This window comes from Hemicordylus capensis, chromosome 4 (assembly GCF_027244095.1).
Source record: "Hemicordylus capensis ecotype Gifberg chromosome 4, rHemCap1.1.pri, whole genome shotgun sequence".
NCBI lineage: Eukaryota > Metazoa > Chordata > Lepidosauria > Squamata > Cordylidae > Hemicordylus > Hemicordylus capensis.
Window position 1 is genome coordinate 66,881,973 of NC_069660.1, and position 113,710 is coordinate 66,995,682.

Genomic DNA, 113,710 nt, shown 5'->3' on the forward strand with positions numbered 1-113,710 from the left:
GATCTGGAAAAAGTCCTAAGTGGTCAGGGGCAGTCTAAGATGTTCTGCTGCCGGAAGCAAAGGACAATATTATGCCTCCTCATATGTGAATGGGTGCTCAGCATTCTCAGGCCATGTTATGGAGGCAGCAGTGGCAACAAACAAGCACTGTTGGATAATGTCACCACAGGCCTGGCCATGGTGGTAGGGTATTCCTAGCTTGTGGAGGGAAGGTAGAGGATAAAAAAGGGATGTACCTCAGAGGGACAAGGAGCGCGGGGGGGGGGGGGGGATGAACAGCATGCCCCTGTGGGGTTAGGAAGGATGGTGGTGGCAGCGGGGAAGCCTATTGAGTAGTGCCTGTGGGCGGGGGGTGGTGGTGCTTGCCACCTCCCACAACCCTCCTCATACCTGCGCCTCAGGCAACTGCCCCACCTACTTCATGGAAGGGCCTCCCGATATGTGGTTAACTGCTTCACCTGAACATTTTATACAACATTGACCGCTGCCACATAATGCAATTTAATGTGGCCTCACTAGTTAGCTTCAACATGTAGGTTGGTTCTGTGGCATATCTGAGATCCAGTGGGTGTGAATGGAAGACTTTTGCTTAAATCAGACAATTACCTTTTTGGAACTCACTACTGTAAGAAATGAAAAATGTACAGAAATTCAGATAGGAATCTGACACCATAAAGGGGTCTAGAATTGATAACACTACATAAGAGCCCTGCTTGATCAGGTCTGGGCCTGTCTAGTCTGTATCATCCCCCAGTGGCCAACCAGATACTCTGAAAGCTCAGAAGCAATGGGTGTAGGCAACATTTCCCCCCCACACCATTCCCACTCTTGTGCCATTGTGCCCCTGCAGCTGGTATTCAGAGGCATACTGAATGCCTTTGTTAATAATATGAATGTTAATATTCATATTACTGTTCTGACCTCAGAACAGTAGTACATCTTCTGGTCAACTCCAGACTTGACTACTGCAATGCGCTCTATATGGGGCTGCCTTTATACATAGTCCGGAAACTGCAGTTGATCCAGAATGTGGCAGCCAGGTTGCCCTCTGGGTCATCTCGGAGAGACCATATCAGTCCTATCTTAAAAGATCTATACTGGCTGCCGATAAGTTTCTGGGCAAAATACAAGGTCTTGATCATAACCTATAAAGCCATAAACAACTTGGGTCCTGGGGTATTTAAGAGAACGTCTTTGCTATGAACCACACTGCCCATTGAGATCATCAGGAAAGGTTTTAATGCAGTTGCCATCGGCTCGTCTGGTGGCTACTTGGGGACGGGCCTTCTCCAATGCTGCCCTGAGGCTTTGGAACCTGCTCCCTGCTGAAATAAGAGCCTCTCCATCTCTTACAACTTTTAAAAAGGCAGTCAAGACACATTTGTTCACCCAAGCTTTTAATTAGATACTGTTTTAATAATTTGATGATTTTTAATAGTTTTAACTTTGTTTTAAGTTTTTAATAGTTATAATGTTTTAACCTCTTTACTTGTTGTTTTTATTGTTTTGTTGTAAACCGCCCAGAGACTTGCGTTTTAGGTGGTATACAAATATATTAAATAAATAAATAAATATTGCCAAATGTGAAAAGGGGAGGCTAAAAAGCTGTTACTGTGCTTTCTGACTATGAAGAGTAAGTATGAGGCCTATTGGGAGACTGAGCCTTCCACATTTCCTTGGTCCATAGTTATTGCGCCTTTCTTGAGACAGTGGGTCAGCAGATGTTTAAGAATGGACACAGACCTTAGCTAGACCAAGGAATGGCTTTCACACTCCATTTTGTACGTGGGTGCAGATACTCATGTAGAAAACATACAGATACTAGCCTGATTCAGACATAATGCTGAACAAGTATACAGATGTCTGTACACTCGTACATGTGTTTGTGTGAATGAATGCATTCATTTTAAAAGTGAACCTGGATACAGGCTCTCAAATGCATGGTACAGATAAGAAGTGTACTTCTGTACCTGCATTCAACATAACATGTGAATGACTGTACCTGGGTACAGTGTACACTCATCATACAAGTGTTGAAGATAACATGTGAATGGGCTGCTGGTTGGTTGTAAAGGGTGCATATTTGTATACATCAAAATCCTCCCTTTTAAAAATACATAGAAACAGACACCAAGAAGAGACAAGGCACCTTCTGCTTATTTCAAAGTGAAAAGTTGTGATTTATACATCCATGTGCCTTCTGCATCCGATGGGGTGTTTAATACTTGAGTATTGGTATGCAAGTAGAAAATATAGCACAAGTCTCCCAAAGCTAAAGGCCCAATTTGGCTGTGCCTATGGTCTATTGATTTTTATAATCAATTGGATGTTTTGTTGCTCTTCAGTCAAAATACACTTTTGTTGATACTGTGATGGATTCTAGCATGAAACTAGTATGTTCTTCAGCTGGATAACCTTGTACTGTTGAATCATCTTGACCTGCTGTTTGATCCCATGATTCCTCCTGCCTTTAAGTTAGTTTTGAGGAATACTCAGAAGTATTCCAGATGTAGAACCTTGCCTGCACAGCACACTCCCTCTTTTTACAGTCGTAATTTTTACTCTTTAATCTAGCTTCTGATCTCTGCGCTTTATTAACAATTCAAAGAGAATGTGGCATTTGTGCATTCCAGAAGACTGATGATGTTGTGGAAAAAGCCCTTCTCCCAGGCATTTAGGGTGCGGAGTTTGTGCACAAGGTTCAGCTTAAATAAAAGATTGGTTTCTGGAAGAAAATTGTTGTAATGTTTGGCCGGGCAGGTCCCTTGCAAAAGTCATGCTATAGAAGAGACTTTCATTTCTGTTTGGGTTAGGGTCCAGGCTTAAACTCAACTCTGGTGGTGATTTGTGCTGTGCTCAGTTATCTAGGTTGTAGGTGCATATTATGTGGATTACTGTGTTGCCATTTTCAAAGACGGTTATTAAACCTTGAGCACTTTGCCTATCCTGTGTGCACATACAGTATATAATTATTCAGATGATTATTTAATAACCAGAGTGAGTCTACAACCAGCATTGGAGGTTCATTAGTTGTGTGTCACCAATATCTAAATTCATCTGCTATGCTGGTGGCATGATTGCCACAGATGATGCAAACTGTGTGGGATTCTGGACACTAGTAAAACATGTGCATTGCTTCACACAAATGAATTACCATGCTGAATGGTGCTGAGATTTATATATTTGGCAGCAGCAGTATACACTTACTTCATATCCACATACAACATATAGAATTCCTTAATCTATTTCTCCAGAAAGCAAACTTGTTTGTAATACTATAACATGGAATTGATGGGTTTTTCAATGTGAATATTGTTGGTGTAAGGAAAAGCAACTACACTATTGTTTGAAGCTTACACACATGGTTTATGTAATGGCATGCAGTGAAATATTCATGCACATTCATCATCTGTGATCTGTACATATAGCATATGTGCTTCTTCCTATACTTAAGGGGTTTTATCATAGTTGCCAGTTTACCAATCAAGATTTAATCTTCAGTTATACTGTTGATTCTAGTGGCTTTTGTGGAACTGGCAAGTGAGATCAAATAATCATCAAAGCAGAGCTGACAAACAAATGCTCAGTTTCAGTGCTGAAAATGTCCTATCTATAAAGACAAAGAAAGAGACAAAATGTGCTAGTTCTGGTCAACTGAGAAATGTATAATTACAAGCCAATCTTATGCGTGGCAAGAGTGCTATTGTTTGTCCGCTGCTACCTTTTTATTGCTTCTGAATGTAGAAAAAGCATCAGGAATGGTATATGAATTCAAAGGAAAACTTTTGCAATACTCATAAAAGTTTTACATGGTAGCTTCTTTGCACAAGGTGCAAGAAAAACCACATTATTCCAGACTGACAGCTGGAAGAAGGCACAGCTAGGTCTTGGCAATGGTTTAGGCTTAGATGGAGGGGGGCGGGAAGGGTGAGGGTGGTCTATATTAGCAGTCAGCCCAGGCTTTGGAATCAGTGGATTGTACCCTTTCCTTTGTGAAGCACAGCTACATCTTCCGAAGCTCTTCTCGTTCACAGAAGAAAAGTTGCCCTTGCAGATGAGTCGACTCCCTGTAGGTCTCCTTCTGTGAGTAGAAGAAGCCTCCAAGAACGAAGCAGTGCTCTGCAACAGGTTAAGATACAACCTGCCAACCCTGAGATCCAGAAGTTGTAGACTTGTATGGGGAAAAGCACACGTTAGCTCCCTTGTGCTCTTACCACATTGTGAAAATGAAGCTCAGGGCTATGGCACCTGAACGGTGTTCAAAACAGGATCTTTCTGCTCTGGACTATCTGCCCCCCCCCCACCTGTAGACTGTGTCAACCCCTTTGTGGGGATAGTGGAGAAACAGTATGTTGCATTGTGATGCTGTATTGTTAAACCTGCTGTGATATGGTGCAGGGCTACATTTATGCCAATTGGCTTAGAAATCTTCGGAGCTGTCAGTCATAAGAAGCAGTTAGAATTTGGAAGTGAAGTTCAGTTAGAGTGAGGATTTGGGTCTGGGTAGGTATACAGTCACAAAGAGGAGTTGTTCTGGGACTCAAAGGATAAGAAAAACCTTCTAAAAAATAAAGGACTGGGTTATTAGGAAAATTTGTCATAAAGACCAGGTTGTGAAGAACAGTTCTGGGAAGGAACTAGGTTCAAAGGTGAAAAGCCTTATATATTGTGTGTAAAGTTACTTAAATGCTGTGAGAAGTTCAAATCATCAACTTGGTAACCAAGCAAGATTTCAGCCCTACAAATCAGCCCTATGGCAGTAGTGAAACAAACCTCAAATAATATCTTCATCTTATTTTGTGTTAAAGTGCATCTGAATGAGTGATTTCTGTAACAAACTAGTGATGTGCACAGAATTGGCGGGGGGTGGGGTCAAAGGCAGGGGATACCTTTTAAGGGCGGGGGAGGGTGCTCTTACCCCTCCTGTCATGTTTCCCCCACCGGTGCTACACTTCAAAGGGGTCTGGTGGGGTGGCATCATACCTCCCTGCCACCCCTTTGCCTTGTCGGACTGGAAGTTATAGGAAGTACCCGATGCACATGCACATGTCGCATTCGCTCGAGCATATGTCAAGGGCATGCGTGACGTGCGTGCACACACACTGATGTGCGCATGCGCATAGGGTACTTACTGTCACTTCCAGTTCGACGAAGCAATGGGGCAGCAGGGGTGTATGCTGCCGCCCTGCTGGACCCTCTTAAAGTGTAGCACCGGCAGGGAAAATGTGGTGGGAGGGGTAAGAGCACCCTCCCCCACCCTTAAAGATATCCCCCCCTGCCGTCGAACCGCCGCTTGTTCGAAACGGTTTGGAAGCCCATAAAAGAGCCTCTGAACAGGTTCATGCACATCCCTGTAACAAACCCTTCTCACATCTGCAAAGCCATGTTATCAGGGTAAAGAAACCAACAGAGTTATAGAGGCTTCATCATATAATTGGTGGCAGTGGAAATATAACTACACTTATACAAGCAAAGTAACATCTAAAATGAACTGAAAATAAACTTGACACACATCGCTGTCTCAGACCAAACGCCACACCTGTAATCACACTAGCATCAGAGAAGTGTGGAGGTTCTCATTGTACAGAAAATCTGGTTATTGGTAGCAGCTGGTTGGATAACTAGCTGTACCTTTCAGTAGCTAATTACTGCACATACCTGCCAACATGTTACTATATCCCCATCCAGATAAATGGGGAAATAGGGACATGTTGGCAAGTATGTTGGTATGCTCTTTGCCATGACAACAGAGGTGTAGCCACAAAGTGGGGGGCTGAGGGGCAGGGCCTATCTTCCTTTTGTGTCCCAGGGCCCACTCCAACCTTGCTACACCCCTTCTTGACATCTGTAGTCTCTCTTTATGGCAAATGCTGATGGGCTCAGACTAGGAGCTCTACTTGAGACAGGCTCTCTGGGTCACTGAGGCTACTAGTCAAAGGAGAGAACTACAAATGGTTCCATTTGGAGCATTCAAACTTCAGCCCATAATCCTCCTGCCCTGGAAGGTCTGAAGGAGGCCATGAGGTGTTCTTTCTGTGCCACCAGACTACTGGCTTTCAGCCTGCCTTCAACTTCATGCCTTCAGCCTGCTTTACTTCAGCTCAAGCCTTCTATCTTCAGCCTGCCTGCTTTTGTTTCTGCCCAATGAACTCCCTTACTCCCATCTGAGTGCCTTATACTTTTTTCTCTGCCTCCTCTCTCTAGTGTCTCAACTTTTTTGTTGTTGCTTTCTCCTACCTCCTTCTTAGAAGAAGAGGATAACAGAAGGCAACATGCTCAGAAAAGCTTCCATATCTAGCAAGCCAACACCCTCACCTCCTTTTTAAATTCCTCTGAAACCCTCAATTCATCCTTGGGCCACCCTAATCTCACCTGTTATTGTGCTATCTGCCACCCTTTACCTCTGCTTCATCCCCATCCCTGCTCCTGCTTCATCAAACCAAGTCCTCTCCTTTCACGTTTCACCTGCTGCTCATCTTATTTCTGTGAAAGTAACTTGGCTTACAAGTTAAACGTCTGTTTTCATTTCAGCATTCAGCATTTCACCAAGTACTCTGAACGCTGTGCATTTAGCTGGACTGGAAACAGCCTTGGAGATTGTGTAGGGCCGGCACCAAGGTTCAACATTGCTGGGCAGTGGCCCAGGGCCCTCAGAAGGGCTCACTGTTGTTCTGAGACCACCTCTGTCTGCCTGTAGCCTTCATATGGGCCCTTTCCAGACTAGCCGCTCAAAAACAGCAATGCTCCGTTCAGGCAAATCACTTTCAAAACGTAAAACGTGAAGGGGGAGCAGTCTCCCGAAAAATAACAACCCGGGGAAAAAGACATTTTTAATTGCTGATAAAGGATGTTGTAGCACTAAGTCGCAACAATTAAATGAGAAACAAGTCATCCGACATATGAACAGCACCCTGGTGCTTTCGTCAGGAGACTGCGGAGTCACGACACAGGGAAGCACACTTCAGAGATGGGTCATGACTCCATTGCAGGGCCTAGTCTGGAAAGCACCATGATGGTGACAGAGCAGCTCTCTAGGGAGCTGACCAGGTAGGAGCAAGAGGTAGTTCTCCAAGAACCCCCTAAAACCTGAAGGCAGTTCTGCAAGTGTCCAGCTGATTTCTCCCTTTGAAAATCTGATGCAGGATTAATGGTTTTGCTGCATACTGTGTCAATGGTTTTCAGTATGCTCGACTTAGCATCTGTAAATAAGTATTTACAAAATCTTATTTTGTAAATTTGTAAAAATTTACAAAATAAGTATTTACAAATTATTTACAAAGTAAGTATTACAAAATCTTTAGTTCTTATCCAAAAGATACTATACCCCTCAACCTTCACTGGTTGGGGAAGTGTGGTATTGTCATCTCCAATTGCCTGTTTAAAAAAAAAAAAAAAAAAAAATTCCAGGAGCTGCAAATTGCTTGGCAGATAAACCCAAAGAGGCCAAAAACCTAGTTAAGGATTTTTAAATGTAGTTTTTTTTTTTAATCACAAGAAAATCTAATAAGTTCTGATACAATGGTATTAATAATATTGTTAAGGAGGAGATGAACGTTGATATAGGGTTCATATAACAGAAAGAAAGAAAAATTCCTTGCCTGCCACTACTGAGCTGTTCACTTGCAAAGGAACATGCAGAACAGCAGCCTCTTTTTGACCATGCAGATCATTTTATCATTACTGGTTTGTCTGAGTTCAGCAAGTCAACAAGATTTTTAAGGACATCTCTGTGCATTTTCTTATCTAGAGGATTAGATTTACTCATACCGTGCCTCTAAAGCAGTAAATAATGCTGCTCGAATATAGCAGCTCAAGTTTTACAAAGTACATTAATGCCTAAGAGCTGAGTTCAAAAGACAGAATCATGGCACCATCATTTGCATGTTTAAAAAGGAGGTTGGATAAGCCTTTGCCAGGGGTGGTTGTTGGCCTAATAAATCCTATCTGAGTGCAGAGACAGGCTAGAAGACCTTTGAAGCTTAAAATAAATCCTGTATCAGCATCTCACCTGTCTGTTTATCTAGGAACAGAGCAAAGATAATCAGCTGGGTATGGCAGCCATGGCTCACACACTGCATCAGTGCTAGTGGTCAAGGAAGGTGACTGAACATGATCTTGGGCATGTGATGGCACTTATACAAAATTAAAAAGTTGCAGGAGGCAGGGGTTCAGAATGCACTTCAGGAGACCACACCGGACTGAAGGCTACAAGCTTGATCTCCCATGAGGCGAAGGTAAAGCCCATAAGCAGCTTTCCATTCTTCACAACTCTTTGCAGAGACACTGGGCATCTTTCCAGAATCAATAAAGTGCTAGCCAGGGGAGCAAGTTTATTGGGCTGGCTGAGAAAGGTCTGGTAATCCCATAAGGGTTGTGCAATAATCTCATCCCTGTTCAAAAGCAGTAATTAATTCACATCCGTGTTTGAGGTTTGAGTTGCAGGGTACATTGAGGAACAGAAATCACCTGTCCTGAGAATGCAGAGGCCTGCGGCTGACCTTTCAAAATCTCCTTCACTTTATTCAACAGGCCAAATGCTCTTTATCTATGAAATACAATACTCAAAGTGGGCCAGGATGAGATTGGATGCCACTCCACTTGCTTTCAGGTCCTCAAAGCATCCCATTTCCTCCCCCCTCCCTTCCCACTTTGAGCACTGTTCCATCTGTTTTGAGCACATGTCTCTGCTCAGAGAGCCTTGTACAGATGAGTTATCCTTGTATATCTGAGTATATTTCAGAGGCATTTAGGCAGGCAGCTCTGCTCTGGGAAAGCAATGTTATACAATGGAGCTGCTGTTCACTGTTCTCTGAGGGCTTGTAGTCAGACCATGGAAGTCTAGTACTGAACATTCTTGAACGTAATGTGTGGATAACTGTATGTATCCAGATAAGTATATACATACATCTATGTATTTTGACCATAGCATGAATAGGGCTGGTATATCTGTCTTATCTGGATTTAGCTTCCGTTTATTGGCCCTCATCCGTAAATTTACGCTTCTGTAAATGGAACCATTTACCAGTTCAAGATATTTGTTCAACCTCACCTTCTACAACCTCACCTGAAGTAGACAGAAAGGAGGGAGGGAGAGAGAGAGACAGAGTTGTGTGTCACTGGCCTACTGATAACATTTTCACCTTTAATCTCCACAGATCTTTGTTTTATTTGCAGTGGGATACTGGAATCTCTGGTCTTGCTAGAAGTTGTTGACTTTCTTGTCATTTCAACCTCTCTAGTTGAACCTGTGAATGTTTATTTGGATGTAAGCCACATGGTGTTCAGTTGGATTTACTTCCAAGTAAATGTGCATAGGATTACAGCCTAAGTCACTGAAGTGACTGTTACATATTTTGAAGAGTTTGTGGGTGCATTTGTGCAACAGAAAGTCACACTTCCTGATTACCTGCAGATACCACATTTTGCATACACAATCCTGCCACTGAAATTAGATGAATGAATGACTTCTTACATCCGAATACGCTCGGTGGGTGAAGGGGATGGGGGAGTTGAATTTTTTTTTAAATCTTTTAGAAGAAATTCTGAATATAATCAGATTTGAACTGTTATTGTTCTGAACAGATTTTTAACACTCAATAATCAGATCAATAATTCCAAAATGATTAGGAGAGCTGGTCTTGTGGCATGACTTGTCCCCATAGCTAAGCAGGGTCTGCCCTGGTTGCATATGAAAGGGAGACTTGATGTGTGAGCACTGTAAGATATTCTCCTGAAGGGATGGAGCTGTTCTGGGAAGAGCAGAAGGTTTCAAGTTCCCTCCCTGGCTTCTCCAAGATAGGGCTGAGAGAGATTCCTGCCTGCAACCTTGGAGAAGCCGCTGCCAGTCTGTGAAGACAATACTGAGCTAAATAGACCAATAGTATATGGCAGTTTCCTATGTTCCTGTATAATGCCCCAGAAAAGCAGAAGATCTTTCTCAGATTCAAATTTACTATAATTCAAATTTACCATATATGGTACTTGTTCCGTTAAATGATGTTAGAAGTTGACATCCTACAAAGAGTTTGGGTGTGGATTTGTTTGTACAGATGAAAGTAACACTTCCCAATTACCTAGAGACACCAAATTTAGCATAAACAATCCCGCCACTTAAATAAGCAGAATTTGCTACTTTTTAAACTGAAATATAAGAACATAAGAACAGCTGGATCAGGCCCAAGGCCCATCTAGTCCAGCATCCTGTTTCATACAGTGGCCCACCAGATGCCACTGGAGAGCCCACAGGCAGGAGTTGAGGGCATGCCTTCTGTCCTGCTGTTACTCCCCCACAACTGGTACTCAGAGGCATCCTGCCTCTGAGGCTGGATCAGGCCTATAGCCCTCTGACTAGTAGCCATTGATAGACCTCTCCTCTATGAAGTTGTCCAAACCCCTCTTAAAGCCATCCAGGTTGTTGGCTGTCACCACATCTTGTGGCAGAGAATTCCACAAGTTGATTATGCGTAGTGTGAAAAAGTACCTCATTTTGCTAGTCCTAAATTTCCTGGCAATCAATTTCATGAGATCACCCCTGGTTCTAGTGTTATGTGAGAGGGAGAAGAATTTCTATCTATCCACTTTCTCCACACCACACATTATTTTATAGACCTTTAACATGTCTCCCTGCAGTCGTCTTTTTTCTAAACTAAATAGCCCCCCATGTTGTAGCCTTGCCTCATAAGGAAGGTGCTCTAGGCCCCTGTTCATCTTGGTTGCCCTCTTCTGCACCTTTTCCAATTCTACAATGTCCTTTTTTAGATGTGGTGAACAGAAATGTATGCAGTACTCCAGGTGTGGCTGCACCATAGTTTTGTATAAGGGCATCATAATTTATTTAGTTAGATTTATATGCCACCCTGCTACATAATGTTAGCAGTTTTATTTTCAATCCCCTTCCTAATGATCCCTACCATGGAATTGGCCTTTTTCACAGCTGCTGCACATTGAGTCGACACTTTCAACAAGCTGTCCACCACGACCCCAAGATCCCTCTCCTGGTCAGTCACCGATAGCTCAGACCCCATCAGTATATACTTGAAGTTGGGGGTTTTCGTCCCAATGTGCATCACTTTACACTTGCTTACATTAAACATTTGCCATTTTGTCACCCACTTCCCCAGTTTGGAGAGATCCTTTTGGAGCTGCTCGCAATCCATTTTGGATTTCACTACCCGGAAGAGTTTGGTGTCGTCTGCAAATTTGGCCACCTCGCTACTTACCCCTACTTCTAGATCATTTATGAATAAATTAAAAAGCACCGGTCCCAGTACAGATCCCTGGGGGACTCCACTTCTTACTTCCCTCCATTGTGAAAACTCTCCATTTATCCCTACACTCTGTTTCCTGTCCTTCAACCAGTTATCAAACCACACATGTACGTGTCCCCTTATCCCATGACTGCTAAGTTTTCTCAGGAGTCTTTGATGAGGAACTTTGTTGAAAGTTTTTTGGAAGTTCGGATACACTGTGTCAACTGGATCACCTTTATCCACACACTTGCTGACACTCTCAAAGAACTCCAAAAGGTTGGTGAGGCAAGATTTCCCTTTGCAAAAGCCACACTGGTTCTCTCCCAGCAGGGCTTGTTGTTCTATGTGCTTTACAATTTTATCCTTGAGGATGCTTTCCATCAATTTGCCTGGAACAGACGTTAACTGGCCTGCAATTTCCTGGATCACCCCTGGATCCCTTTTTGAAAATCGGTGTTACATTTGCTACTTTCCAGTCCTCTGGTACAGACCCTGACTGCAGGGATAAGTTATATTTTAGCAAGGAGGTCGGCAATTTCACATGTGAGTTCTTTGAGGACTCTTGGATGGATGCCATCCAGCCCTGGCAGTTTGATGGTTGCAGCTTTTCCAGACAGTTTAGAACATCATCTCTTGCCACTTCTATCTGACTCCGTTCTTTAGCCTCCATCCCCGAAAAGCCTGGTTCAGGAACAGGCATATGCTCAGTGTCCTCTGCCGTGAAGACGGACACAAAAAACTCATTTAGCTTCTCTGCAACCTCCATATCCTCCTTAATAATCTCTTTCACTCCCTCATTGTCTAACAGTCCAACCGCCTCCCTGGCAGGTTTCCTGCATATGATGTATTTAAAGAAGTTTTTGTTATTCCCCTAAATGTTCCTCAAACTCTCTTTTTGCCTCCCTTATTGTCACCTTGCATTTCTTTTGCCAGGGTTTGTGTTCCTTTCTGTCTTCTTCATTTGGACAGGCTTTCCAATTTCGGAAGGAAGTCTTCTTCCCTTTTATGGCTTCCTTGACTTTACCTGTTAGCCATGCTGGCATCCTCCTGGACTTTTTATGCTTTTGGGTATACAATCTAACTGGGCTTCTAGTATTGTGGTTTTGAGTAAACTCTATGCACTCTGGAGACAAGTGACTCTCTGATGTTCCCTTTCAGCTTTCTTTTCACCATACTCCTCATTTTGAAGAAGCGTCCTCTTCTGAAATTCAAAGTATCTGTGTTAGACTTCCTTGGTGATTCTCTCCCTGCACGTATGCTGAATTTGATCTCACTATGGTCACTGTTCACTAAAGGGTTGACATTGACATCACGCACCAGGTTCTGGGTGCCACTCAGGATTAAGTCCAAGGTCTCCTTCTCTCTGGTTGGTTCCAAGACCAACTGTTCTAGGGCACAGTCATTTAACGTATCTAGAAATCTGACCTCTTTGTCATTACCTGACTGTGAATTTACCCAGCCTATGTGTGGGTAATTGAAGTCACCCATTATTACAGCCCTGCCTCTCCTTGACGCCTCCCTGATTTCCTGCTGCAACTCCCAGTCAAGGTCAGCGTTTTGATCTGGAGGGCGATAGCACATCCACAGTAGCACATTTCCTTTCAGGCCTTGTATTGTCACCCACAGGGTTTCTGTGGATGACTCCAATCCACCTAGGTTTTCTAGCTTGTTAGATTCTATCCTTTCTTTAACATACAGTGCTGCTACTCCTCCAAGGCACCCCTCCCTGCCCTTTCTTTAGAGTTTATATCCAGCGATAACAGTGTCCCACTGGTTCTCACTGTTCCTCCACGTTTCTGTTATGCCCACTATATCTATTTCTGTGTTAGCAAGCAAGCACTCCAGCTCACCCATCTGAATCCTTTGCACCCTCGCACTTTGCATCCTATGCCTGGGAAAGCTGTAAATATCTTATTTTTTTAAATAAAGCAAAATGATTTTTCCCAGTCAACACTGGACATTGCCTATTATTATTATTATTTCTTGTTTACACAGTCAGACAGGTGTTATTGACTGGTTTGTTTTATCCAGACATCGAGTCCTTCCCAAGGACCTGGGATGGCTGAATTTTATCATCGATATTGTTGGTTATAATAGATATCATCGCAAAATATAGGCTGTTCCCAGTAAAGTTGTTTTTTGTAATTGGCTGGTGGTGATTTCTGTGGCCCCTATGGTGTTGAGGTGCTCTTCAAGTTCTTTTGGAACTGCACCCAGGGCGCCAATTACCACTGGGATTATTTTGGTCTTTTTCTGGGATTATTTTTGGTCTATTATTATTATTATTTTATTTATTTATTTATTTTACATTTTATATCCTGCTCTTCCTCCAAGGAGCCCAGAGCGGTGTACTACATACTTAAGTTTCTCCTCATAACAATCCTGTGAAGTAGGTTAGGCTGAGAGAGAAGTGACTGGCCCAGAGTCACCCAGCTAGTTTCATGGCTGAATGGGGATTTGAACTCAGGTCTCCCCGGTCCTAGTTCAGCACTCTAACCACTACACCATGCCAGCTCTCATCAGTAGTAGTAGTGCATGTGTGTGTGTGTGTGTGTATCTCAGAGTCAACAGTCTGACCAGGTAATAAATTTCTTTTCAAGTTTGAATATGGCAGTCTATTAGATTTATCTGTTTGGGATGGTATCTGTGGCTGCCAGTTCTCCCAAATTGCAGGTGTTGTCCATGTGGTGTGTGTGGCTATGTTTTGAAATGAATGTGTTGGTAAGGGATTTCCATATTCAATTATATATTTAAACTTTCATAGATGGTACAGCTGCAGTTCATACTTCCTTATGCTGTGATACATAAAAATTCCACTATGTCAAAAGACTACAGGCTGGTTTTTAGGCTAGCCCCATCATCTATTGGGAGCTGGGAAATGAAGTTGCTTACCTCAAACTGAGATGCTTCCCCAAGCATCCAACTTTACTGAGATGCTTCCCCAAGAATCCAATTTTATTTTATTTATGTATCTTTCAAGGCTTATATTCCACATTTCTCTTCGTGATCCAAAGCAGTCTGGATGTCCTCCTTGTATATTAATAATAATAATAATAATAATAAAATAATAATAATAATAATAATAATTATTATTATTATTATTATTATTATTATTAAAACTAATTCAAGTGAGTTCAGGCTGTCACCCAGACTAATAGCAGCTGCCCATTGAAACTTACCCTTTTGTTCTAGGGCTGTCTGAGTAACTGGACTCAGAGTGATTCTGTGCCTTTAACACAGAACATCTTTTCCCATTACTGCTGCACAGAACTAGCAGAAGCTACACCTGCCTAATTAGCAGCTGTTTAATTTCCAAGCTTAAAAAAAAAAATCATTATTTGCAGCTGTACTCTATTCCTCTTGTTATACATATGATTCATGCGCTATTTACCAGAAACTACATTCGGAGACTGCCTTGGGCGCTATTTATTGAAAGTGTTTACATTTTGAAAACTATGAAATATGGTGGCTGACATCCTAATAAAGCGCATGTGTTAGGAGAGTCTGGGATGTGCAACTCCCCCAGTCCTCCTTCACTCGTGCTGTTGCCCAAGAGGGCTGATACTTCCAAGTGCTGCTGCTCAGTGATGTGTTTCTGCTCTTTCAGAGTGCAGACCAGTGTTCACTGTAACAGGGACTCCCCAGATGTTGTTGACTACAACTTCCAGCATAGCCAGCCAAAGGCCATTGCAACTGGCGATGATGGAAGTTGTAGTAAGAAAATCTGGAAATCTCTGTTTCAGGGAACACTGCAGACCCTCTGAATGCATATGTTTTGTTGGTCACATGTTAATGATGAATGCAGGTACAGCAGTACACTTCCTATCTGTACCATGGATTTGAGTACCTGTACCTAGGTACAGTCATTCACATACAAATATGTACAGGCATCTATACTACAACAAAATGTTGGAAGTGCATGTGACAAATTGAAGCAGCCCTGCTAGGATCCAAATATTCATAATGTATTGGAGCTGTGTTTTTACAGAGTGCATTGTATTGTATTATATTCTATCCAGTAGGGGTGTGCAAGCCATCTCAGTTCAAGCCGGGCTCGACATCGAAATGGCCTGGTTCCACAGTTTCAGAGTTGAACCGGACCGGTCTTGGCCGGTCCAAGTTCGAACCAGGCCAGCTTGGAGCTCTATTGGTAAAGGAGAATCCAGTGAGGATTCCCTTTTATCAGTAAAAGGGCAGGGGGGCTTCCCTAACCCTAGAGTGGGCGAGAGGTGAGTAATTTAGTACTTCCAAGTACAAGCCGTGGGTGCTGCAGCCTTGGTGGTCAAATCGGACCGGGTCTGGTTCAACCAGTGCCAAAACTGAGCCAGACTGGGTCACTTCAAATCCGGACCAGCTGGTTTTGATCACATCCCTGCTTTCCAGTAATCTTTGTATTTAGTTGTTTGGACATTGTTCCAGTGGGGATCCTGTAGAGAGTGCAGGGGAGGAGTCAAAAAGGAGGGAAAGGAGAAGGAGAAAATGGAGTTCTTGCTGGATAAACCTCTAGTTAAATCTACATAAGATTTTTGTGTGCATGAAGGAAGTAGCTATAAAACAGAATGGCACTGCAGTCCCTTGGAAGATGCAGATGTTTTGTTTCTGAATACATCTGCACTTCTGTTAGAGATAAATGAATCTAGTATCCTCATTGCCAGTTTGAATCCCCACTGGTATGCTTCCCAGACTATGGGGAAACACCTATATCGGGCAGTAGCAATATAGGAAGATGCTGAAAGGCATCATCTCATACTGTGCAGGAAGCAGCAATGGTAAACCCCTCCTCTATTCTACCAAAAGAAAACCACAGGGCTCTGTGAGCACCAGGAGTCAAAATTGACCTGATGGCACACTTTACCTTTTTTATTCTCAGTTTTGGAAATATCTATTCCCATCTGACCCAAGAAGGGAGAAGTTTCCCCTTCAAACAAATCAAGAGCTGGAGTGGCAACACTCATTACCAAAGGCTCTGTCATCTAAGAGCTATAAATAAAGGCACAGTGTAATTGAATACCATAATTTGCTGTAACACACATAAAAGACAGTCGTACCGGTTGTTGCTTTCTTAAGTCCTTCTTAAACATCCACGGCGAGGCATTTTCTAGTCTGGCAGGGATCCAGCGCAGCAGTTAATTTATCTCTTCGGGATAGCCCAGCTCAAGCCTTTTACTTAGAGTAAATAACAAAACTTGCACATCTGTGATTCCCCAGAAGTCTCCCCAGTTCTGCTGGCTCAATGATATTATGGAGGTTGAAGGGCAAGAGGCATATTGACTGGAATAAAACTTTTACCCTTCTGTATCAGAAACTTCACGTCGTAACTATGAAAATCCTCCATTATCCTGCTAGTCCTGCATCTCTCTCTGGATGTGGTATGGTCCCAGGGCATCTGAGAAACTGGAGACGGAGGTATTTGAATTTTTAGACATTTACCTTCTCACTATGTACAGTACTGCCAAATGGCTCTCAACACTTCCCCGGACCTCTGAGGATGTTATCACTCCCACCCACTGAAGCCCAGAAACACATGCACAGGGAAGGGACTGGCTCATCTTTGGCTGAAAATGAGGGACTCCCCAGATGATCTTCAGATGCTGTTTCAGATTGCAGGATAAAGCTAGGTCTGCTACTGTCACCAAATGCTAGTTCACTCACCAGGACACCTGTGTGCTAACCCATTTGCATGCATGTTTTTGGTGCATCCACGTTGTACCTTTCAGGTGTGTGGAGAAGCCCTTGATTCATACATTAAGGATAGGGCTGGACTGTCCACTAGGCAGACCTAGGCAGGCACCTAGAACACTAATTCTGGGGTGTGTGTGGGGGGGTTGCAGGCACCACCTCCCACCTCTCCTTTGATAATTCTGCATATATTCCATCTGACTGAGGCAGCAGTGGCTTCACAGGCAAGGGGTGCGCGCGCGCACACACACACACACACACACACACACACGACTAGCTGCGCCCCTTTCGTGTGCGCGCTCTGGGGATGCCCCCTGCCCCCCTCACACACGCCCCTCCGGTCACACCCGGAAGTGGCTCACACCACCTCAGCTAACTGCTAGCAGGAGAGGAGGTTCCCAAGGGGCAGCTGCAGGGAGCCACCTCCCCCCTCCCCCCCAAGGTAGGGCTTGTGAGTTGAGGGAAAGGATGGGGAGGGACCCCTTGGAATTGGGATGGGTTGGGAGGGTGGGTTGTCTTAGGGCTTGGGGTTCAGGAGAGGAAGGGAAGGACCCCAGGGAGGGTGCCCAAGGTTGGAGGGGGTTGTATGAGGATTGGGGGGTTGGAGTGCATAGGAGGGAAGGAGGACTGGGGGGGGACTCCGGGGGGGGGTCAAATAGGGAAGGGGTTGACCCTGGGAGGGCGGGAGGGAGGGATGGAGGGAGGCAGGAGCTTGTGTGAGGGTTGGGGGGAGTTATGTATATGGGGGGAGGACTGCTGGCTGGCTGGCTAAGTTTCTCCTACTACTCTTGCCCTTCCTCCTGAAGCTGCTACTGCTACATGCCTCTCATTAGTGAATGAGCAGCCTGCACATCTCAAGTTAAATCTGGAGCTCCACACTTTTCAGCTGGAGGTGGGGTGGTTGCCAAAGTCAAACTTCACCTAAGGTGCCAAAAACTCTGAAGCCCCTGGTTGAAGACTGAATGCAGAGAGAACACCTAACTCTTTCTAAACGCCACCATTTATGCACTCCAAATTACCCTTCAAAGTGGTTTGAAGTAAGTAAGTATGGTGGCATCACGGAGGTGTTCTGGGAGACATCAGGATTAGCAATGGGGCGGGGGTGGGGGAGACAGAATAGCTCAGGGGTGTATAACTCAAATGCCCCAGTGAGCTAGACCCAAGCATGTCTGAGTGTCGGGTGGTGGTGCAGCTTCAACACATTAATTATTAAGTGAGGGGGCAGATGGTTGGAGTCAAAGGAAAGGCATGGGAGAGAGAGATGCGTAGGTGGGCTCCAGCTCAGGGGTGGGAGACATCTGGTTTCAAGCAGCCAACTACACTGAGCCACTGATGTTCATCAGCAGGAGAGGCCAAGAGCTCTTTGTGGCCCCTGCTGTTGCTACACATCATTCCATCCTGAGGGCCAGGAAAACGTTCCCTGTGGGCCGGATCCGGCCCCCGGGCCTTATGTTGTGCAGGCCTGGAGTCGCTGGAGGTAGCAGAACACCTTCAGACAGAGGGTGAAGGAAATGGACAAGTAAAGGTCTTGGACAGGGATGTATCAGGATAAGAGTGAAGAGATGAGAGGGCGATGAGGGCTTTGGAGATCAAGACAAGAACTTTGTACAGGATGCGGGAGCTCAGCAGACAGAAAGCCAGTGTGCAGGTTTAGGAAGAGTGCCACATGGTTAGGGCAACAAGAGAGGTAAATCTCCTCCCCCTTGCCTTGTGTCTCAGGAAGAAGAAAGTAATATCAATGGACAAAGGGACTTATTTAAAAATGGGGGCTTTAAAACAAGGCATTACAAGAGACTTGTTCCAGTTGCATATTTGTCCTTCAGTTTCGTTCAGTGTTGTCCTTTTCAACTCTTTTGGAAAGCAAATACCTAGCTTATGTGGTGTATTCAGACACACAGTGCAGGAGGATGCAAGTATAGGTTTCTTCTTGCATGTTAGTATATTGTGATTAGAAATGTGAAAATACCAGCCAGGAAGCTATTTAAAGAAATGCTACATTTATACCATGTAAATCTATGTGATGAAAATGTGTACAAAATGCAAAATCAGTTCCCCATCTCTGGAGATTCTGGATTTGGCAGCCATTTTCCAGAGGGTGGAGTAACTTCCCTTCTTTTCCAAGGCCCTGGTGATTCACAGAGGTAATTCCTAAATGATAGGTTGGGCAATATGAATGCTTGCCATGGGGCTAGTTTAAAACAGGCCTGTATGTAAGTTGCTTCGTTTTGCCTCTTAGCCATTTTTCCTGCACTGCTCCAATAAATACTCTCAGCTGAATTATGTGCAAGTCAAAAGTGGCTTTGTTTATTTTTGTGCTTTCATGCATTTTTATTGTGGGCATATCTCTGATTCTTCTCATGTGGTGTTAGAGTCACCAGAGCACAGGAGTTTCAGTTCTAAGGCTTGCACTGACATGTGGGTCAAGGTAAAGTTGTGCCCTCGAGTCAGTGTCGACTCCTGGCAATCACGGAGCCATGTAGTTTTCTTTGGTAGAATACAGGAGGGGTTTACCATGGCCTTCTCCTGCACAGTATGAGATGATGCCTTTCAGCACCTTCCTATATTGCTGCTGCCCGATATAGGTGTTTCCCATATTCTGGGAAACATACCAGTGGGGATTCGAACCAGCAGCCTCTTGCTTGCTTGCTAGGCAAGTCATTTCCCCACTGTGCCATTAGGTGGCTCAGTATACAGTAGGAAATGAAAGGTTGTGCCGTCAAGTCAGTGTCAACTCCTGGCGACCACAGAGCCATGTGGTTTTCTTGGTGGAATACAGGAGTGGTTTACCATGGCCTTCTCCCACGCAGTATGAGATTATGCCTTTCAGCACCTTCCTATATTGCTGCTGCCCAATATAGGAGTTTCCCATATTCTGGGAAACACACTAGTGGGGATTCGAACCAACACCCTCCTGCTCTCTAGGCAGGTTGTTTCCCTGCTGCGCCATTAGGGGGCTATCAGTATACAGTAGTCATCCTTTAAACAGTGTTTATGTCCCCAGTGTTTCTCTTAATGTGTATTTTCAGCCTATGTGTAGGCTGACATGTCTGCAGTAAGAGGCCTTGTGCAACTCCAATAGTGCAATTTGCCTCTTAGGAGATGTCCGATCTAACGTTTTATTCCATATGGAGAATATCTAGTACCTCCTTCAAATGGGCTGTGGTGGTGTGGTGAAGATGCTTGCAGATCAAGATGTCAGCTGCTTTTAGCGACTAATGTTGAGTCAGGTGGTGGCCATTGATCCATCTAGTCCAGTATTGTCCACTCTGACTGCCACTGGCTCTCCGGGATCTCAAGCAGAGGTCTTTCTCATTACCTACCTGATCCTTTTAATGGGAGGTGCCAGGGATTGAACCTGGGAACGTCTGCATGCAAAGCATATGTTTCACCACTGAATGATGGGCTACGCATATCTTATCTGCCCTACTGCAGCATGCATACAGTGCTCAAACATGTATGCACAGATGAATCTTCTAATTTGTGTTCCATCTAAGCACACTGCAAGTGCCTGCATGGCTAAGATTACATAGGAACATAGGAAACTGCCATATACCGAGTCAGACCATTGGTCCATCTTAACTCAGTATTGTCTACACAGACTGGCAACAGCTTCTCCAAGGTTGTGAGCAGGAATCTTTCTCAGCCCTATCTTGGAGAAGCCAGGGAGGGAACTTGAAACCTTCTGCCCTTCCCAGAGTGGCTTCATCCCCTGAGGGGAATATCTTGCAGTGCTCACACATCAAGTCTCCCATTCATATGCAACCAGGGCAGACCCTGCTTAGCTATGGGGACAAGGCATGCTTGCTACCACAAGACCAGCTCTCCTCTCCTGATTATTTGTATGCAGTAACCATTGTCCAAAATCTTCTAGGATAGGTTGTTCCTATTGCTTCTTGGTTCTGCATATGATGTGCCTAGAACAACCGGGGTCGCAGCCCCCAAGCAAAGACTTTTTGGCACAGTTGATATAAACCTCAGATGCTGCTCTACTTTCTTTCAGCTGGGTTTGCTGCTGTCATCTTCTGCAGATGCATGGGCAAGGAGTGAACATACTAACTCCAAGTACCACCTGGCACCCATGACTCCCTATAAGTCATGGATAGGGGTTATTTCCAACACCAGCTTTCATTCTGACCTTCATGGTGAGGCTCGCTGGTCAGCTTCAATTTCTCCCCAACCCCCCAATTTGCCTTCTCATCATTAGCAGATCTGTTTGTACTTCTTGAAATGCAGCTCAGAACAAAATCCAGCTGCTTTATATGACTCTAGTCTAGTTCTAACTTCCCCACTGCTGCCATAGCATGTGCTTCTCCTAGTGTGATGTGGGGTATGATGACTATAATTATATTGGCATTGGCAAATAGATACCTACCCCAGCCATAACAAAATCAGAAGAGTCAGCTTTTACCCCAGTTGTACAGAACCACTTTTTCTAGAACACACCCTCAGTATGGCAGGGGGGCAGAAATGATACTATCAAACCACCTCAGCCAGCCTTAAAAGGTTACAACTGTCCTGCACCAAACCCCCTGGTGATCTCTCCCAGCAGTTTCATGTAAGCATTGGAGACAGTATGGAACCTTGTGGAACTCAATACAGTAGCTTTTGCTTTGAAGAGTAACAATCTCCAAGAGACACTATCTGGAATCTGCCTGAGAGGTAGGAGCAGAACCACTGTAAAACAGTGCCACCTAATCCTAACTCCCTGAGGCAACCCAGAAAGATACCATGGTCAATAGTATTGAAAGTCGTGGAGAGATTCAAAAGCACCAACAGAGTCACACTCCCTCTGTCAATACCTAACTGGAGATCCTCCATCAGGCGACCAAGGCACTCTCAACCACATAGCCCACCCAAAAGCCAGTTTGAATGGGTCTAGGTAATCAGTTTCCTCCAAGACTGTCTGGAATTGAGAGGCCACCACCCACTTAATCACCTTGCTGGTCTTGTGGTAGGAAGCATGACTTGTCCCAATAGCTAAGCAGGGTCTGCCCTGGTTGCATATGAATGGGAGACTTGATGTGTGAGCACTGCAAGATATTCCCCTCAGGGATGAAGCTGCTCTGGGAAGAGCAGAAGGTTTCAAGTTCCCTCCCTGGCTTCTCCAAGATAGGGCTGAGAAAGATTCCTGCTTGCAACCTTGAAGAAGCCGCTGCCAGTCTGTGAAGACAATACTGAGCTAGATAGACCAATGGTCTGACTCAGTATATGGCAGTTTCCTATGTTCCTTTCCTATGTTCCTATGGGAGATTAGAGACAGGTCTATAATTGCCTGAGTCTAAGGGATCCACTTCAGCTCTCTTCAAGTATGGTCTAATGATAGACCCCTTAAGGCAAGGAGCCATCCTGCTCTCCCTTAGAGGAGCATTTATGAAGTTTACCAGACCCTCTCCAATAATCAGATTACCAGATGAAATGAGCCAAGTTGGGCTAGGGTCAAGATAACATTCTGAAGCAGCTTGTCCACATCCTCAGGAATCACAAGCTGGAAGTGATCCAGTCTCATCCCATAAGCGGAGTTTCTGGACACCTCCATAATAGATTATTGATTACCTGCCATAATTGCAGAATCTAGTTTGGACTGAATATGAGAGATTGTATCCATGAAAAAGTCATTAAAAGCATTGCAGTGTTCACCGACGGTTCCAATATGTATTATCAAAATGTTTATATACTGCAAGTTAGAAAGAAAGAATAGCCTAGTGGGCAAAACTTCAGTATGTAGATTAGAAGACCTAGGCTTTAATACCATTCCTACAATAAGTTTGCTGTATAACCTTGATCAAGTGATTTCATTTCCTCTGTGGCTTTTTTCTGCCCTTTGGCCAGAATTTGTGTGGTAAATGTCTCTGCCACATTCCATCATCCATAGAAGTGGACAGATTTTCCCAAAATAATGTATTGCCCATACCGTGTACTATATAGTGGACTCTGCTGGAAGTTTAGGTGAAGCAGAGCTCCTGGGCTTAATAATAGAAAATAAGGACTGGGTTTTGTATGTTCAATACTTCTGAAAGTCATCTGTAAGTTCTCTAGTAAATCTGGTTTTCTTTCTATTTTTGGTCTAACTAGCGTAATAGTGCTGCCGTCTTGATTATAACCTTCACTACTGCAGCATGGAGGAGAGCTGGTCTTGTGGTAGCAAGTATGAATTGTCCTCTTTGCTAAGCAGAGTCCACCCTGGTTTGCACTTGAGTGGGAGACTACATATGAGCACTGTAAGATATTCCCCTAAGGGGATGGGGCCTCTCTGGGAAGATCCCCGATGTGATGACTTGCCCCAAAACATCATGTTTACCTTCTTCTAGGGGGAAACCTTTCGAGAAAGGAGACCAGCAGCAGCTCTATGGCATGCAGTGTGACAAGTTTCCCATCACGTTGGACAACATCCAGTACCTCCTGGAGTTGAGTCATCTGGGGAAAGCATCTGCATGCAAAGGGTTCCAAGTTGTCTCCCTGTCATCTCCAGAAAGGGCTGGGAGATACTCCTGCCTGTAACCTTGGAGAAGCTGCTGCCAGTCTGCGTAGACAATACTGAACTACATGGACCAATGGTCTGACTCGAGATATGGCAGCTTCCTATGTTCCTATGGTGGTTGTCTGATAGGTGCTTCCAAACCTATTCAGGGCCCCAATTTGTCATAGCTACAGAACAAACATCCAGTAATTTCTGCTGACTGTGTTTTGCTACTGACTGAGGAGATATAGGAGATCACTTTTAGGCACCCCCCCTTTTTTTTTAGAAAGTCTTGGCCTCCAATTTCTCCTTTCTAGAGAAAAATGCTCATGTTGTGAATACATTTCCTGTTTAGAGAAAAAGGGGAAGATAAGCCTGAGAGTGCAAATGCCTGCTTCCTTTGACTGTGTCAAATCTAAACAGTGTTGGGAGTGGGACAGCAATGGATTATTCCTAGCTAGAAAGGAAAGGGTTAATCCTACCTTAGATATGAAGAAGGTGGGGGGATTAATATATAAATGGATTCTCTGTAGACCTGCTTTGTGTCACCAAGACATACACTTCTCTCTCCATCCAAACAGACATGTCAACTAGCTAAAGCTATTTTTTTTTCCTTTTAAAGCTTCTTACAGTTATGAATTCTGGTTCTGAGAAGTTTCTGCAGAACACAGCTTTGCTGACTAATATTTGGGGGCTTTTTCTAATGGGTTATATATATCATCTGCTGGAACCTTAAAGAGCCATTTTGAGCAATTGCCACCATTATTATTGATATCTTGCTTTTCAACAAAAATGTCCTCAAAGCAGTTTACACAGCAAAAGGAATGAGGTGTTCCCTGTCCTAGAAGGGCTCCCAGTTGAAAAAGAAACATGAGAGATATCAGAAACAACCACGGAGGGATGCTGTGCTGGACTGAACATAGACAGTTGCTTTCCTGCTGCTAAGAGAAATGCCACTTTAAAAGCAGAGGGTTAACGTGTTCACATTAAAAACAACAATTTATTATTATTATTTATTTACACAGTCAGACAGGTGTTATTGACTGGTTTGTTTTATCCAGACATCGAGTCCTTCCCAAGGACCTGGGATGGCTGGATTTTATTGTCAATGTTGTTGCTGTTGTTATAGATATTGTCGCAGAATATAGGCTGTTCCCAGTAAAGCTGCTTTTTGTAATTGGCTGATGGTATTATTACTATTATTTATTAAATAAACAAACTTTGTTAGCCACCCTATAACAAATTGTTCTCTGGGCGGCCGCAGCTCACAACAGAGGACTAAAACATGCAATTAAAAAACACACGTTAAATCATAACAGACAAAAAAGAAGAAAATGCAGAATACAGTACATAACAGCTTAAAAACTCATCTTAAAATTAGTTAAAATCACTTTACCCTCAAAGTTCAAATGAGTCATGGTGTGCTACTGAGGGTACTAATGCAGATTTCAAAAGGCACCTCACCACCCAGAAGATCCCCACTGGACAACACTGAGAGGATGCAATGGTGGATGGCAACAAGTGTTTCTTCTATTCCGTCACTGCAACAGAGTGGCCTCCTTAATGAGCTCTAACCTTTGTTCTCTCAGACTCACACCGGGTTTTTTCTCTACTTATGTTCCAGCTGTCACTCTGCTTGCTTCATCACCCTCTGCTCAGGTATATACCAAGGTGCTGCTCGGGCTCTGCTTTGTGGGAGAGAGCATTTGGGAGCAATCTTGTCAACTGCCCGAGCTACCTCTCCATTCCAGAGAGCAACTAGAGCTTCGACAGGAGAGTCTGCCATACTAGCTGGAACATCCCCCAGAGCCTAATCTCTCCCCTTTCCCCCACCCAGCTCTCTGTAATACACACCAGGTCAGCCCCTTCCTCCACAATTAAATCATGGATAATAGAGATCTTATTCTGGACTAACCTGGCATTAAACAGCAGCACCAGTAGGCCAAAGGACAAGGTGGTAGAGCAGCCAGGAACCCTCCCATTATGGGAACAACCAGAAGAAGGGATAGGAATAAGCTGTTGAACCACTCTCTCTCTCCCTTCTGATGTGAGACCTCACGCCATAACTTTCTCTACTTGTAATCACTCTAACTGGAGCACCCCCAGCTCTCCCCTGGTTCACATCCTTACTCAGGCGCATAATTTAAACAGCTCAAAAATTACTCCCATTCAGCAGAGTGGAGCCCTTGCCCTTGTGGTTCCCAGGCGAGCTCACTGCCCAGGGCAGGCGTACCTCAGGAAAGCAAGGGGTCAGCTGCCGACAGTTACCACAAGCTATACTCACCACTCTACTTACCACAAATGATTACTGTGTATCACTTACTCAGAGCCAGCATGGTGTAGTGGTCAGAGTGCTGGACTAGGAACGGCGAGACCCGAGTTCAAATCCCCATTCAGCCATGATACTAGCTGGGTGACTCTGGGCCAGTCACTTCTCTCTCAGCCTAACCTACTTCACAGGGTTGTTGTGAGGAGAAACCTAAGTATGTAGTACATTGCTCTGGGCTCCTTGGAGGAAGAGCGGGGTATAAAATGTAAATAATAATAAATAACACAAGCTCTGCTCACATTAACATGTATCCCAATATTTGCCAGAAACTTATGGGAAAGTCCAGGGGGAAAACCATGATGTAAGTTTTGGGCGGTATAAAATATTGTGGTTTTTTTTAAAAAGAGCCATCCAGGGCAGCTCCACCACCTAGACCACATTGCCAGATGGAAGACAGCGCTGCTCCTCCAACTCCCCTCCCTGCTTTTTAAAAGGTATCTGCTGGCCTATGCCAGCTCCCTCCTTTCTGACTGTGTATAAAGGGCTGGCAAGGGTGACTGGAGCTGCATCCAGACATATGGTATAGCATCACTGTCTCACACAGAACAAGAGACGGATGCTTTCTAATTAAAACTGACCATTGCTGGGGTCTGAGGTTATAGGTGAATTCAGACCCAACCAGGCTTGTTTTCCCAGAACGTAATTATTTTGAAAAGCTCATCTTGGTTGCTATGAACTGTGACTCACGCTTCCTTTTCTCCCATCTCTTCTGTGACAAGGGAGGTGGATTGATTCCCTTTCCCTTGCTACAGTGGAAATAGTGAAAGATAAAGTGTCGCTTTGTGCCACTGCTTTTTAATGTCTGAAACTACGTTAGAAGATGGGACTCTAGTAGGTCGCCTAAGGAGGTTCAGTGGACTCCTCTTTGCTGGTAGCAGCTAAGTTTCCTGGCTGACATCCAGAGCAGAGTACTGCAGCGGCAGGCACTCCTACCATCCGGCAATATGCAGTGCTGGCCCCAGGCTGCTGTGTGTCTTTTCCCTGAGCGGAAATCCAGTGGTGCTAGAGGCATCACAGGCATTGGGGTTTTGAAAAGTTGCAAAAGAGTGGCTGACATCCAGAGGAAGGCACTCGGACACAATGCTAGCCCCCATGCTGATGCATGCTTTCCCCAAAGTGTGGGCACTTTTGCACAAAAGCAGAAATGCATTCTGGAGTGCGCCTGTGCTCCAGAAGTGCTCTGTACAGCATGTGTTTTCGCTCTAGCAGAGCACTCTGGAGCATGGGTGAGCTTCAGAAAGTATTCATCACTTCAGGAGGAGTGTGGAACAGCATGGGGGCTAGCATTGTGGACCATTCGATGTTAGAAGTACCAACAGTACGCTGTTCTGGATGTCAGCCACTGTTTTGCAGCTGATCAAAAACCTGGTGCTTGTGATGTCTCTATCACTATTGGATTTCCATTCAGAGAAAAGGTTGCATGTCCAAATCCACCAGTAACAAAAAGAATAATTGGGCTACTTGGCTGAAGAAGAAAAAGGATGGCAATACAACTTGGTATGTGTACACCCTCAGTGTATTGCACACAGCCTTTATTTGGGCATCCCTGATCTGGAGGTGAATTTCAGCTGTGCTGAGGGAGCCACTAATCTGTCCATTCTGGAAAACTTCCTTTGCTGGATCTCTGCCCCATGCATAGAAGCATCACTTTTGAGAACAACAACAACAACAAAAAAAAAAATGGGACAATGTACTTGAGCAAAAGCTGGTCACCCAACTTCAGGTTTGGATGGGAATAATAATCTGCACCTATTTCGGGTTGGTTTTCAGATGGGTTTTGCAAATGAAACTGCCTTGATCACGCTGGGGGATGAGTTATGCTGAGAGATGTGGAGGCAGAGTGCTATTCCTTGGGATACAGAATGTATTTCTATAATATGCTATAAGACGGGTTTTGCACTATGGGTTTAAACGTTTGTCTGGCAGGAACTGTCCAGCTTTACCCCAGCAACGGAATTGTCCAGGCACTGAGTAGGATCTGAGATCACTTTATCACAAAGGGAGTCGTTACACTCTGATGGGCTTAGCGAGAGCAGCTTTTCTAGGACATGCATGTTTTTAGATAACAGAGAACATCTGTGAAGGTATCTAATCAGGCGGGGGCAGCTGATGTGGCAGTTACCCACCCTCTTCCTTGATGGCAGGAGAAGATACAAATTACAATGGTATTGCTTCTAACCACCAAAACAGTATTTTCCACATACATGTGCAAAAACTGGAATAAATATGATGTTTTTGCTACATCTTATGCTTAGTATCTGAAAAGCAAGAAACAGGTGATTCCAGACGAACCAGGCCTCAAGTGTATCATTCTTAGACAAAGAGCACAATGTGCTGCTGACTGAGCTTGGAAGCCATTGGCCATGATCCAGTGTTACACATGTTTGCATAAATTTGATTTCAACAAGATTGGTGCATATGTACAGTAACTGTCCTTTGGGCTGCAGCCAATGAGTGAAATAATCGCCTGAAAATGTCTGCCAGACTACTGTATAGAAACAGAATGTCCAACTGCACTGTTGTTGTTGTTGTTGTTGTTGTTGTTTTTAGCATTATGGATATCTTTAGCAGAGTACAGCTGACCTGTACAAAGTTTAGAGTAACGCTAATGTATAGATTCTAAAAAGAATTCTTTTGATTGGCTTAGTAAGCAGTGAAAAACCAAGGCAAATAAGGACAACAGCAGCAGCCCTTTTAAGGAATAGATTCCATGCATCCCGACTTCCACTCTGTTGCTGACTCTTTCACTCATGTGAGGATGACCTCCTGTGAGCCTTTGTTGCAGGTGGGCACTGGGCACTTTTGGACTTGGCTGATTTTAAAATACAAGCTTCTTCTGGAACTTGGAACACAGTGAAAGCAACTAATATTAACATTTATCCAAGTACCTTCCTTGGACACTAAATAAATGACATTTCCTAGCTAGAAATCTCTCCACACAGGTTTTGAACTCTGTAACTTTAAAAAAAGAAAGAAAAAGTAAAGAAAATCCAGCTCTTTGCATTTGCAGAGTGTGCTGTAAAACATATGGCGCTTCTACAGGAAACAGCCTTGGCTTTTTGCACCCTTCAGTTGCCTCAGTAAGCTATGCCAATGAATTCATTCCCATTGGTTCAAGTGACACTGAGTGCAGGTGTTCCACATGCGTTTTCCCATGCAGAGTGGGTTCCAGTCTGCAAGCAATTTGGAAGGAACAGCTGCCCAGCATGGGAAACAAGGCAGCTCTTGTGAAATTGCTCCAAAATCAAATGAAGAGTGCACAAGAAGAGATGCTGGGAGGGAGCAATAATATTTGGCACTCAGCATTTTATTTGCACCTAACCAAGTGTGCATGTGTGCAAAGTACTAGCCCAGGCATGAGCTGAAATATACTGGCCTAGCTCCATTTAGCTGTATATCTGCAAATGCCTGTCCACTCATGGGTGTCCCTGGTGGGGGAGGGGGCAATTGTTCCCTCTCAGATTCATGGCTGGATTTATGTGGAGCAGCAAATGCTTGCATATATATATATATATATATATATATATATACATACACACACACACACACACACACACACCCCTGAAAAATTCCTGAGGACACCCATGTGTCCAATTGGAAAACAGATGTTTTTATCCCCCCACATTTGTGCATCTCTTTGTGAACATTTGTGTAAAAAACATCTGTTTGGTCACACAGATGTTCAGGGAATGTCCACATTCGCATATGGGTTGACACAAACTCATGCAGCATGAAGAGCAGACAAGTCTAAATGGTCTATGAAATTAATTTACAAGCAAAACAGATGCAGCTGGAGCAAACTGCCCATTTAACTCTCACAAACGGCACTGGGGTGGCAGAAGGCTCTGCAATGTTTGCCCAACTTCCTAGACTGAACAGACTTGGAGATAAAAAAAGGAGCCCTCCTCAAGCTATAAAGAACCATCAGGCAACCAACATCCAATCCGATTAGTCTACAACAGGGCTGTACAACTTTGGTCTTCCAGTTGTTGTTAGGATCATAAGAAGTTGCCATATACTGAGTCAGACCATTGGTCTATCTAGCTCAGTATTGTCTACACAGACTGGCAGCGGCTCCTTCAAGGGTGCAGGCAGGAGTCTCTCTCAGCCCTATCTTAGAGATGCCAGGGAGGGAAATTGGAACCTAGATGCTCTTCCCAGAGCGGCTCAATCCCCTGAGGGGAATATCTTACAGTGCTCACATGTGGTCTCCCATTCAAATGCAACCAGGGCAGACCCTGCTTAGCTAGGGAGACAAGTCATGCTTGCTACCACAAGACCAGCTCTCCTCTCCTTGTTGTACCACAGCAACAGTTGCAGTGGCCAACAGTCCAGGATAATGGGAGTTGGAGTCCAGCAACAGTTAGAGGGCCAAAGTTGTGCATACAATTATCCTAGCTAAGATTGGTTTTTCTAATATTTTCTAATATTTCTAAGATCATAGAAATATTGCTGGCTTAGTATATTCCCTGATCAGCCAGAAGATTCTTTTCTTTGTCATTATTCTCCTCTGTTCTTCCAGCTTAATTCTATGTTTATAGAATTATAACAATATTACAATATTGGACACTGTCACTGTCCAATATTGGAGGACGGAATGAATACTGGTTCAGTAAATGGCATGGCCCTTCATGGAATGTTAATTGAAGGTTAGTCCATATCACCTTTTTAATAGGGGCATTTATAGTTACTTGTCTTTTTTTTTTTTTTTTGCATTAAATTTTTATTGATTTTAACAATATCTTAAACATCTCATTACATTCAATTTAACAAAAATTGACTTCCAGCTCACCAATCCGCACGAATCACTAACTATATAATTAACCCTTGCTATAATAATTCAGAACATATAACCTATATCTTACCAAACTATAGTTACTTGTCTTAACTGGTAGAAGACACCCCTGTTCATAAGATGAGCTTGTGTTCACCACAGCCTGCTGGAAGTTGCTGAATAGTCTGAAAGATTTCTTAGCATAACCTATGTTAAGACCCTCTGAATGCAAGCCCAGTCTTGGCAGAACTTAATCAGTGCTAACCTGGTCATATCTATTATCTCCTGCCTTCCTGGTGGGAGTTAGGACTGCAATCCTATGCACATTTATTTGGGAGCCCCATTGAAACTAATTGACATTTCTGAATAAAAATGCATAGGATCATGCTGTGTATAACATCCATAACTCTTTCTGTTGGGAGGGCTTTTTTGCTTTCTTCTTTGCACCAATGTCACAAAATTTGTTTGGGCACTCAGATGACAATACTTAGGTAATCACAATTTCTTGGAGGCTTCCTGCCCATGCTCAGGATTCTTGATTGGGACTCATGCCCTGAAAAGGAGTGGTGACAATGACTGATTACTTAATCCAAAACTGAACAAACCATTAATGTTTGTGTTAAACTCTTTGAAAAAGATATGTTTTGCATAATTCAATATGAGCATTCCAATAAAGAGAATTTGACTAGGCAAAGTTTTGTTTAAAATCTAACACCATGAATGTCTTTTAATTAGTGAACAGATCAAGTTGCACTGTGCATCATTTTACAAATGGAAAGCAAGAGCTAGGTTTTAAGCTGCAGTTGCTAATTGTTAGCATACTATGATTACTAATGTCTAGCAAAAACATCCGTTGATAGTAATATCAGCAAATGCTTGGAAACCTTACAAACAGGTCAAGGCCAAGCTGGGGGAATGGGGGAAACTGCATATGATTAAGGAACAAGATATCCTTTCCGAGCATACATCTTCTTGTATGTATGTCTGTAGCCAGAATGTTTATGAGATGGAAGGTACTAGGGGTATACTGTATGTGCGTGTGTGTGTCCTGTTCTAGGCCAAGCAAGGATCTCTTTCAAGGCCAATGGTGTAGTCGCAAATTCAGAAGTGCAGCAGGAGCTCTCCATGACAGCTGATATAACCACACCCACCCACCAGCCACACCCCAATGGCCACACCCACGCCACTGAGATAAATGCAATAATTTTTGTGAGCTCTGTCACAAGATGACTGTGGATAAAATAAGTATATATCAATCAAACATTTGGGGTTAGGCAAAGGTTCTGCTCCACCCTCCCCAATGTCTGCCCCAGGGGTGCATATATGCCTTCTCTTTAAAGGCCCATTTAGCAGAAAAGGGATATTTTAGCTAACATGGACCATGCAGACAGGGGAAATTTTAACCTTAATTCCCAGAGTTTTTGATTTAGGAATGAAAATAAACATGTCAAAAAAAGTGAAGGGCAAGATTGGAAAAGTTCAATGTTAGAAAAAGGTACAAACCATACATTCTGTTAGTTCTGCTATTATTTAAAGCTACAAGCTAGCATTTAGAAATAATACTACTGAAACCTATGCACCTGAGCCCTTGAAGTGCCAAAAACAGTGGAAATACTGTGTTGGGACTAGGACCAGGCCAGACTAGGACCAGAGTTCAAATCCCGTAGCCCCGAGGCTACAGAGCAGCTTTCCCAGTTGCAGCGGCTTAATAAAACTACGAGGTGCTGCCTGAATTATGCTGGCTAGAACTATGGATGCTCTGCTTGGAGGGGAGGGGGAGCATGGGGGTGCTGGGAGAAGTGCTGGAGCTCGACTCCAGTGGCTGGAGAGGTGCCGGAGGAGCTCTGGTTCTGACTGCTCTTGCTCCACTACATCTCTGGACAAGGCAGGAACCTAGAAGGGGTCTCTGACCTCAGACAGCTCCAAGGAGAAGGGGGTCAGGACCTCACCTAACTTTGAGTAGGAATCTAGAAAAGCTGGACTGAGCAACATAGAAGGGATGGTGCTCTAGCAGGTTCTTGGAGCACACTGTTGGTTTTTATGGGTTGTGCCCAGGCAAAGTGGTCTGTAGGGAAGGGTCTGCTTCTTAAAAGGGTATTGTTAAAGCAGAGAGGGTAGGAACTTTACTTGGCAAACCTCCCTAGGGAGAAAGCCCCATGGTTGTAGTGCCACCATAGAAAAGGCCCTGTCCCTGTTTCCTGCCAGTCAAATCTATGTCAACAGCAGGCCAGAGAGCAGGGCTTGCAATGCTAGGTAGGCTAAATCTGGGTATATGGAATAATAATAATAATAATAATAATAATAATAATAATAATAATAATTAAATAAATTAATTGGATTTCTATACTGCCCTTCCAAAAATGGCTCAGGGCGGTTTACATAGAGAAATAATAAATAAATAAGATGGATCCCTGTCCCCAAAGGGCTCACATTCTAAAAACAAAAAACAAGATAGACACCAGCAACAGTCACTGGAAGCACTGTGCTGGGGGTGGATAGGGCCAGTTACTCTCCCCCTGCTAAATAAAGAGAATCACCACGGTAAAAGGTGCCTCTTTGCCAAATTAGCAGGGGGTTAAGCTGATCCTTAAAGTAAGGACATTTTTCTTTCAATTCCAGCACCTGAAATCCAACAGAGATGGATTGAGGGTCATGCAAGTAATATTTATTTATATTTATTTATTGTTAAATTTATATACTGCCTTTCATTAAAACAATCCCAAGGTGGTTTACAGCAAAATTTAAAAACAAGATTGTAAAAAAAGACACAATTAAAATATTAAGCTAAAAATATAAAACAAATCTGATTAAAAATTTAAAACACAAGCATAAAAACAGTACAAGATACAAAAAGCAGCAGTAGAGACAATCATATAAAAGCCTGAGTCAAAAGCCAGGATTTAACATGCTTTCTAAAAGCTGTGATGGAGACCGAGGAGCGAATAGCTACCGGGAGGGCATTCCAGAGTCTGGGGGCAGCAACAGAGAAGGCCCTGTCCCGCGTGCATGACAACCGAGCCTGCCTCATTGTCGGCACCTGGAGCAGAGCCCCCTCAGATGACCTCGTCAAGCGGGCAGCAACTCTTGGGAGGTATCCTGGGCCCAAACCGTTAAGGGCTTTAAAGGTCAAAACCAGCACCTTGAATTGGACCCAGAAACAAACTGGTAGCCAGTGCAGCTCTTTCAAAAATGGGTGTGATGTGCTCCCAACGGGCAGCTCCGGATAAAACCCTAGCTGCCACATTTTGCACTAGCTGCAGTTTCCGGATATTCTTCAAGGACAGCCCCACATAGAGTGTGTTACAGTAATCCAGCTGTGATGTGACTAAGGCGTGGGTAACCGTGGCCAGATCTGCCTTCCTGAGAAAGGGACGCAGCTGGTGCACTAGCCGAAGCTGTGCAAAGGCACCCCTGGCCACCGCCTCCACCTGAGCTTCCAAAGGCAGAGCCGGGTCCAGTAGTACCCCCAAGCTGCGTACTTGCTCCTTCAAGGGGAGTGCAACCCCATCCAGAACTGGTAAAATCTCCTCATCCTGACTGGCTCTCCTACTGACCAACAGTACCTCCGTCTTGTCTGGATTCAATTTCAGTTTATTAGCCCACATCCAACCCACCAAGGCCTCCAGCCTCCGATTCAGGACATCCACCGCCTCCCTAGGATCAGGTGACAAGGAGAGATAGAGCTAAGTGTCATCTGCATATTGCTGACAACTCAGTCCAAGCCCCCGGATGACCTCTCCCAGTAGTTTCATGTAGATGTTAAACAGCATATATATAACAGATAATTGTTCAATACCATCTACATGTGGCAACAAAGAATGAAATTAGACACCAGTTAACTCCAAGAAAGTTCTATGTTAAGTAATCTGGACAATTTTCATCTAAGGCAGCGAGGTGAGGAGAAAGTTAATTTGCCTGAACATTTCATTCTGCAGCAGGCATAGGTTCTACATTGGACAACTTCCCATAAACAGAATTTTGCTTATTTCTGTAGTGTGTGCTTGCTTTTTGTACAGTTTGTGTCTGCCCCAGGCTGCAAGCACACATGAAGCCTGACTCTGTGCATGTTTACCAGAATTAGACCTACTCCCTAGAACTAGACTGACTCCTAAGCAAATGAGCATAAATTGCAGGTTGGTATGGAAATAAGTACAGGTGCCAGACCCATTTCAGATCTTGGGTTATGTGTGTGTTAAAAAGTTACATTAATGCTGTTGTATAGCTTTATCTTCTCAGTTTGGCACACTGAATAATGTTTTAATCTGTATTTTTAATTGTGGTCTCCATTTGGCATTTGCTGCCGTGAGCCAGTCTTTGAGAAAGCTGGAAATTTTAAATTAATGGTCAAAGTTCTGATCCTGAATATATTCAAGATTAAAATGCAAAAATGTTTATGTGAATAACATTTGCTGAGATAACGTGTATGTGTATTATTTTGCAGTATAACAAAGTAATCGACTCAGGTCAATCATACCACTCTCTTTTAGACCCAAAAGGATTTGCCTTGGCATGCATACTTACTACACAGGCCCATAAAAAAAAATTTTTTTTTTAATCACAAAGACTCCTTTTACATGTTACATTTGTATAGGTATATATTTAAAAGGGCTCACAATTAACTTCAAATCTACAACCTGTGTATACATACAGACAGACTGATCGGGAAGTTGTCCCTTTTAAGTGTATATCCACACTAGTAAATTCGGATCTGCTGCTGCATCTTCGTAATGGCTGTAAAGATAGTTACTCAGTGAGTTGGCCAGAAATCCTGGTGGTGCTGCTGGGGAAAAATTACATATAATGGGGTGAGTGGGGGAGAGAACTTGCTTTCTGTTTCACGATGGATGGCATTTGTGCAAGAAACGTCCCTTTAAATCAATATGATTTTCTTCCAAGTAAGGCTGCACTCGCTTGCACTTCCTGGGAGTAAACCCTACTGAACATAAATCTCATAATTCCAAGTAAGCTTGAGCAAGAGCAAGACTGTGTATTTAGGACGGAATGGTTACGTGGAAATAACGAAGTTAAAACCGGTGACTGACGTCCTAATACTCAGTAGTATTACCTAGGAGTTGTTCTAAAGGACTACTAAATTTCATTAGGACTTGCTTGGTAAATTTAGTCAGGAGGATGCCAGAAGCTTGAACTCCCTACGTGGTATGTAATGTATATACTGAGGACGAAGGAAGGAGTACTACTTGTATCATCCTAAACGCTTTCCAAAGCAAATCCAGTCACTTCGATGAATTTTACTTTCAAGTGCGCGTACTTAGGGTCGCCGCCTTGAAGTGCAGCTCCTCGTGGGACTGCTAGAATTCGGCAACGTTTCCCGTCCAACCAACCTAGTTCATTTCGTAATTGTATTTATGTTAATGGTTTATATCCCGCCATTTCCTTTTTTTTTTTTAAGGCATAAGACGGCTCACAATAAAACCAATTATTACCTGCTCAGTGCTCGCTATCTTCGAGCGGAGAGAAACACTTTCCCAGATCAAATCCCCCTCACTCCGCCCAACACACCATCCACGCATGCGCGCTGGGACCCGGCGATTTAAAAGGCGGTACAGCGAGAGGCTGGTTAGTAAAATTGACTGTATACAAATCGTCTCGCCGCGGCTGAAGCAGAGCGGCAGCTTGGGAAGGAGTCGTGCTGCGAGCTGGTGCTGCTTTCCCAGGTATGACAGCACCACGTGTGCGCCAGCCTGCCTGCGTGCGCCCCTTCGCGGTTTCCTTTTTCAGCGTCTGGTCTGCCCCTTCTGTACAAGGGCAGTTGCCTTGGCTTGAGAAAGCGTCTCTCTACCTTGGCGGTGCGATCAGCTTTGCAAAGGGGGTGACGGCGGGGGGGGGGATTCTGAGTGACTCCAGAAACCAGCGTAACCCCAAACTTCCCAGCTTCGATGTACTTCTGAGATACCGGCTGGGCTGCATTTGTCCGGCCCTGTTCGGCGCTTCTGCGTGCCTGGGATCGGATGGAAGCAGACCTGCTGCGTGCCCCCTGGAGCTGACTGCTGTGCCGCTAGTGGGTGATCGGGATGGTTAGGGGCGGGCATGCATGCATGCGGACGGAGAGGAGGGTGGGCTCACTCAGCATTCTGAGTGAGCCAAGACGTTGCAGCGCTTGCTCTACAGACAGAGAGAGCCCCACACACATTATTTCGCTTGACCGTCACCCTCTCGGATCTCTCCGTCTCTCTCCCTTCTGGAAAATCTTATGTTTTTCCTCCCTAGGTTGTTGCCCTCGGAAAGGGGGAGGTATGATGAGTCACAGGTTTAATCGCTGGTGTGTTTGTGTTGCTGAACGGGCGGCGATCTTCACTGATGGCCAGCCTAGCGAAGATTCCCTATCCTATCCCTACTCTGCTGCAACTCCAGTTTCCTGGCTGCCTTAACCTGGGGCGCTGCTGGGGCAGGTTGTGCTCGCTTAAGGGCCTTTCGATGCAGCCGGCGGCGTGGAAAGGGGGTGGGGATGTCGCCGATGAATAACTGCCCTTGATCGCTGACTTCTTAATAAGCGCCAGTCTATTTAGCTGGCGAAGGAAATCGCGGCTCAGCCTGGCTAGCAAAGCATCAAATGAACGTAAACTTTCAACTCCTCTAAAGTTTTCTCTTCCTTGAGTAGCGCGCGGGGGGGGGGGGGGCGGGGGGGGCTGCCATTGGATCCGCTCATCTAAACAAGACGTCAGGCTTCTGAATGAGTTATGTAGAGCAGTGATACGGCCGCTGAAGCTAGTCAGTTTGTTGTAAATATGTGGGACATATATCGCATTTGACATAAGCCAGTTGCTAGCTGTCCTAAACACTGCAAACATGCTTTTCAGTAGTTTTTCTCTCTCATGGGCGAGACTACAGATCTTCCTCCTTCGCTTTCTCTGTTTTTCGTGCAGTGCCCCTGTCTCCCGATTGGACAATGGGGTGATGCAATTTAATATTTCTGAAAGCATCCCGGCCAGCCACGGTAGAGTAGAAAGGCTCTCACGGGTTGTGTGCTTCACTGAAATAACTTTGCATTGCTTCCAACTTCAGGGCTGTGTGTGGCATGAGGGACTTTCCCCACGGCAGTTTAAGAACTGCTTGATGACCAAATCTATATAGAACTTGATCGTACCTGCCATGTACAGTCTGTCTTAAGGGGAAAGTGGACTCTTGAGACTGGTTGAAGACTCCACCCCACCAACACATCTCCAAAGACAGAGTGGACAGAGAGGAATTGTTCCTCTCTCACAACTCTAGAACCAGTGGGTCATCCCATTAAACTGAAGTTTGGGAAATTTAGAGCTGATAAAAGGAAGCACTTTTTCACACAGTGAGGCAAGTCTCAGGACCAGTGAGACTCCCCGAGAGCGGGTTAGCGGGGAGAGTGGGCTTAGCACGCTCTCCCTGCAGATGATCTCAGCCCTGGGCGGCCAGATCGGCTGCCCACCCAACTGCTGGCTCCGTTACAGAGCCGGCGGGGGCTGTGGGGATCGGGGGCCGTGCAGCCCCCAGAAGTTCCAGCATGCCCTGCGCGAGACCCCTGGAGAGACCCCCAGGGCCGGGAGGCTTGTTTCAGCCTCCCGGTGGGGGTCTCCTCGTGTGTTGTCGAGGTGTGCCGCAGCAATACACAATCAAATAGATGGGGTTAGCGGAGCACACACTCCGCTAACCTCGTCTAAGTGGAGGGGAGATTAGGAGGGTTTGCTGCCAGGAGCTGCGTGGCTCCCGTGGCAGTACACGAGCCTCCAAAAGTGGGCTAGGCTCCCTTAGCCTGCTTTTGGTGGATTGTGAGAATCTCTTCAGTGCATAATTAACCTATGGAATTCTCTGCCACAGGATGTGGTGATGGCTACTAGCTTGGATGGCTTTAAAAGGGGCTTAGACAAAGCCATGGAGGACAGGTCTATCAAGAGCTACTAGTCTGGTGGCTATAGGCTATCTCCAGAGGCAAGATGCTGCTAAATACCAGTTGCAGTGGGAAAACATCAGGAGAGAGGGCAAGCTTTCACCCCCCCTGTCTGTGGGCTTCTCGAAGGCATCTGATGGGCCACCTTGTGAAACAGGATGCTGGACTAGATAGGTCTTGGGCCTGATCCAGCAGAGCTGTTCTTATGACCTGTTCCGTGTCCATCCTCGGCATGTGAGCTAGGCATGTGAATTGGCCCTTGGGTATCTATGATAGATGTTTACCAACGCTCCTAAAAGTAAAACTCCAGTAAATATTTCATCATGTCCATAGATAGCATGTAACACAAATTGCTCAACTCCTGCTGCTGCTAAGATTCTTAGTCAATCTAAATCTAGCTTTCAGAAGTTTGTGCTCCCATTGACAGTGAGGCAACATTTGTTATCTATGGGTTTTTTTTTTGGCAAAGACAGTTATTGATCACTGGAAACCAGAAGTAGCTCAATTTTGTGTTGCATCAACACTGAGTGTGCAAACGGTTGAGTTTTACCAAATTCTTTGTTGACTTTGTCTGCAGAATAGACCTGTGTAGATTAAAAGTGTTCTGACCCCTGTGTTAGAACATGTTAATCCAATAAAAGCTTTTGTTTCAGTTTTCTTACTTTTCTAGTCTAAACTTTGCAGAGTCTCAGTGATGGATTCTAAGTAGCACTAAACCCTTATGACGAGGATAGGATATACAGTGTGTAATAGGGATTATCTGAGACATATAGAGCACCTGCTAATTCAATTATATAGGAGTTGTTAGTGCAATGATAATGAATGGTGCAACTATTTGAGTAATGCATAGGCTTTATGCTCTTGAGTATGTTCAGTTCACAGCCAGTGTGCTGATGTTTTATCTAGGCTCCCTGCTAGCATTCCTCCTTGCTCTTCTGTGTGTGCGTGCATGCTTTGCCTTCTCTTATGTATGCTGCATAAACGTTCTTGGAGACCTCAGCAGTCTGAGTGACTATGGTTGTACTTGGGTTATTTACTTTCACACTGTGAGGAACAAATACTGGAGTTTCTAAGAGGAAACTCTGCAATGCCACATCAACACCCTTTTGTGGGACTTGGTGATCCACACAGTACTCTGTATATTTTTCTGCCATGTGGGATTCTCCTCCCCACACGCTTTTCTGTAAAAGACTCCTAAAGCAATCAACAATTTTGTTTAAACTATGTGATTATATGTGGATAAATTTTATCCAGTTTAGAGGGGTGTGTGTGTGTGTGTGTGTGTGAAAAGTATCGATTTTGAAGGATGGGTGCTTGCAAAATGAGACTCTCTTGTTATGGACAAGAGATAAGGAATGTCTGGGATGGGAGACAGCAGAATATGGGTGCCTGCTGGAGCATTTTTTGTTAGAAATAAAAAAGGAGCTTTTCCAAAGAAGCTGAACTAATAGCATGCTAGTTACGATACTCCAGTTATTGTTTGACTACAATTCCTTTCATTCCTAGTCACAACTAACTGTGGCTGGTGATGTTAGGAACTGTAGTCCATCAACAGCTGGAATGCCTCAGGTTGGTAACGCCTGTATTAACATTTCGCCTATCAATATGGCTATGCCTTGTGTTGAGTGGTGCACCAGATATTCGTCGTCCAGTGCTTAAGGGGGGCAAATGGAAGTGTCCTGGTTAGCCATGCTGCTCTTTTTCAGTCCCTGGTTTCAGAGGGCAGTTGGTGAATGCAGAGAGAGAGAGAGAGAGAGAGAGAGAGAGAGAGAGAGAGAGAGAGAGAGAGAGGAAGAACTCTTCCCATCTGCCCTCTACAGACAAGTGCTGAATGCAGAGATGTCTCAGGGCATGACTGGAGTGCTGTTGTTCTCTCCTGCTCCCTTGTGCTGGTCCTCCAGAGAGAATGAATCCCTGAAGAGCAGTGTTCCTGCTAACAGGAATTCCCAGATGTTGTTGACTACAACTCCCATAATCCCCAGCCAAAGGCCATTGCACCTGGGGATGCTGGGGGTTGTAGTGAACATCTAGGAATCCCAGTAAGAGGGAACACTGCTGAAGAAGGTTTATGAGATGCTGCACTGGGGTTACATTGAACTATTCTTGATGTTCATGCTCTTTGGCACTCTATTTCCACCCCAATAATTTAGCATCCAGAAAGGACGTTGGATAGTAGACATGGAAACAAGACAGAATATGGAGGCACTTGGAAAACTATATTACTATAGTGCAGGGCTATACGACTTCAACCCTCCTGCAACTGTTGGACTACAACTTCCATAACCTCTGATTATTGACCACTATGGCTAGGGATGATGGGATTTGTAGTAAAAAAACAGCCGGAGGGCTGAAGTTGTGCAGCCCAGCTTGGTTCTGATCGGATTCTAGTCCTTATGTACATTGATTGCATAGTGGTTAGTTCAGCCCAATCTGTTTCTTCTGGCTTTTGTGTTAAGAACATAAGGGTTCTGCTGGATCAGACAAGAGGTCCATATAACATAGCATCCTGGAGAGGCCGACTAGATGCCACTGGGAAGCTGATAAGGACATGAAAGCAATAAGCCTCCTGCACTGTTTCTCCCCATCAACTAGTACTTGAGGGCATCCTGTCTCTAAACACTGAGTTCATGCCTAATAGTTACTGATGGACCTATCCCCCATAAGTTTTTCTAACCCCGCCCCCTTTAAAGCTGTCTAAGCTCTTCTGATATGGGTCATCTTGCTCCTAATTAAAAGAAAAGGAAAATGACTTTAATAATGAGTGGCCTTATACTGTGCCCATGGAATTGTCTGTCTTTTTATCGCACAAACAGTCTGCAGTTGTGTAGAATTTTAATTCACAATGGTGTCAATACTTTGGACAGACATGGAGCAGGAGCAGGAGCGTAGCAAGGTTGGAGCGGGCCCAGAGACAAGATTTTAAAATGGGCCCCCCCTCACTGAAGCTCAGCTCATGAAGTAAAGAAATCTTAAATGAGGCTGAATAGTGGTAACAAAAAGCATACACACACACACACACACACACAATGTGCCATGATAGAACATAATCCTAAATTATTTTTTTAAAGGTTTTGTAAATTGTTGTCGGTGCAAGTCATTTAATGGTACTAGAGAAAGACATGCTTTTCTGGTAGCTGCACTCATTAATTTCGGAGGATGAATACAACTGAAGGAAGCCCAGGCGGGTGCATGGCTGGGGGAGTCAGTCATGTGACTTGCCTCTGGGGGGCCCCCAAGGCAGTGGGCCCCCAGACAACTGTCTCCCCTTGCCCTATGATAGTTACGCCCCTGAGCAGGAGCAGCTTGTCCTAATGATCTTGGGGGGCGTACGCCAAAGAGGGCACAAGTGTGTCTCATTTTTGGACCTTAATTTGCTCCTCTCTCACACATCCTGCCGTAAGCGTTAATGAGAGCTGTGTTGCCTGAAGACTTGCCATTCATCAGGTAGAGCTGCATGGGTGGGTTAATCATTGACCAGCCTTCACAGCTCTCTCTGATGAATTCTCACTAATGCTTAGGGTGGGATGGGAGAGAAAGGAGCCAATTGACCCCCTCCCCAGTCCCCCCACCCTCAATTGTTGGGTCAAGCAACTCCTGATATGAAGTGTAGTTCTGTGTAACTGCCCTGAGCCATTTTTGGAAGGGTGGTCTAGAAATCGAATTATTATTATTATTATTATGGCATATTCTAATCAAGTCAATTTCGACTCCTGGCGCCCACAGAGCCTTGTGGTTTTATTTGGTAGAATACAAGAGGGGTTTGCCATTGCCTCCTCCCACTCAGTATGAGATTATGCCTTTCAGCATCTTCCTATATTGATGCTGCCCAATAGAGTAGCAGCGGGGATTTGAACCGGCAACCTTCTGCTTGTTGGTCGAGCATTTCTCCGCTGCGCCGCTTAAGGTGACTATGGCATATTCTAGCACAGTGTCAAAAGAGATCTTTGTCTCTTAAGATGCAGAAGAGTAGCATTGGTTTTAACATCTGAAAAGCTTCTCCTTCTTGGCCCCAGTAGAAAGCCCAAGCTGCCTTGTCCCTTGGATATGTAAATACTTTTATTAAAGCAAACATGGATGAAGAAAATTAGTCTTGAAAGGCATTCTGTTGCATTAGCTACAAGCACTGGCAAGGGTTCAATGTAGCCATTTTTCTGCTGCAAAGAGGATAATGGTATAATCGAAAAGCAAGATCTTAATCAGAACCTTGGAGACCTTGGCTTTCCTTTCCTGCTGTCATACTGTGGAATTTTTTATGAAAAGTGACACAGAAAATGTCAAAATAAACAAATACTTGTGGGCAGTGTCTCCAGTGGCTGGTGGTCAAGATCTCCGCTCCACTCCATTTCTCCCTCTACCTCATAGGCTCAATTTTTCTGACTTGGGCAAACTTTCCTCTTTCTCTTCTCACTTACCTCACTGTTTGCTGTCAAACTTCTAAGATTTCAGCTCTTACACCCAGAAATAAATATGCAATTTCATGCAACTATTTCACTTGCGCAATCTGACTTCTGTTACAAAATGTGGCGTGTTCTGGTTGCTGCATTTGAGTTCTTCAGTTGGAATATTAATACCCTTGGTTGCTGGTGTTTACACAAGGCCTGCTTATCAATTGCATCTCTATGGATTTTTCATACGCGAAACTTAATGCTGCCTACAATGCATCTACAACTTAGGATAAAACAGTTCTGACATCAAGGGTTGGCTGGGGCCGTTGGAGGACCCCTGTCCAATCCCAGCAGTACTCAATTTTGTGTAGTGGCATAACTCTCAGCTGAGAGCTGCACTGCTGCTGCCTTCTCCCGTCACCCCGCTGTCTGCAAACAGAGTGTCCCCCAGAGGCCTCTGGGGGGACTTTGTTTACAAATAGGAGGTGCTGGAAAATGGCACCTCCTAGTAATCATCCAGAGGCTCCTATAATTATCTCATGCTCCACTGTCCCCATCTGCAAATTGGCCTTTGCCCAAAGGCTGCTGTGATGACATGGGAGCCTCTGGGTGGAAATTCATTTGCCACTGGAGAGGTGGGGGGATGAGGAGCTGCTGCCCTTGTTAGAGTGTTGGACCAGGACTGGGAAGACCCGAGTTCGAATCCCCATTCAACCATGAAACTCACTGGGTGACTCTGGGCCAGTCATGTATCTCTCAGCCTAACCTACCTCACAGGTTTGTTGTGAGGATAAACATAACCATGTACACCGCTCTTAGCTCCTCAGAGAAAAAGCAGGATATTAATGTCATACATACATACATACATCCTCCCCATAAGCCTATGGGGAGGATAGGAGTCGTTGCCACTGATGGGGAAGGAGCAGGGACAGAGCAATCGATGAGCAGTTGCCAAAGGCCCACTGTTGAGCCCTGGGACCGATCCCTGCCAATAGCGTTTATGTGGTGGTGGCGGCAGCTGCAAAGCAGCTCTCAGGGGCCCCCAGGTGGGAGGGGGCCCATGGAGGGCCATTTGCTGAAGGCTCCCTGGAACTGGTCCTAAGGAGGAACAGCCCTGTCAAGATAGAAATCGCCCTCCTTGGAGGAGGGGTCCACAGCGCTTCCACGCCAAGGGCCCTAGTCCTGCCTGGCTGGCCCTTGCCAGAAGGTCCGTTTGATTTCTGGCTGATATGAAAACATTCATGTGGCACAATTGGCAGATGAGAGGGAACTCCCTTTAGGGAGAGGCGGCAGTGGCTTCTGCTACTATGGCTTACTCATCACCCAAATTCCTTAGCAAGCAAACTGAAGCTTTTTTGTTTGATTATGGAGTTAATGCCTGGTTAATAACACAGCCCGATATGTTTTCTGGCCTTTGACAGTGTTTTAATTTTTTTAAAATTTATTTTATATATATATATATATATATATATATATATATATATATATATATCCCGCTCTTCCTCTAAGGAGCCCAGAGCGATATACTACGTACTTAGGTTTCTCCTCACAACAACCCTGTGAAGTAGGTTAGGCTGAGAGAGGAGTGACTGGCTCAGAGTAACCCAGCAAGTATCATGGCTGAATGGGGATTTGAACTCTGGTCTCCCCAGTCCTAGTCCAGCACTCTAACCACTACACCACACCGGCTTCCTTGTATTGGCTCAGTTGCTAGTATGCAAATACCTTCATGTTGCGATACCATAATTAACGCAAATATCTTAATGTTGTGAGCTAGCCCAAGAAGTAGTATACTGGAGGGGTGAGGTATAAATATTTTAAATAAATAAATACCTGCACATAGACTTCCTAGCACAACTTCTAATGCTTGGAAGGCTCAGTGACTGGAAAGATCAATTTCCTTCCTTGAGGATATTTTTCTTTAGTCATTGAGATGTACAGGGGCTGAGATGCACAAACAGTTTAGTATGTTTTGTGCTATTGCTATTAATAATGGTTGAATCTTGCTGTCTGCAGGCTCTAATCCATCATCCCCAGTCATGGGTGCTGGGGATGATGGGAGTTGTAGTTCAACAATAGCTAAGGGGACAAGTCTTCCCATGTCTGGCCTAGTGGCGTGTGCTTTCATTATACAAGGCCTCAGTTTGATTTTTCATATTTCCTGTTTGGGACTGGGGAATACTCCTAAGTGACAGCACTGTGTAGCCTTAAGCATCCTGATGGCTGCACTAAATTCCTGACCTTCTGGAACTGTGCAAGAAATCTTCCTCTCTCCTCCCTGCTAGTTCCTAGGAAGTCCCTTGAACTTGTGACACCTTTAGTCCCGTCCCCCACCCACCCCGTTTCCAAATACAAGTCGGTTCCTGCTTTAAGTTTGAAAATATTTATTTTAACATTTTGCCAAACTGAATATGAGACACAAGGCAGGCCCTGGGAAAATAAGAGACGGAGTAGAAGGAACACAGCTCAAATAGCGCTTCTTGTTTTGGTTGGGGCAGCAAAGTAGGGACTGGAAAATGTTGTGCAACATGCAGGTGCCAGGGCTGCAGGCACTGGATTCAAAAAACCTATCTTGATGTCTGTGTGTTGTTGGCTCCATTCTGGTCCTAAGAGACGAGACAAGACTGAGCATCGAGCAGAAGCTGTTTCTTCAATGAGATATGGCAGTGACCTTTCCCACTCTGGAAACTCTCTCAGTTCCAGATGTTTACATTCAAAATCACCTGCCTTGGGCCTGAACTGAGGTTAATCTTGCTGACTTCAATGAAAACCAAAGAGTATTTTGAATGAAGAGCTTTGATTAATTATGGTGTGATCTAGTGGCTTAGAAAGCTGCCAAGAAGTTCCTACTGGTCTCCAATAAAATTGAGAATTCTGGATGACTTCCAGACTAACAAAGCATGGGTGCAATGTGAGAGGCACTGCTACTGGTGGTCTCAACTAACACAGCACAGGCAATTGTGCACCACATAGGAACATCTGCTTTATACCAAGTCGGACCATTGGTCCATCTAGCTCATCTGTATTATCTACACAGACTGGCAGCAGCTTCTCCAAGGTTGCAGGCAGGAGTCTTTCTCAGCCCTATCTTGGAGATGCCAGGGAGGGAACTTGCAACCTTCTGCATGTAAGCATGCAGGTGCTCTTTCCAGAGCGGCCCCATCCCCTAAAGGAACCCCACCCTTCCCCCTGAATGTTTACAGCCACCTCATTCCCCAGAAATGTGTTGTGCCACCTGCAAATATGTCCCTGAGGGTTGCACAGCCCTTGGATATATTTGCAGATGACACCGAGTGCTCCTGGGGGAAGGGGAAGCTGTCAAAATCTGCCCTGTCTGATGTGAGAGCGGTTAGTTACATTAGGAACTCTGCAGCACCATCCATGCGTCTCCCATAGGACTCATGCTTTGTTTGTCTGGATGCTAGTCTGTATTGCTACTTCTGAAAACCAGCCGTTCATTTAGACTCCATCTGAGGTTTATCTAAATATGTGGGGTCCCTGAGAACCTGAATATAGCTCATCCCTTTTCCCCACCCTATGGCAAGATGTAGCATATTTTAATTTTGATTTTATTTATCATATGTATATTCCACCTGATATATGTCATTGAACTTGAATATCTTGGATTTTAACACTTCTTGAAAATCAAAACAAAGACGTTTGGAGTTAGATGTTGGACTTTTGGATGCTAAAGAGATATAAAGTGAATAGCAACTCTGACTGCTGTGAAATTTATGCTAAGGATTAGAGGCTTTTGAGCAATCGAACCCCATTTCTACTTATGCACCATCTTTGAGAATTGGCACAGACAAGTGCTTGGTCCAGGTGATGGTAAGGCTCCTATTCCCTCTATAAAGTTGGTATATTGCAGACTCCTGGGCAGCCATTTTCCTTGCCATTTCCCTCACAATAGCAGTTAGGTCTTGTGTAACCGGCATTTACTTCCAAAGGAAGGCAAAGTGCGCCGTCAAGTTGGTGTCGACTCCTGGCGACCACAGAGCCCTGTGGTTGTCCTTGGTAGAATACAGGAGGGGTTTACCATTGCCTCCTCCCACACAGTATGAGATGATGCCTTTCAGCATCTTCCTAGATTGCTGCTGCCCAATATAGTAGCAGCAGGTTTTTGAACGAGCAACCTTCTGCTTGTTAGTCAAGCATTTTCCCGCTGCACCACTTAAGGCAAAGTAGTGCTGCTATTTTCTACGGCAGCTTCCTTGTATTGGCTCTAGGAACAAAGGAAGCTGCTGTCTACTAAGTCAAACCATCTAGCTCAGTATTGTCTACTCTAGTAGTTGCTCTCCAGAGCTTTTCTTCCTCTTCTCAGCCCTACCTGGAGATGTTGGGGATTGAACCTGGGACCTTTTGCATACTAAGCAGATGCTCTACCACTGAGCGATGGCCCTATTACAGGCTCTCCTCCACTGCACTGCCAAGTCCTAATGCTACCTACCAACCAAACTCTTGGTCTTATTATTGCCTGGGGTTTTCAATGTTTAGAGAGACAATTTCAAAACTGATGGAAGGCCAAGGATTGCAATATGTGTGGAGCTGCTAGGTATGACTGCTGGCAGAGGAGAGCTAGTTTTCCTGCACTGTGTTATGAGCACTACTGTGTTATGAAGGATAGTATTCTATGGGACATGCGAACATTAGCTCTTCAAGTCGTGATGTGCCCAACAAGATCGGACAGAGCAGTGAAGACTGTGCCCCCTGAGGGGGATGATGCAACAGGGCCCTTTTCATTTTTCTTCATTTCTATGAACAATGTCTCTGTCCCTCCTCCTCCTCCTCCTCAAAAGCTATTCACCATTGTCCTCTACTCTGCTCACACGAAACTAGTCAAGAGGATGGGTTAGAGTTTCATTCCAAAGCCTTGCACCCCTCTGCTAATCTGGTAGCTGCTGTGTCTCACACACAAGCTGTGGTCATAAGCAGCCTTAGGGCTGCTCCACACATGCTTGAGTTCTCATTGCTCAGTTTTTGAGTACTTGATGACTTGCCTGCAGAATGTATATTCTGACCCTGCAGAAATGCAGTGTTCTGACGTTACGTTGGAATATGTCTGGCCTCCAGACATTTCTGAGGCTAGAACATACTTTGTATCATGTACCCCTTATATTATCTTGTTTGTTTTTAAACATAGCAATCTCCACCACCACCCCACCCCCAGTAGTATTCTGAGGATTTGGGGGGCTCTGCACACCTAATTCAGAATAACTATCATTGTCTGGTTCTGTTCTCACAATAGCCAATCAGTGAAAGTAGTGTCCATGAATTGTCCCCTTTGCTAAGCAGGGTTTGCATTTGGATGGGAGACTACATGTGTGCACTACAAGATATTCCCTTTTGGGGATGGGGCCGCTCTGGGAAGGGCACCTGCATGCTTGCATGCTGAAGGTTCCAAGTTTCCTCCCACTAGATAGGGTTGAGAGAAACTCCTGCCTGCAACCTTGGAAAAGCCATTACCAGTAGACAATACTGAGCTAGATGAACCAATGGTCTCACTCGGTATATGGCAGCTTCCTATGTTCCTAAAAAAGCTCCCTATTCTGCCTTTCAACATTGCACTGGAAAAAGTGTGTACTTTCACAATCCCGACTGAACATTTTATTAAAATTTTATTCTCCAGCCCCAGCCAAATCTGATTCTCAGACTAGCTTATATCTACTGCACTTTGCTCTTGAAAGTTTTCCATCTGGCATGGGAGCTGCTGTTGGAGAAATGCAAATCCCACAGTGGAGAGAACTAATTGCACAGTTCTTGTGATGCTGGCCCTGCTCTTCACTTTATGCATTTCCAGAACAAAGAGAGACAAACCTAAAATTCCAAGAAACCCAGAAAGGACTCGGGAGTATTGGTATGGACCTTTACTTTTCAATGGACACATTTCTCCTGCTGATGTCCCCTTGATTCATCACTCCCAGCAGACATAGGGATTTCTCTCCCTTCTTCCAAAACCTGCCTTTTCCAATGAAGCCTTTGGTTTAATTCCTTAGCCCTTACCCTAACTGAAACACAGCCTAAGGTTGTTATCCTGTGTGTGCTGATCTGGAAGTAAGTTCCATTGGGCACAGAGGGACTTAATTTCTGAGTAAGTATGCATAGGGTTGCACGGAATATAATATATTTGCATCTTGTGTTGCCCTTGCTTCACTCCTTTCTCCTTTCCTTCCCATGTTTTATTTTCCTATTGTCAAAATGTGGACAGTGTGTTCTTTGAAGCAGAGACTTATCTTTTTTGCACCACCTTTTGAAGTGGTTATTCTTATTCTCTTGTGTTTAGCAGGGGGCGAGCAACTGGCCGCAGCACAGCATCCCTCCAGCGGCTGTTGCTGGTATGTGCCTTGGGTTTCTTTTAGATTGTGAGCCCTTTGGGGACAGGGGACCATCTTATTTATGTATTTTTATTTGTAAACCACTTTATGAACTTTGGTTGAAGAGCGGTATATAAATATTAATCGTCGTATTTATTCCATGTATATACTGCCTTTTCAGGGCCAGCTGTGGATTTTAGGGGGCCCTCAGAAGGCTGGTCTCCTCAGACCTTTGCTGCCTGGGTGAGCCAACCCCCCCCTACCCCCGAGATTTGTGGTGGGTGTTACCTTGGGGGATGGGATGGTAGAGAGAAGGTAGTGATAGAGCAGCTCTCTTTTTCAAGAGTGTTGCTCTGCCCCAGACAAAGACTATGGATACCTTGGGGGGGGGGGAATCAGCTGCCCAATAATGTATAAACTCCCCCATCAGTCCCATGCCCTTCTGCCACAATACTCAAAAGCAGTTTAGAAGGATGGTTTGCAATCAACATGATTCAAAAGGAAGAGAGAGGGAAGTGGACAACTGTTCCATAATGGTCAGGTGGAAGAAGACTATTTGGAGAGGATCAGATGGCCAGGAGCTTTCCCAGATATCAGGCTTTACCATGGATTTCCTGCAAGGCTTTACAACGAGTTTGAAGTTGCCCCCCAAACAGATGCAAAAAGTGGATTATTATTTTTTACCCTGGATATAAATCAGGCTACACTCTAATGCTAATGCTTGTTTCGAGTGTAACCATGGTTTTCCATACGATCTCTGGTGCTTCCTTAGAGCCCACAGCAGTGTGGGCCAGTTGGAATGGTGGCAACAGGTGGGCCACTATTCCTTTTAAAGTTGCATTTTAAGTGTTAACAGCCTTTCCCCCCTCTTTTGTTAAAGAATATCTGATGTTTCACATTAAAACATGACTTTTTTTAAGGCATGGGTCCTCAAACTCGAGTCCCCAGTTCTGGCTGGACTGCAACTCCCATCATCCCCAGCTCCCTGTCTTAAGGCAAAACTTCTAAAATACTTCAGACTGAGGATTCATGTCACGTTTGCCCTGTATTATACTCAACATTTGCTTTCCCATTGACACATGCAAAATAAGATACCAGTGGAGGAGTCACACCTAATGTTTTCAAAAGGCCTGCCAATGTAGAAGCCACTAGAGCAGAGGTGTCAAACTAACCGAGTGGTGGCATAACTGGATTCCAGTGCACCCAAGGTGCATCCACAGACAGCCTCACACCAGCTTCTCACACTCGCCTCATGCCGCCTTCTGTCTCCCTCCTTCTCCACCCTCTTTCTCTCTCTCTCACCTGCTCACTCACTCCCTCTTCTTCCTTCTCCCTTCTTCCTCCTCCCCTTGCCCTGCCATTTAAAATCGGATGAATTTTTAACACCAGAATATGCTCAGGGAAATTTTTTAGAAGACATTCTAAACATAACCATCATAATTTTGTTAGTGTTCTCAACAGATTTTTAACACTCAATCAAATCAATAATTTCAAAGCAACATCGTGCCTCAAGAAAAGCAGAACCCCTCTTCCCCTGCCCCACCCTCCATTCACCCTTCTTTCTTCTTCCTCCTCCTCCTCTCTATCTGCCATCTGAGATGGCAGATAGAGATGGCATCTGAGATGGCAGATAAGAAGACTTGCAGAGCCTGGGATGGGGAGAGAGAAAGAGAAATACCCCCATCACCACCAGGGACAGGGAGAAGAAGGAAAACAGCCTGGGGTGGGGAGAGAGAGAAAGAGATGAGGTGGGAAAGACATACAATTAGGATCATCATGACCATGGCAAAGGTGAACAGAGAGGTCCGTCTGCAGCTGCCACCGGCTCGTCTGGTGGCCGCTCAGGGACGGGCCTTCTCCGCTGCTGCCCCGAGGCTTTGGAATGCGCTCCCTAGTGAAATAAGAGCCTCCCCATCTCTGACAGCTTTTTAAAAGTATTTTAAAACATATTTCTTCACCCAGGCTTTTAATTAATGTTGTTTTAATGGTTTTAATGCTGTTTTAAAATATTATTTTAAAATTTTTAAATTGTTGTAATGTGTGTGTTCCCCCCCCCCCCATTTTTGTCTTAACGAATGTTTTACTTTGTTTTTATTCTGTTGTAAACCGCCCAGAGATGTAAGTTTTGGGCGGTATAAAAATGTTTTAATAACATAAAATAATAATAATAAACATAGGATTTAATCCTTTCCTGCTGCCATTAATCAATATATCTTCCTTACCTCATGGCACAGCGGGGAAATGACTTGATTAGCAAGCCAGAGGTTGCCAGTTCGGCTATGGGAAATTCCTGTATCGGACAGCAGCGATATAGGGAGATGCTAAAAGGCATCATCTCATATGGCACGGGAGGAGGCAATGGTAAACCGCTCATGTATTCTACCAAAGACAACCACAGGGCTCTGTGGGTGCCGGAAGTTGACACTGGCTTGACAGCACACTTTACCTTTACCCCGTAGCTGCTATTAATCTAGGGAAGGAAAATTGCCCATTTAGAAGGGAGTGTATCCCCCTCAATATCAAATTTTATTTTTGGAGTGGGGGTTGTAACTGGAATTTATTCCCTCTCAGTAGAGAATGTTGTTAGTACTCCTGCAAATGGAGCAATGAGGCATCTTCTAATTGCTGCTTTTGTATTTAGCAGGGGCAGAGTCTGTCTGTTCTCAGCACAGTTATATTGCTCTGTTGCTGGTTTCTACCTTGTGTTTCTTTTTAGACTGTGAGCCCTTCTGGAACAGGGAACCAACTGCTGTGTGAACTTTTTGTTGAAAAGCAAAATATTTGTAATAATAAAATAAGAGTGACCGACTCAAGGAAGTCTCATTGAAATTAAAAGGACAAGCTAGGCATGCCTATCTTATCCTTTTAATTTCAATGGGATCACCTAAAATAAATTTAGTTAGGATGTCAACCACTAATAGTAACTACAATTACTTTTTACAAAGGTGATTGGACAAGTTTGGGAGTTTTAGAAATATTTTTATGATTTATGGCCAAAGATTCAGCTCTCCTAAAAGTCAGCCTTCAGATATGACTTCTGGCAAAATCCATTTTGCAAATGATGTGCCAGTTTAGCCTCATCGTGGAGCTAGGACGAGGAACTGATTTAATGGGAGCCATGTCATCTGATCATGTTACCATGCATGTCTGCAAAAATCTCAAAGGAAAGTTGTATTCAGCAGTGGCATATTAGTTCATGTCTCTGTATGGGTTGATCTTGTCTGTTCTCTAACACAGATAGTTCTGTGTTAATACATGGCGTGGCTGACAAGAACAACCAACAGGGTTATAAACACTAAAGCTGTTTGCAGTGGTGAATTCTTGCTTATTGCTGCACCACATGGATGGAGTGGGAATCAAGAGGAATCTTTCTCTGGAGATTGCAGGGTGCACACACTGCTTCCAATGGCCCTTTATGTTTAATTTCTTCAGATGTTTGCCCATCTCTGGCTGTGTTTACCAAATCAAAGTTCATGGAGAACACAAGTGAAGCGGAAGGGTAACCAGGTAACAGATTATCCCCAATTACAACAGCTTCCCACCACCCTTTTGGATAGGCCTGCCAGTACGTTCCTTTTAGAAAAAGCTGTGCTTTATTCTTCAAAATGCACCTGATGTTTTTCCACTGACAATCATGTGCACAAAAACACAGTTTGACTGTATTATGTATGCACTCCCAGTACCTAACCAGAGAGCACACAGAAGGACATAAGGAGATAATGTTTGTAGCCCTGTTCACATGCTATGTTCCACGCACATACAATCCATGTACAGATCTGTATGCAAGTACAGTTATCCATACATTATGATCAACGTATGCACAGCAATACACTTCCTATATCCACCCTTCATTTGAGGGGGTCTGTGCCCAGGTTCACACCAAAACATGTACAATATAATGCCTGAATAAGGTTCATGATTGCTACAGAACTCACTAGCCTCCTTCAGACATTATCCAAAAGCCCTGCTGTAGCTGTGCATAGCAAGGTGAAGGAGGAGGAAGTCCCGCCCTGCTGTGTGCCTGCCATCAAGGGTAGGGCTATTCCCTCTTCATACAAGCCCTGTCAAAACCGTGAGTGGTGGGGTGCACAGGTGAGTGTCGCGGTTGGGGCGGGACTTCCTCCCCCTTCACCCTGGTATTCATGACTACAGCAGGGCTTTTGGATAATGTTGGAATCAGGGTAATTTATTCTGGGGGCAGAAGTGGGGGGCAGTATTCCCTCTAACAGGGATTTCTAGATGTTGTGGACAACTCCCATAATCCCCAAGCAAAAGCCACTGTAGTCAACAACATCTGGGAATCCCTGTTAGAGGGAACACTGACGGGGGTAGGTGGGGATAGAGTGGCAGCAGCAGCAACAAAGAGGCAGCAGCGGCAGAGAGGCGAGGCAATACCCATCAAGAGGGTGGAGCCCTGCACTTACCATGCTGAGACACATTTGCCACCTGAGGCTATTGCCTCTGCCTCATTGGAGAGCCACCCCTGATTCCACCTGACCGCAGCAGCTGCAATGGTTACACTAGAAACAATGTAAGTTGAGCTTCTGAAGTGCTGATGCACAACTTTAACTATTTGTTTGTTTGCTTTCTTGCATAAGACCGCTGTCGCTTGCTTAGATGCCTGCAGAAGTGTGGGCTGATCAGAAATGCCAGCATAAGCCTGAACAACATGTGGTCCAGTTGGTTTATATGTTTTTTGTTGGAACTAACAAACAATTGTTTTACCCCAAATGGTTACATTTTACCAAAACTATAACATGCTTACGATTTAGATGATAAAGGCAAAGTGTACCATCAAGTCTATTCCGACTCCTGGCACCCACAGAACCCTGTGGTTTTCTTTTGGTAGAATACAGGAGGGGTTTACTATTGCCTCCTCCCGCATAGTATGAGATGATGCCTTTCAGTATCTTCCTATATTGCTGCTGCCTGATATAGTAGAAGCGGGGTTTTGAACCAGCAGCCTTCTGCTTGTTAGTCAAGCCTTTCCCTGCTGCGCTATTAGGTGGCTATAGGGCAAGGTAGGGCTTTCCAAATCAATATATTTTTGCCATTGCACTGTAGATAAAAGTCTGGTCTCTTTGCCTGGTTTACCTTCCTCTATTATACTCGCTCTTTTAGTACGATCTCTGATACAAGTTCAACTATCTGTCTTGGGCTATCCCTTATTTTGCAAAAGTCCTTGGCTTGCTAATTTTACTGGGTATATTTCTTCCTTTTATTAAAAAGAGAGAGAGAGAGTTCATGAAGAGGAAACCTGCTGGCAAAGGTCAAAGTGTGCATGAAGAGACATGTTGGCATTAAACTTCCCTGGCAGGGATATAAATAGCTGGAATTGCAGACCAGAAAATTGCCATGGGGAAAAATGCATTAGCTACCATGTGATTACAAAAGGGCCCATTAGTGTTGAGTGTGTCTGGGATTCAAACTCAATCCTCCAATGAAGAGCACAAGGTCATGCTCTTAACTTCAATCAGAGAAAAAGATCATAAAACTTGGGGCCTTCTGTCATAATCTCTTCAAAGCTTCTTGTGGCTGAGTCTTTAATAATGTCATTCTTTCCAGTATTTGCTCTTTGTTGTGGCAAGCAAGATAAGGCTTCTCTGTTGGTATCAAACTCTATTTGGAATCCCAGTCTTCTTACCCAAAGCTTTTTATTAAACTACTACTACAGATATTTATAAACTGCTTTTCAATCAAGTTCTCAGAGTAGTTTATATAAAAAAATAAATAATAAAGTAGATGGTTCCCTGTCCCAAAAGGGCTCACAATCTTATCTATAAAGTAGACACCAGCAACTGTCTTTGAAGCAATGAGTCTTGAAGAGGGGGATGCCAAAAATATGTTCCTGCCCTGCACCATGACTTGGCTGCAGAAGAACTGTAAGGACAGGGTGGGAAACAAAAAATTCTTGGCACACTCTTTCTCTCACTCCTGTGCAAATAATATCACATACTCTCCACACATGCATACTCCCTTTGTCTTGTATGCATGCACACATGCGCGCTCTCTCCCCCTGTCTCAGCAACTTAAAAAAACCTCATGTATCACAATTTGAAGCCAAGATGAATTCTCCGACCAAGAGCCAGTAGTGTGCCAGTGAATCAGGGGAGTGGGAAGGGGAAAGCAGAGTGAGTTGTAGCCCGGCCATGGGCTCCCACCTCCCTTAGGGGCAGGGTTGCCAAGTCCAGATGGTGAAAAAAGTCAATATCCATCATCAAAAAAGTGGAACTAGAGGACACTTTTCACCAAAAATGTCTTCACTTTGCATCACATTTGCATATGTTTATTGGTATTATATATGCATATTTTGATTTTTAAAAGGTATAATTTGCGAATAAAGACAACTCACCACTGTGATGCTGATGACCAGGTGAGTTGTATGTCTGCTCAATCTGCTGTCTAGGTTCAGAGTTCTCAAGGTCCCTCCTTTCTAACCGTAAATTCATCTCCTCGCTGGGTTTACCACACACACAGTCCTCCGTCACCCAGCCTGCTCTCCCCATCCAGGCCAGCAACTTCACCTCTTGGCTAGAGACCGTGCCAGCCAGCTAGCTACTGAGCCAGCCTCTTTGCATGGTGGCACAGCGGTGCATGCATGGTTTCCCACTCACTTGCTGTTTTCTATGGCTACGAACATTTATATACTGCTTTTCAACAGATTTCACAGTGGCTTTCAAAGAAAAATAAATAAGATGCTCCCCTGTCTCCAAAGGACACTCACAGCCTAAAAATAAATGCAAGGAACCACCAGCATCAGCCACTGAAGGAATGCTGTGGTGGGGTTGGATAGGGCCGGTTGCTCTCCTCATGATAAATAGAAGAGATTCACCACTTTAAAAGGTGCCTTTTTACTCAGTTCTAAAGATAGTTCACTAACTGCTAACTTCCCACTGCTGCCACCACATGAAGGAAGCAAGCTGCACCGGCCAGGCCCACTGACCCGTGCGCCTTCCGCACATGGCTCTGCAACCTGCCACTGAAGCAAAACCTTCTCTCAGGCTTCCCCATTGGATGGAGTGTCAGTAGGAAGAGGAAGAGAAGCTGCTCATGAGTTCTGAGAGAACAAAATGTTCCAGCTGCTCCCAGAACTTAGGACACTACAACAAATGCAAAAACAAACAAAAAACACCCCTGTTGTTTGGTCCCCCCAAAAGTCTCATGTCTTCTATAAGTGTCTCTAGTTGGCAACCCTCCTTGGGGCCCAGGGACATCTGATGCCCCTTGTTCAATTATTGCTATACCCTCAAAAGGATGCCGTGCTGGGGAGAGTTGCTCTCTCTTTGCTCAGTAAAAGAGAAGTGCTGCTTTAAAAGCTACCTCTTTGCAGGGGACTCCATTTTGTCCAATCAATGCTAGTATGATATTAACTGGGGGAGCAGCAGGGACTTGGACCCAGAGGTGTTCTTACCCCTGAAGTCCAGGGCCTCCACAGCCCCTGCCCCCCACCAATCCTCTTTAGTCTGTCCCAGGTGTTGTGGTTGCCCACCTGAGCATGGCGATGCTTAATTTGCAGGGTAGGGGGGACCTCCAAAGGCCTTTAGGTCCAGGCTTTAAAACTACCTAGGTGCACCTCTGCTCGGAGCTGCTTGCAGTTTGTCTTTCTCTTCAGCAGGGGCATAACTATAATAGGGCAAGTGGAGACAGTTGTCTGAGGGCCCACTGACGCCCCCCCCCCGGCAAGTCACATGACTGACTCCCCCAGCCACGCACCCGCCCGGGCTTCCTTCAGTTGTATTCATCCTCCGAAATTGATGTGAAGGCCTGGAGCTACCAGAATAGCATGTCTTTCTCTAGTACCATTAAATGACCTGCATCATCCACAATTTATGCTTTTTGTTACCACTATTCAGCCTCATTTAAGATTTCTTTACTTCATGAGCTGAGCTTCAGTGAGGGGGGTGGGATTTTAAAATCTTGTCTCTGGGCCCACTCCAACCTTGCTACGCCCCTGCTTTTCAGGTTCCGCTCTGAGAACCAAGCTGCCTTTCTGTTGTTTCAGATCTCATTTTCACACAGGTATAAGACACACTAAACCTCAGTCCTACAACCTGCAGGCATGGAAAGCAGTTGTAGATTGGCTGGCTCCCAAAGAGGTCTGCACCAGGGGCGTAATTACCATTAGGCAAGGGGAGGCGGCTGCCTGGGGGCCCCCATGCCTCGAGGGCCCCCAGAGGCAAGTCGCATGTGAAGTGAGTGTGTGTGTATCAGCGAGGGGCCCATCTTAAAATTTTGTCTCTGGGCCCACTCCAGCCTCGTTACGCCCCTGGTCTGCACAACCCAGCCTGCCTTTGTCATGCTAGTCGTGTGACAGTGTTTGATAGAGGAAGGTCATAATGTTCCTCCTAAGGAAGCTGTTACACATCACATGGGAGAGAGCATGTGCGCGTGTGTGTGTGTGTGTGTGTGTGTGTGTGTGTGTGTGTGTACACATGACGGCAACTCCACTGAATTGTTATTCCAGTGAGGAGAAGACTTAGATGATTTTAAGACAATGAAATTTCAATCCTTTGGTTTCTAGGTCTAGGTTCCACAAGCTGTAAAACCAAGGATGTGCATTCATCCTGGAATGAGTGGAACATTGAACCAAATCTGGCACATTCAGATCAGTGCTCATTTATCACGGAACTGATACCTCTGGGATCTGAATGAAGAGAGTGGTACATGAGCCAATCAGACTCAGTTTTCACAATGAAGGGACTGGGGAGGAATAGCTTTGTAGTGTGGCAGAGTTGCAAGCTTTTTTCTTACAAACAAAAAACCAAAACACCACACAATTGTTCAAGCATAAAAGGTGTATATGTGAGGTTCTCTTGGCAGATGCCATGTCTTTTCCTACAAGGACCCAGATGTTATCCAGGGCATTGTGGGGTGTGGGTGGGGACGTGGTGCCCATTGAGGAGGCATATACTGCAAAGATGCACCTTTTCATTTTAAAAAACTGTTTAATTGAAAAAGTCTGCCTCTCTTCTGTGCTACAAGGTAAACCCCCACTCTGTCTTGCAAACCAAGTGGGATAATGAAAACAAGGGAGTAGTCTGAAACTGATTTAAATGAATAAATGACAAAACAAATGGGGGATTAAGCAATGAAGCCGAATAAATGACAAAGCAAAAGAAGTTTATTGTACAAGTGTAATAAAACCTAGAATACTAGCAATTGCTTTATTCTCTTGTATGTGATGATGTGGATATATGCCTGGATGCTACATTAGCAGTCACATTGTTTCATGTGTGGCTTTTTAATTACCTTTTGATTACACCTTATTGGCAGCTACAAGGGAGCAGCACAGCCCTTGTCCTCTTTGAAGCACATGGTTTTAAGATGTATTTCACACATGGATAGTATCACTTCTATGCAGAAATTTTTGCACAGCGTTCTATGTGGCACTCAGTAGTGTCCATATTGGGTGTGTATATGCAATGGGATTCTGGGAAGCCCCAGCTCATTGTGAGTGCCTGTTGGGTCTGTTTTTATAGTGAGAAAAATTATGATCACAGAAGCACCCACCATCACAGACAGGGTGCTTCCCTATTCAGACAAACGGCACTCTAAGTGTGAGCGGTGAAGTTAGTGGGATGACCGATGGGTTGGGGTGGGACTTCCAACCCATTTACGCCTTTGTACATGGTCACCGTGGTGCTTTTGAATGGGGCTTCTGTTGCTGTGCTGCAGCACAGGGGCCTGTAAATGTGGGGCCCTGTGTGACCACCCCTCTGCCCTCCCTTCAGACAGCCCTGTTGCTAGGTTCTTTCCGAGGACCATTTTCCTGGGAGCTACTTACATGATTACATGATCAGTCCTGCTGTTAGTGGTGATTCTTGTTGCTGCAACTGCAGGGAGAAACGAAACTTCTTGTTTTTTAATTATACACAAGCCACTTTGAGAGGAGAGAGAGAAAGAGAGAATGCACACACACACACTTCCCTGCATGGCAGTAGTATTAATGCAGGAAACTAGTCTTGTGTGAAGCAAACTGAACTTGATGGGAACTTTCTGAATGAGTGATTCGAACATTCAAATGTTGGATTAATACCTTGAAATCCAAAGGATCCATTTTGCCATTGAAGGCCGAGTATTTATGGCATGTTGATGGCTCGTGATAATATTAACTTCCTGGCTGGGTGGTATAAGATCTCAGTCTTAAATAAATTCACATTTCAGTTACTTTCCTAACGATTAACGGTTGCCTTAGAAACATGTTTATCATCTCTGAGTATCCTCCCCTTTCCTCTGCTTTCTTGCATAAAATACTAGGTCCCTTATGACACAAACTGCTGACAAGGTAACTTAAATTTTATCGTGACCATTAAAAAAGATGTACTGCTTGTAATCTTTCTGTATAATAGCAGCTATTTTTCTCTTGAAAAATACAGATGTTTCCTCTTTGACAAGGCAGGATCATTTGGTCAGTAAGGGGCTGCATTCCCTGTCCCCAGATCCCACAAGGTGTCATACAAAATGAGCCCTCCTCCTCCAAGTCTGTCAATAGGTCTGACTTTTCATTTTCCTGTTACACACACCTGTATATGGTCCTCAGTCAGGAAAAATCTCACCTCTCAATTCATAACCTGAATTTTCAACTGAAAGCAGGGACAAGTCTAGAACTAGTTTGAGGAAGCAAGGGGGTGGCAAGGAAATTTTTTGGGGTGGGGGAAAGAGGATTCACATTAAATACTTAGAGGTAAGGTAAATTTTTAAAGTTTATGTACCTTATTAATGCTTGCTTGACACTTTCAATCTTAATTCATAAAATGGGCCACATTCCTCTTAGAAAATACTGTCTTTGCGGATTAGGCCGAACCTTCCAGTTTGCTTTCTAGGCTCGTTTTCTCTTCCTGTCCAAGACCTGGGGTGGAGAGGGAGATCTGTACCAGACCAGCTGAAATCTGCAGGGGAGATGATCCTGCACACCTGGTCTCGCCCAGTTCCTGGCCAAGAAGTCAGTCGGAATTTATGATGGTATATTGACCAACAGAGTAAATACAAAAAGGCAAAACAGAAAAAGCAGAAGTCATAGTTCAGGATCAGAAAGAAGCGGAGGGGTTGGCCTGGCTCCTGGGAGGTTGGAGGAGTCTTCTACCTACCTGGCTTCACTGGCTTCTGCTGCTGTGCTTCAGGGTTCGAGGAGTGAGTGCATGAGGCTTATTTAAACAATGAAGGCCTTTAAGCATATTTCAAGCGGTAGGATCATAATAAACTCTGACTGTATTGTCTGACACTTTGTGGTAAAGTTCCAGTCTAGTGGATGGGTGTGTGTGTGTGTGAAGGGGGAGTGGGGGACATTTTGGAGGGAGCGCCTACTTGCTATCCCTTGGAGTAACCCCGACCAGAAGCCTCTGGGTTCAAACTGGAGTGTAGTAATTGCCATTTCTCACTGTACTTCTGACCCAAAGGCTTATGTTACTGGTTGGTGGAAGGCAAAATGGAAATAATTGCCTTTGACAGCGTGACCAAGCACGGTCATTAGTGGGGGAAAGACTTTGTGATGCTGCTGTCTTCAGCCTGACCTTCCTAAAGCTGGTTGCATTTTTCAGATTCTTGATAGCATGGAGTGATGCTAAGCTGACAAAGTATCCTTCTCTGTCTGGAGATGAGGGGCAGGAGGTAGAGCCGGAAATTATTTTGATCATGTGACCTTCCATTTCCAGTTAGTTCAAATGCTTCTACTGGTGAAATCTGGCAGTGAAGCGCACCTCTTTATCTATGACCTTGCTGATCTTGAATTGTACCCTCTAACTTTGTAGCAAGTGTGAGACTGGGGGCCAGGGACAAAGAGTGGGTCAGGAATCTGGAAAGCTTTTTATTCAGAATTCTGGATCAGAGGGACCAGAATGCTCCTGGGGCAGAAGTCATGAGTGATAATAGCTTAATTCTGAGGTGTGCTGCTTTCTAGACTCCGAGAGGTTCCCCTCAATATCAAGATAATGTTACTCTTTAAATCCTATATTGCTGGAACTTTGTGCTGCAAGGAGGTGGCTGAAGAGGGCCGTGTGGCTCTAGGGGCCTTCCTTTCAGATCTGGATTGTAACAGGCAGGGTGAGACCAAATAAACATTGTTTGGGCTTCCTTAGCAATGGACTTGGGCTAACATGTGGCATAAAATTTATATTTCTCCTCCTTGTCCTTGCCAACCTCTAATACAGGGATGTCAAACTGCTGGCCTGTGGACTGGATCAGGCCTGCTGAGCTCAGCTGACCAGCATGTGAGAAGCAACCCTGGGACAACAACACCACCATTTTCTCACTCTGCTGTGTGAAGAGGCATCAATGTCCACCAGCCACTTTCCTTCTTCTCCCTGCAGTATTTCTCTCTCTCTCTCTCTCTCTCCTTACCCCAGGCTGTTTCCCTTCTTCTCCCTGTCCCTGGTGGTGATGGGGGTATTTTTCTTTCTCGCTGCCCACCCCAGGCTCTGCATGTCTTCCTATCTGCCATCTCAGATGGCAGATAGGGAGGAGGAGGAAGAAAGAAGGGTGAGTGGAGGGTCAGGTAGGGGAAGAGGGGTTCTGCTTTTCTTGAGGCACGATGTTGCTTTGAAATTATTGATTTGATTGAGTGTTAAAAATCTGTTGAGAACACTAACAAAATATGATGGTTATGTTCAGAATGTCTTCTTAAAAATATCCCTTGAATATTCTATTCAAGTAGTGCATTCAGCTGATTTTAAATGGCAGTGCAAGGGGAGGAGGAAGAAGGGAGAAGAAGAGGGAAGAAGAGAGAGAGAGATAGTGAGCAGGTGAGAGAAAGAGAGAGAGTGAGAGGGTGGAGGAGGAGGGAGACAGAAGGCGGCATGAGGCAGGTGTGAGAAGCTGGTGTGAGGCTGTCTGTGTGCGGCCCTTGGGTGCACTGGAATCCAGTTATGCCACCACTTGGTTAGTTTGACACCTCTGCTCTAGTGGCTTCTACATTGGCAGGCCTTTTGAGAACATTAGGTGTGACTCCGCCACTGGTGTCTAAAGAACATGTCATCTTATTTTGCATGTGTCAATGGGAAAGCAAATGTTGGGTATAATGCAGGACAAATGTGACATGAATCCTCAATCTGAAGTATTTTAGAAGTTTTGCCTTAAGACAGAGAGCTGGGGATGATGGGAGTTGCAGTCCAGCCAGAATTGGGGACTCGAGTTTGAGGACCCATGCCTTAAGTAAAGTCATGTTTTAATGTGAAACATCAGATATTCTTTAACAACAGAGGGGGGAAAGGCTGTTAACACTTAAAATGCAACTTTTGTGTGTGTGTAATACCCTTATAAGGAATAGTGGCCCACCTGTTGCACAGGCTGATGCCACCATTTCCAATTGGCCCACACTGCTGTGGGCTCTAACCAGAGATCGTATGGAAAACCATGGTTACACTCGAAACAATGTAAGTTGAGCTTCTGAAGTTCTGATGCACAACTTTAACTATTTGTTTGTTTGCTTTCTTGCACAAGACCATTGTTGCTTCCTTAGATGCCTGCAGAAGTGTGGGCTGATCAGAAATGCCACCGTAAGCCTGAACAACATGTGGTCCAGTTGGTTTATATGTTTTTTGTTGGAACTAACAAACAATTGTTTTACCCCAAATGGTTACATTTTACCAAAACTATAACATCCTTACTATTTAGATGATAAAGGCAAAGTGTTCCATCAAGTCAATTTTGACTCCTGGCGCCCACAGAACCCTGTGGTTTTCTTTTGGTAGAATACAGGAGGAGTTTACTATTGCCTCCTCCCTCCCAGTATGAGATGATGCCTTTCAGCATCTTCCTATATCGCTGCTGTCCGATATAGTAGCAGCAGAGATTTGAACTGGCAACCCTCTGCTTGTTAGTCAAGCATTTCCCTGCAGCGCCACTTAAGGTGACAATATTTAGATGATGATACTGTATATTTACAGGTCTCCCTTCCCTTCCCTGTTTATACAGGGAAATATTGAATTTGAAATATTGAGGGAGAAAGTAATCCAGTGATAAGTGATTATAAACATTAGGAAGAGATAGAAATTGCCATATCCAGGGTGAGTTCCTTGGAGAACGGCTGTAACAACATTTAATATCCTTCCTTCTGTGGTAAACAGACTAGTACCAGTGTTGTTACTGAATATGTTTTGAGGAATTGGGACAGATGGAAATTTATTCAGAGAGACTTATCAGTTTCTAGTATGATGTTTGTGTTCTGCAGAGATGATTCTTCAAAAAGGGCTGAATAGGAGAAAGTTAAACCTCTTTCACGCTTTAGACAAACTGATGATGTGATCTAGGAACACTTTTAGCCTCTGGACTCTTCCACTATCCTGCTTTTCACATCTCAACTTTCTTCTTCTCTTTCCAACTGGCCTTTCCCAGCTGGCTTCATCAGCATTCTGTTCTCTCCATTGCTCTCCTTGGGTAGAATTCAGCAAACTGATTTCCATGCCACTTTAGAAATAAACGAGGAAGATTGTTGTAATAAAGCAGTGATATGAGGGGAGAGAGACTCGTGTGTCAATTGTTGGGCTTTTCTGTTACAGTATTGTGTGGAACAGAGGCCACATTGGGCCAGAAGCACCTGTAGCCACATGTTGGCATAGTTGCAGGGTGAATAATTTGTGTCTGATTACATGGGTTCAAAGAGGGCCAATGTGGTATGTGAAAACCCAGGTGGACTGCTCAATTAGTGTTGATGTAAATAAGGAAAACATTTATGAAAGAATTGCACATATCTGCACTGCAGATTACAACTGATGACCAGACTAAGTTATTCATAAGTAGTCCCATTGAAATTAATGGGGCAAGTTAGTCATTACTAACTTGTCCAATCAACTTCAGTGGACTGCTCACAAGCAATATAGTCTGGCAGTCTGCTTATGTGTGTTGGTTGTACACTGCTGTGTGTCTGACCTATGCATATGTAAGGAAGGTGGATTAAAGGAGACCTACCCCACCCTTCCTCAAGTAACCTCTCAGCACAAAAACAAAAAGACAGTATTGTTTGAAGTGCTTTAATCTTGCAATTTGGTGCAGAATTGTAAAGCAAGTTAGATCAACCTTGACATGAAAGTTAACATTTTGACATAAAGACAGAGTGCCTCTCTTGCATAAATCCCTGTTGAAATTAATTGGGCTTGTGAGCAAGCAGTGCTTGACAGAAAGATGGTACATAAATTCTACATCTTCAAATAATGAGAACAGCTTCAGTATGTTTTCATTCGGATCAACCAAAATGATATAAGATTGTCTTGCAACTTCTGGTTGATTCTTATAAAACTGTTACCCAACTGTGAACTTTGAGTTCTTTCTAACGTATGCCTTGCTACCTACTGGACTGGTTCATACAGTCATTCAAATCTATATTTAATGTGGGTCATCAACATTAGTCAAATTGTGTGAACCCGCACCAAGGTGGTTTATGGCCGAAGATGATTCTGAGATTCCTGCTTTTGTGTGGATTAACGCAATGAGGCTCTTCTCACGATCCGTGAGAAGAGCCTGGGGAGAGTTTGCGTGGAGAGCGGGTTTAGCACTCTCCCTGCAGGCGAGCAGGGCGGAGCCCCGGGCTGCCGCAGCGGCCCCACACACGACTGCCGGCTCCATTACAGAGCTGGCAGGGGCTGGGAGGATCAGGGGCCGCATGGACCCCGGAAGCTCCAGCATGCCCTGCGTGAGTGTGCAGGGCATGCTGGAGAGACCCCTGAGCCGGGAGGCTGCTTTTCAGCCTCCTGGTCGGGGGTCTATTCATGAGTTGCTGCGGTGCAGAGCTGCACCGTGGCAACTCACAATCAGAAAGCCTGGGTTAGCAGAGTGCTTGCTCCGCTCACCTGGGCTGGGGGGGGGGCTACTTAAGTGGGTGACCCGATTAAGAACCACTGGGCTCGCAGTTGAGCCCGGTGGTTCCAACAATGGTAGCAAATAGGCTAGCAGAGGCTAGCCCGATTTGCTATCATCGTGTGAATAGCCTCAGTCTTGCTAATGTTTGTAACCCACATTAAACCTAGACTTGAATGATTGTGTGACCCAGGCCACTTTCTTTATGTGCATATTCAGTGGTTTTGATCTTTATCTTGGAATCTAGAAGTGTGGGTAGAAGCCTCAACTTCACCTATTATTATTATTATTATTATTATTATTATTATTATTAATTTTACACAGTCAGACAGGTGTTATTGACTGGTTTGTTTTATCCAGACATCGAGTCCTTCCCAAGGACCTGGGATGCCAGAATTTTATTGTCAATGTTGTTGCTGTTGTTATAGATATCGTCGTAGAATATAGGCTGTTCCCAGTAAAGCTGCTTTTTGTAATTGGCTGATGGTGATTTCTGTGGCCCCTATGGTGTTGAGGTACTCTTCAAGGTCTTTTGGAACTGCACCCAGGGCGCCAATGACCACTGGGATTATTTTGGTCTTTTTCTGCCACAGCCTTTCAATTTCAATTTGTAGATCTTTGTATTTGGTGATTTTTTCTATTTCTTTTTCTTCTATTCTGCTATCCCCTGGTATTGCTATGTCGATTATTTTAACTTGTTTTTCTTTCTTCTCAACTAGAGTTATGTCTGGTGTATTGTGTGGCAGATGTTTGTTTGTAGTCGGAAGTCCCATAATATTTTTACATCTTCATTTTCTTCAACTTTTTCAATTTTATGGTCCCACCAATTTTTGGCTACAGGTAGCTTGTATTTTTTGCAGATGTTCCAGTGTATCATCCCTGCTACTTTGTCATGCCTTTGTTTGTAGTCAGTCTGTGCAATCTTCTTACAACAGCTGATCAGGTGGTCCACTGTTTCATCTGCTTCTTTACAAAGGCGGCACTTGCTGTTTGTGGTAGATTTTTCGACTTTTGCTCTTATTGCATTTGTTCTTAGTGCCTGTTCTTGTGCAGCCAGTATTAAACCCTCTGTTTCTTTCTTCAAGTTGCCATTCTTAAGCCATTGCCAGGTCTTGGTGATGTCTGATTTTCCACTTATATTGTGCAAATATTGACCATGCAGTGGCTTATTTTTCCATTTTTCTGCTCGGTTCTTGACTTGTTCTTTCTTGTAGGCCTGCTTTCTTTCATTGGTGTTGAATAGTTTCTTGTTATTGACCATTTGAAGTGCATCTTCTTCACTGTCCTTGATATATTCTTCAAGGCCTCTTTTCTCCTCCTCGACTGTTTGATGGACTTGCAGCATTACTCTTCCACCTGAGCTGCGAGGGAGGTAGAGCCTATCTACATCACTGCGGGGGTGCAGAGCATGATTGATGGTCATGATTTTCCTGGTCTTACGATCTAGCGTCTCTAGCTCTGCCTGGGTCCAGTCTATTATTCCTGCAGTGTATCTGATAACAGGTATAGCCCAGGTGTTTATGGCTTGTATGGTGTTCCCGCCATTGAGTTTGGACTTGAGGATTTTTCTAACTCTCCTGATATATTCACTTCCAATTTTTCTTTTAACTTCAGTGTGTGCAATGTTATCAGTCTGGAGAATGCCCAAGTATTTGTAACGTTCTTTCTCTTCCAGGTTCTTGATCTTGCTTCCATTGGGCAGTTCTATTCCTTCTGTTTTTGTTATTTTTCCTCTGTTCATTATTAATGCAGCACACTTGTCTAGTCCAAACTCCATTGCTATATCGCTACTGAATATACGGACAGTGTTTAGCAGTGATTTGATTTCTGACTGGGACTTTCCATACAACTTCAGATCGTCCATGTACAGCAGATGGTTGATTTTACTTGATGTTTTAGATGTTTGGTATCCGAGACCTGTTTTGTTGAGTATTTGTGAAAGTGGGGTCATGGCGTTTACAAACAACAGAGGGGATAGTGAGTCCCCTTGGAAAATGCCTCTTCTAATGCTAACCTGTCCAAGTTTCTCGCCATTGATTGTTAACTGTGTACTCCACATTATTATTATTATTATTATTATTATTATTATTATTATTATTTTACATTTATATCCTGCTCTTCCTCCAAGGAGCCCAGAGCGGTGCACTACATACTTGAGTTTCTCTTTCACAACATCCCTGTGAAGTAGGTTAGGCTGAGAGAGAAGTGACTGGCCCACAGTCACCCAGCTAATTTCATGGCTGAATGGGGATTTAAACTCGGGTCTCCCCAGTCCTAGTCCAGCACTCTAACCACTATACCACGCTGGCTCTAAAAACTGGCACTTTAAAAAAGCTGGCACTTTAAAACACAGATTCTATTTCTTTCCCTAATTCCAAAATAAATCTTTCAGATCTTGTGGGGATTTTATGAATGAAACTTTGCCAAACTCCATCTTCAAAATGGCAGTCCTGGGCAGGCTGGCTTGTGACTCTTAAAACCTTGCTGTTTGGGGAAATGCATCCTGTTGGTCCAATGCAGCCAAGCAAGGAATAGCCCAGGATACCTGGGAAACAACTGGTCAGGACTGGTACTTGAACCCCTTCCTTGAGAGATGCAAAGGCCCTGAACTTGACATAGCTAGAAGGAAGGAAAATGCCTGGGGCACTGCCTGCAACATAATACAAAACCCAGCTTCTCAAAATGTAGACCCCTTTCCCTAAATGGGGAAGGCGTGGGGAGGGTCAGTATTTATTGTTGGTTTCTTTTCAATGATTCTGTTTCTGTTACTGGATACAGAAAGGAGCTGAGGGAGGGGAGTTGGGCCACCTGTTGGATTTTGACACATGGGGAAGGCCATTGCCCTCTTTAACAGTGTTTGTCTGTCCTCTTTCTCCCTGCATCTCACCCTCTCCTTTTCCTCCAATCTCTCCGTATTCAGTTTACAACTGTCCTATTGTGGGTTTTGGGCTGGAAGCAGCTGGGTGGACTGTTTCAGGCTCAAATGTAATTTCAGCTTCTTCAAAAGCCTTTAGAAGGGTTTTTGCTCCCTCTCTCCCTCTGAAGAGGACAGCAACGCCAACAAGGGGATAATTTGATGGATTACTCTGCAGGGCTGAGAGGCTCTTGGCTAATCCCCTTTGTGTGTCTGTTGGACGAGACGCTCAGCAGAAGCCCCCAGCCTCAGGCGGAGAAAAGGCTGCTCAGCAGGGTGGGTTTTACACACTGACATATAAATACAAGGGCTCTGGTCATGTGGTGCCGGATTTAATCCCTGCCCACTACCATGGCCTGGAGGTTAAAGGGGGGGGGCACCTGTTTGGGGCTGCTTTATGTGTTTCCCACTTGGTTTGATTTACATTTTTATTCTTCTGCTAATAATAACAGTGAAGAAGTGTGGGGGTGGCAAATGGGCTGGTAGAATGCTAAAGCAGACCAGATGCTGGAAACTACGGGCATAGGCCGAGGGTGGAGCCTCACCCTGTTTTAACTTGAGTAGAATTCTGCCTGCTCATCTGAGCAAATGTGTTCGACACAGCTGGAACTGCTAATGTTGGTGTCTTAGCTGCAGAGCATGGATAGCGGCATACAGACACAAGCTCCTGTGGTTTGCAACTCTTCCACTGGCGCTTGGTTTGGAAGCTGCCCAAAGAGCTGCCATTCAGCAACAGTGTCGTCTTGTACTTGGAAGGAAGCCCTACTTTGTTCAATGAGATTTATTCTCCCTAGAAAGGGTGTTTGAGGATTGCAGCCTAAATGTACTTGCCATACAGGATATACATCGGAGGCTGAGACGTATTACCTCCTCCATCAAGGGAAATGATCTGCCCAAAGGCTGGGGTGTGGTGGGCCCAGCTGTGACTGTAGTTCAATTCATATTTGCAGATCATACATCACACAGTGTGGGTGGGCTTTCCACAGACAAGATAAACTTTTCACACGTATAACATTTCTCCATAGAATTCAGGGTGGTATGCACGGAGTTATTTTATTTTATCCCAACAGGTTAGGCTGAAAGTTGGAGACTCGAGAAAGTCTGTTGGGTTAAAATAAAGATAATCCAGTAAGTTTAGTGGCTGAGACAGAATTTGAACCCATGATTCTGTGTGTGTGTGTGTGTGTGTGTGTGTATGTGTGTGTGTGTATTTATTACACAACACAGCTCTCCAGCTTCTATGGTTGCTCTTGCTAACCTAACCCTGCCCCATGTCTGGCTACTAGTACCTTCTATGACAGTTGTCAACATGAGTTTCAGACAAGGTGGCCTGCCAAATAATTTCTGCCTTACCTCTAATATAACCAGAAACTTAATTTTGCTTCTGCTTTTTTGGAGGGCTGATTCACCATCACTTGATCAGGCACCCTGACCAGAGGAGTTTTGTCTTTGGAAATTCTTGCGCCATCTTTGATGTATCATGAGGGAAGGTGTTTAAAAAAAAAAGAAAGATTTTTTTAAAAAAAGACCAGACCTTTTTAATTGGTGTCCCAACCCATAAAGCCACACTCACTCATATTCAGACTGCTTCAAAGATTCCACCAAATAGTTTTTAGTCTTAATTTTATTTATAACTTTTGTTTTGAGACAGAAACAGTTTTCTATTTCCAGTGACTGGTACTGGCATGCCTCACCTCCTTTCTGGTTAACGTAGGCTGTTGGAAAACAAAACTGAAGCCCATGACTATAATCATCGGCAACTTTTTATTTTGGAAGGTGAAAACCATTGACAGACTTTATTGTTATGGACAGGGAAAGCCACTGGCCTGCAATCCAAGGCATGCTTTACTGAGAATTAGCTCCATTGAACTCTCTTGATCTTTCTTGGTAGTAAACATGCATATGATTGTTCTGTTGGTTAAATGGTTCATTCATGAGCCTCTTGGGCAGCTCCACTCAGCAAATGTGTGTCAGCTTTCATTTTAGAGATAAGAGAATGTACAACTCCAGACTTGGGTTTCTTTGACACTTCTTGTCTTTGCACCTAGCAGCTCCCCTATGCTTCTGCCTTCCACTTTGGATGATAATGGATTTCCAGCAGCATGTTCTTAGTCTCGCTTCCTAGTGAAAGGCCAGTAATATGATAGAGGCCTTGTCTCACCGGAAACCTGGAGCTAATTCAGGAAGATGAAATGAAATGAAGCAAATTGCAACTCTGCTTCCGCCCCCTCCCTGCTCTGGACACATCCTTTAGGAAGGGCAGTTGGGGTTAGAGGAGGTCAGGTGAGCTTTCCATCCCACGCAAGACTGTCAGAGTTATTCTCTGCTGTGCATTATGCATTCAGCTAGGGTTAACACCATTTGGTTTCAGATTTTCCTGGAATCAGCAGGAAATGACATGAAAATATATGGCTGGAGATGGAGGGAAAATGCTGGAAAGCAAAGGGATTGGCCAACACAGGGAATTCTCACATCAGGCATGTGGATCATAGGATTGTCACCCACTTTAAAGACACTGCAGGGTAATCATGTGTTGCATCTACATAAATTTGCATCTGAATAAAACAATATTTTTGAAGGAACAGGTGCACTTTTCTTGATACACTGTAGTGGATTAAAGCTGTTGTCTGAGAGCAAGCTCACATGAGGGAAAGAAATGCTGAATCATCCCTTCTGAGCTGCCTGGCCAGGCTTCTCCTAAAACTATTCTGTATTATCGGTAGTTTCAAAATGCTGCAACCACCACCACTTTTGTCTACAGAAACTCTCTGGGCTTGGGGTGGGATAACTCAGAAAAAAACCTCTCTTAATTTGGCTCTTGGCAAGTACAAAAATCTTCCACGTGCAAGCCTACACGTGGTGAGAAAACTGATAGCTGCTGAATGTTTGAGGATGTGTTCACTCCAGATAAATTCCCCTTCAGCCCCCTCCCTTTTCCTGAGATAAAAACCAACTCGGAGAGCCTTGTAAAAAGATTTTTTTTAAAAAAACAACAACCCCAGTTTTATTCAGTTACTACAAACTGCTTCCATCTGAGGCTTTCTCAGCTTTTAGGTACAGTTAAGAATACTTACTTAGTAGGGTTACAAAAATAGGTTGCCTTAATGCACGCTTAAATGTTTATAGAGTCTTTTGCAACGCCCTAAATAGGATGGGCACAGGCTAGTGTTTCTTATTTCAATTATATTGCAGGTAAATGACAATAGAACAGTATCCAAAATATGCAGAGCACACACACCAAAGAAATATAACATCCCTAATGCAAAGTCTGACTAAACATACTTTCCCCTAGACTAAATTTCCCAAAGCCATAAGCCCTGGCTCCTTGCCTTGAACTCACCAAACTCCTGATGAGAATTCTAGCTTCCTGCCCTCCTGTCTTTCAAAGATCTGCAGAGTTATTCTCCTGCAGCCAACCTCCATGGTCACATGTCCTCTTGTGCACCTCCAGCCTAGCTTTTCCCTCACAAAGAACTCCCTTCATCCTGGCAACAGATCTCTAGGTCTCATCCACCTGGTGTGCTGATTGGCTGGGCCCTGGAGTTCACCAGCCTGTCTGTCTAGACAAGGTTTCACTTCCAGTTAATTCTTTAGAGGAAAGGGAGGCCTTCCCTTCCCTTGTTTGAATAGGCCTTCCCTTCCCTTGTTTGAGGAGGCCCTTCCCTTGTTTGAATACACACACACACACACACACACACACACACACACACACACATCCATCTTTGTTAATTTTGCCAACACTGCATATTCTTTAGTTTTGTTGCCCATTTTTCGAATGATAGCACAGTATTTGATCTCCAATATTTAGCAAGAATATTTACCAAACAAGTAAGAAATATTTATTATGTGAGACAAGTTTCCATGTTTTATCTGTTGTTTGTGTAACTTGATTAGGAAAAACACACACATCTGGATCCATTTCTATACTTATTGCATTGTAATCATTACATTTTTATTTCTGTCCAAAAGGCTGATTATGTACTAAAATTTAGTATAGACTCAGCTGCACATTTCCCCACAAATAGTAGCTTCCTATATCTATCTGGATATGAATTTTCAGTAGTGACTAGCACGCACAGTGGTAGAATGTTGAACTTGGGCCAGGGGGACCAGAGTTCATATTTCTACTCTGCCATGAAAGTCACTGAGTGACTCTAGGCCAGTCACTTATCTCTCAGCCTAACCTACCTCACAGGGTTGTTATGAGGAGAGACATAATTGGAGCCAGCATGGTGTAGTGGCTAGAGTGCTGGACTAGGACTGGTGAGACCCGAGTTCAAATCCCTATTCAGCCATGAAACTAGCTGGGTGACTCTGGGCCAGTCACTTCTCTCTCAGCCTAACCTACTTCACAGGGTTGTTGTGAGGAGAAACCTAAGTATGTAGTACACCACTCTGGGCTCCTTGGAGGAAGAATGGGATATAAAATGTAACAAATAAATAATAAAAATAAAAATAACCATTTCCACTGCTCAGGGCTCCTTGGAGGAAGAGCGGGATATGTAATTAATAAATACTTTTTAAATAGAAGCAGCTTTCAGGACATCTCCTGCAAGACATTCATTTATTTGTTTACTTCACTATGAAGAGATGTCTGATCTTGTGAGATCAAGGCTTCAGAGTCAAATTCTGAAATAGAGTAGGCATTCTTGCATGCAGACTAGCAGTGGAGAGGAAGGGATATTGTGTTCATTCTTTAAGACAAAGATAGGGTTGGTTGGAGGGAGTCAATAGTGGTCTCTTGCCCAAGGGCCCATAAGCAACCCAGCTTAGATGACTTTAAAAAGGATTAGACAAGTACAGTAGTCTATTAATTGGCAGGAATTAGCTATGATAATGGAATGGAACCTCTAAATCCAGAAGCAGAATATAGTTGCTGGATATTTCAGTGGCAATATGACTTCAAATGACCATGGTGAATTGCAATGAAGACCCAGTGTTAGCAAGGAACAGTAAGGTTGCTATTTCAAATGGAAGTGGACTACCCTTCCTTCATAGTTTTAGGGTGTGTTTGTGGGGGGGGGGGGAATCTTTTTCTTAACTCAGGCTATTGGAGCTTAATATTTAGTGTTGGGTACAGCACCGGGAGTACAGCTTTGTAGAAAGGCAACTTATAAATATTTACTGCACATATGAATGTTCTAATTTTGTTTAGCTACTTTGCAAACTGTAAAGTGGGAAAGCAGCTTACAAATATTAAAACATTCCAGCAAATACAGTTATTAAATGTTACTGTATGTATGGTTGAATTCTAACAGAATGTTGAAACCTATTCTGCTTTTGCAAAGATAGGGTGCGTTATTCTTGTATGAAGAGATTCTGATTATCTTGTTTTGTCTCTGCCCAAGAACAAGGGGTGTTCGTTCGGATGGTTTTGTTTTCTCTCCTTCCTATTTTTGAAAGGTGCAGTAGAAAAGTATTTGGGAAAGCGTTCAGTTTGAAACTGAAATTTGCTTGGGTTTGGCAGCTGTTGAGGCCTTTCCCTCGCCTTTGTGCTTTGCCGCTGCCCTCCCTGTAAGATCCTGGAAAATGCATCCTTTTTCTTTTTGGATGTGCAGATTGGAATAGAAGGAGAGTTCTGCCGAAGCTTCAGGAATGTTAAACATCCAGGATTATTCCGGATTGGCCATTGTCAGAGCTGCTGCCTCCCTCCAAGACTGTGTGCTAAACTTTCCCTTTGTCTGGCTCTTTCCCTTATAAATCATATTCAGGCCCAGCCCACTTACCTGGTTTCTAGGTAAGGAAATTTTTATGAGTTGTTCTGTTGTTTCTTGGAAAAAGACCTGTTTTTAATTCAGCTGGTAGGGCTTATGCATATTGTGTGTAAATGAAATCTTCAAGCTGCCTCCCATGAGAGGGGATAAAGCAGGAAGGTCTTAATCCTGTGCCAGATAATTTTAAAGTGTAGTGGCTATATTGCATTAATGGATAGACAATTGCTTGCTTTTGAGCTTAAAATGCATATTTCATAAGAAAAAGTGCAAAGAGCAGATGGCTTGCAATTTATTCAGAATTCACAGCTTTACAGAAGATGTATTTAAAATATGAACATGTAACATCTGTTTGTGGATAGCTTTTAATAGAGAGGAGTAGGGTGCCAGTGGAATAAGTTGATCACCAGTAAATACATATGTTTCCTGTCACTCCAGCATAGAATTTTAGTGTGGGGTTCAGTTCTGGACTACCTTTACATTTTATCATCATAATGCTGGAGTGACACATTCCCTGCCTAGAATAGCCTTATTTATACATTATGTTCAGCACAAGTATACAGTGTACCCAGGTACAGTGATTAACTTGTTATGTTGAAGGCAGGTACAGCAGTACACTTCCCATCTGTACTATATACATAGCACAGGGATACTATGATACTAGGTCAGTTTTAAAATGAATGCAGGTACAGTCATTCACACAAAGACATACAGACCTCGGTACACTCATACAGTATCTGGATGGGGCTAATGTTTATAGCCTATAGATAATTACAGGTGACTCCTATACCAAGTGGTAACTCACCACAGTAGTAGCCCACTTCAGATGAACGGTATAGAGTGAGTGTGTGTGTGTGCGCGCGCGCGCAGAAATTCAGTGGCAAGCCCCACCCTCGACATACCCACACTCACTAGACTCTGCATGGTTCCTGCCTGCATACAGTTTTTGTATACATGTAGGCTTTGCACATGTGGTTCAGAATGTGTTCTAATGCATGTAATGACCATGCAGAGAAAGCCTAGTGGAGACCAGGGATGGGACCTGCTGGCATCTTCCCACTTCTTCTAAGCACATAGGAAGCTGCCTTATACCGAGACAGACCATTGGTCCATCTAGCTCAGTATTGTCTACACTGACTGGCAGTGACTCTCCAAGATTTCAGAGAAGAGTCTTTCCTAGCCCTACCTGGAGGTGCATCATGTAAAGCAGATGCTCTACCACTAAGCTGTGGCCCCATCTTCAAAGGTGGCATACATGGGTCTCCCATCCATGGATGTGACCACACCAAGACCTGCTTAGCTTCAGCAAGGTGACTGTATCATGTCCCCTTATACCATGTATGTGTATTTCTCTGCACTTTGAAGAGGGTTCAGGTAACTACTTGGAAAGCTGGGCAGTCTATAAAAGAGGATAACTTGACCGTTCTTTTTGATTTGTCAGATTGAGTGCAGACTTGGCAAAATTATCTTCTCTGCTTGGATGTTACAGTGCATGCATGGCGGTGGGGGGGGGGGGTCAACAAAACAAGATATTGCTTATTTTTATATATTTAGAAAATTGTATTATATGGTCTTGCATCTCTAGATATCGGGACTAACTTCATGGTTTTATTACAAAGTTCCATTAGTACTTCTCGGGGGCAGGGGATTATCTCTAATCAAATCTCTGTAGTCTTAATTAATGAGCAGAAAAACATCTATACACACTGACATTTATACAGGCGGATATTCAGACTAACAAAGCTCAGGTGCTATGTAAAAAAGTGACAGTGCTGCTGCTGATTTTGACTAATGCAGCACCTTCAATTGTGCGGCAAGGTGAGGATTTTGACAACCTCCCTTTTCCCCAGAAGCCCTCTGTGCCACCCAAAAATATGTCCCCAAGGCTTGTGCAGCCCTCTGACATATTTTTGGGTGGCACAGAGGGATTCTAGGGAAGGGGGGGGGGTTGTTGGAAATCATCTCCCATGCGAGAGCCAATGCTGTGTTAGTTGGTAATTCAGCAGCAGACAGCACTGGCTCATGTACTGTTGTAGCATCTGCACATTGTTAGTCTGGATGTCAGTCACTGTATTTATTACTCTGGTATATAACAAAAGACTGCTCCTGTACACTAAAGTTTGCTCCTGTTTTGTCTTCTATTTCTGGTTTTAGTAATTGTGCACCTAGCCAAACCGTAGTGATTCAGTCTTTATCTGAGCTGCTTATCATTCTTCTAGTTTGGTGATCTCTAATTCCACAGCTACGAGTAAATTAGACGTTAGCCCATGTGCTTTTGGGGGACTCATAGCATTACCTTAGAATTCATACTCCAGGCATAGCATGTCATCCTCTTGATGTATTTCTCAATCTCCCTACAAGATCTTTGGATCAGGGCTATAGCAACCACACTTATAAACTCTGATCCTCTCATAGCATCTCTATGGGGCTGTAGCTCAGTGGGAGAGCATCTGCTTTGCATGTAGAAGGTCCCCACTCCCCAGGTTCAATCCCTGGCAGTGTCTCTAGAGCATTTTTGCACAGCAGTCTCTACCACGTGTTTACTGTGAGTTGCAAACAAAAACAAAAAGAGACACAAGAAGTGGATTTTTTAATTGTGGTCATAAATCGGGCTACACTGTAACACACAATGAAAAACTCGAATTGTGTGTGAAGTGCTCTCCAATAGCTTGCAGGACTTGGGGGTAAATCTGGCCAATATGTGAACGCACACACATGTTAACACAAGCGAAAAGCCCTGTGTGAAGAAATGCCCAGGCCGGACTGGGAAAGGCTCCTGTCTGAAACCTTGGAATCTACTTCCAGCTAGTGTAGACAATACTGGCTAGATGGACAAACAAATGGTTTGACTTTGTATAAGGCAGCTTCCTATGTTCTTAATCATTAATGCTACTTGCTAGGAAGATCATACTAAACTGTGGGGGTTAGAGTGCTGGACTAGGACCGGAGAGACCCGAGTTCAAATCCCCATTCAGCCAAATACTTGCTGGGTGACTCTGGGCCAGTCACTTCTCTCTCAGCCTAACCTACTTCACAGGGTTGTTGTGAGGAGAAACCTAAGTATGTAGTACACCGCTCTGGGCTCCTTGGAGGAAGAGCAGGATATAAAATGTAAAAAATAAGTAATAAATCGGATTCAAAAATAGCACCTGCTGGCTCACCACTAAAGACTCTCCTCTCCTCTTTATCTGAAAAATAACTTTGCAGCATCTCATTCCACCTACTTTAAAAATACTCCCCTTTTCTTGGATATTTATCCCATATCACCTGATAAACATAAAGCTACTGTCAAAGATTTGTCTTCATATGTAAGATTCAAACTCTGACAATCTGATACTAAAGGACTCGTGTTCTATTTTTGAGGATTTATTTTCACTGCAAATATTGAAACCAGTTTATTTTATTTATTTGGTTTTTATACCATCTTCCATAAGGTGTCCCAAGGCTGTTTACAAAAGTTGAAATACAATAAAACTCTATAAAAATCACATTTAAAACCTTAAAATCAGTTAAACAGTCAAAACCATAACACCAAAAAAACAACAACCATCAAAATGACAAGCAGAAGCAGGAGAGCTGAGAGACCTGGCAGCCCCTAAGGGGTAAAAACCTGAACAAATAAAAAGTCTTTCGTTGTTTTTTAAAAGCAGCCACAGATGTCAAAAAGCAGACATTCACTGATACCGGGAGAGCATTCAAAGTCTGGGGGCAACAACCGGGAAGGCCGTGCCCTGTATGCAGGACAATTTAGCCTCTCTCAGCGTAGGCCTGATGGATGATCTCCAATTGGGAATTGACAGAGGAAGTATGACTCTGTTGATCCTTTTGGACCTTTCGGCACCTTTCGATACTATTGACCATAGCATCCTTCTGGAGTGTCTGAAGGGGTTGGGGGTGGGAGGCACTGTTCTACAGTGGTTTCACTCCTACCTTTCGGACAGGTTCCAGATGGTGTCGATTGAAGATTGTTGCTCTTCTAAATCTGAGTTTAAGTGTGGTGTCCCTCAAGGCTCCATACTCTCTCCAATGCTTTTTAACATCTACATGAAACCACTGGGAGAGATTACCAGGGGATTTGGAGCTGGGTGTTATCAGTACTCTGATGACACCCAGATCTACTTCTCTGTGTCATCTTCTTAAAGAGATGGCATATCCTCCCTAAATGCCTGCCTGGAAGCAGTAATGGGCTGGACGAAGGAGAATAAACTGAAGCTGAATCCAGATAAGACGGAAGTACTTATTGTGCGGGGTCAGAACTCCAGAGACAATTTTGATCTACCTGTTCTGGATGGGGTCACACTTCCCCAGAAGGAACAGGTGCGCAGTCTGGGAGTACTTCTGGATCCACACCTCTCCTTGGTTTCTCAGGTTGAGGCGGTGGCCAGGGGTGCTTTCTATCAGCTTTGGTTGATATGCCAGCTGTGCCCATTTCTTGAGATCAGTGACCTCAAAACAGTGGTACATCTGTTGGTAACTTCCAGACTAGACTTCTGTAATGCACTCTATGCGGGGCTGCCTTTGTACATAGTCTGGAAACTCCAGCTGGTTCAGAATGCGGCAGCCAGGTTGGTCTCCAGGTCATCTCGAAGAGACCACACTACTCCTTTGCTGATTTAATTAATTAGTTTTTACATTTATATCCTGCTCTTCCTCCAAGGAGCCCAGAGCAGTGTACTACATACTTGAGTTTATTCTCACAACAGCCCTGTGAAGTAGGTTAGGCTGAGAGAGAAGTGACTGGCCCAGAGTCACCCCGCTAGTATCATGGCTGAATGGGGATTTGAACTCGGGTCTCCCCGGTCCTAGTCCAGCACTCTAACCACTACACCACGCTGGCTGATGGAATTACACTGGCTGCAGATAGGTTTCTGGGCAAAATACAAAGTGCTAGTTATAAAGCACTAAACGGCTTATGTCTTGGGTACTAAAGAGAGCATCTTCTTTGCTACAAACCCCACCGCCCATTGAGGTCGTCTGAGGAGGTCTGTCTCCAGCTACCACCAACTCGTTTGGTGGTCACACAGAGATGGCCATCTCAGCTGCTGCCCCGAGATTGTGGAATGCGCTCCCTGCTGAGTTACGATCCTCCCCATCTCTGACTATTTTTAAAAAATATTTGAAAATGCTTTTTTTACGCAAGCTTTCTCAGGTTTTTAATAAAAAATACTGTTTAATTTTATGGTTTTAAAATTATTGTATTTTAACTTTATATGTGTTTTATGTTGGATTGTTTAAACTTTTATATGTGTTTTAATTGTTGGCCGCCCAGAGACGCAAGTTTGGGCGGGGTATAAATTTGATAGATAGATAGATAGATAGATAGATAGATAGATAGGCACAGGGATATTGTGCCCTTATTATTCCCTGCTTATTCTTCAGTTTGGTCAGACATGAACAGCACATGCATTATTTCAGTAATCCTAACAAAGTTATTACTTTCATATTCTATCAGTCGCCATGAGTCATCCAGTTTTGGACAGAGACGGAAGGTAAGGTTGAGAACTGATACTGAGTAATGGGGATAGTTTGGATAGGTTTATGGAGCCACCTAATGGCACAGTGGGGAAATGGCTTGACTACCAAACCAGAGGTTGCTGGTTCGAATCCCCGCTGGTATGTTTCTCGGACTATCGGAAACACCTATATCAGGCAGCAGTGATATAGGAAGATGCTGAAAGGCATAATATCATACTGCGCAGGAGGAGGCAATGGTAAACCCCTCCTGTCTTCTACCAAAGACAACCACAGGGCTCTGTGGGCGTCAGGAGTCAGCACTGACTCAACAGCACACTTTACCTTTATTGTCTCTAGGAAGAGTCGGGGTAAAGCTGCATACTTTGATGGCTTCTAGCCTTATTACACTACTCTCCCCCATGCTATCACTGCTCCTTTCCAAAGTATACAGATTCTTTAACTGAACTACATTAAGTAAAATATGCAGTTTTGCACGACTCTTTCAGATGTTGAGTATAAATTTGGTTTTCATTGATGTGGAATTCCAGGAGATGTGGGTGGATGGAGAGGACAAGGTATGCGCAGAATAGCTCCATCAGAGCATAATGTTCCATGTGGTGGACTCCAAATGCACTTATCTGGCTGGGACCCTTCCACTATAGCATTAGATCTGGCCGGATGCCTGGCAGGTTCAGTCTGCCAAAAAACCTGTTGTGGTGGTGATGATGAATGGCATATAATATATGCCTGCTCTCAACGGAAACTGTTATTTATAGCCAAACAGTCACCTGCAAAATAAAGAGCATCTCATTGTCTTCAATAAGGGCAGTCATTCTTGGATCCGCATTTCCTCCAGGTGATTGGAAAATAACCCAGGCCACCAACAGCCTATTCATTTGAAGGGGATGCTCCAGGTTATGCATTTTGTTGTTGTTGCTGTGTTTTGCTCCCAAATCAATTGAAACTACAGTAGGAAGGCAGGGCATGCCTGAAATGACCCACAGTGTATGCAGCAGCTAGCACAACTGGGTCCTGTTTCTTCCAGTACAGTACAGTCCTTATACCAATAGACCCAAACACACAATCTTGGCATACCAGCAAGACACCTTGGTTTGTGTGAAGCATGAATGAAGCAGGGATAAACCTGCCAGCTCCTGCATAGGATCTTTGTTGCCCCGAGTCAGTGAAACCCATGGGCTGATTTAGTATTGAATGAGCTAGCTACTTATGGGGAGAGAGAGAGAGAGAGAGAGAGAGAGAGAGCGAGAGCATGGACAACACAAACCCAGCTCTTATTCTGTGCCAATTCATCATAGATGATATTACAGGCCTTCCAAGAAGCCACTTTAATACAAATGCTTCTGTTCTGGAGACAGAACAATTCTGATGAAGGATAACTTGCCAGAATGCTTTCAGGGCACATCTGTCAGCTGATTTGTTTGCCCCTCCCCCCTAGGGCTTCTGTTCCTTTAATGTCTGTGTGACCAGCAGAAATTTAGCGGATGAAATTTTCTCTCGCCACCAGTGATAGGGGCTGCACCTGTTGAATTTGTGGTTCTTAAAATCCCAAGAACCTGTCAACAAAACTGCCCAGAGATGTGAGTTTGGGGCGGTTTAAAAATATGTTAAATAAATAAATAATAATAATAATAATTTTTTAAACGAGGTGGTAGGCTTTTCAACCAGAACCCTCCATTCTGTTCTGTGCAGCAGTGATAGTCAAGATAAAGGAGCATGTGGCACATTCTAACTGGAATCCTGGTGCTTCAGTCAGCACTGTAAACATGCAATAGTTTAGCAGTGTGACTTTAGGGACGACAAGGGGGAAAAGCAGCAGGGAGGGCTCCCAAACCAAATAGGATAGGTGTGCTGAATGTAGGTTAATTTAGCCCCGCCTCCTTCTTCTCCCAACGCTAACTAATGTATTGCCTCTTACAATGAGTGGTGCAGTCCCTGCGTCTGGGTCAGGCTCACTTTGTTAAAGAAGCTTTGTCCGGAGGGATGAAACTAGTGTGCGTGGAGTTCACCTGTTGGCCCTTAGCCTCCGCAGAGCACACGGTGAGTTGGTTCCTAGTGGTGTGAGGGATCTGTGGTGGCGCCTCCGAAGTTTTTGGAGGCTGGAGCAGCATGATCTTTCTGCTCTCTTGGCTGCATGCATGATCTTCTGTTCCTGTCCAGAATAATTCCTGCCCGGGGTGATTTTTCCCGCTAACTGGTCATGTTCCTCCTTGGGGAGGGTTGCAGATATTTTGAGAGAAGTGTAATTTCTGTAGAAATCTGTGACTTTTTGTTGCTGTGTGACTCATTGCAAATGAAATGTTGAAGCTGGAGATCCACTGGGATCTCGATCTCTCTCTTTTTTAGGGGAGAGGAGTTATGTGTGAACAGGTCCCTGCTTTCAATCAGTCTGTATGAATTCGGTTTATAGGTGAGAGATACACATTGGGATTCCAGATTTTGATTCACCTAGTACTAAAGGAAAACAGTAGGATTGATCTTAGTGAGAGGTCTTAAACTGCAGTTCTCAGTAGTGCCAGCAGGAAATTTAAAAAAAAAACAAACTTGTGGGGGTACAGGAGGGGCAAAGTGCACTACTTTTATGTATGCTTTATTATTACAAATATGACAGATATTTATATACTGCTTTTCAACAAAAGTTCTCAAAGTGGTTTGCTTATTTAAAAAATGGCTCTCTGTCCCCAAAGGGCTCACAATCTAAAAAAAAAAAGAAAGAAACATAAGATAGACACCAGCAACAACTGAGGGATGCTGTGCTGGGGATGGATAGGGTCAGTTACTACACCCCTGCTACATAAAGAGAATTGCCACTTTTAAAAGGTGCCTCTTTGCTCAGTTAGCAGCGGTTACTATTATTACTTATACACGATTATTACTACTTGTGTGTTTATTGCAAGCTGCCCAACTCATCAGTGTGATGGAGGGGTGGTACAGAGAGATTTTGAACAAGTACATTTCTGGAAGGGTCAAACTTTGTTCCACCTGTTAGAGTCTGAAAGGGGGGAAAAAGTGGTGTGTTTCGTGTGGATGCTTTTATCCTAAACCTAAACTGAACTTGAGTCCATGGGGAACTGCTCTTTATATTGAGTGATAGTAAATAAAAGTGTGTGCGTGTGTTTAAAAAGTGTTCAGGGTACCTCCGAGTTGGCCAGCAGTAGGGTTAGGGATGGAGTGAGCTACTTGTATGGGGGTGCTTGCCCCTGGTCAGTGTCATGGGGTCAGCATTGATAGGCAGTTGCTGCGGACATGGGGCCCTCGAAGGGCTCACTGCTGATCTCCGGATCCGCAGTCTAGAGTCTTTGGTAGTGGCAGAGTGAATTGGTTGGGGCCCACCCAGACAGGAGGGGGCGAAGGGACAGTAGTTTTCTGCAAGCCCCCTGGAACTTAGAGCTGTCGCTGACTGTCCCTCTCACACCTTCTCTGGTGCCACCTTTGGCAGTGCTTGGAGAAGAACTATGGAAAATGATGGTCAGCGGCACTGTTCCCTTTAAGGCGTGCGCACATTCACAAGTTTTTGGATGAATGCTCAGTTAATTTTAGATCCCGCTCAGATTGAATCAGGAAGGCCCCACTCTGAATGCACGTGCGCACACACTGCCTTGATACTGCCACCCAGAACAAAACTCATTCCGCACAGAGATGAAAAAGATTAGAGGGACCACTGGTCAGAGGGGTTGCTAGGTGCTTAAAGATCTGGGCCTGGGCCCACAGCCCCCTTTTGATAATTAAAAGCCCCCACCCCGCTCTGCCAAGAATTACGTATGTGTTTGAAATCTGTAATATTATGATACAGCACCTATGAATATGCTGCCTTATATGTGCTGGGTGAATATGAAGCAGTAGAGAGCTGGGTGACCCTAGGAGCTCTCTTCCATGCTCTCTGCAGGTGCCTCCACTGCTGCATTGCACTTCTAGAAGAGATTATGGAGGAGGGAGGTGGCTGATGAGATTTGGGCTCTGCGCTGGGGCTCCATGCCCTATGGGCCACCCCTTAATGGTGCCCCTAATGATGATCTAGTTCTGTGTCACACTCTAGGGCAGTTTCTTCCATTGCAACACCTAACAGGTACTATCAAAACTCATGTGCTACAGCCAAAGTTCTTGTCTGCATCTAAAACTCACGTAAGTTCATGAGAGACTGTCCTTCTGAAAAGGCTTAAAGTGCTTTTATTTGGGTTTCATAGCTTTAGGGCAAGTGGATATCCAAAAACGAGTTTTTATCCTGGCACACTTTTAAGAATGTCCTAACTACTACTTACGTCAGCCTCCTGGCTGATTCTTTTTAGCTCATCTTCAAGCAGGCAAAGAGCAAAGTTTGCAGCCTGCATAAACAGAATTGGACTAATCTGTGCAGATGATTGGGGGCCATCTCTTTTATTTCACTTGGAGGGATGGCAACCATAAATTGATCAGGCCTCTAGCTCTTGCTGTCTTCTGGGGGAACTAAATGAGACGAGTGAATTCATTTTTCATTGATTCATTGGTTTTAATTCATAAAATCTCCTGTATACACCCTCCATAAATGCAGTATGTGCTTTTGATCTATGTGTGAATCATGTGGGATTGATTCATGGGAAACTCACTTTGTGGCTTATTTGTATTAATATTAGTTTTTATTTTGAGTTTATGTAAAGTCAGTCTCATAGCAGTGTTCTGCCTAACACTTGCAGGTTATACAGCAGGTGATACATGTTAGTACATATCAATTCCTGTGGTGGCAGGAATATGTGTTGCAGCTCATGTGAATTTTGAACACAAAACGAACGGTTGCATTTGATTATCTCTTAGCTTGTGTGAAAAGTGTTGGTTTTAGGCTTGTCAAATGGGCAGGTACTTGGAATGTAATAGCAAACAGACTGGAGAGACATATCTTTGGAGTGTAACTCAGGGCTTTCTAAATCCAAGTGTCAGGAAGGTGCCTGCAAACTTAACTGTGGCAGCTAGATTAGGATGTTCAGAAGTAGTTATTTAAGAAAACCTGTTTCTCCCAGACAGCCCTGTTTTTGTTCCAAGTATGTTACTTGTAGAGAAGATAAAGAGAAGCCCATTTAACTCTCCACATAATGTCTGTCAGTAAGTCTGGTAATTTTGTCAAGTGCTTGTTTTCTGGCTCCTAAATTTTGAGGCTGACTCCTAGATCCAAAGAAAATTTGTCAAGGCCTGGTATAAATAATCTTATGTGCCTGGATTTAAAGCTGGAAATCTTGCTGCAGTGGATGTTGTGTGATTCTGCTTCAGAATCTCTTCACATTTCAAGCCCTCCCCTTTCCTCAGTATGAAATCAGTTTCAGGCTTGGTGAGCATCTGTGACATGTGCCTGTGGAAGTTTGAGGATGGAGGCCAAACTGAACATCCATCAAGTGCCATGCCAGGGGCGTAACTATAATAGGGCAAGGGGAGACAGTTGTCTGGGGGCCCACTGCCTTGGGGGGCCCCCCAGAGGCAAGTCACATGACTGAATCCTCCAGCCACGCACACTCCCAGGCTTCCTTCAGTTGTATTCATCCTTCGAAATTGATGTGGGTGTTAAGACTTGAAGCGACCAGAACAGCATGTCTTTCTCTAGTACCATTAAATAATTTGCATCATCCACAATTTACAAAACCTCTTCAAAAATAATTTAGGATGATGATCTATTGTGGCATATATATATATATATATATATATATATATATATATATATATATATATATATAATATCTATAAAGTTATAATATAAATTTTACTATGCTTTTTATTACCACTATTCAGCCTCATTTAAGATTTCTTTACTTCATGAGTTGAGCTTCAGTGGGGGGGGGGCATTTTAAAATCTTGTCTTTGGGCCCACTCCAACTTTGCTACGTCCCTGTGCCATGCAACAGCTTTATCTGTGTTTCTATATGTAGTTTGTGCCTCCCCACCCCCTTCTACCTTGGACTGGTCCTTTCTTAAGTAAGCTATAGCAATGCATGCACTCTTCTGTAGACTCATTAAAACCTTGAAGAGGGGTGGATGAGTTGTTGGGGGAGGGAAAGATGTGAGGCATGAAAATGTCTGTATTGGTTATATGTGGAATGAAGATGATGACCCCCTGAACTTCTCAACTCCAAGCAAAGAAGAAGCTCCTCCCTTAAGGCCATAATCACATCACTGCCGAGAGATTGGTGTGCCTGGGATATAGCACACAGGACTTTTCTAAGCCATATAAATTTCAGCCAGTTAGTTAATGGGGGTTGGTTCCTTCTGAGTTTTCCTCTGTTGTTGCTCTGATCTCTGAAGTTGAAGAGGGGTGGTGAGCCATGCAAATTGCCTGGCTAGTTAGATCATCCTGCAATTGCTTGCCTTGTGCTGTTGGAGAACATGGATTTTTATAGTGACCTTTTCTGTCATTGCTTTCCAGGCAGAGATAACTAAGAATTGTGGCATGACAATATAATCAGCAGTGATGAAAATGAGAGAAGCCAATACAGCTGAGGGGAAACTGTGCCTGTGTAGATATCTAACACTTTAACCGTTCAGGCTCCCCCATGCCCAGATGTTTGCCATTAACAGTTTCCAATATTTGTAGTGTTTAGTGTATGATTCTTTCACTTTTAGAAACCCACCTTTTGACTACTTGAGGTAAAAGAAAATAGGTTGTGATTTCACATAAAGCAGATTCTGTTGTTATGAACAACTGTGGGCCCAAGCCGCTGGGAAGCTTTCCTCCTGCACACGGCCAATTCAAATTATTGTGGACAGCACAGCTTCTAAACAGGAGAAAGTGTATTCAGAAAAGTTGAGCCTGCTCACTGTTTTTATCCCATGTTTGTATGTGTTGCTTACTAATAAATGATTATTAGTCTTAGACTTGATTAGATATTGATTAGACTTGAATACTTGCTGTTCCAGTGTCTGCACTTGGGCTGCATCACGAAGGACATAAATCCTGAAAGACTCTAAAAGATCTAGGAAGGAACACAAGAAGAGTCTTGATGGAAGGCCTATATAGCATCCTATTTTCCACAGTGGCTCATCAGATGCCTCTGGGAAGCTGAAGAACAAACGCTCTTTGCACTTGAAAGCTCTTTATTAATCGCCCCTATCTTTCTGAAGTAAGGGGGAGAACCTGTGGGCACCAGTTGTATCTGAATTGGACAATGAAGTCATTGTCATGTAACTTAATGCAATATAATAAAGTTGCTTCTTGTGTTTTTGCCTTTCCAAACCAAATATCTTCATATTCCCTACTATTCCTGGACTCGTGCCCCTTTCTGCAGAACTGCAAAGGCCTCATTTTCAGTCTCCTTAACTGCAGTAGATTTTAAGCTAGGACTGCAGGAGCTGTAAATGTCCATTGTTTTTGCATGATGATTAAGAAATTGGTATGAAAACTGCATCCCAATTGCAGCAGAAAGTGACTTTTGAGATGGCACAACACGAACTGGATTTTGCCCTGGAAACAAATGGTTTTAACTTCCTTATAATGGAAAAGGTGATCAACACCTTCGTTAACTGAGTGAGATAGTGCATCACAGCTCACACACACTGTGGACTTTTAAACTATGCCCTCAGAGGCCTGGTGAAGAAAAGCATAATGGCTTAGGGTAAACTGGTTGTTAAAGAATGAATTATATAATATGAAAAGTGCCATAGATACAGGTAAGGCATGGAAGTTTTTCACACCTGGCTTTTAGTCCTTATCTCCAGAATGGAGGTGTGTGTTCACATATTGGCCAAAGTTACCTTGAAGTCTCTGCGAGCTATTGGGAAGCACTTCACACACAACTCAGGTTTTTCATTCTGCGTTAGAGTGTAGCCTGATTTTAAATCTGGGGTTAAAAAATCCATTTTTTGCATTGGCTTTTTGGCAGTAAAACCTTGCTGTGGTAAAGCCTGTTGTCTGAGAAAGCTCACAGTCTTGGAAACAATAGTGCCACCTACTGGTTGGTTTGGGGGTGTGTGTGTTAACCTGTGGCTAACCAAAAGTGGTTTGTGTTCAATGCCCAAATGGTTCCGAATTGGATGGTTAAAACTTTCCTTTTTAAAAAAAGTGTGTGCTCGCGTGCATGCGCATGTTCCCCTTCTCCAACGCTAGTGCCTTTAAACAGCTAGATAAGAAAAGGAGATGTTTGAAGAACAAGAGATTAACCTGATTGTCAAATTAATCATTAAGTTAACTTGAGTTGCCAAGCAGAGGAAGCAGAAGTGGGCCAGATTTATTGGGGAAATGAAGTTAAGTGCCATCTGTTCAGTCTAACTACATGTCCCTCCCTATCAAGATGGGTACAAAAGTCTGGCATATTTGCCAAGAAAGTGTTACGGTGAGACTTGAATAAGAGCATCACTGGAAGAATGTCCTCCTTCTCATGGAACTGGCTTAGAAAGAAGAGACCTGGGTTCATTCCTGGCCGTCTCCATGGCACCTTCAGCTGCAACGCCTCAGTCTTCTCCTTTTTAGCTGCACAACTAATCGTTCATTGTTCTTCTTGATGACCATACCCTCCATTTTGCTGTTTTGTACCCAGCCTCTAGTATAGGGTTTTATGTGGCATTCCTAAGTAGCACAAATAAGTAATTCTCGTGACTTTAAAATGGGTATGTAGTACTGGCAGTCCAGAACCTCTCTCTGCATATAAGGGTCACTCCTTGAAATAAGAAGGTAGCAAGTTAAAGACATCTTGTATACTCTATAATATGTGGAATTTGCTCCTAGGAAATGTTTGTAATAAGAACTCATCAAGACAGGAATATCAGCTAAAGTGTTTATTCTCTAGCTTGGAGTGTACTTCAGTAGATTGCTGGATGCACAGAGGAAAAAGATAATTCATGGGTATATATAGGACACATTCATATTATAGGTTTGCAGCCACTTTAACTCTTGGGGCTCCTCACCAAGGAATGGTGGGGTGTTTTACTTGTGTCTTACAGAATTTTGTTTAAACATTCTCGCATACTACAGCTCCTGAGGTTTTGGGGGAGAAACCATGGCACCTAACATAGGAAGCTGCCATATACTGAGTCAGTCCGTTGGTCTATCTAGCTCAGTATTGTTTTCACTGATGGGCAGCAGCTTCTCCAAGGTTGTTGGCAGGAATCTCTCTCGCTTCTATCTTGGAGAAGCCCGAGAGGGAACATGAAACCTCCTGTTCTTCCCAGAGCGGCTCCATCCCCTGAGGGGAATATTTTACAGTACTCACACATCAGTTCTCCCATTCATATACAACTGGGGCAGACCCTGCTTAGCTAAGGAGACAAGTCATGTTTGCTACCACAAGACCAGCTCTCCTCTCCTAAGCTAGTTTCAAAACCATATAAAGTCATATAGACTTGTTCCTATAATGGGGAACCAAGGATTACACAGATGGAACCTAGGCAGTGGGCAAGATGGACCATTTAGCTGCAGTAAGATTATCCTTAATGGTGAACAAAAATATCATCCATAGAACTGCCTCTAGTAGCTTATCCAGTGGAGTTTGCTGTATGTATTAGTAACATCCAACTGAATTGATTCTCAAACAAATGTGTTGATGTTTGACTGTATTATGCTTAACTTTCTTTGTTCTTATGCAGAATGTGAAGCACATGAAAAGTTCAAGAAGTTCAGTTTGCCATCCTGAGCCCAGGATCTCAACTAGCTTGACCAGTGGGCAACATAACGGAAGTGGTTCACTGCTAGCTACAAAATGGCCACTGACCTCTTCTTATTGAGTCACAAAAGAAGACACAGGACTCCAAAACCCTGCTCTGGATCATCTTAAGGAGAATGCTGTTGGCTTGGCACAGCTCTCTCATGCTGCGGTGCAAAGGCGGTGTGGCTCAGAAAGCCTGGGTCAGCATGCTGTTCCAAAACCGCAAGGCCCAGCTCCTGTTGGTCAACTCTCTAACTTTTGGCTTGGAAGTTTGTCTGGCTGCAGGCATTACCTATGTGCCACCGCTCTTGCTGGAAGTGGGAGTAGAAGAGAAGTTCATGACTATGGTTCTAGGTAGGTGGCTTTCTATTTTTGTAAGATGTACATTGCTTGCACGGTGCATTGTGGGATTCCTGGAGGCTGGACTTTGCTCCCCGGTCTCCCAGATTGCTAGACAGCTTGCTGCCGTGGCGATAATGTGGGCGTGTGAGCGGCGTGGCTGGGAAGGAGTGGTGGTTGTGTGTGGGAAGGTAGAAATGATCCTGCCTCCCCAGGTATTGTGGTCATGTGGACAATCTTCTAGTGTAATTTTTTGGCATCCATAAGCCAAGCAGAATAACTGTCTTCCTTAAGGAGGCTTAAATAGACAAACCAAGCAAAATTTAAGGGGGAGGAGATTTAAAGGGAAAAATATGGTGTCCATTTTGACCCTCGATTACATCAATGAAGAAAAACACAATCTTCATATCTTAATCCATAAGTGGAACACATACCATTCTGGGAGGTGAGGGTGTGGAGCAGAGAGATTGGATTTTGTACATCCCATAGCAATTTATTGTTCTTCTTTAGTGAGACATGTCCTGATCTTTTGAGCCTCATGGTCTGAGGGCCTGACTCCATAGGGCAACTCATAACTTTTGCTTAGGTGCCCTTTTTATTGGTTTCTGAGTGACGGCCACCATCTTGTCAAAGCTTTCCCCTTCAAATAACATTTCCCCCCTCTTAATTCTAGGGATTGGGCCTGTTCTAGGTCTAGTGTTCGTGCCACTCATTGGCTCTGCCAGCGACCACTGGCACAGCAGCTATGGCCGCCGGCGGCCTTTCATCTGGGTCCTGTGCCTGGGAGTTCTACTGAGCCTTCAGATCATCCCTCATACACATCATCTGGCCAGTCTTGTTGCCTTGGACACCCGCTCTGTAGAGATCGCCTGCCTTATCATGGGCATTGGCCTGCTTGACTTCTGTGGCCAGGTCTGCTTCACCCCACTGGAGGCCCTTCTCTCCGATCTCTTTCAGGAGCCTGACAACTGCCGACAGGCCTTCTCTATGTACTCCTTCATGGTCAGCCTGGGTGGCTGCATCGGATATCTGCTGCCAGCAATTGACTGGGATAGTAGCTTCCTGGCTCCTTACCTGGGGGGGCAGGATGAATGCCTCTTCAGCCTCCTCACCATCATCTTCCTCTGCTGCGTCCTGGCCACTGCTTTTGTGACAGAGGAGGTGGCAGTCCAGGCGGAAGTGTTGTCGGGTCCTGCAATGAAGGGTTCCTCCAAATCCCCGCCCCTCGGCTGCTGCTCTTGCTGGGTTCCAAAGAGCTTTTTGAAGGCCGGGCATCTGGTCCAGGCCTTTAGGAACCTTTGTGCCTTGGCCCCACGTCTGCACGGACTCTGCTGCCGCATCCCCAAGGTGATCCGGCAGCTCGTTGTGGCCCAGTTGTGCAGCTGGATGGCTCTCATGACTTTCATGCTGTTCTACACAGACTTTGTAGGGGAAGGGCTGTACCAGGGAGTTCCCCGAGCTGAGCCGGGCACAGAAGCCAGGAGACACTATGATGAAGGTAATTGGATTGGTGGGTCTGGGGTGGGAGAGGGAAGGTAAAAAGATGTTGTTTGGTTATGCCCCTATAAGACAGTAGGTTTTGACACTAAACTCCTTCAAAGTTATGGAATCAAAACACCCTTTTACATAATTCTGATAAACTATCCAAGCAAAGCAGACTGCAATTTACCTTTTTCTAGGCTGTGTGTTTGTCTTTTCCCGCCAAATTCTGGGGTCTTGCTGAATTTGGAATCCTTTAGGATGGGGGCAGGAAGTGAACACAAAGAGGAATGGAATGAGGACAGTTATTTTAAGTATGGTTCTGTGATAGTTTGGCTTTAGATCTGGGAAATGCAAACTGAAAAACCTCATTCAACGATACATTTGGTGAATTGCCTTGGCTTATTTATCCTCTCTTAAGTCTCCATTTCCCTCACTATACTAATAAAGAATCCTTTTCAAAATACCCAAATAAAGCTTGCTTCTCAAAAGGTCCAGAAAGCCCATAGGCCTGAAGCTGTGTACAAATCCATATACCTGCTAAGGACAACTTTCCTGTTAATTTATATGGTATGGAATAGAGCAAATGTGAGTACCGTGGACCTGCTAGCCCCATGCCACTTATGAAAAATCTCTCTGCAATCCAATGTCTCTCCAAGAACAACTGCTTTTCCTTTTTAACAACTAGAGATTGTAGTTTGCCATTCATGTTTGTATAAGGCAGATCCTCATATCTTTCCAGAAGAATAGGACCCGGCCAGTTGTCCACCTAGTATGGCAATGTTGACCCTGACTGGCAATAGCTTTCTAGAATATTGGACAGAAGTCTTTCCTTCATCCTGCTAGCAAATACTGACCAACATGATATGCAGCACAACACCAGAGTTGCTCAACAGCCAGCACGGCTGTGCATGTGCTAGGCAATTCCAACAGTGTTGCACATGTGGGCAGTTGCTTTAAAACACATGCTCACAATTGCACAGCGCTGTTTCCATTGCAAGCAATGTTAAGTAACAATGAAAATCTTGTTAAGTAGTTGCAAAACTGCCAACATGGATAGGGCTTCCTTCCTTCCTCTCTCTCTCTCTCTCTCTCTCTCTTTCTTTCCTTCCCCCCTCTCTCTTTCTTTCCTTCCCCCCTCTCTCTTTCTTTCCTTCCCCCCCCCTCTCTCTTTCTTTCCTTTTCCCCCCCTCTCGCTTTCTTTCCTTCCTTAAGAACATAAGAGCCTTGCTGGATCAGGCCCAAGGCCCATCTAGTCCAGCATCCTGTTTCGCACAGTGGCCCACAAGATGCGGTTGGAAGCCACAGGCAGGAGTTGAGGGCATGCCCTCTCTCTTGCTGTTATTCCCCCTGCAACTCCCCTTCTTTCTTCTGCTGCAATGGTCTGAACTTGGAGCCTTGTATATGCACATCTTATTAACTGCACTTCACTAAAACATGAAGACTCATTGCTACTATCACAGTGTGCTTTTGAAGTGACCCCTTTGGCTGAAAAAAATGCCCATCCTGAAAGAGACTTTGGAGTTCCCTTGTCATGCTTGTTCTTTTGTAACAATATTTTACAAAGTCTGCATTTTGGACATTTCTCCCACTTGGGAGGTAGGCAGGCTGTGTTTCATATGTGACATTGTGGAGGAATAGGAATCACTGGAAACTTGCTCATCGGTTTTCCTACATGACAAAGCTGAGGCCTCTCATTATGATTCACTACCTTGAGTCATTTGGTTTCAAACTTGGCATAAGAAGCCATATATTTCCCTGCTTCAGCGGGCCTGAATCCCTAGTAAGTGTGCATAGGATTTTAAATTGGATTTGTTGATGAACCGGGAACAATACTTGCTTGTTTGGTAAGGTGTTTTTTTTAAAAAAAACCAAAACACTAAAACTTCTCATGAATTTAACACTGGATTGGGGCCCATGCGTCTTTATTTTTCAGTGCAAATAATAGCCATGATTTGCATTGGGATTAAGGTGGGTGTGTTCTTTGTCTCATCTGCAGTCCTGGTCTGGATCAAGCCCTAGTGGTTGCTATCCACGTTTAAATTACAGATTGGCCCAAATGATGCAATCTACGTATTGTCTGATTTGGCCCCAAGTTGCAGCAAGAACCTCCATCTGTCCTGTGAATGGCGTGTGCCATTCTACATGTATGGATTCTCTTCTTGTTGCATTAACTTTTTGAAAACTGAATGTAGATCTGGGTTGCTGTCCCCCACATTCTCTTTCTTAACTTAAAGGTGCTTCCCAGCACAATTCTATGAATGTTTACACAGAAGCAAGTCCCACTGTGTCCAGTATGGTTAGGGTTTCAGCCTTAGTTTCAGGATTTCTTGAATGCCTTGTGCGAGAACTCCTTGATCTCTTGTCTTTTGTTCCAGGATAATTCTTCATTTCAAGGTCTGAGTGACCCAGCTTGAATGTAATGAATAGTTAATATTTATACTCTAATGGTGCCCATGAAACCTATTCAAATTGGTGCTTCCAGAGTGCACACAATGGCATTGGGCAATTGCAGCAAGACAGAGCCAGAGCCGATGTAATCTTTGGAGATGCATGGAAGATTTTATGGCTGAGAAACTAGAATTTGGCACCAGTTTATAAATGCCATTTCCAACATTGCTACTATCACGGAATTTGGTTCTGCCTCCTCAGATGAAGAAGTTAACTGTGGCCAAGATCTGTGAGCCCTTAAGTTACTGCTGTTCACAAGTCAACTTGGCCACAGCTGATGTCTTCATAAGTGCATACTTGGCCAACCTCCTATGAATCTTTAAAACTGTAAAGTAATACTAATGGATCCTTTATTGGATGCAGGCTGCCTCTGGCTTCAGGGGGAGTGAGAGACAAAGCTTCCCGAGCTCTTTGTTAACCTACCTATGGTAGGTTTTAATTGAAGGTATTTCAATTAATTACTCTTAAAGCACCTTCATTTGTACTTCTATCCAGCCTACTTGGTCTTAATTATAAAATGGGTAACTGCAGGACTGGGACAATTAACAGATTCTTCCTATCTGACAAAATGGGGACAGCTGAGACTTAAAGCCAAATTAGTGCCCAAGTCACTGAGATGGCTATCTAAGACCTGCTGCCTTGCTAGCCTGTTCCCTCACCCACTGTACATGTCTCTTCTCAGGTATCCGGATGGGAAGCCTGGGCCTCTTTCTCCAGTGCATCATCTCCATCTTCTTCTCGACAATCATGGACCGGATGGTGAAGCGGTTTGGAACACGGATGGTCTACCTAGCCAGTGTGGTCTTGCTCCCGCTGACTGCCTTCATCATGTGCTTCTCACAGAGCATCGTCATAGTCACTGTTTCTGCTGCTTTGACAGGGTTCCCCTTTTCAGTGCTGCAGATCCTGCCATATACACTGGCTTCACTTTATCATCATGAGAAGCAGGTGGGGACGTGTGAATGTGAGAGAGTGAACCAAGATGTATAATGCCTCTTGTGAAGGGAGGGAGGAAACGCAGGCAAAGCAGAGTCTTGCCCAAAGTGATAAAGGGCCTAACTGCATTTGGGTGGTGGTTCTGATCTGTGGGTGGGGCCTACCAGAAATAGCTGTAGGAGTGCTCCATCCTACTCAGCAGCTGAATGAGATAGGAGGAAAAGTCCTCCTCCTCAGAGAGAGTCTTGCAGAAAATCACCTCCTACCTTGGTTTTTTACTTGCACACAGTCACAAAATGGGAGCGTGTATGGCTCCTGATCTTGGGTAGGATACTTGTTCTACCCAGTTTCTCTTTGTGTGAACGAGCCTTCTATGTTCCCATAGACACCTTCAGGCAGAAAGGTGGCAGAATTGCTGGTGAAAGCTCATGGTATAGAAAACCAGATTGTTTGAGGTTCAGTTCATTGAAGCATTTTGCTTTGTTGGTACAGACTTAGAAGTTATTTTCCCATTTGCATTCTTAAGTAAAGTCTAGGGAAGTGGCTTAAATGGCTGAAGGTATGGAGTTGCTGGATATAGGTTTTAAGTGTACAGTTGGCAGTCAGGTTGGTGACAAGGTTTGCCTGATACAGATCTTTTCCACTTCCCACCTGCTTCCTTGTATACATGTAGGGAAAAGCAGTATGGGAAGTGGCACTGATCCTGTAACCAAAAGAAGTCTACATTTAAGTGCAGCTAAGACCAAACAGACTTATTTTGGCATGAACTTCTTTCAGCTGTCCTAGACCTCTACTTTATTCAATATAGATAATTGCCTTTTGAAACTTTAGTTTTTAAGAAGTCCTGTGATACATTGCCTTGCCTCTCTTCCACCATATGTAGACAGAGGTGCTCTTACCCCTGGACATCAGGGCCGAAGTCCTGGGCCTTCACAGCCACTGGGGCCCCCCAAATCCTCTTTAGTCTGTCCCAGGTGGTGTGGTCACCCAGCCAAGCATGATGATGCTTAACTTGCGGGTGGCTGGGTGGGGCTCCAAAGGTTTTTAGGTCCAGGCTCCAAAATTACCTAGGTGCACCTCTGTATGTAGATGCTTTTTATAAGAAGCAATGTGTTTATGTGCAAACAGTGATTATATACACACATCCTTGAAGTATGAAGCACAGAAATGTTGATGGTAACAAAGATTAGGAGCCTTGTAAAAATGAAATTGGGATGAAGAAGGCTGTCCTAGATTTGAGTTGACAGTTTTTAGATGGTTCCATCTGAGAACGAATATTGGCAAAAGACCCTATAAGTACTATGATATGGGACTCTAATGCAGGGGTGGGCATTAGGTAGGTCAGGAGCTACTGGTAGCTCCCAGACGTCTGAATTAGTTCTCCAGGGCCTTTCCCAGACAGCGGGCTTAACAATAGAGTTAAGTGGGGTAAAGTAGAGCGAGTTATGAGGTAATATATTAGCCACATTAAGCGCAATAAAGATAATTAGAAGAAAATATGGGGGCCATTTACATAGGGCTGCTTTAATAGGGTTCTGTTGGTTCCTTCCAAATTCTTGTAGAGACCATGTAGAGTGTTGCACTCCCAGAGTGGTACACTCCAAGTGGTACTTTATGGTGAACATAAGTAGGCTTTTTTTAAAGCCTTGCTTTTTGCTTTATAAATAAATAAACATTTATTTGCTTGCTTGCTTGGTGATCTTGCGGAACATCGTATGTACCAGCACTTGTAGATGATGTTCTGCAAGATCACCAAGCAAATGGTTAAAAAGAAAGAAAGAAAAACAAAAAAGTGAGGCTTTAAGAAAAGCATGTTCTTATGTTCACCATAAAATACCACTGGGAGTCAGTCAGGAGGCTTTTCAAAAGGAAAAACAAGAGGTAAATTTTATTAAAAGGCGGGGGGGGAATGTACTATGTGGGCGCATAGAATGATGTTCCTTCCGCAAGATCACCAAGCAAACGTTTTTTTAAAAGAAAAGGGAAAAGTGAGTCTTTAAGCAAAGAATCTTTAAGCAAGTCTTTAAGCACTCTCACTATGGCCCTTCCATACATCTCAGAATAAATGTCGAGGTACGTCGGAGTATTTCGAAGTATCCCAAAAAGCCACTGTAAAAAGTGGGACATTTTAGCATGGGCATAATTTGCGCAAAGCTCCAATGCACAGAAAAAAACTTGAATTGTGTAAGGAGTGCACCTCAATATCCTGCAGGGTCATCAAGGTAAATCCTCTAATGTGCAAATGCATACCCACCAGGAGCTGGGGCTTGCCTCTCATGTCCTTCCTTTCCAGCCAATACTGCTGCTCTGATTGGCTAGCTGAGTAGGGGCATGGCCATGCCCCTTTTAATTTACTCTTTCTTCAGGTGCTCATGGTTGCTTTTACTCTTTCTTACATTCATTTCTCTCCACTTTCTTCGCCACCCCCACAAAGCAGTTCTTCTTGCTCCCCTCATATCCTGCAGCAAAGTTGTCCTGTTAAAAATAATTTAAAATTACTTATTCTGTCAATGTAAATTTTTTTTATAAGCTGCTATGTTCAGGAGGCAGCTGGCTCTACCTTTTGAAGCCACCATTTTGTGATTGGCTCTGCATCCGCAACTGGCTGTTTTGTGGTAGTAGCAGCTCCCAAGGCTCTGGCAAAAATGTAGCTGCCAGAAGGCCATCCCTGCTCGAATGTTATGGTAAACATAATAAATGAGGTCAGGCAGTCTGAGAGAATGTGGCCTTTTCCGTGGATGGATAACTTACCAGTATGATTAAAAATAAATAAATAAATAAAATTCAGTGCTTGGTCTTGCCTACCAGTTCTGTGCCACTGCTGTCTCCCTCCCTCACAGCTTGGCAATGCACACACTTTTCAAAGGGCATTTATATGTACAAGGATAAAGTAAAACAAGAGGTGTGTCTGAACTGGCTCCTTAGGGTCAGCAATTGGGAAAAATCTGAGGAGAACTGATGGTTGTGAACAGGACCATGTCTAGCTTTTGTGGCACCCAGGGCAAAAATAGTTTTGTGAGACCCCGCCCCACAATGATGAATCTATATTGCTCCAGCCCTGCCAGAACTAGCAAAGGCCCTGTTCTGCAGTGTGGGCCCCCTCAGATGTGGGGCCTGGGCAACTACCCCCCCCGCTAGGCTCCCTTCATACAGCCCTGGTTGTGGACCTTTATAAGGAGCTGCTGCTGTTACAAGGTCTTGTCTGGCTTTTCACCAACCACATTGATAACCTATCTAATTCTTGAAACCGAAAAAAGAATTTTGCATGACCCAATGTTGTTTTAATAACTATCACTATAGTACATGATTTTTTGCCAGTTTTGTGCCTGGGGTAGATGTCCCTCTTAAACCGCCTTGGGATGCCTTATGGAAGGCAGTATAAAATTGAACAATGGTCTCAAACTATCTTAATTGCACTTCTGATAAATATATACGTCTCCTTGTATCCATCTTCCTCTTGAGTGTTACTGTTTTAAACTTCCTTTATCTGACCTGCCTCTTGTCTACCCTTTCTGTCTGCTTTCTGTGTTGCTTTTTTGTGTGCCTCTCCTGAAGTGAGTCAACACAAAGTTCATCCATAACCGCTGCCAATCCAGTGTTGAGAAGCCTGCAAGACTAACCCTATCTGAAGCTTCACGCTTGCAAGCCGTGTAAGTCGGTTGCATTTCATGTATGCCCTTGAGTCGTGTTGTGATTATAAGAGCAAGATTATACTTCCCAAGTGTGAAATTTGGCACTTTGGGATAGGTTCCTGGACTGCTCTGTTTGCGTAAGGAGTCTGAGGAAACAACTTGGTGTTTAGCACATGACCCTACATAAACTACAGGTTCCCAAATGGCAAATTCCTGAGGCTCTACCTCCTTCCATGACCCAAATCTGAACAGCACTCTTTGAGTGTTCAAAATATTTCCTAGTCTTTTTATTTTACCATTTTCAAAGCAGCCCTATTGCATTCTACAGCTGAAACGGAAGGTAAGACAATCTTGCTCAAGGTTGCATGGTCCATGCCTTTCCCAGGATCCATACCAAATATGCGACTTGAATGAAAACCTGTCCAAATCTCTCTCACTCTGTGCCAGAGCAGTACATCTATGTTAGGAGTATATGTTTAAATATATAAGGTCAAATAAGGGCTGGTCTATTTAGATTGAGGGTCTCTTGGTGAAAATCCCTGGAGGAGACTAAATGACACTAAATAGATAGTAGATAGACAAATCTTTATTCAGTCACAGACCAGAAAAAAAGGGTGGGGGAGAATACATCAAAATATCAAGAAAAACATCAGAGAATAGTGGTATCCAACAGCTATAATACAGAGAAGTTAAAGGGCTGTAGAAGATATCATAACTTGTCTAATCCTATTAGCAATCAAAAGAAATTTGGCCGCATTCTATGTAACCTCAACATCTCGATCCTAAAATAGCTAATACGAGATTCATCCGAATGGCCATAACGATTTCTTAGATATGGACCAATAAGAACAACCTGAAAAAATAGATAGTATTGAATCCTTTATAGCCTTAGGTCAGTGTTCTTCACTTGAAGGCCTGGGAGCCAGTTCAGCAGTGGAACAGTCTGCCGGGGAGGGGGTGCTCTCCTTCACTGGAGGTGTTCAGACAGAGGCTGCACAGCCATCTGTCAGGGAGGCTGTAGCAGTTTCCTGCACTATGAAGTTTGCACTATCAAGTTTCCTGCACTATTTGAAGACCTCTGAGGTCCTTTCCAACTCTGCTGTTCCAAGATTCTATATCTGCCTGTTTGTGTCTGAAAGGGGGAGAACTCTATCTTCAGAAAAGAAGAGATGTCCCGGAGAGGGAGGCTGCACGCCTCCCCTCCCACCTTACATCACTGTGCTCCAGCACTTGAAGCACTCTCTCCCCTGCCTGGCTCACGTTCAGTACCAGAAAGTGAAAGGGAAGCAAGGGAGGGAAGAGTTCACCTCCCTTCACCCATATGCACCTTTTGTTCTAAAAATTAAGACGAATGGTCTGACTCAGTATATGGCAGCTTCCTATGTTCCTATGTCTTCAAAAGATTCTGGTCGCTTATGATTATTCCTCTGTGGTTTTTTTTTTTTTTTGGTTTTTTTTTAAGATAAGTTCTAAAAACGGTTTACATAGCAAAAGAATTGCAGCTACTGCCATCTAGCTTATAGAAAACCAAGTGGACATCTAGGACCAAGTAGCAAATTGAATACAACAGTCTGTCAGCCTTCCTGCACAGGATTTCAGCATCATTCATTGCCAGGCAAACTTGACCCACCAATTCCATAATGAAGGGATGTAACTCCTCCTGAAGTGCGAAGTGTGCAAATAATGAGTGTAATGCAAATTCATAATATATTTGTTTGCAAAACTTGGCTTTGTATGGCATGGAAACTGGCATTTCTTTTGGGAGCAGAATGTGCAGGCTCCCACCTAAGTTTACATCCAGACTAATAAAGTGTGGTTAGGGAGGGGTGCCTTGTGAGAAGCGCCAATGCTGCTGCTGAGTTCCTGACTAATGCAGCACCTGTCCTTGCTTGGAGGGGGGATTTTTACAGCCTCCCTTTCTTCCAAAGGCACTCTGTTACATATGTAAACATGTCCCTGAGGGCTGCACAGCTTTCAGGGATGTATTTATGGGTGGCACAGAGCATTGGGGTTGGGGGGGAGGAGAGGTAGTTAAACTTATGTTTTCAACCATCACCAGTATGACTGCTGGCATCATGTTAGTCAAAATCATCAGCAGTGCCAGCGCTTCTCAGAGAGCACCTGTGCTTTGTTCGTCTGGCTGTTTGCCAAAGTCGTAATCTCTAGAGTGGATTCAACATGGAGGATGCATGGAGCACAAGAACTTGGTGGGAGGGGGCTGGTGAGTGTATGATATATTGAATTTGATTAGCAAGAAGTACAAGATAAAACAAAAAGTACTTCTCCATGCAGCATATAGCTAACTTGGAATTAATAGCCACTCTACTGTATGTAGTAACAGCTACTCGTCTTGATAGCTGATAAACTGGTTTTTCTATTCTGTATCTTTTATTTTAAGTAGTGGTGTTGACCTATATGTAATACTGTATTCCAAGTTTCCTGCCTTTTTATGCCCTATGGATTAAAACAAATACGGATTGACAGCTTTAAAGAAAGCGACAATTGTCTGCCTAGCTCTTACCAGTGTGGAACTGGACCCATCAGCTCAAGTTGCTGTATTGTCCAAGTGCTCAGCATAGTTCAAGTTCTGAGGTTTGGGGTTTTTTTGTTGTTCCTTTCTTGGGTTCCTGTGAAGCATCATATCTTATCTTCTACCCTTCCAGATATTTTTGCCGAAGTATAAAAGCAAAGAAGAAGATGCAGCTCAGCTAGACAAGAAACATGACTTTCTCAAAAGCCACCTTTCAGGCCAGAAACTAACCTACCAAAACGGGCATGGTGGGAGCCTCTTCTCTCCTCCTCCTCCTGCTGCCGCCAGCTCTGCCCTCTGTGTCGGCTCACCCTGTGAGGTCTCTCTCATGATGATGGTTGGAGACCCGGACACCACAGCTGCAAGCAGAGGCATCTGTTCAGACCTCGCCATCTTGGACAGTGCATTCCTTCTTTCTCAGGTCATCCCATCTCTCCTCATGGGCTCACTTGTTCAGCTCACGCAGTCCGTCACTGCTTATATGGCCTCTGCTACTGGCTTTGGGCTGGTGGCCATCTACTTTGCAACCAAAGTTGTCTTTGACAAGAGTGATATGGCCAAGTATTCCGTGTAGGGGAGGGAAAGAAAACTGTGAAGAAAAAAACATGGAAATTGTAATGGGTAATATAGAAGAGTCAATAGTGCACATACTGCCTCTCTCTCCTTTCCAGCTTGTGTGGTAATGAGACCTGTGCAAAAACTCTTGATTGAAGGGGGGAAATGCTGGACTGATCTCAGGGTATCAAACAAAAGGGAGTCTGGTCTAAAGTTCTGTGTTTCTCCCTGGCGCTTTCATCAAAGTACATCTTCATAGAAAGAGGCTTGTCTACCAAAGAGGCTTGCAGGTTTGAAAAGTAAAGGCCCTCCACAATTTGTCAAAGCTGTTCTAGTAAAATGAGGGTACTATTAGGATAGCTTTGTCAAATTGTGTGGGAGGATGGCGAGACACTGCAGATGATCTTTCAGTTGCAAATTAAACTGTTGTTGATGATGGGTCTTCATGTTGGATCTAAGTTGTACCCAAGGAACACACTGTTCTCTGTCTTGGGGTGGACTAGAAATACACGGGAAGGAGGCTGGACTTTTGCTTTTTGAAAGGATGTAGGAATGATCCATTCCCTTAACCCATTCCAGATGCGTTGCAAGTCAAGATCAAGGTGGGTATAAATAAGCTGAGCAGAGCTGTGTAGAAGGGGGCTTGTTGAATAGAGGATACTGTGGTTGAACTGGCAGCTACTCTGCAGTGGCCTGACGGAAATGAAAATCCTGGTCATCATCTGATACTTTCCCCCACGTATGTCCTAAACAGAGCTTGCAGTTAGGGCAAACAGATTGGCTGGCGTAAACACAGGCTGGAAAACATGCCTCTCTGGGGACTTGACTTTAAGTGACTGACTGGCACAAACACATTACAGTGCCTTCCACTGTGCTGTTCTGAAAAGGAAGCTTAGTGTGCCAACAGAATTAAAAATGCTTGGGTGTATGCCACCTTTCCTGCTAAGGAGGTAATGTGGCCAGTCTCTCTGTGCTAAAGGGCTCTGCAGAAAACCCAGCTATGTTTCTATAGACCACAAGGCAGGCTTCAAGCTGTGTTTTCTTCCAATGTGTGATCCAGCGTTTCTGCCACCCAGCTAGAGCAGAGCCTTTCCCTCTGATAGGCAAACTTTGCAAAGGAAACTGTTGCTTTTTTAAAAAGAAGAAAAACCACGAACACACGCACACCTCTTTTTCTACAAAGCAATTTTTAATGAGCCATCCAGTTAGCAGCTATTTGCTCAGCGTCATGCAGCTGTCTTCAGTGTAGAGTGTAGCACTTCAATGTCCATTACAAAGCATTCAGGGAGAATAGAATTTTAGGACTCAAAGGGCACCAGAAGGCCAAATCGAACTTTCTTTTCCTGCAAGGCAGAATCCTCTGTATGTTGGGTCCAACAAACGAAAACTACAGAGGCTGTTCTTTGCCTGTTACTCTGTTTTGTTAAAACGTCAGTGCTAATGGTCAACATGGTCCTTTCACGTGTTGAGCTTTGAGGCTGTTGGGTAGGTAACAATTCTTTAGAATTGTAGGGTGCATAGAGACTGCTTAGTCCAGCCCATCTGGTGGCACAAAATCTGCAGTTCTGACAGATGATCTTTTGTATCATCCAGACTGTAATATACCACAAACAACCAGCAGGAGAGACCTATGCGAACCAAGCTGAAGATGTTTGCAAGAAAAATAACTTCATTTAGAGGGGCTTGAGCAAGTCAATGTATCTCACAAAAACTCCTTTTAAGCTCACTAATTAGTGGGACCTAAGGAAGACCAAATAGGAAGATCAAGTTAAAGTCTCTGAAAGGAAAAAGTATCCATTGAGGCATCCCAACAGATGGCTTTTTTAGGGGATAAGCTAGAGGTGGTGGGGTAACCATACATATCTGCCCTATTTGCTTATAAAGTGACTGGTGGGGGATCTATTCTTACATGATACTGAGCACAGAGAGAGAGAGAGAAGGGAGCAAAACCCACCCTCTTCCTCCAACTCTCTGTACTGCTGCTTTAAGCAATTTGCTCCAAGCCTGGCTTAAAGAGCCGGCGTGGTGCAGTGGTTAGAGTGCTGGACTAGGACCAGAGAGACATGAGTTCAAGTCCCCATTCAGCCTTGATAGTTCCTAGGTGACTCTGGGCCAGTCACTTCTCTCTCAGCCTAACCTACCTCACAGGGATATCGTGAGGAGAAACCTAAGTATGTAGTACACTGCTCTCCGCTCTGGGCTTCTTGGAGGAAGAGCGGGATATAAAATGTAAAATAGATAAATTAAAGCAATGGAGTGTGGTGGGATAAGGCAGGAAAGGGCAGATTGAGCTCTCTTCTCTCACATGCACCTTTTCATGTAAAGAGCAGATTCTCTTACCCCCACCCCACCCCCATTATATGTGATCAGAGCAGATGTCTGGATATAATATCTGTGGCTGCTCCATCTTGTCCAGCCTGCCAGTTGAGCTTCTGCACACTGGCTCACTATAGCCTGACTGTGGCTATATTTGATGTTTCAGAGTGAAGGGAATAGCAGGATATGGCAGGAGAATAGCCTCAACTCCTATACATTGCCATAACTAAATCTAAAATATTTTACCATGGTGCTCTTTCTTGATTTAGGTAGTCTAGAAATGTGGCAGGAAGGGATGCAAAGCTACAAGCAAGAAAAAGGAGGAAATTGCTCTGGAGCGGAGGAGTAGCTGCCAGAATCACTGGAAAGCCATGGAGGCTTCTGGTGATCTCAGAAGGAGAAGGGAAGCAGGGAAAACTAAGGGTGGAAGAGGCAAAACTGTGAATATGTTGCTATAAATGAGGGATGTGCATGGAACCATGGAGGCACAGTTCAGCGCCAAGGGGGGTCTCGCTTTAAGGGTGGGGGGTGGGGTTGTACTTACCCCTTCTGGCACTCTGTTTTTCTACAAGGTTTTGGGGGCGGCAGCGTTCCTCCCTGCCCCCGTGGTTTACAGGAAAAAGAGGAAGTACGCGCTGCGCGTGTGCCCACCGCCGCATGCACATCTGCCACACATGTCACACGTTGTGTGCGCACGTCACACACACGACGTGTGCGTGCAATATGCGTGGCGCACGTGCAGGGGGAGGAACGCTGCCACCCCAAAAACTTTGTAGAAAAATGGGGTGCCGGGGGGGGGAAATGGTGGGAGGGGTAAGTACAACCCCCCACCCTTAAAGCAAGACACACACACACACACAGAGCGCCAAACCACCGGACCGGGCCACATCCGCCTCTAAAATGGCCTCTGGACTGGTTCGGCCACATCCCTAGTATAAATTGTCAGGGAGTCCACAAGCCAGGCCCACAAGTTTTGGTCACTGGTACCATCTCAGGGGCCAAATGTTCGTAATGGTGTGGTGGTGGTGTGTGTTTTTGTAACACCTACGCCGCTAGAGATGGAAAATAGATGTAACTGCAGTTACAGCTTTCTGTGTGTGATCACCCCTTTATCTGTTTCCCCAAATGATTAGGATAAAATTGCAGTCACTTTTGCGCAGAGGAAAGGCTTAGTCAGGGTTAGAGTACCAATGAACAAATTGTTGTACTCTATGGAGTGATTTTGGAGGATATTTCTGCCAATTTTTACTTCCATTCATCTGATAACATTGATTTTTTTAAAAAAATCAGTTTTTGTGTGTTTAAAAATTTAAAAACGTTTAAAACACCATTACAAATTTGGCTGCCATGGTCAGGACAATAAATGCATGATAACACGGTTAAAGTATTGCAGTGTTATCAGCTGTCTTAATCCCTAGGAATGGAGACCTCTTCAGAAATCATAATGAGCATTTGTCTCCCCAGGTGTTACGACCACCCCAGCTAGCTCATGCATTAAGCAGCCCATGCAGGGCTGTCTATCTTGCAATTTCACACATGTGGAAGCACAGTCGTGCAGAACAGCATGGACATGGCTTCTTGTTTATGTGCCAGCTGTATGGTGGGGTCTCTGTATTGCTTGTGAAGACTGAAGCATGTTAAGCTCCTCTTGCAAGATGGTGGTCCTTCAACTGTCCCTGTAAATATTGGGCTTTCATTCAGCTTTGGGGCCACTGCTGACAGATCAGTGGATGCACAATTCACTCTGCTTTACTTGCAAATGAATGGGGTCTAACTTTAATCCCATTGATTTTTTTTATCAGAGCTATAAAAGTCTAGAACCTCTTTGTCTAAAAGAAATAGAAGAAAGTGGCAGGGTTGAAATCAAAGGCTATACATATAACTTTCAAAATCCAGTATGATTTGAGTCATTTTGAAATCGGCTGTATGGGATCTTGCAGCCCCTCGGTCCCTCTTGGAAGTTCAGCCTGCCAGTGGTAGCACCTGAAGAAAAAAAATTGAGGAGAGCACAAAAGGGGCACAGCACATTTACGGGTGGGTGAGTACGGTCCCACATATTAGATTTCTGAAACTAATTAGGGGGCAAACTACTTGTGAGGGGATGCTTGCCCCCCTTGTCTTCTTGAGAGTCACCCTTGCTGCCTGTTCCCTTTTAACAGTTCAAACATTAGCCAAGGAAGGAATCTAGCATCAGCATGGGAAAACAGCATGTTTTCCCATCCTTGTGATTACATTCAGCATAAGGCAATTAATTCTCCTCCAAAGCCCAGCCTCTTACTATGTTGTGAGGCTGATCAGTTTTCTCAGGAGGCAGCAAATCTTAGGTATGAAACAAGTGCAGCCAGTTTCTTACTACTAGACATGACGACATGGGTAGTGGCTGTGTCTTTTTAAATAGTTGAAGAGATAGCCTAGCCAACTGAACTTGTATCTCCCCAATCTATTCCTTTCCCCAGACTCGCCCAATTCTAGTTATTACCTGAACTGACTCAAGTGTGGCTTGTCTATGGATCTCCTTGGTATAGGGATTTGTAAGTTCTCCATGAATTCTTCTATGCCAGTTTGGTAACTCTTAATGGCATGTCTTATAGCAAAGTGAAGGTTGTGGGGGAATCTGTTGGGGTTGTGTGTTTTTTAATGTCCCATAAATATTTGTAGAAATAGCGGGGATGGGGGAAGTATGACATGAGACATCTAGATCTTCTTATTAAAGTTTTATTATTTAAAAGGGAAGGCTTGCTTAAGCCAATGTTTCTCACTTTGATTAAGCTTTGGGGGTCCAAAGGATCCTGATACACTAGTCTGAGAACTCAGGATCTAGACAGTACAGGAGTCCTGGTGTTCTCGGCAAGCAGGCATAAAGGAGAGGTGCATGCTGTTAAATAGTAGAGGCTCCAGGCAGTCTTACATCCTGGGGGTGTGCAAGGTCCACATTCAGTGTCTGCTGCATCCCTTCTAAGAAAAATGCTGTTCTGTATCTGGATAAGTGAGGATGATAGCTGCCTGGAAACTGGCATGAGTTCAAACTGGAAGAAATGAGAACAAACCCGCCTTTTAGGGAATTACAGGTGAGGTCTCATTAGGTGACTGTGCAGACTAGCATGTAGGAAAGGTGAGAAGCTATCAGCACTCGAGGAAACTGGAATCTGTAGTTGAGAAGAGACATTAAATTAAGGACTTGTGGCAGGTTATGTAGGGCCCATCCACAGAGCTTACTACCATGCACAGAGCTTACTACCCCAAAATTACTCATGCAGTTTCCGGCTACAGAAATGAACCCTAAAAGCACAGTCTTGCATTCTGAACAAGGGTTCAGAATAGAATAGAGGAATGTCACTTTTATATGTCCTTTCAGTCAGAGGGGCTGAAATTTGCAATCTTGGAACTGGTATAGAACAGGATTATTGAGAATGGACTTTCCTATACTGGAGATGGGCTTATGAAGAATCCAACTGTGTGTCCAGCCACTGGACAAAATGTACAGACATATTTCCACAGTTGCTGTACAATCAATGTTAATTATTTCTCTGTGTAGACCACCCTGAGCCATTTTTGGATGGGCAATATAGAAATCGAATAAATAATAATAATTGTGGTGGCATCCATTTCACAAGCATGTTTCCCTTGTATTGGAGTTCTGTTAGGTGGTATGCCATGTATTCATCCTTCTGCATTTCTGCTGTGCTTCATCCATCCTCCTTTTCTCATACAGCTTTATTTAAAGGGACATACTAAATTATGTTTGGGCCAGTGATTGGATAGTGCCTTGACTTCTCTACAGGAGACTTCTTTTGAATCATTCATTCTAGGGGGACAATATCTCCTATGCTGTATGTATGTTTTCTATAAAAGCAAAATACTGTCTGCAATTTTATTTTTTATTTATTTAGGGAAGTAAATATTTTGTACCTTTTTATGTGCAAGGAATATTAAAATCTATTAAGGTGTGGAAATTTAAAATTGTCTGTTTTCATTTAATGACACAGTTGGAACGTGTGGATTTGGAGCTGCGTGATGAATTAAACCATTCAGATTTCTATCCTGAAATGGGAGAGGAGGACTAAGTAATATCTGATGTTGAAAAGACCATAGAAGGCATTTGAATGCAAGTACACTTAAAAACAAAAGTGCTATAGCTTGTATTATTGGGCTGTTTTCATTTGTGAAATAGAGGCTATATGCATCTAAAAGTATTAAAATCTTAAAATTGTTCAAGAAGCAAGGATGAAAATGTTAGCTGAGTAGCTGAAATCTATAATGCACATTACCATGTGCTGATGGCAGCTTATTGCAAGATAACTTTATTTGTGAGCTGCCCACAACAACCATTATCTGGTCAGCTGACAAAGCAAAACCATAAAACAATTGAATATTGTTGCAAAATAATAAGCTGCAAAATAGGTTTAAACAAAAAGCAAATGAATTGTCCAGAGATGTTGCAATATCAGATGTGAGAACCATCATCTTCTTTAGATAAAGTTGACTGCAGTAATATGGAAAGATCACAACATGTGATTTTGTTGTGAGTTTATGTCCCAACTGCTGTTTTTGTATGCATTTTGCACTTGCATTGGAATTTAGATATATTCTCCTTCGCTCACTCCCCACCACACCCACCCTGGTCCACTTTCCCTATAGCTGGAATCCTCTGTAGGCTGTGTAAGAACCCTCATGGTCAAAAGTGCATGTGTTTCCCCCATGCTCACCTGGTTGGTATTTTTTCAGAGTTGCTGTGGATAACTCCAAATACACACACTCACTCACTGAAGAATAATTGAGCATCCTCTCATCTTACTCAGAGCTGCTCTACTGAAGCTTTCAGAAACTCAGTAGAGTTGTCAGCTCAACTGGCAGGGCCCATGTGCCTTTAACAGCTGCATAATCCACAGAAGTTAGATGACATTTTCCTTAATAATGGATCTTCATACTTAGAAAAATGTCACCTGCTGATCTCTGCCCATTTTTGCAACTGTTCAGACACAAAATAAAAAGATAAAGGTGAACAGGAACAGAACAAGGAAATAGAAGGCAGGACAAATATGAACATAGCAAAATGTGCTTGCATCAACACAATCGCCTGTGGTATCTTATATTACCCAGATTCTGCTGTTGCAAGGGCTGAAAAGTTGTGTTTATTTCCTGGAAAAGTGTGTTGTGTTACTTTCTGGAAACTGGAATTTGATATCTTATTTGAAATAAGATGCAGGGACACTCACTAAGGCGCTTTCCAGATTACATGCTACAACAGAGGTAAAATGCTTCAGGCTGGCAGGATTGTATTAAAAACGATCCCCAGAATCTCAAACTACTACAACAGGAAAATACAGCTATTTTTCTGCAATGGACTTGCAACGTTGTAGCAATATGATGCAAAGATAAAATCCGAAAGAGGCATCGGAAATGTGAATGGCACTTTGCTGTCAGTGCAGTGACTGCGGGGTCACAACACAGGAAGTACCTAAGCACGCTTAGCAGATCCATAGTGGCACTGTTGTAGAGTTTAATCTGGAAAGCTGTTGTAGGGTTTACTCTGCAAGTCCTTTGCCTAGTAGGGCAATCCTGTGCATGTTATAAGTGTATATATAAGATTGTCTATTGCTGCTTCAGTGTTTTGCAACTTATCTGGCTGCAAAAATAAAAAGGACATAAGCTTTGAGCAACTCTTATTTAAGACATTGGCAAAGTCCCAAGGGATGATACATAGTGAGCCCTGCTTCCATTGTCTTCAATATCTGAGATAAATATAGGTTTGTACGTGTGTATTGATCCCTTCTTATGAAGGCTGCAATCCTAAACTCATTGACTAGGGAACATGTCCTGCTGAACACAGTGGGGCTTACTTCTAAGCTTGCACAGAACTGCACTGCACTAAACACTTCTATAAGTGGAATTTCACGTCAACAAGAATAAAGGAAAAAATATATAGTTCCTCTTCTGGTGAATACTAGGTTCATAAACATATGGTGGCAGTATAATCCTGCTAAAACCTTTGTATATCTTTATAGCCATTCAATGCAATTACTGGAAGCATAAGAAGATATAATTGACTGAGGGATAGCTCAGAGTGGGGGTTAGGGTTTGGTCCCTGGATGGCCACAAATTCCTATCAACCACCAGTATCTCTTGGGTTAAAGGTTAGCAAGTGTGTTTTCTCCCCTCAGTGCACTAGGATGCTGGGGGGAAACTAGCAACTTTCTGACAGACAGGAGTGCCAGCAAGCTCCTTGCTTTTCAAGACATCCGTTTGCCACCTCCCAGCTTTTCAAAAGCTAAAGCTCTATATATTGTGTTCTGCACACTTTCTCCAGCAGGTGGTACTATAAGATGTCCTAGATCTAGGGAATACCATAGTCTGATTCTAACTGCACAGTGGTTGGGATTTTCCATTACTGCATATGCTTTATATGTAGAGGTGTGCCCCAAACCAGCAAAGCCTGGACCCAGCCCGGTTCTGTGCACTGTCAGATCAGACCCAGTCTGAGTTTGAACCAAGCCAGTTTGAAAGGGTTCAGAGCTCTACTGGTAAAGGGCGAATCTGGTCAGTATTCCTCTTTACCAGGAAAGGACAAGAGGGGGTAGCAGGGCTTCCCTAAGAGCAGAGTGGGTGGGGGGGGGAAGTATCTTAAGTGCTGCCTCTGGAAGCATTGGGGGCCACGCGGGTGGGGTGGTGGCTCCCCCCACTCCCACCAGCCTCCCTCTGAGCCACACAAATGGCCTCTGCGCATGCATGGCCAAACTGGACATTCTTTTGCCACCTCCAGCTTTTCAGAAGCTAAAGTTCTACATAGTGTGTTCTGCACACTTTCTCCAGAAGGTGGTACTATAAGATGTCCTAGATCTAGGAAACACCACAGTCTGATCCTAACTGCACAGTTGCAGCGGCTACAGTGGTGGGGCTGCAGTGGCAACTCCCCCCACCCCCACAAATGGCCTCTCTGCATGCATGACCAAAACTGGAGGTTTGTGTGAAACCTCCACAGGCACGCCAGGAGCATGCATGGGCTGTACAGCCACCGCCACCATCGGTTCTGATATGCCAAGACTGACAAGTAGGGTGGAACATACAGAGACAGGGCATGACGTACAAACTTATCAGTCTTGGCATATCAGAACTGCTGATGTTTGCACAAACCTCCCAGTTGACCTGACATATGAAACTGCAAAAAGAGAGGGCCCTGGAGAAGGCATTGCTTAAGTCCCTTTGTTTTTCTAGGCATACTGGGGTTGCCAATTTTCTTCTGAATGGAAATCTGAGTTGTTCAGAGGCAAAGAAAAATTCCATATATAAAGGATGGAAGAAATGCATCTCTACGAATAATTCCGATCATGCAGCTATTAAGGGCACAGGAACTATGGATCTGCCGAAACATGACTCGATTCGTGTATCAAGTTTGAGTCGCTGGCGCAATCCCTTTTAAAAATTAGGATTCCCACAGCCTCTTTAAGTAGGAGGAGAGCAGTTTCATACCTGCTGCTCCTCCCACTCACTGCCACTTCCGTAATCCTGGAGCTCCTCCTGGATTTCTTCATACACTGGGAAGGAGTCTTCCAGCTGCCCCTGAGTGCGACACCAGCATGCACATGGCCACTGCATAAACACAAGGGATTGTGCCAATGCTTCAAAGCCAAATCACGTTTCAGCACGTCCCTAACAGGAACTACCTGTCAGAGGCGCTCTTACCCTTGGACTTCCGGGCCAAAGTCCAGGGCCTCCACACCCCTTGGGGGCCTCCAAATCCTTTTCAGTCTGTCCCGGGTGGTGTGGTTGCATTGAAAATGTGTTTTAAAAAATGGATCAGTGGGTGGGGCCTCCAAAGTCCTTTAGATCTAGACTCCAAAATTACCTAAGTGCACCTCTGCTACCTGTTAATGCCTGCACATTAAATTGCTGTTTAAAACTGCGGGAGCTGACAGTTCTGTCAGTTCTGTATTAGCATATAATACAGGGGATATAATACATAATCAACCGCCCTGAGCCATTTTTGGAAGGGTGGTATAGAAACCGAATGAATGAATGAAGATTTCTCTCCAGGGGAGAAATTGTGTTCCCTGATATAGATTTATTTATCAAATTTGCACACCGCCCCAAACGTTCGTCTCTGGGCAGTTAACAATAGCATAAAACAAGTTAAAATCAAACAGATTAAAACCTAAACATTTTAAAAAGCTTGGGTGAAGAGGTGGGTTTTCAAATGGTTTTTTAAAAAATTAAAAATTGTCAGAGATGGGGAGGATTGTATTTCAGTAGGGAGCACATTCCACAATCTCGGGGCAGCAACCGAGAAGGCCCCCATGTGGCCACCAACTGAGCTGGCGGCAACTGGAGATGGGCCTCTCCAGATGGCCTCAATGGGTGGTGGGGCTCATAATGAAGAAGATGTTCTCTTAAATACCCAGGGCCTAAGCCATTCAGGGCTTTATAAGTTATAACTAACACTTTGTATTTTGCCTGGAAACCATCTAGAACAGGGAGATCAAAATAGTCTCTAGAGTTCTGACTCTGCACAATAAGTACCTCCATCTTATCTGGATCCAGTCTCAGTTTATTCTACTTCATCCAGCCCATTACTGCTTCCAGGCAGGCATTTAGGGAGGATATGCCAGCTCCTGAAGAAGTTGGCATGGAGAAGTAGATCTGGGTGTCATCAGCATACTGATAACACCCTGTTCCAAATCCCTTGGTGATCTCTCTCAGCGGTTTCATGTAGATGTTAAAGAGCATTGGAGAGAGTATGGAGCCTTGAGGGATGCCATACTTAAGATCAGATTTTGAAGAGCAACAGTCTCCAATTGACACCATCTGGAATCTGTTCAATAAGTAGGAGCGGAACAACTGTAGAACAGTGCTTCCCACCCCCAACACTCTCAGACGTTCCAGAAGGATACTATGGTCAATAGTATCGAAAGCTGCAGAGAGGTCCAAACGGACCAACAGAGTCACACTTCCTCTTTCAATTCCCAATTGGAGATCATCTATCAGGCCAACCAAGGCAGTCTCCACCCCACAGCCCACCTGAAAGCCAGTTTGAAATGACTCTAGATAATCAGTTTCCTCCAAGACCACCTGGAGCTGATAGGCCACCACCCTCTCAATTACCTTGCCCAGCCATAGGAGGTTGGAAACAGGCCTATAGTTGCTCAACTCTGAGAGATCCAAGGTAGGCTTCTTCAGAAGAGGTCTAATAACTGCCTCCTTAAGACAAGGAGGCATCCTGCCCTCCCTCAGAGAAGCATTTATGATTTCTACCAGGCCTCCTACAATAGCTTCCCTGCTAGATAGAACAAGCCATGTTGGACAAGGGTCAAGAGAACAAGTGGTAGGCCTCACTGCTCCAAGCAGCTTGTCTACATCCTCAGGAGTCACAAACCAGAGTGGATTTTATTTAAATCAAATCGATTTAAATTGCTAGTCAGTAAGGCTAGATTTAAATCATGGTTTTTTACATAAAGACTCATTCTTGCTGGTATAATCTAGGGATGTGCAAAAAATTTCGGGCACAGAACGATCTGTGCCCGAAATGAACAATTTCGGGTGATTCGGGGCTGAACCGAATCACCCCGATGTCCCCCGATATTTTTCGGGCACGAGCCGAATCACCCGAATTTTGGGCACGAAAAATTCGGGTGATTCGGTTCACGGTTGATTTTTGGTGAATTTTTAAAGTTTTAGTGACTTTGGGGCAGTTCGGGGGCATAGCATGGGATCTGGGCAAAAGGAGTGGGGTGGGGTGGTAGTGCCTAATGGGTGCAGGCTACCACCCCAATTTCAGGGGGATTGGGCCAAGGGCTGATTTTTGGTAAATTTCTGAAAATTTCATGTCTTTGGGGCAGATTGGGGCAGATTGGGGCAGAAAGTGGGGCCTGGGGCAGAATAGTGGGGTGGGGTGGTAGTGCCTCATGGGTGGAGGCTACCACCCCAATTTCAGGGGGTTTGGACAAAGGGCTGATTTTTTGAGAATTTTTGAAGTTTGGGTGTCTTTGGGGCAGATTGGGGGCAGAAAGTGGATCTGCCCCAAAGGAGTGGGGTGGGCTGGTAGATAGTGCCTAATGGCTGGAGGCTACCACCCATCCCCAATTTCAGAGTGATTGGGCAGAGGGGGGAATTCTGGTGAATTTATTTGTATGAGGTTTGTCTTCATAAGGTGAAGTGTGCTAAATTGATTACTTCCTCATATTATTCATAGTAAAGGAAAGTGTGAAAAAGTGAAAGTGGGGTCATGAGAGTTGTTTAATTGAAAAATATCTCATTTGCTATGATAGAATGAGAATTCACACCTCAGAAGTTTTTTCTGAGGTGTGAATTCTCATTCTATCATAGCAAATGAGATTTTTTTCAATTAAACAACTCTCATGACCCCACTTTCACTTTTTCACACTTTCCTTTACTATGAATAATATGAGGAAGTAATCAATTTAGCACACTTCACCTTATGAAGACAAACCTCATACAAATAAATTCACCATAATTCACCCCTCTGCCCAATCACTCTGAAATTGGGGATGGGTGGTAGCCTCCAGCCATTAGGCACTATCTACCAGCCCACCCCACTCCTTTGGGGCAGATCCACTTTCTGCCCCCAATCTGCCCCAAAGACACCCAAACTTCAAAAATTCTCAAAAAATCAGCCCTCTGCCCAATCCCCCTGAAATGGGGGTGGTAGCCTCCACCCATTAGGCACTACCACCCCACCCCACTATTTTGGGGCAGATCCACTTTCTGCCCCCAAACTGCCCCAAAGTCACTAAAACTTCAAAAATTCTCAAAAAATCAGCCCTTTGTCCAAACCCCCTGAAATTGGGGTGGTAGCCTCCACCCATGAGGCACTACCACCCCACCCCACTATTCTGCCCCAGGCCCCACTTTCTGCCCCAATCTGCCCCAATCTGCCCCAAAGACATGAAATTTTCAGAAATTTACCAAAAATCAGCCC

The 113,710-nt window shown here is 44.1% G+C and overlaps 1 protein-coding gene and 1 long non-coding RNA gene across 5 annotated transcripts; one reads left to right on the forward strand and one right to left on the reverse strand.

Annotated features, from left to right (window-relative positions):
- Positions 1 to 35,021: 35,021 nt before the first annotated feature.
- Positions 35,022 to 36,157, reverse strand: LOC128322049 (uncharacterized). Of its 2 annotated transcripts, none has more exons than XR_008305496.1 (2): positions 35,933 to 36,157; positions 35,022 to 35,265 (listed from the first exon to the last, which is right to left on the reverse strand). It is a non-coding gene; the product is annotated as an uncharacterized LOC128322049 (long non-coding RNA). The 2 variants fall into 2 exon arrangements; XR_008305495.1 differs by having other exon boundaries at positions 35,022 to 35,268.
- SLC45A3 (solute carrier family 45 member 3) lies at positions 36,076 to 100,555 on the forward strand. 3 transcript variants are annotated; one of them, XM_053242741.1, is made up of 5 exons: positions 36,076 to 36,163; positions 88,484 to 88,896; positions 89,555 to 90,379; positions 93,494 to 93,759; positions 100,043 to 100,555. In XM_053242741.1, exons 2-5 carry the CDS (start codon positions 88,677 to 88,679, stop codon positions 100,481 to 100,483), a joined length of 1,752 nt encoding a protein of 583 aa, XP_053098716.1. In that variant the 5' UTR covers positions 36,076 to 36,163; positions 88,484 to 88,676; the 3' UTR covers positions 100,484 to 100,555. The 3 variants fall into 3 exon arrangements, with proteins under 3 accessions (XP_053098716.1, XP_053098715.1, XP_053098717.1); XM_053242740.1 differs by lacking the exon at positions 36,076 to 36,163 and adding an exon at positions 80,849 to 80,989; XM_053242742.1 differs by lacking the exon at positions 36,076 to 36,163 and adding an exon at positions 81,020 to 81,126.
- Positions 100,556 to 113,710: the final 13,155 nt, after the last annotated feature.

Coding starts and splice junctions, on each gene's coding strand:
- SLC45A3 (XM_053242741.1), top strand. CDS start 88,677: ATGCTGTTGGCTTGGCACAGCTCTCTCATGCTGCGGTGCAAAGGCGGT. Junction 88,897..89,554: donor GTTCATGACTATGGTTCTAG/GTAGGTGGCTTT, acceptor TCTTAATTCTAG/GGATTGGGCCTGTTCTAGGT. Junction 90,380..93,493: donor CAGGAGACACTATGATGAAG/GTAATTGGATTG, acceptor GTCTCTTCTCAG/GTATCCGGATGGGAAGCCTG.